At 38.5% G+C, this 144,179-nt stretch overlaps 3 protein-coding genes, 1 long non-coding RNA gene and 1 pseudogene across 10 annotated transcripts; 3 read left to right on the top strand and 2 right to left on the bottom strand.

Moving 5' to 3' along the window:
- The first annotated feature begins 11,947 nt into the window (after positions 1-11,947).
- Positions 11,948-12,538, top strand: LOC143891043 (secreted RxLR effector protein 161 pseudogene; annotated as a pseudogene).
- Positions 12,539-27,438: 14,900 nt separating this feature from the next.
- LOC143889919 (protein transport protein SEC24 C-like) lies at positions 27,439-81,435 on the top strand. Its single transcript, XM_077394320.1, has 25 exons — positions 27,439-27,714; positions 28,445-29,266; positions 33,152-33,385; positions 33,623-33,697; positions 33,848-33,946; positions 38,535-38,646; positions 45,305-45,432; positions 47,600-47,719; positions 48,649-48,729; positions 50,448-50,525; positions 50,643-50,735; positions 58,174-58,228; positions 61,751-61,827; positions 62,436-62,507; positions 62,650-62,733; positions 72,094-72,213; positions 72,342-72,410; positions 73,979-74,056; positions 74,207-74,345; positions 74,584-74,748; positions 77,440-77,585; positions 77,674-77,853; positions 78,414-78,502; positions 78,612-78,643; positions 80,977-81,435. Exons 2-25 carry the CDS (start codon positions 28,502-28,504, stop codon positions 81,081-81,083), a joined length of 3,198 nt encoding a protein of 1,065 aa, XP_077250435.1. The 5' UTR covers positions 27,439-27,714; positions 28,445-28,501; the 3' UTR covers positions 81,084-81,435.
- A 1,794-nt stretch (positions 81,436-83,229) lies between these two features.
- On the bottom strand, positions 83,230-108,300 carry LOC143889918 (coiled-coil domain-containing protein SCD2-like). The gene is made up of 17 exons (XM_077394319.1): positions 107,633-108,300; positions 105,174-105,349; positions 100,587-100,662; positions 100,333-100,374; positions 100,160-100,222; positions 98,198-98,247; positions 98,085-98,112; positions 97,765-97,842; positions 97,571-97,681; positions 97,137-97,197; positions 93,667-93,783; positions 93,371-93,489; positions 92,967-93,036; positions 92,174-92,215; positions 91,960-92,000; positions 86,121-86,247; positions 83,230-83,593 (listed from the first exon to the last, which is right to left on the bottom strand). Exons 1-17 carry the CDS (start codon positions 107,957-107,959, stop codon positions 83,445-83,447), a joined length of 1,677 nt encoding a protein of 558 aa, XP_077250434.1. The 5' UTR covers positions 107,960-108,300; the 3' UTR covers positions 83,230-83,444.
- Positions 108,301-114,288: 5,988 nt separating this feature from the next.
- LOC143891042 (protein NETWORKED 3C-like) lies at positions 114,289-116,945 on the bottom strand. The gene is made up of 2 exons (XM_077395697.1): positions 116,863-116,945; positions 114,289-114,998 (listed from the first exon to the last, which is right to left on the bottom strand). The coding sequence occupies exons 1-2, from the start codon at positions 116,939-116,941 to the stop codon at positions 114,289-114,291; spliced, it is 789 nt and encodes a 262-aa protein (XP_077251812.1). The 5' UTR covers positions 116,942-116,945.
- Positions 116,946-118,192: 1,247 nt separating this feature from the next.
- Positions 118,193-126,362, top strand: LOC143889917 (uncharacterized). Of its 7 annotated transcripts, none has more exons than XR_013254991.1 (7): positions 118,224-118,412; positions 118,798-118,837; positions 119,592-119,657; positions 120,408-120,489; positions 122,247-122,619; positions 123,452-123,527; positions 126,009-126,362. It is a non-coding gene; the product is annotated as an uncharacterized LOC143889917 (long non-coding RNA). The 7 variants fall into 7 exon arrangements; XR_013254993.1 differs by having other exon boundaries at positions 126,004-126,362; XR_013254990.1 differs by lacking the exon at positions 126,009-126,362 and adding an exon at positions 125,421-125,707.
- The last annotated feature ends 17,817 nt before the right edge of the window (positions 126,363-144,179 follow it).

Raw genomic sequence — 144,179 nt, 5'->3', positions numbered from 1 at the left:
TCGCTTCATCTCTTTAACCTCTGCCTTAGTTGGCTTATATCCAAGCCCAAACAGACCATTGAAGGTATGAACAAACGGCCATTCAGTTAAACCCTGATGGTTTCTACCAAGTCCTGCCCTTGGGATATAACCCTGTAGACGTATCATCCTGACTACGTTCGAATTGGTACTGCTTAAGAAAAAGATTTCTTCATTCACTGCTTCTGCCAAAGTTATAGTTGTTACCTCAAAGGAAAATCCAGTCAGACTAACATCCTTGAAGTTATCAACAAAGAGCTCTTGAGAGATCTGTCCCACTTCTAGGTTAGGATCTCCTTTAACAGTTATCACCCTGTTTTTCGAGATGAACTTCAATTTCTGATGTAACGTTGATGGAACAGCTCCAACCTTATGTAACCATGGGCGGCCAATCAACAACAGAAAGGAGGCCTTAATGTCAAGAACTTGAAACTCAATATCAAATTCCTCTCCACCTATTTGCACTTCAGTTATTAAGGTCCCTATCACATCACGCCTAGTCCCATCATAGGCCAAGATACCCTGATCTGAAGGAATAAAGCTCTCAGCTCCAAAACCCAAGGTAGTTGCTATGCTTAATGGGCATACGTTCAGTGCAGACCCATTATCGACAAGGACTTCAGGCACCTTCTTCTTGTTGCAAATAACAGTTATTCTGAGGGCTTCGCATGATCTCTCCCTTCTGGAGGCAAATCGCTGTCTGTAAATGATAGAGTTTTCACTGCTTTAGACATGGAAACTATGCCGACAAGCTCATCGGGAGTTATCTCAACAGACACCTGAGCAGAGTTTAGCTCTTTCAACACCACTTTCCGGTGCTTTGAAGACGACATTAAGAGACCCCAAACAGAGATGTTCGCTTGAGTCTTCTTCAATTGTTTCAGAAGATTATCATCTTCTTCATTCACCACAAGCCGATTCTGCCTCTGGCCATCAGCAGCCCTTGCAATCTCAGCCGGATTGTCAGCGCTCAACTCAGTCTGCCTCTGGCCATCAGCAGCCCTTGCAATCTCAGCCGGATTGTCAGCGCTCAACTCAGGAGGTTTAAAGACTCGCCCTCCTCTGGTCATGTGACGCATCTCGTCACACTGATCATCCTGTAACAATAATTCATCATCATCCATACTTAAAACGTAAGGAATTTTGACATCTTCTTGTTCAAAGTCATCCATCCCTAAAACGTATGCGGTCTTCCTTCCTTTCCCCATGTCATCATAATGAGGAAGATACGATCAAGATGAAGAGGACTCCGCAATCTCGATGTCACTGAATGACAATACATAGGGATGTTTCCCTTTCACATTCTCAAGTTCTTCCTCGTCAAACTCCAAAACATATGTGTTATCCAACATGATAGCACATATAAGAGTAGAGGGATCAAGGACGGGCTCATTCAGAAAGATGGCATTGGTTGCAGGAGGAGGGATAGCTCGATGGTTCAGAAGAGGATTCTGAGTAATATTTGGCCCTTTAACTGCGAGCTCATCCTTATCAATCATGTTTTGAATTGCATGCTTCAAGGCGAGGCAGTTTTCAGTCAAATGACCTGAATTCCTGTGATACTCACAATGTTGATCTAGCCTCCAGTATGGTGGTAATGGATTTGGCACAAGTTTCAATTCTGGAAGTTTTATCTTTTTGTCCCTTACCAGCTTTTTCAATATCATGGGTAAAGGGTAAGGGAGTGGATCGAATTGCCTAAAAACATTTTTCCTTACTGGTCTGGCCACCTCAGCAACAGCCTTGACCTCTGGTCTAAAAGCCGGCTTAAAATAATTCATTGCATGGACCTCTTTAGGTGGGGCCATAGGCCTCTTGCCTTCTCGCACATCAGACAATGTCTTTGCTCAAAGGCCCTTAGCTATATCGTCCTCTGTCTGGGTGCTAGTTTTTATCAAATGATCAAAAGTTGGATAGTGCCGTGGTGCTATGAAATGGAAGTACTGTGGGGACAGACTTTTGATCACCAACTTAATTTGATCTTCTTCTGGCATCCTCTGACTTAACTGTGCAGATTTGCGCCTCCAGCGCCTGATAAACAACGTGAAAGTTTCTTAGGGACCTTGCTTTAACTGCTTCAGGTCTCTCTTTGTTATCTCTATCCCCTCCTCCATCGAAAACTGTTCAACAAACAGGTTCGATATATCGTCCAAAGTTCTGGTTTCTTCTGGCTTCAATCTCATAAACCACTTTTTAGCTATCCCTATGAGAGACATAGGAAATAGCTGAGTCATTTGTTCACGACTCAACCCGTGCTGCTGAGAGAGGGTTATGAACCATCTGACATGGTTTCTCGGGCACCCAGTTCCATCATACCTGTCATAATCTGGTGCCTTGAACTTTGGCGGTAAAGTAACACTAGGAGTCTCAAAATATTCAGAAATATCAAACTTCTTGGGCCCTTGGAACTTCATGCTTTCAATGTCCCAAGCCATCTTCTGACACATATTGAATAACTCCTTCTCCTTATTCGTCTGTGGAGCACAATATTCTTCGGCATAATGATCCTCGTCAAGGTCAATCTCCACAGGAGGAATATGAGGTCTATTGAGGTTAGGAAATGCAGCAGGAGTAGGTTGTATGACAGGCGCTCTAGAAGTAGAGGTCTCGTCAGTATTCTGGGATTTTAGCACGGCCATTTCTTCTTTCAACCCCGATATATCTCGAGACATGTTTCTCAACATTTCTTGTATGACCACCATAGGATCAGTTAAATCAGCCATTAGGTCAGACTCAGATGAGTTAGGTAACTCAAGTGTAGGAGATAAAGATTCTCTGGATGCTATAAGTGAGTCAAAATGACGGGCAAGTCTAGAGACAGAGGAAGGTCTAGACCAGGTAGGTTTGGACTGGTTATCTTTTGATGGAGCGATGGTTGCTCTCTTTCAGAATCCTGAATGGAAATGAACATATTAGATTAAATGAATGATGAATGAGATAAGACATTTTGAGCAAATAAAGATAAGAGAAAACAAACACACTTTCATTGATAAAACTTGATCTGATTACAAAGATAAACTGGTAAAAGAAAGGATAGCATGGTCGAAATAGTGAAATTCTGAACAATAAGATGCTTAGGACAAGATAGAAGAAGATTCTTAATCATCTTTTTCCTCCAGCCTAGCTCTCTTAGGCTTACGATTTTCGATGCTCTCCAATAACCACTGATAATACCCTTCGGATACTCCACAATAAGTCTTGCCTCGCAAGCTCCACGATGATAGCATTACTTTATGATCCCAATCTCTACAGATTTCTTCGGCAATATGACGATTGAATTGTACAAGAGGACGATCAGGTACTGGGAGATAAAACTCAGTTCGAAAATCCCCATGCGAACATTCAGTTTGAAGTCAGTCCTCCGAACTGACGGAAGATACGGTCTGGGATATAGAATGAGGTTTTCTCCAGACCAAGAAATTGAACAATTCTATTAGCTCGGGTCTGGGTTACAAACTGATGATAAACAGGGAACCACCAAGCAATTTGGTCAGCTTGACGGGAAACTAACCACTCAATCCATTCAGCCTTAGTATAAGAAAAAGTTTTGTGTTCCCATTGGTCAAATTGGACAAGGTAAAGTCTTTGTTTTGCAAAGGTACATAAATTTGGAGTTTCAAACAGAGCCAAATGTACAGAAGGACTGGGAATCCAGCAAAAGTGGTACGAACTCCATCGACAATGTCATCCAATCCATTTAGGGTTTCTGCAAGCATGGTGGGGATTGGATTACTCCCTTGAGAAATTTGATATACAAAGTCCAAAAGTTTAGGGGAAGCATAATGGATATCTTGGGAAAGTAACCATTTGGAGTAGACACATAAAACCAAGGCATGACTACGGCTGGTTTGGAATTCTTTGGTTAGCTTACTGGGCTAAGCAAAAAATTTGGCCAATTGCTTAATGGACACACCCTTCTCCCCTAAGATGGATTTAACTGGAACAACTTGAGGAGAAATAAGTTGCTCAAAGACATGATTATAACCTAACTTGGTATCAATTTTGACCAAGGGGCCAGAGCGATCGCGGTCCATCAAATAACACCATTCGTCAAAAATGGGGCAGACCTCTTGCATGCCGAATCGAAACTCATGGACATCAGGTTGCCAAAAGGTGGCGGCTGCCTTAAGGAGGTTCCAATCAATCTTATGGGTAGCAAGACTGTAGAAATGGGAAAAGTCATGACCAGAGAAGCTAAGGCGACCACCTCTACGATCAGAAATCCACTCTTTCAACACTTCATTAGACATGATAAATCACCTGATAATCAAGGAAGGTAAATAAGATGAGAATAAGGTCAACTCTAAATATTGAATTACAAAAGGAAAGGTATTGACAATAAATCATATACTCAAAGGATACAGGTAGGATACAAGCAGGATCAAACTTTTCCATCAATGATCTCGATATTATCCAAGGGTAAAGAGATAAATGATAAACATGGATCAAATGGATGGTCACTGGATAATAGATCATGGCCATAAGAATGACAAAGTAGGGTCAAGGACCAAATCTAAAATTTGCACGATGGATGGATATATTTGATCAACTTAGACAAGAAGTTCCTACTAAGAAGTAGATCCTGGTCTAAGAATCAAGAAATACCAAGATTGAATTTATCAATAATGAGACAAGATGTAGACCATGGCCATAATAGTGTCAAAATAGAATCCACTGACCAGGTCCAAATCTAAAAGATGAACTGATATCAAGGATAGATTTAGACAATGAAGCCTCACAAGATGAGTAGGCCCGAGTCTAAAAGGATCGAATTTACCATGAATGAATCAAAAAATAGACTATAGCCACAAGGGCGACAAGGAAAAAGCCACATGATAGGTCTAAATCTGAAAAATCGATTGATATAATTGATTGGATTAAATATGGAACCTCACTAAATAAGTAGGCCCTAATCTAATAATCAATAAATATAGGTATATATACATATATACACCTAACCACGGGCACCATCCCTAGTCTAATTTAGCAGAGTCAAAGAAATTTTGACTCTTGACAAACTGATGAGTGTACTAGGACAGCGTCTGTAGCCACATAAAGTGAGCTACCCTAATCTATAAATAGGATAAGGCCCCTAATTCTAAGCTCCACAAGTGTAAGTAACACATGTTCGTCACTATATGCAAACAAGAGGACAATGCAATATATAGAAGGGGTACCACTGCGAGGTCCACCTGGCCGGGTGCATAGTTACTTGTACACTATGACATAGAGTCCAGTGTACGAACTATATCCTTTTTACACACGAAGTGTCCAAGTGCTAAGTATACTACTGGTGCGGTGGCACTAGAAGGCGGGTATAGCCCTCACGGCTCCTACTCAAAGTATCTCAAATAGGTCATCTGATAGTATATCCACAGCAAACCATAGCAGAAAGTAACCACAAAACAGATAATATATGCATGAATGAAAGTGAGTGTGTGAGCCTTTGTTTTATTTATGCACCTATTTGGTGCCCCTAGATTATAACGATAGAGTTCCCATTTAACTTGATTTTGGCTCAAATCTCTTCAAAATTAATTAAAATGGCATTTATATAGAGTTAGGCAATGTTTCAAGAAATCTCCAGCAGAGTCGCTAGCCTGTGGATCCCAATCCTGAGAGAGAGGTGAGGAAACGAGTCCCTACATCATCTAGGATCTCCACATGAAAGAGAGCTCTGCCAAGGAACTCTCGAAACGGTGCCACCCTCATAGCATAGTACGAGTGGCGATACAAACTAGATACCTCTTGATCCAAGGATGAATCCCCAAACCAGGACATACCTAAAATAATTCAGACTCGCCATCCATGGATAGGCCATGGAACCCCAAAATCAAGTCCTCTGTGCAATGGATAACCAGAAATATGTATGGGTTCGTGCCTGATTACGAATGGAGAAGGTCCGAAGAGCACCCCCAATTCGTCCGAGTGCAAGCACTTGCTCTCTTATGCCATTTATTATTAAATCCAAAGAGTTTTGGGCAAAATCATGTCAATTGAGAACAAATATCCCCAAGTGGACGTCTACCTAATCATGCATGACTCGGGGATAAAATAATAAGCACATACAAGATAAAAATAAAAGATGTGTCACCTAAGCACAGCTAGGTTATGAGTGACATGCCCAATTGGTGTCTAAGTTCTGATGAACAAACACATGCATGCTACAGCTAAAGATATAAGGTATGCGCATGAAAGTAAGAAAACACAGCAAAACACACAACACAATTTAATTCTATACACGATTCGACACGACAAATCCTAAAACTCTAATGCAATACTTGACTCGGACCAGAATGGCCATCCACCCTGGCTGCTCTACTTATCCCGGCCCCGGGAAGAATCAGAATCAACATAGTTCGATTACCTATTCTAAACTACGATGCTTAACCATCTAGAACCGCTATCCTAGACTCGATCCACTAGACTCGACTGATTTTTAAAGCTTTTTGTACGATTGCTTAAATTCAAGTGAATTGTAATTTTTAGGACTCTCTATATGCCTTAACTAATGCAAGTTGATTAGCCTTAAGCTAATGCAGGTGGGCCCTACATCCTATGTGTAACTAGGTTGTGCATCCTAAAGAAAACCATGGGCTGACTATATGCTTCCTAGTCTAGCCATCGGTTCGACTAAATGTCTAACCGATCAACTCGAGGCCTCATAACTCTAGAAACACTCACACGACAGGACACACCATATCAATACAAATCAGGACAGCCTCCTAACTCTAAAACACCCCAAATATCTAGGACATACTCCTAACTCTAGGGGAAGATCTTTTTGAAAAGGTTTTGAAGAAATTTTATATTTTTTGAAGGTTTGAAATGTTTATTTTTAAAGGTTTGGCTGGACCTGGGATGTGGATCCCAAGCTGCACTACGTACCCCGTGGAAAGGGATCAAGCCAACGTAGTTCGAAAACGAACTCTCCTAATTACCACTAAAAAAAGCTTAACACTCCAAATGATTTAAAGCTTTTGATATAATTTTTTTAAAGTTTTCATATGTTTTTGAATTTTAAGATATTTCAAATGTTTTTGTTTTGAATTTTAAAGTGTTCAAGTATTTTTTAGATTTTTAAAACGTTTTCACCCTTTTGGTCAAAGACCTCAAAGGGAACACACAAAGCAACAAACCAGCGCAAAATCCTAAAGCTACGGGAAAACCCCGAACAAGCAAACTAGTGTCAAAGATACTTGAACCAAACCATAAACAAGTAACCAAAATCTCAAGTAAAAGAGAAATGATAAGATCCCAAACAAGCCAAACTCGAACAAGACTAAGCTAGTCTCTAAGGAGAAAGCTCTAAACCAAACAACACTAAAGAGGGGTTACAAGTTGGAAAAGGTCATATAAATGAGGCCAAGTATGCCCCTTAATGTAACTCGCTAATGAGACCACAATGGTCTCCTAAATAAAGGCTCTAGATAACTCTTTCATTGCCCTTTTGTAATAAAACAATTTTGCATATAAAACCATGAGAGTTAATGTTAATGTACAAATCTATCTGCTGGAATGATTTGCACTTCATACGATTGACAAAGCTGAAATATCATTAACCAAACTGAACGAAACTGATTTCGACAGTAATCAAAATACACCATGATATACTGAACATAAAGGGAAATCAAGATGTAGATATAAGTATTGTCTCCCTTTATTAGTTATACATATTTGATTCAACTCCAATCCCAAATGAGATCAATAACAACATTCCAGAACAGATCTAAAATGAAACATGCACGGTGGTCCAAAATTGAACAGGTTTATCTATATCTTGTATACACAGACATACATTAAGAGACAAATCAATATGTAACTCTGGGTTTTGAAATATATGATCAACCAAAAAATAAGCAAAGCGCAATCCAAAATCCAACAAGAGATATGCTAAGGAATACACGCATCAAAGAACAAAAAATCATGACGGAAAAGAGTTCAAGAGCATCAACATGAATCGCTAAGTCAACAGATATATCCATTGTAAACCCAAACACAAAATGATCTCCCTTTCTCTATATCATTCAGACACATAAAAAGAACGGGAGGAATTGAAATGATACCAACGTAATCAGTAATTCCTCTCAACAAAAATTATATAGATAGACTTTAAGCTGACAATATCTTACAAGCATTCTATTTTAGTCTTCTAAATAATAATAAAAAAACAGATTCTATGCTACTTCTTGTGTCCTTAGCTCAAAGCATTCAGAGCATAAATTTTCATACTTTATTCTAATACATACAAGTATATTCATTTTCCCGTTTTGCAATGAGGCTATAAAATCAAGTTTTGGACAAACATATACCCCAAAAGTTGTTTTCAATATGACGAGTAAAATCATGTAATCAAATAATCTAGTACCCATTACTTTCAAAAAGCGTTCAAAATTCCAAAATATTGAAACCAAATATCAGAAATCCACTGCATTCTGAAAGAAATCAGCAATAAAGATATGCAATTACTACTATATTCGAATTAACAAGAGAACCATCAACCTGTAGTACAAAAATGTAGTCAAGGATACTCTCCAAAAAAGTCAACAGAAAACTGGTGTATTACTTCTTTATGTAAATTAAACTAAAAAAATTCATGCTACCATCTATTTCCAAAGGAAATGTCATTTGGCCTCATTGGAAGAAAATTTCCAAGCACCAAAGGTAATCCAAAGCACTATCATAACAAAATAAATAAAAGGCAAACGTTATAGCAGATAAAGGAGGTATGTTGTTGCATGATTTCAAACAGGGATTCCATCTTACCTAAATGCCCTTCCATCAAGGTAATAATTCACTTCCTATAAATGTCTTGGCTAAACACTGGATAAAGTTTAACTCATTCAATCATAATCTTTGACTTCACCTCATCAAGTTGGCTAGTCAACTCCAATGAATTGCATGCATATTATATAACAGGAAATTCTTGAGTATAAAAATCTGTTTTGGCAAACAACCTTTAAGAAAAATAATAATAATAATAACATGATACCATCAAAACATAATAGCGCAAGTATGAGTAGCTTCTAGCCTCCTTTATTATCAAACCTAGACGGATAATTATAATTGACTTATGCAAGCTACTGTACTATTGTGAACTAAACACAGTAGGTTCAGAATAAGAAAGGGACCTATAAACATGAGCATTATCAACTTGTTATGTTTAGTAAGGACCATTCATTACAAAGGCTACTCTTTATAAGAGAGTTAACACAAAACTGTCATTACACAAAGTAGTTCTAGAAATAAAAAGTAATTCAATTTCAATGAAAAGGTAAACTAATTTTTAAGGCGTCAATTACACATTTTACTCTTTTCAAAGATCATAGACCTTGAAAAAAATTCCAACACTGAGCTACAAAATGATTTGTATTTAGTTCAATCCCACGTTAGAATCAATTTAAACAGGTCTTCTCTTTAAATACCCATTTTGGAGCTATAACAAAGCAGAAGAACACAGAACATATCAAGTGTACGACAATATGACCAACAATAGCATTTAACATTCAGGTAACGGATTTATAAAAATTCAGGTATCACACGAGTTACTGTTCTTTTTTTTTTTAATAAAAAATTATAATCACAGTGACTCCAACATTCTCAACTTGCAACAAATAAGAAAATAATGATAGTGGCTTGGAATCTCAACAAATATTCTCACCTATCAGCTAATAAATGAAATTACTCTATGTGATTTTGAAAACTAAAAAAAAAAATTATGCATGTTCACACAAGGGTTACTGATAACTATCTGATCAGTGTCTATATAAGAACATAATTTTGACTCTAAAAATTTAGCATGACACAAGCTAAACTTTATCAAAAAATAATTTCCATATAATTCAATTGATCAATACAAAACAACAACTCAAATTAGTAGACCGAATCTACAATCAGAATAAACATCTGCTCACGAGCTCTTCAAATTTTCATTTTGTAAACAAATCATAAATTAGACCAAGCAAAAATAAAAAATAAAAAAATCCAATTAATGATTTTAAATATCTCACTGATCTAAAGAAACTCATTTACATAGAAGAAATCTAAATACAAAAAGCAATTTCTCATCAGGTATCATAAAAAATAATAAGAAAAATACCTTTTCTATAGCTTCAAGCTTTCAATTTACCTGCTCAAACGAGATCCGTCACTTGAATCAACTTCAACTTCTTCTGATTCTAATTCTTCTAAATTAGATTCGTTCCCAAAGCAATTGCAACGCGCTTGTCTTAAAACGTTATTGATGAGAAAGAATCAAAGATCTTCTAACAAAGATAAAAATGATGAGCGATAGACTGGATCTATGGTTTCTTTTAACAGATCTGAGGTTTCTAAGGTCGAAACTAGGGCTAGGAACCCTAGATACAAGATTTAAGGCTTTCATTACAGCTTTCTAAACTCAGATCTATGGTTCAAGTGAAAGTTAGGGTTTGAGATTTCCAAATAGTGTAGTAAGAAGATGTAACCGAATAACAGCAAATATATGAGAGTAGATGAGCTGGAATCTAGCCGGAATTCAGCCTGCGAAGATGATCGGAGAATTAAAAAAAAAAGGAAAAAAGGGTAGGGTTTCGTTGAGATCTCTCTCTCTCTCTCTCTCTAAACTCAGACTTTCTCTCTCTAAAAAAATCTCTCGAAAAATTAGAATCTTGCAAATGAAACCCAAGGTCTCTATTTATAGACTTTTTTTCGATAATTTTTCAACCTCCAAATGTGCTCAGGACAGCCCCTCTGATGTATTTTTCTACATTGCTTTGCTGGAAAGGGTGGCCCCTGAGTAAAAATTTTAATGAGATAAAAAAATAAATCCGTGCCTCTCTGGTTACCCAGGGACACCCTCCTGCAGCAAATCACCTGTGTTTTTCTTCTACCATGCCACCTCTTCTTCCTACACTATATTTACACTACGCTACTTGTTACGCTCGTTCGCTAGGCAAACTGCGACGGATTTAAACGAAATTTTAAAAAGACCTTCCTAGGATCCTAAACTACCGTAAGGTAAGATTTGGGACTTTAGTTTACCTAATTGATTGGGTTTTGATTAAACTCGCCTAATTAGGGTTCGGTCAAAATGGGGTGTCTACAACGTTGATGATCCAGAGAGACCTGTTTGTGGGGGCTCGTCCCCCGCCTCTCTCGGATCGGGGTCCACAAATCTATACTTCATAACAACACTTGAACTTTGGTTGATTTACCGCAAGGTATAAAACCTTTGGATTCAAAATAGATCCTTAAAAAGAAACTAAAGGCAGATGGAACCGTTGAATGTTTTAAGGCAAGATTGGTTGTAAAGGGATTCAACCAAAAAGAGGGGATTGACTACTTCAAAACATTTGCTCCTGTGGCAAAGATTAAGTCGATTCACATACTAGTTTCTATTACAGCAAACCTTGACCTCGAACTTCATCAAATGGACATCAAATGTGCCTTTCTTAATGGTGATCTTGATGAAGAGATTTATATGAAGCAACCAGAAGGCTTCATTAAAAAAGGAAAAGAAAAACTTGTGTGCAAACTTCAAAAATCTCTTTATGGGCTGAAACAAGCACCTCGGATGTGGTTTATAAAGTTTAATAAAAAATTAAGAAGCTTTGGTTTTCAAGCTATTGGGTCTGACCAATGCATATACTTCTTGATTAGCGGGGGTAGAACACTTATACTATCACTTTATGTTGATGACCTTCTCTTGGTTAGTGGATGCACTATGCTACTAGCTAAAGTCAAAGATTGGTTGAAAGGAACCTTTGAAATAAAGGATCTTGGCGAAGCTAACTTTTTATTGGGAATACAAATCATACGGGATAGGAAAAATAAAACTATCAAGCTGTCCCAAGAACACTTTGTGGAAAAGATTCTTAAGAGGGTTCAAATTGAAGACAAATCTCCTTCTAAAGTTCCATTGGAACATGGTCTTTAACTCTCTAAGGACATGTCTCCCTCACTTGAAGATGAAAGGCTCGCCATGAAGAATATTCCTTACTCCAATGATGTTGGTAGTGTCATGTATCTTATGACTTGTACTAGGTCGGACATCGCCTATGTTGTTTGCTTGGTAAGTCAATTCTCAAGTAACCCTGGAATGGAACATTGGAAGGCTGTGATTAAGATCTTGAGATACCTCAAAGGAACCAAAGATCTTGGGCTGACTTTTGGTAAGTCATCACTTCTATTAGAAGGTTATTCAGATGCTGATTGGGGTGGTAATGTGGATGATAGTTCCTCCACTAGTGGTTGGATCTTCTTATATGGCGGGGCTGCCATCTCATGGTGTAGTAAAAAGAAAACATGCATCTCCCACAGCTCTATAGAAGCAGAATATTGCGCACTTGGCTTAGCTGGCATGGAAGCTGAATGGCTAATGAGTTTTCTTCAAGAGATACCTCTCTCTAGATTTGAAGGACAACCTATCATTTTATATTGTGATAATGAGGCTGCTATAAAGATTACAAAACATGACAAGAGTCATGGGAAGACCAAACATATCAAAAGAAATTACCATTACATCCGTGACGTGGTCTAGCGAGAAGTCGTAATCATTGAGTGGATGCCTACTAAGCTCATGGTTGCTGATCCACTTACGAATGCAATAGTGTGTGCACGACTTTATTTTATGTTGCCCAGGATGGGCTTGATGTAATACATTACTTTTATTTATTTCATTTTCTTATTAAATGTATATAAGGGAAAACCCTCGAGGTCAAACCCTTCACATAAAAGTAAGATATCTTATGGGGAGAGTAAGACCCAAAATTAGGGCAGCCCATAAGGACACAATTCCTCATTTATTGAGGTTACTCTAAGGGAGAATGACACCTCCTTGTTACCAGGCATACTCAAGAAGAGTTTTGTCCCAAGGGTGAAAGATAACTGAGGAGTATACTTAAGGTATAAGTGGACAAGAGGGTTATTTCTTGTTATAGCTAAGATAGAGTTCAGGAGACTCTCCACTCTTTCAATGAAGTTATGACAAATATGATTCCTCTCCTAAATATCTGTGTGCCCACTTGGAAAGCCCAGGTACCGGGTCCACTTGTATTATGGTCAAGCCATGTGGTATTGGCATTAGTGACTTAAAGGGTTAATATGTAAAACCATAATAGTCCTTAACTCCCAAAAGGGGTAGGGCTACTGGCATCCCTTCTTAAATCCTTGTAAAATTTCCCGACTAATGTACTAGGTGTACCTAAGGAAGGTTGAGGCGGCCAAGAGTGGTTGGAGTATATCCGGTCATTTGTGTCAAGCGGGGGATTGTTGGATATTGGCCCTGCATGGCCGGACATTCCCTTTGCCTAGGTGGCATATTACTCGTAAACTAAAGACTTGGTGTATAGGAGGATGGGTTTATCCTTTAATGATTCTATAATGGGACAATCTCACCAAGTATGTATCCCAAAATGAATCACCGAACGAGAGTTAGGATGACGGAGTTAATGCACCTTTGTCTTAATGGGTGGCCACCACCCACAGTCTCCATTGGAAATGGAATTGGACTCTCGGACAGAGGCAATGTCTATGGGGCCTAACACATTGCACATTGTGTTATAAAATAAAAGGACATGACCTACCATGATATCAATTAATTCCTGACATGGTGATGACATGCGATCTTATGCGATCAAGGGACACCCTATGCAACAATCGAGATCGTATTAATAATCTATGTCTGATCAGTCTCATGGGACCCCCTAATTGATCAAAATGGAAGTAATTGAGCTTATATGTACATGAATTAATGTAGACTATTCATGGTATGCCCTTCACCCAATTTACGTACAGTGAAATGTATTTAGATATTTTCAATAATTTAAGTCTCACCATTTATGTGCTTGATTATGTGCATGTACTTGCACTTATGCACGTCAATGGTTAATTTAGATGCCATTACATGCACTTTATTATATTTACATGTTAGTTAAAAGAGACTTAAACATTGAAAATTCATGCACGTGTAAGTGGTGTTTTGGAGACTCTTGATGGTCTTTACGTTCATTGTATATTGCTAACTCCAAGGATGGCCAGCTTGAAGAGTAAATGCATCATGAATGTAAAGAGTCAAATTCTCCCTATAAATACCTACCATGGATGGCTGGTTGAAGATATGAGTTGGAAAAGGAAGCCAACACATTTCTTGAGAGGGATTCATTTCTCTATTCACGCCTTTGGGGTACAAGTTAGCAAGTCTCTTCCTTGTCCTTCGGGATAGTCGGCGACTTGATACCTTAAATCCTCGTCTCCTTCAAAGGAACGGTAGAGATTTCTGTACCCCTCTCCCTCCAGCAGGTTATATTTTTGCTTAATCATTCTTCATCTCTTTGCTTGTGGTTTTATTAATGGTATTCATATTTTAGAAGGAAATCCATTTGGCTATTTATCACACTCAACATACTCCACGGCCGAGAAACACGATCTTCCACTATGAGAAAACAATATACAAGGATTACAATAGATTTAACCCAAAACCCAAAACCCTTTCCCCGCTTCTCAAACTCAAGATCGTACCCAAGAGATAACCCAAGAAAAACCCAAGAGAAAGTACCCGAGAGAAAACCCAAAGAAAACACTTTCTTCTTCATCTCTCTCATTTTTTTCTCTCTCACGCCCCAAGCAACTCTTTTAACAACCTTGCCGTGTAAAGAGACTTGTCATTTTAGGTTTTTCAAAAAAGAAAACCTATACAGAGCTACTTGCCTATTTTAGCTTCGCCTTCCCAACCAAGCAATCCATCCCGTGGGAAATAAGGCAACTTCCCAACAATCTCCACCTTGGCTTATTTCCCAACCACCTGAAGATTTTCCGTTGATATCGCCACCGGTCCGCTGTCACCGCGAAACCACCATTGGCCTTTTGAAGTACCAGCTACACACCCTCGAATCATCCTGGTTCTGACTCCTCTCGATTCGATCAACACGGCCAATGCACATGTGTAGCTGGCAACCTGTTGACTCACCCAGTCAACCTTGGAGAGGGATCTCGATCCAACCTCCCCAACGCAGGTACTGTCACCTTCTCACCATCGTTTGCAACCTGAAAACCTAACTCTGCACCAACTACGAAAGAGACCCTACGCGTGCACGTGCTACCACTCCGTTTCCAACTAACTATCAAGATCTTGGGAACACTAGTCACCCCGACTAGACGATACAACCAGCCACACTTTTCTCCTTTCATCAGAACCATACAGCCTCGTGTGTTTTTCATGGCTCCACCTGCAGCTGAATGCTTGAAATTAACAAGAGGGGGAGTGAATTGGTTTTAACACTAATTTATACCTTTTTAAATTTAAGTATTAAACCTAATTTGATTTTTCTTCTCTTGATTAGATTTTGGTTAGTTCAAATAAGATCAAAACAAAATGAAATGCCAAACCAAAACAAGAATGAAATGTGCAAGACAAGGAAGGAACACACCGATGTATAGTAATTCGGGCAAAGCCCTACTCCACTCTTCTTAAGATCGTCCTTAAGGATTTCCACTATGTGAGACCTCCACGATGCCCCGCTCCGAGGCGATTACACTTCCAAGGGGTATTAAATGAGGATGCCCTTGACACCTTTACACCGACTCTCCTTCTTCGCCGAGTTCTAAGCGATACTCCCTAGGGTATTAAAATAGGATGCCCTAGTCACCTTTATAATAAATGGAAGATGCACGATGTAGTCCCCTTGAGTGCTCTCCACAATAGATTGCAAGTGAAAGCCCTAAATCCAAACTCAAAATGATTTGCAAGTGCAAGGCAAGTTTGGGGAGAAGAAAAATAAAATCTCAAGCCAAAGGAATTTGCAAGTTCTTTGAAATGCTTAAGGGTGTTTTTCAAATGGTTCAAGAAGGAAAAATAATCCTCTTGAATGTGTTTTTATAGCCCTTGAGAAGATATGACCGTTTGGGGGTGTTAATATCAAAAACCAAATTTTAATTCAAAAACCAACGGCTCTTTTCTGTGCTGCCGCGACGTTCTCGGAGTTCCGAGTACCATTCTCGGAGCTCCGAGACAAATTCTCGGAGTTCCGAGAGAACGGCCATAATATGAAAAATACTACTGGACCATTTCTCGGAGTTCCGAGAAAATTTCTCGGAGTTCCGAGAAGCCTAAAATCAGCATGACTTTTCTATTTTTGTTGCTATTTGATTTTGGGCTTTGGAACTCAATTCCTATGTCAATTTGGAATGTTTATGAGGGTCCCAACATGTTGGTCCACCACATAACCATTCACTTAACCATTTAAGTTCTTAAGTGGTTTTGGAAACTATTTTGAAAACCTTGTCTTGACTTAGAAATCTAAAGAGAGAAGGATATACAATGAAATCTAGGTAACTCTCAACTTCTCTTTAGCCTTGGTCTTCCATTTTGTGTATGCTTACTTGAGAGATAATGTGAGCTTCACTTAGCTCCTTTGACTCTTATGTGGTACATCTTCAAGCTTGACCATGTGGTGTGTTGGTTCCTTCATTGATCAACCTATCTTAACACAACACTTCAAGGTAAATTGATTAGTATTCAAGAACATAATCAATTATGTTTAGAATCATCAAAACAAGATAGGAGAGTAGACCCTTGGGCTTACAATCTCCCCATTTTTTATGATGACAAACAAAATTGATTATGAGGTGTGTGTGGAGTGACATAATAGGCAAGTGAATGCAGGAACTCCCCCTCAATATATGCACAATGATAAATGATAACAAGTAAAAGCATATAGTGCATATAGGCAATTGAATAGATAATCAATTTCAAATGACATAATAGGCAAGTGAATTCAGGAACTCCCCCTCAATATATGCACAATGATAAATGATGACAAGTAAAAGCATATAGTGCATATAGGCAATTGAATAGATAATCAATTTCAAACTTCTCCCCCTTCTGTCATTGACAGAAAGGGCGAACTAAAATATATAGCAAATAGGAGTGAATGAAGATTGAGTTAGGTACTCCCCCTAAATCAATGCTTATGGTATAAAATATGTAGTCAAGTAATGCACATATACCTGTTCATGATCGAGATGTTGACATATTGTCAAATTGTTAGGTGTTTTAATTAAGGTGAAGGTACCTCTCCATCTTAGAGAACTAAGAAGGCTAAGAGTACCAATTTGGTGATTTTTAAGATTAATGTTTGACATCTCATTCATGCAGATACTACCAAACAGGGATGATATATATATACTTTATAGATAAGCTGGTGAAAGGCACAAAGTATTTATCTAGCAATTTCTTTGACTTGATCCGCACTCCAAATGTTCAAGGCACTTCGGATATAACATATTCTATCATCACTAAGGGGTTTTGTAAAGATATCAGCCAATTGTTCCTCAGTGTTGATATATTTTAAGCAAATATCTCCTTTTTGTGAGTGATCTCTAATGAAGTGGTGCCTAATCTCAATATGTTTGGTTCTAGTGTAGTATTGTCACATTGGATGAGAATATTTTCCATTTTAATTTCATAGTCCATTAATGTGCTTTTCATCCATAGGACTTGTGCACAGCAAGCTCCAGCTGCCACACATTCTGCTTCTGTTGTGGATAGAGCTACTGAATTTTGTTTCTTGCTAAACCATGAAACAAGTGATTTGCCCAAGAATTGACAAGTCCCACTAGTGCTTTTTCTATCTACTCTACATCCAGTAAAGTCTGCATCTGAATATCCAATGAGAGTGAAGGCAGTAGATCTTTCATACCATAATCCCAAACTTTGGGTTCCTCCTAAGTACTTGAAGATCTTCTTGACTGTCGATAGGTGAGACTCCTTTGGATCCGATTGAAATCGAGCACAGAGACAGACAGTAAACATAATGTCTGGTCTGCTGGCTGTCAAATAGAGTAGGCTACCTATCATACCCCTATACATCTTTTGGTCCACAGATTTGCCAAATTCATCCATTTCTAACTTAGCAGTTGTACTCATGGGAATTCTTGATGTCTTACTACTATCCATACCATACTTCTTTAATAACTCCTTTGTATATTTTTCCTGATTTATAAATATCCCATTTTGGTATTGTCTGATTTGGAGTCCTAAGAAGTAGGTTAGCTCACCCATCATGCTCATTTCAAATTCATTTTTCATTAGAGTTGCAAATTCATCACACATTTTTTTATTAGTCGAGCCACATATGGTGTCATCCACATAAATCTGGACAAGGAGGATATCTTGATTTTCTCTTTTGATAAATAATATTTTATCCACCTTTCCCATCTCAAAACCTTTTTCCACTAGGAAGGTGCAAAGCCTCTCATACCAAGCTCTAGGAGCTTGCTTCAACCCATATAAAGCCTTATCAAGCTTGAAGACGTGATTTGGATGTTTGTAGTCTTCAAAACCTGGAGGTTGCTCAACATACACTTCCTCTTGGATATAGCCATTTAGGAAGGCACTTTTGACATTCATTTGATATAGTTTAAATCTTTTATGAGATGCATATGCCAAGAGTATCCTAATAGCTTCTATATGGGCAACAGGAGCAAATATCTCATCATAGTCTATTCCTTCCTCCTGATTGTACCCTTGGGCTACAAGCCTAGCTTTATTTCTAGTGATAATTCCATTTTCATCAATTTTGTTTCTATACACCCATCTTGTGCCAATAACTGGATGATCACTAGGCTTAGGCACTAGCCTCCATACCTTGTTCCTTTCGAATTGACTCAACTCTTCTTGCATAGCCATCAACCAATATTTATCCTTTTCGGCTTCCTTGATGGACTTAGGTTCGAATTCAGATAGGAACGCCAAGTTGTTACTCACACTTCGATAATATGATCTAGTTCTTACTGGCGATGTGGCATCACCTAAGATTTGGGATTCAGGATGATCTACCAATATTCTCCTATCCCTAGGTAATGAGTCATCATCTACACTCTCAACTTCCTCACTATGTAATGTATCACTTGTAGATGCATGGGGAGCAGTATTTGTCTTAGGTAAGAGATGTTCAATAGGTTCATCCTCATCATGTGGCATTTCTTGAGGTGTTGGCTCTCTCTCATCAAATGTAACATACATGGATTCTTCTACAACTAGGGTTCTTCTATTAAATACTCTATATGCTTTGCTATGTGTAGAATACCCTAAGAATATGCCATCATCCGACTTTTTATCAAATTTGTGTAAGTTATCTTTAATGTTCAAGATGTAGCATTTACAACCAAACACTCTAAAGTAGCTTATATTTGGTTTCAAGTTTTGCCAAAGTTCATAAGGTGTTTTCTTAGAAATTGGCCTCATATATACCCTATTTATGATATAGCAAGCGGTGCTAACCGCCTCCGCCCAAAATTATCTAGGGAGATCATTTTCATGTAACATGGTTCTAGCTATTTCTTGGAGGATTCGGTTCTTTCTTTCTACAACCCCATTTTGTTGAGGTGTCCTAGGTGCCGAAAAGTTGTGTTTGATGCCATGTTCATTACAGTAAGTGTCAAAGTGTACATTTTCAAATTCCATTCCATGTTCACTCCTAATATAAGATATGGCAATACCTTTCTCATTTTGGACTTGATTACATAACTTAAGAAAATTTTCATAGGTTTCATCTTTATGTGCTAAAAATATGACCCATGTAAATCGTGAGAAGTCATCTACAACGACAAACACGTACCTCTTTCCACCTAGGCTACTTGTCTTCATTGGTCCAAAAAGATCCATATGAAGTAGTTGCAAGGGGTAGGAGGTTGAGATCACATTTTTAGGGGCAAATGAGCTCTTTAATTGTTTGCCTAATTGACAAGTTCTACAAATATGATCTTTGGTGTACTTGAACTTAGGCAATCCTCTAACAATGTCTTTTGAGGAGATGGTTGAAATGAGATCCATTCCGGCATGACCTAATCTCCTATGCCATAACCAAGAATCTTCACTAATGGCATTAAGACAAGTTACATTTTGGAGTCTAAGATCATCTAGCCCAATAGTGTAAATGTTATTGTCTCTAGAACCTATGAATTATACTTTTCCATCTATCTTATTTTTAACAATGCATTTGTCGGGGTTGAAGACTACTTCAAAATCATTGTCACACAATTGACTAATGCTAATAAGATTATGAGATAAGCCATCAATATAAAGTACATCATGTATGGGAGAGGTAGAGTTACCTATGGTGCCTTCTCCTTTGACTTTTCCTTTCTTATCATCTCCAAAGGTAACATCTCCACCATCCTTGAGTGATAGGGATGCAAATTGAGTGAGATCTCCGGTCATGTGTCTAGAGTATCCACTATCAATGTACCATATGTTCTTCTTGTTTTGGCTTTTAAGGCATACCTACATATGAATAGGCAAGTGAGATCCCTTAGGTACCCAAATTTTCCTAATCTTGCTAAGTTCATTTATTTTCACTTTAGCGTTCAATTTGATTTTATCTTGTTTAGCATACATGCAAGCAACCTTATAATGTCCTTCTAGACCACAATAAAAGCAAGTTTTAGTACCACTAGAAGAAGCCTTTACAAATTTATTTTTATAGTTTGACATTGTAGTATTCCATTTATGTCCAAGTCCACTTTTATCATGTGACAATCTTTGAATATTAACAAGCCTATCCAATTTTAGTGAACCATGTTCAAATTTTTCCAAGAGTTTCTTTAACTCATCATATTCATGAGATAGTTTACTATTTTCATGCTTTAGCTTGTTGTTTTTAATAGATAGTTCTTGTCGATTTTCATTAAAATCTTGATGGTAGCATTTAGATTATGAATTTCAATTTTATATTTTTCATTTTCATCATCTAAAAATTCATGATCTTTCTTTAACCAACCAAATTCCTTTGTTATGCTAGAAAGAGAATTTTCAAGAGATGCATTTTTATCAAGTTCTATTTCAAGTTCATCATGTGCACTTTGCAAGGAATCAAGAACTTCTTTTAAAATAATGACATCATTTAAAGTACTTACCTCTTGATTGTCATTTGTTGAGGCCATGAAGCAAATATTTTTTGCTATCAAGCAATCTTCTCCATCATTTGGTTCACCTTCACTTTCATTGTCCTCATCCCATGTGGCGCTCATTCCTTTCTTGCCTTCTCTTCTCTTGAAACGATTGTTTGAAGTAGGCTCATTGTTGAGTGGACAATTCGGGCAAATGTGTCCAAGTTTCTTGCATCCGTAGCATCGGGGTTGAGATGATCCGTCACCGAGCTCTTATTTCTTCTTGAATGGAGGATTGGTTCTTCTATTTCTCATGCCTCCCATATTCCTTTGCAAGAACTTGATCCTTCTTGTTAGGAGGGCTACCTCATCTTCCATATCTTCCTTTACCTCTTCATCATCACTTAAATTGCAAGCAAAAGCAACACCTTTTCCTTTTTCAATTTTATTTTCAATTTCGGGTGCTTTTGTTTTGAAAATCATCTCATGGGTTATCAAGGACCCTATTAGTTCATCTAGGTTTAGTGTATTCATGTCCTTGGCTTCGGTGATTGCGGAGGTTTTGGATTCTCATGATAAAGGTAGGGATCTAAGGATTTTGGTCACTAAATCTCTATTTAAAAATTATTTTTCAAGTCCCCTTAGTCCATTTACTAGGTTAGTGAATCTAGTGTACATGTCGACAATAGTTTCATCGGGTGTCATTTGAAAGAGTTCATATTGCCTAAATAGATGATTCATTTTAGATTCCTTAACTTGGTCAGTTCCCTCATGTGTAACTTCTAAGGTGTCCCAAATTTCCTTAGCCGAATTGAAGTTTGAAACTCCATTGAATTCTCCGGGTGACAACGCACAAATTAAAGAATTCATGGCTTTGGCATTGTAGTTTGAGGCTTGTTGTTCGGCTTCGGTCCAATCATTTAGAGTTCTAGTGGGCAAGGTGTATCCATTATGAATGGCTCTCCACATTTGGTAATCTTGGGTTAAAAAGATTTTCATTTTGATTTTTCAAAATCCATAATTTGTTCCATCAAAATAGAGTGGCCTAGTGTTTGAGTATCCTTCATGGTGTTGAGAGTAGTTTGCTATTTTTAGAATCTTTTCTCTAGACCGGTTAGGGTTTTAAATAAAGTAAAGACGAGGCTCTGATACCAATTGAAATTAACAAGAGGGGGGGTGAATTGGTTTTAACACTAATTTATACCTTTTTAAATTTAAGTATTAAACATAATTTGATTTTTCATCTCTTGATTAGATTTTGTTAGTTCAAATAAGATCAAAACAAAATGAAATGCCAAACCAAAACAAGAATGAAATGTGCAAGACAAGGAATGAACACACCGATGTATAATGGTTCGGGCAAAGCCCTACTCCACTCTTCTTAAGATCGTCCTTAAGGATTTCCACTATGTGAGACCTCCACAATGCCCGGCTCCGAGGCGATTACACTTCCAAGGGGTATTAAATGAGGATGCCCTTGACACCTTTACACCGACTCTCCTTCTTCGCCGAGTTCTAAGCGATACTCCCTAGGGTATTAAAATAGGATGCCCTAGCCACCTTTACAATAAATGAAAGATGAAATGTTTGGCTTCTCTTGAAGGCTTGATGCACGATGTAGTCCCCTTGAGTGCTCTCCACAATAGATTGCAAGTAAAAGCCCTAAATCCAAACTCAAAATGATTTGCAAGTGCAAGGCAAGTTTGGAGAGAAGAAAAACAAAATCTCAAGCCAAAGGTGTAAGTTCTTTGAAATGCTTAAGGGTGTTTTTCAAATGGTTCAAGAAGGAAAAATAATCCTCTTGAATGTGTTTTTATAACCCTTGAGAAGATATTACCGTTTGGGGGTGTTAATATCAAAAACCAAATTTTAATTCAAAAACCAACGGCTCTTTTCTGTGCTGTCGCGACGTTCTCGGAGTTCCGAGAGAACGGCCAGAATATGAAAAATACTACTGGACCATTTCTTGGAGTTCCGAGAGAATGGCTAGAAGTTGTAAAATACTACTGGACCATTTCTCGGAGTTCCGAGAAGCCTAAAATCAGCATGACTTTTCTGTTTTTGTTGCTATTTGATTTTGGGCTTTGGAACTCAACTCCTATGTCAATTTGGAATGTTTATGAGGGTCCCAACATGTTGGTCCACCACATAACCATTCACTTAACCATTTAAGTTATTAAGTGGTTTTGGAAACTATTTTGAAAACCTTGCCTTGACTTAGAAATCTAAAGAGAGAAGGATGTACAATGAAATCTAGGTAACTCTCAACTTCTCTTTAGCCTTGGTCTTCCATTTTGTGTATGCTTGCTTGAGAGATAATGTGAGCTCTACGTAGCTCCTTTGACTCTTGTGTGGTACATCTTCAAGCATGACCATGTGGTGTGTTGGTTCCTTCAATGATCAACCTATCTTAACACAACACTTCAAGGTAAATTGATTAGTATTCAAGAACATAATCAATTATGTTTAGAATCATCAAAACAAGATAGGAGAGTACACCATTGGGCTTACAATGCCTGCAACCCCTGAAGTCCAACCGGCTAAGAGATACTAGATTCCTTCGCATCTTTGGGACATACGCCACACCACCCAAAGTACGAACCATTCCATTGAACATCTTGATCTTTATCGTCCCAACTCCTGTGATGTCACAAGTAGATCTGTCACCTAAGGACACAACACCTGCTTTTATCTCCTGGAACGTATCAAAATATTCCCTCCTAGAGCATACATGAACAGAGCACCCTAAATCTAAAATACACTCATCATGAGGAGAAGTGTGATTACCTGTGGAGATTGTGAGAACGTCTCCAAACTCTTCGCTCTGTTCATCAGTTACCGTCGCCACAGCATTCATAGCACCATTGCCCGCCTGGTCAGCTCGCTTCGGATAATCCCGCTTGATGTGGTCATATTCCCTGCAACGGTAACACTGCACCCTCTTTCTGCCGACTCTGGACCTTGACCTGCCTTTTCCTGATTCCCTGTCAGACGACCTTCCTCTTTGATTCCCACCATGAACAACCAACCCATGATCTTCATTTCCACCAAGAATAGGTTTCTTTCACATCTCATTCGATAAGAGCGACGTCGTGACTTCCTCCAACTTTATCGTATCCTTACCATATAATAAAGTCGTCATCAGGTTGTCATATGAATCACGAAGTGAAGTAAGAAGCAAAAGGGGTCTTGTCTTCTTTCTTCAACTTTTCGTCAACCTTGTGGAGTTGATCCACAAGCTCGTTGAACACTGTGATGTATTCCAGAAGATCTCTGCCTTCCTGCATCTTCAGCCCTTACAATTGCCGCTTCATATACAACCGGTTGGCCAAGCTGTTTGACATATAAAGCTTTTCCAACTTCTCACATAATTTAGGCGCATCTTCTTTTTCCATAACGTTAAACATAACGCTATCTGTCAGACATAGTCGAATCGTGCTGACCGCCTTCGACTCTATGTCTTCCCACTCGGCTTCCGTAATCTTCTCTCTCTTCCCATCATTTCCCTTCTACGCCTTAGCTAATCCATGTTGAACTAGGATGTCCTTCACTCTCATCTACCATAGCGTGAAACTGTCTTTTCCATCAGATCTGTTGATGTTGACCCTGTTACGTGCACTAAAAGAAGACTCTGATGCTACTGTGGACACCGGGGGGTTAGTAGATCACGTGCCATGGCGGATACTACTGGATAATTTTTTTCATGTTCTTTTTCATCAGGATTAAGGTAGCTTGAATAATCATTTTTCAAATATAATGATAGCTCATCAGAAGATGTACTAGCACTATGTTTTGGTCTTTTTTGATTTATTAGTGACCAAAGTGGATTATTTCTAGGTTGGTAGTTTTGTGAAGAACTCGGTCTTCTATGTCCGTGTTCTGTCTCATACAATGCATACATAGAATGCAATAATTTTGTAATCTCATCTATGTTATGCCCAGATCCAATACCCGAGTTTTCATTGCATGCATTTAGAAGAACCTCTAAACCTTGTAACTTAAACCTAGGGTCCATTATTGTACTTAAACAATATAGAAGAGGAATTTCTTGAAAATATTTTTTAAATTTATCCTCCATTCTATCAACTATACTTCCATATCCCAAGCTCTATCTATTGTTTTGAAAACAAACATTAATTTTATATATTTGACCCAAAATTAATTGTGAAGTTTGATAGTAAACTCCGGAAAGAAGATTAGTTGCATTTAAAAATACTTCTAATAAATCTGAAATAATTTCACAATTGTTCCAATATTCTAGAGATAAATTATAATTAGCAGGTGGAGGCATATGTTCTTGGCAAAATATTGTAATTATAGTTTTGAACTCAAATGATGCTTTTAACATTTTATAAGTTGAATTCCACCTAATTTTAATATCTAAGGGGTTTTTTTTGTAGTTTTTCCCAAAATTTTTACACAAAGCTTTAAATTCTTGTCTTCTATGCCCTGAAGACTGAATAATCTGAATACAATATTTAATAGTCTCTATTTGTGGTGCAAATTTCGATAAACCATATTGTACAGTCAAATTTAAAATATGGCATGCACATCTAATATGAAATAGTTCCCCATTTAAAATAGGTTTCAATTGAGATTTTAATAACCCTATTGATGCCGTGTTATTACTAGCATTATAAAGCTAATAGAAAAAAAAATTATTTTGAATTTTAAAATCGTGAACAGTAGATAATATAGATTTTGATATAGAATGACCATTATGCACGATTTCTAATTCAATAAAACTAAGTATTCTTTTTTCTAATATCCAGTTCGAATTAATATAGTGTGCTGTTACACAAATATAGCCTACATTTTGTTTACTGGTCCAAATATCAGAAGTAAGTGAAATTTTTCCGTTAAAATTTTCAAAGCTTGAAATCAATTGTTCTTTACATGCAGTAAATAATTTAAACGAATTTGATTTTACAGTACTTTTAGTCACTTTTTTAAAAGCAGGATTTAGAGCTCTATGAACATATTTTTCAAATCTTTGACTTTCGGCCAAAACAAATGGTTGCTCATCTTGTATGATATATGATTCTAGTTCTCTCCTGCTCGTATCTTGAGAATAAGAAAAAGTTCCTAATGAACTGGAAGTAAGGCTTAATTTGATTTGTTTAGGGTCAATGACCAATGCTTTGCACTACAAACAGTGGAATGTCTTGCCAAGTGCCATGTTCCACCTTTACTCTTACAACTGAAATATTTTTTACATAATTTAGAAATAGCCTTATATTCTAAAACTCCCTCAGAATCTTTCATTTTTTCAATGGTAAAGGACTTCCATACCTGTGAAATCCTATCTCTAGAGGTCTTAGAACTAGGAGTTTGACTCCCACTAGGACTACAAGGTCATTCAGTAGGTTGAAGAGGAATTTGATATTCGGATCCAAGAGTGTATGTATCCTCATTCCAAGATTCTGCACAAGCGTCAATTAATTCCTTATTTCCCATGATTTCATTTGGTTCAAGGCCATGGTCGTTAAAAAAGTGGTCGTGTGAACCGGCCATTTTAAAAAAATTATAAAGATAGGCTAGAAGTAAATTTTAAAAAATAGATGCTAAATACATCAACTTATGTAATCAACTTTGCTTGAATTGCTCACGGAGTTGTTGCGCCTTCTTAAATGCTAAATACCGCAAGTTGTTAAGCACCTCCTTAATCCCTTATTCTTAATCGCTAATCGAAGTGAGTAACAGCTGATTAGAGAAGGAGAGAAATAGATTGGATGTAATTAGAGAGAATGATTAGAGGTAATTAGAGAGAGTAATAAGAAAGAGTAATATGAAAGAGAGAGTAATATGAGAGAGAGTAATAAGAGTGAGAGTAATATGAGACAGAGTAATATGAGATAGTAATATGAAAGAGAAAGTAATGAGAGAGAGATAGAGAGAGTAATAAGAGAATAAGAGAGTAATTGAGGGTGAGAAATGAAGGGTGAGGGGAGGGATATTTATAAGGCTTGTAACATAATGAGTTACCAAAATACCCCTCAAATATAGTTGTTGGGGGTTATTTTGGTAAAAACATGTATAATCACTAAAGTACCCCTCAAATATAGTTGTTGAGGGGGTATTTTGGTAAAAACATGTATAATCACTAAAGTACCCAAAATATAGTTGTTGGGGTATTTCGATAAAGACATGTATAATCACTAAACTACTCTCCTAATATAGTTGTTGGGGCTTATTTTGGTAAAAACATGTGTAATCACTAAATTACCATCCTATTATAATTGTTGGGAAGGGTATTTTTGGAATACAAGAAGTTACACAGTATAATTTCTGAAATTACCCCTCTTACTACCCATTTTTTCTAACTTTAAGGGGTATTCTGGAAAAAACACCAAAAATTCAAAAAACAGCTGTCCCGCCCCGCCCCGCCCCGCTGCTTCGTGCCGTGCCAGCACGGCCCGCCCAAAAAAACCCTTTTGTGCCATGCCGGAACGACCTAATTGCCACCTTGACTAAGTCTAGCACACCTCGCATATTATTTCCCTCTAAATCACAGAAAGAAATTAATTTCCCAAGAAACAATTTCCGTCAGAAATGTTTTTCTTCGAATCCAAATAGATCCTGCTCTTCCTTCATTTTGGCGTGCCTTCAATGCGGACTTCAAAGTCGAATCAAATCCACTCGTAAACAAAATCTCTCTCTCTATATGCTGAGACCAGAGACCCCCCCAAAAACCAGCACGGATGAAAATAAACGAAAAGCTCTAACCACGGTTAGATTTTAACCCTTCCCTCTGTTTTAGGCCGAGTTCAAGTGTGTGAGAGAGAGGTTACGCTCCAACTGAGATCCCAGCCGTTGATCGACTCCTCGGTATTGTCCCCTCTCAGATCCTTCTTTCCAGTTTTGGCATTTTTTTTCCCATTTCGTTTTCCAGATCTCGGCCTGAGTTGAGTTGATTTCTTCGTTTTTTTTTTGTCCGATTCTGGATTCGATTCGTAACGTTTTTGGAATCAAAATTTTGAAGGTTTTATTTCTTTTCATAATAGATTTGGAATTGAAGCAGTTTGGAATACGTTGAGCATAAGATCTTTGATAGTTTTAGGGTTTTTATTGTTTTCACATATGTGTAGTGAAGTTTTTAGGGTTTTGATTAGGATTCATGGAAAAATTGTGATTTTTCTTGTCACAACATGCGGAATTGCTGAGATTTTGATTATTTAGAAGCGGTTTTTTATTTAAAACCAATGATAATTTATTTCTATTCAAGGAATTGATTGAAATTTTTGAAGAAATCGTTATTATTTCGATTGATTCGCAAAAGTTTACCTTTTTTTTATTTATGAAGTTGTATAGAATATTGAATTCTGGATGCATTTTTTTTAACAGTTGAATTTCGCAGGAGGAGAGCTTTCGGATTTTTGTGTATGTTTACTGTTTTGATTTATCACATTTGCAGAGATTAGATAAAGTTTTGGCAAAGGATATAGGTTTTCTGATCTTTCTTGTTGGATGTTACTTTTTTTTATTCTTGAATTTTGCTTGAGGAGAGCTTTTGGCTTTGTATGTATATGTTTACTGTTTTGATTAATCTCGTTTGCAGAGAGTAGATAAAGTTATACCCAAGGATTAAAGGTATTGTGCTCTGTTTTTGTTGTCCATGGCATCTCCTGTACCCTCCCGGGTACCTAGACCTGGTTATGCTCCCCCTAGTTTCAATCCTAATTTAGGAAGAACTCCTGATTCTTTAGCAGACAATATGCAAAACCTACAAATAAATCGCCCCCCTGGTCCCCCATCCTCCATGCCCAATTTGTCCGGTCCCAGACCACCACCCCCTTTTGCAAACCAACCCTTTTCGTCATCTCCCAATTTGACCCCTCCTATGGCGTCCTTTCCTGGTCCTACACCAGTTTCTCGCCCTGGCCCGCCACCATCCGGTTTTCCCCGAGCTGCCCCTCCCCCAATTGGCTCACCACAAGCCAACCCATCACCAAGTTTTGCTTCTGGAAGGCCGTCAGGGCCGCCATTTTCTCAGCCCCAACCTTTTGGCTTGAGAGCGCCACCACAGGGGGTGTTCCCTTCTGCACCAACTATGACAGGTCCCACTACACAACCGTTGAGTGATCAGGGTCCAATGAGTAATGGGCCGCACATGTTCACCCAAGGAACTTTGCCTGGCGGACCCCGTTTTCCTTCTGTTGGTAGCAATCAACAACCACCAGTTGGACCTCCTCCAATGTTGTCATCACCTCAGGCTCCTATTGGTCAAAGCATACACCCTTTTCCTGGAACTCCCATGTCCAGTGCTCCATTGGGTCCCCCCTCACAATTGGGCCCACCATTTTTGGCTACAAGTCAGGGCGTGCAACCACCTTCGGCTACACCATATGGCTCTCAAATGTGGCAGATGCAATCCCGACCGGTGAGTTTGTTCAAGAACCTGACTCTGTTTTTTCCTTCTGTGCTGCCATTGCATTTGTTGACAATGATTGATTTAATTTACTTTTCTGCTTGGCTACTTCATAATACAAAATTTCCTAGACCAGACTGAATAAGACTGAAGGATTTATTGTGCTTCGTATCGTCTGAAGCATTTTGTGCTTGTGTCCATTGTTGTAGTCAATCCACCACCTACATCTAAAGTATTAAACCCTGATTCTTCTTAGCCTCCTCGGACAAACTTCATAAATGTAATTATCTTGAAGTTTTGTGGAAAAACTGAGTCACTCATCTGATTATAAACTTCGCTTACAATGAGTTATTGTCTATGATTTGTGGACATGGACACGAGTGTCGCGTGTGTCGACACGGACATTGAGATTCGGACATGGCAAACTCCTAAAATTTAGAAATGAGGACACGCATAAAGTAGATAGTACATATAATCATGATTTGTGGACACAGATTCATATGCCAGGTTTCGACAAGGACATGAGGTATCTAACATGGCAACCCCTAAAAATCTAAAAATAATTTCACACTCAAACACATACATACATATAAAGTTATTGTCACTTCTAGCATGACACTTAAAAGTGTCTAAAGGAGTGTCGACTCGTGTGGACACGGGTGTTGTGTCGGACACGACACGCCATGTGTGTCGGCAATAAATTCAAAGTGTCGGCCAAATCATAGGTTATCGTATGTAATGCATATGCTGTTGATGCATAATCACATGCCTAGGTGCTAGGCATCCTTGTCATCACTGAGTCACTGACAGCTTGCATAGGCTGTAGGTGTCCACCTCCAATGTGGGGCATCAGGGTGTATTTTCTGCCTCATTGCCCTTGTTAGGGAGATTTGCATCTCCTAAACTCATTAAAAACTCACTTAATGAATCAATGCATCCTTAAGTAAAAATATAATCATCATTTAAAAAAAAAGTCAAAATATAATCAAATTTTTATTTTTTATTTTTTAAGATCAAATAAATGCTATTTCGGGTGGTTTCCTTCGTGTTTCCTTCTCAGAGAACTAGCTTGGAAATGCACGGGTGAAAGTAAATTTTTAAATAAAAAAGAAATTGTGTGAGTAAAAATTAATTGTATCTCTTTTGAAATCAAAATGATTAACAACTCAGGATTATCAATCTAAGACAGGATTATCAATCTAAGATATCGTAATAAGTCAATACTCCTAATACATTCATCTCAAAGGAATATGAACTAAGGAAAATTTAAGCAAATGCTAGAATAATTTTAAATAAGAAATTCTTCACGGAAGCTACTAGAGCACAGTAGACTGTTTGAAGCCTTCGCCTGATTCATACATTTTTGAACCCTTTGCCTTTAGCCAGCTGAAAGCATCACGTATATCCTCAATGGCGGCTTGCCAATCGAAACCTTCCACTAAATACAAACTGGAAAACAAAGACAATAGCAACAAAAAAACAGAAGTGTAGCTTATTTACCTCCAATAACATCAGAACCATACAAATAGTAAATAATAAAGTCCCTAGCAAATCCCTTAACATTGTGGTCCCCGTACATTGTAAATATTCAGTTCCCTCTACACAAAGATTACTACCATAACTAACGGTGATAGCATAAATTGTGTCACATACCTTTTAGCTTCACGTTTTATGTTCTTGAAGAACTATGTGAAAACACTAAGGCCCTGGCAGCCATGAATTTTGTTTCATGATAAATTAGTGTCTCCAAGTGGTGAGAAAGGGTCAGGGCAGGTGGGAGAAGGGGAGGCTTGAGAGGGAACGGAGTGGCTAAAAAAATCTTTCTCTTTGAGGGTTAGAAGTGGCTACAAAATCTTGCCCATTCGTCACTCATTCCCTCTCCTATCTATCCCTCTCCCACTGTCCCTTACCATACTCCGGGGAAAAAAATTCATGGTTGCCAAAAGTGCTCTAAATGGGCGAAAGCTCCAGAGACACATTCGATGCTACATGTGTTTATGACCTCAAACAACAGAACCGAGAAAACAAATATCTTTTAGAAGCTAACACGATTACTTTCTCCACCAATGTTTAAATGAAAAACACCCAAAAATTTAAAAAGAAGAAAAAGAAATACTGCTAGCCCAAGGGATTTGCTAGGGACCATCGCAGAAAGTCATTTCGCGGCTCGCTGTTTCGGCCACATGGATGATCTTAAATGTAATCGAAATCTGCTGAAAGGTGAGCTTGTGTGGCTGCTCTCTCATGCAGCAGCCAGCCGCAAATGCCTTTCTGTGATAGTCCCTAGCAAGATGGTCTATATAACAAATCATATGAATTAATATTGTGAACAGAACCTGCACAAAATAAACAAAGATATCATATACCTGGCTCAGATGCACAATGAGTTTAATACTAACAGAAGCGACAATACTAAACCAAAAATATAGAACCATAATTGAAGGCTGATGGAGTTCTCTGGCGCTTCCATCCATAAACACCTCGAGTATTTGCTAAACCTTGCACAACCCAAATAAATCAATTACCCTAAACCTTGCACAAAACAAATAAAATCATTGTGAGACATTGATCGCCTCTCCAAATTTCTTATAAAAAACCATTCCAGATACAAACAAAACAAATAAATCAAGAAGGTAAAACATACTACATAAAGTCAGCGACACAACCCTATTTTATGAGGGAAGATATGAGTAGCTTTAACCCTGCAGAATGAAGCTTTAATCCAGATTTACAAAGTAAATTGAAAAGAGAGTAGTAAAAAAAACAGAGAGCAATGATGATGCTGAAAATCTAAAAAGATTTTTTCACCCTTGCATGACATTGATGGCCTTTCTGAGATTTGACGATTGAAACCCACTCAAGAGCATCATTTTGAACCACTTCCCGATTTCAGAACACAGGAAAAACAAAAAAGAAGAAAAGAGAAAGGGGAGGGAGGGAGAAGAGAGTTCCCAAGGGGGAGGGAAGCTTTTTGCGGGGTTTCTACAGCAGGGTTTTTTTTCACTTACTCGAGTTTTAGGTTAGGCTGAGTTGGGCATTGACGTTTTTTCCCCCTTCCTTTTAATGCCTTTTAAGCACGAAAACCAAGCAGCAATCTCGCCGTCTATCCGTATCGCGAGAATTTATGTATATATTTTTACCCTTTTTACATGTTTTTTTGGGAATTTTCTCTTTTTCTACTTTTTTTTTCCTGTATTTTGGAAATTTATGAAAATACAATATATATATATATATATATATATATATATATATATATATATATATATATATATATATATATATATGGGAGAAGGGGAGGCTGACACGTAAGGGTGAACAGTGCAACTCTCTTCCCTCTTTATTATATATATAGAGGAAAAGGATTGTGAGCTTGAGCGCACCATCCTTATGGTGCGCTTGAGCTCTCAAACCCATATGGCCCACATTGTTAGGATGATCCAAAGCATTCATTTGAAAGGCCCTTACATAGATAGGGTGTGTACAAAATATCAGCTCCATAAGATCATCCTAACCCATCCATTTGTGGAGGTCAAAATGGACAGACCACAAATCTGCCCATTTTTGCCCTCCACTTTTGGAGGGGTTAGGAATTAGGATGATTCAATGGAGCTGATTTTTGGTACACACTATCTATGATAGGGCCTTGCAAATGAATGGTTTGGATCCTCACAGAAATTGTGGGACCCATGTGATTGGTGCACTCAAGCGCACCATTTCATTACAGCGCTCAAGCGCACCAACACATACCTCATATATATATATATATATATATATATGACCCACCTCTCCATCACCTTCCAGAACCATGCTCAAAGGTAGTTGCGCATTATATTGTTGTTGGAATATTCAGTTCTTGTTCAAGTCTGTTTGAATTATGAAATTTGTGATTTCTTTCAGGGTGCTTCACTGGTACCAGGTACTATGCAACCACCAAGAATGTTCGGAATGCCACCCCCTCCAACAAATCAATATCTCCCTCTTGTCCCACCTTTGATGGGTCATATGTCTGCATCTGGTACTTCAATAACAGGGCAATCAAAAATTGATCCCGATCAAATCCCACGCCCCAATCCAAGTTCCTCTGTCATTCTATTTGAAACTCGTCAGAATAACCAAGCCGGCTATCCTCCGGTATGTTAGATTCTTTCTTTTTCCAGAAAGCTACATGCTTTATATGATTGAGGATAAGCACTAGTTTAGAGGAATGTTTTCTAATCCTTCTCTATCCATTACCTCTAGCTTCTCTCTCCCACACTTATCATACCACTTGAATCTACATGTCATGGTATTGCCTTTGACAATTGATATAAGGTGCCTCTAATGTTTTCATTGTTGCCATGTGAATTTGTAACTTCTATCTATATAAAGCCTGCCACAAGTGATTACATTGTCAAGGACACTGGGAACTGCAGTCCACGTTACATGAGATGCACCATTAATCAGGTATGGTTCGACTATTTAAGTACTTACCATATTCGTCGTTGACTTGTTTTTCTATATATTGATACTTCTACAGAGAGTGGATGACATATTCTTCAAAATTGGACTGATTTTATTTATTTATTTATTTTTGCTTTATGTTTCCTTGTACAGGTTCCTTGCTCCGGTGACCTTTTGACAACATCTAGCATGCAACTGGCTTTGATGGTTCAGCCTTTGGCCCTTCCACATCCATCTGAGGAGCCAATCCAAGTAATGCATTGCTTCATATCTTTTATTATTTTTTTACTGTTTCTTTTCTTTTTATGCATAGATCTTCTCGATTTGATTTTATATGTTCCATAGTTACTAGGTGAAAAGTAAGAATTTGAAGTTAACTACTAAAGCTAAACATCAGGATATTGTTTCTATTATTGTTGTTGTGCAGGAGATGTTATCCAAACCTCCAGTTTTCTTAGCCGCCTCCAATTTTTCTTATTATTTGCTAATTCATGTAAAATGAAAACATGCCTATAATGGTAAACTCTCTCCCTCAATCCTCACCAACCCACCCTTCACATCCTTGCTTCACTACCTTGTGCAAGATCTATTTTACTACCTCTCCTACAACTTCAATTCAATTCCCAATGGTGAACTCTCCCTCTTGTCTTGTAGTCAATCCTCGCCATCCCACCCATCACTTCCTTGCTCCACTAACTTGTGCAAGATATATATTACTTCCTCTCCTACAACTTCAATACAAAATTTGAAACTCATTTCATTTTGAATGGACGAAATGTTTTGTACTATTTAGCAAAACAGACAAAGAACAGAATGAAACATACCATTCTGATTTCATTTGTTTCGTACTATTTTGTTCTGTTCGTTCTTTCCAGATTAAATATGTTAAAACACCCTATTCCAGAGGAAAATGTTGGATTTTTATGTAAAGATTTCAGAACCTATTTTTTGCGGCTTTTTTTTCTTGTATTACCATTTACCCTTCTTTAGTGACCATTTTATGGTCGTTTGAAGGGCATTTGATGTCTTTTTACCCCCTACCCCCGAATGAATAAGAGGATTTAAAACACATCAAACCCCTCATTTTTACTCAGTTGCAAAAATCATATTTTCTTTAAATTCCTGCCAAACCTTGAAGGCAATGATTTCTTGCCATTTTCTTGTGCAATCTTTTCCTCCGTCAAATTCTATGCCAAAGGGAGTATTATTTGATTCCATCAAATCAGTGAGATTCGAAACAGGTACTGTATTTTAGGTTTTTCTTTTAATTATTTAGGGGGTTTTCTACATCCTTCATTTTACACTAATCTCTAGTCCAAAATGAGTTCGAGACCTTCCGTAGGAGCCTCTTCCATTGGTTTCACTTTCGCTAGATTTGATGACCAGGTATGAGCCTATGTCATGTTGGTACCAGGGAAACGAAATAAAACTATTTGTATGTTGTACTATAAGCTTATATCGGGTTGAGATGTTACCTGACTAAAGGAACACAGCGGGTGCTCCAGGTGAAGTAACCTGTACGAACTTTCCATTGAATAAAAAATAGATAATTTGGGAAGCTTATTGAGGAAAGAATATAGTTATGACAGTGATCAGTAATCCATATGGTACACCAACATAAGCTGAAGGGGAAGATGATGAGGATGTTGCTATTACTAGTCTCCTAGTGGCTAGATCAGGGTGTAAGTGGAAAGAAGAAGACAAAAGGGAGCAGAAAGAAAAAATGGGATTAGGAGTCTTTAGACAACATTTTCCCTCACGAATGACTCATAGAGCTCAACTAGGCATAGAAAGTGCTTTGGCTACGAAAGAAACGATTGATGAGGCTGACATGCCAGTTGGCATACTCTACTATGATGTCAATATCTCTTTCATTGTTGTCAATTCTTTTTAATGACAATCAATGTTTGTTGTTGTTAATGTGATTGGTTTGAGGTATAAGGCACCCTCTTTCCGTAATATTAAAGAAAATAGTGCATGAGATACATCAATAATTGGCTGACGCCAATTTTTCTTGGAAATTTTAATTGGATCAAGTATGACCGATTGTTCGATGTACAAAAAGTAATGTTGTTAATTATCTTCTTGGTTTATTTGCTTAAAGTGTAGTTTTCTTAAATCTGTGGATGCATTTGGCATTATGTGGAGTGCCCTTGCTTCATTTTTCCGTTTTGATTTGATCATTATACAAATTGGTCTAGAGAATATCGTGTAGTTTATAGCTAACAGTGAGCGTAATTACAAAGCTTATTTAGGATGCGCAGAAAATCACGCTCATAACTGCCATAAAGGAGTTTTGACCAATGAGGGTGCCCCTTCCCTGATTTTTTCCAAGGGCTCCTGTGAGTCTAGCATTCCTCTTAAACATGTACTGGACCCCATTGCGGCCTACTACATAGATCTTATGCTAGAAAACCTGTCTATACTGGAAGAGTTTTCAATTATTGATAGCATGATAGAGACTTCAAAATATTACCAGATTTATCTATAGCCATCGAAGTATGTTGCACTTGTTGAGGGATAAGTTTACAAAAAGGGGAGATCTGCGTTGTCCTGCTTGGATGAGGTTTGCGACAAATTTATTGACCACACAATCTTGTCGAATTGTAGATTCATTCTCAATGTTGGTGAGCTCTTGGTCGGAGTACTTCACTTTATAGATCACCAAGATAAACCTGTCATGGGTTATTTATGAAGTCATGGATAAGGCCAAGAAAGCCATGACAGAAGGATTAATACGAAGTCAGAGTATATGCCGAGTTTTATTGATAGAAGATGGGATAAGCAACTTCACACTCCCATCATGCTGTGGGCTACTTCCCTAATTCTACTTCAGCCTCACCTTCTCCAGGCATAATGGGGTCACTAAAGGCTTGGTGGATTGCATTAGTAGATTGATACCTGGTAAAGGTGTGCATGATATCATCACTGCTCAGATTGAGGATATCGCAAAGCCTTGAGTTACTTTGACATAGTTATGGCTATTCGCAACTGAATCAAGCTGGGTCTAGGTAAAATAATTTATTATTATTTTTTGAATGGCAGCAAGCTTCATTAAAAAACGAGGAAAGAAGACCGAGATGGTCAATACAAAGGATGAAAGACGAGCGATACAAAAAATCCACAGAATTCAAAGCAACCCTCCCAAAACAAGGAGAAGAAAATCTCAAGGAGGGAGGAAGTCAAACAACTAGGTAAAGCAATTTATGTATGTTTTAAAGTTCATTTCATTTGAAAATTTAAGGATGCACTATTGACGATGAAAACTTTGTCATTACAATTGCATGGCGGGCGGATGCTGTTTGGAAATGACATCCTATAATCGCAAAGCTTTGCAACTAGGATACTTACCTATACATGTAGTGTGATAGGACACGAAAGGAACTAGAGTACTTTTGATCACTTCAACTCAGCAAAGAGGAACACGTTGGAGCACCGGAGATTCAATTATCTGGTGTTTGTCTTCCACAACTTGAAGTTTTGAGAAATGTATAATGCTTTTGATTAATGTTCTCACTTCTCATTACTCACACTTTAAAGTTGAGCTAATTAGCATTTATAATATTTTATAATAAGGATTTACTAAGGAAGACATCAATCATTACAGACCCAATTAGCCTAGTGAACCTTGATGTTTTGATGGCAGAAGATTTTTTTTTTTTTTAATGGTAGTAAACTTTTCATTCAAATGGAAGGGAGGACCGAGATGGTCAACCCCTCAGAAAATACAATAACAACATAAAGTTAAAACATAGGACAGAAACAACAATGACATCAAAAGGAAAAACAAGATCAAGGAGGGAGAAAATCAAACATCTCGATCCCTTCCTTTCCTATCCCGCTCTAGCTAGTCTATCCGTAGCGCTATTGGCAGATATTCCAACACGGATTGGATAGCAGAGGATGATACTATTGTTTTCACAACAGAGGATTTAAGTTGGAAACAAGTCGAAAAACATCTTGCTGTTGCGTGCGAGGGAGATGAGGACATCGGAGTGAATATGACGATCCAACTTACCAATGCCCGTAGGAGATGAGAGATGATATCTGAGATTTGAATAATTTCAAACTTGCTTTATGTTTGTAATTTTTATAGTTGATATTTTGTATGATAAATAATGAGTTTTATTGATTTTTTGAACTAAATTTGATATTAGTTAAGCTCATCAAGAGTGAGTTTCATGCCCATAGTAGATATTTAAAGTAGTGAAATATATCTTGTTAAATTTGGTTAATGTAATGGCTTCTTATAAATGTTTTAATTTTTTCTCTTTTTTAAAAGTAGAACTATTATAAAAATATTACTGGCCGTAGCACATTTTTGAAATGTAACACCCGTAGAATAACCCATGCAATATCACTACTTTTGAATAGGATTTGTGGGGCAGTATGAAATTGTCTAGATGGCACTTTATTCACATAGTTACTACTCCCCATCTTACTCACTCTATACGTTGATTACATGCTTACTTTCAGACAACTCTTGCTTTCTAAAGTGCATTTAGAGAGAATGCATGTTTTCAATTATTCTTCTTTTTTTTTCCTAGTCAAAAGTCCAGATGACCTGATATCTTGGAGCCGTGGCATATATTTCATGTTAACGAAGCATGTACTAAGAGCACCAAATGCTATTTTCTACTTTGATCTTGCTTCATATTTACAACTATGGAAGGAAATGTTAGTGTTACAAACCGTTCAAAAAAAAAAATGTTATAGTTTTACAATGAGTTTCACTATTTAATTGTGTAGTTTGTCTGTGGACCAGTGGCAATCATGTCATTTTTGTCTAGCAAATTGCTGGCACTTTCTGCGCACATGACAGAAGTTATTCTTCTTATAGGTTGTGGATTTTGGAGAAGGTGGACCTGTTCGATGCTCTCGTTGCAAAGGGTACATAAATCCTTTCATGAAATTCATTGACCAAGGAAGGCGTTTCATTTGTAATTTATGTGGTAAGTATGAATAATGGGTGATGTTACTGCGGTAAGTATGAATAATGGGTGATGTTACTGCTTCTTGAATTCATTTTGTTTTTACTGGAAGCTTTTGATGTAGGTAATTTGAAATAATAACATTGGAAATTGATAATCCTTTCCAAGATAATATCAAAGCTGTAGGAGAGAAATATTGATAAAGAAGGCCCAATTTTACAGCAAATTTAATGGTTAAAACAAAATTTCATTGATGTAAAGATGAACATCCAGTAGAGGGCAACTATAAAGAGGATCCAAAATTCTAACTTGAATTTGGCTATTTCAATCGTCGGTTCCTTTTTAATCTTGACTGTTGAAACTAACCTAAAATTACTTTCCTTCATCATGATTTTTCTTAATAAGGCCATAATCACGCATTCACGCACTTAAATCTGATTTAAAATTCAATATTAATCACTAAAACTCCCTATAAATCATATATGGACCAACCTCCAAATTTCTGCCCCAAAAACTCAATTCAGAAAGAAGAAAGACGACAATTTTTTTCACATACACCTAATTAATTTAGAAAGAAGAAAAACAACAATGTTTTTTTTTCCCACGTAGTCTTGACTTGAAACCTACCTAAAGTCATCTTAGTGACCAGTTAAAAATTGTCATCCTTGTACATAAAAAAACGACCAAGCACGTAAAACTTCAGACCAAACAAAGCCCAAAGCCCTCTAGATTGCTCTTTGCTTTGTTGAAGATCGATCTTGAAGCATTTCTCGGGTGTTCAAATTTCATGGTGGCTGCTATTAAGAATCTAAGAGCACATTTTCTTTTCTCTATTTTTTGTTTGATTATGTTTCCTAGTTTGTTTCTAACTCATAAGATCTTTCTATGATGTTGTTTTAGAAGTTTTATTGTTCATTTATTTTAAATGTGGTTAGCTCATAGGAACTTTAAGCGTGATAGTTATAGCCTAAATTTATATTATATTTGTTGATGATGGAGCCAAGGATCAGCTCTAAGCCCTTATCTTTTTACTCTAGTTATGGATGAACTTACAGAGGGTATCCAGGATGAGGTGCTGTGGTGTATGTTATTTGAAGATGACATGGTATTAATTGACGAAACCAAAGCAGGAGTTAATGCTAAGTTAGAGTTATGAAGAACTACTTTGGAATCCAAAGGTTTTAGACTTAGCAAGACTAAGACAGAGTATATGGAGTGAAGCTTTAGTAATGTAAGGACGCGGGTCGGCGATGTAGTAAATATGACTGGACAGGAGGTACCTAAGAGGGATATCTTTCGCTATCTTGATTCAATCCTACATAACGAAGGAGAGGTTGAAGAGGATGTTAACCACATAATAAGAGTAGGTTGGTTGAAGTGGAAGCATGCTTCAGGAGTTCTGTGCGAACGTAAAATACCTACCAAGTTGAAGGGAAAGTTTTATAAGACAGCTGTGAGGCCAGCCATGTTGTACGGCTCAGAATGTTGGGCCACCAAGAAGCAGCATGTGCATAAGATGAGTGTAGCAAATGCTTAGACGGATGTGCGTCCACACAAGGTTAGATCGAATTAAAAATGAAGACATCCGTAAAAAGGTGGGGGTGGCTCCAATTGAGGAGAAGATGAGAGAGCATCGCTTAAGATGGTTTGGGCGTATCCAACGTAGGCCTTTGGATGCTCCAGTGAGAAGAAATGACTCGTGCCAAGTTGATGGAGTAAAAAGAGGTAGGGGCAGACCGAAAACAACTTGGGTAGAAACAGTGAGGAAAGACTTTAGGGCTAGGAACATAACAGAGAACATGACCTTGGATAGGATATAATGAAAGAAAATGATCCATTTAGACGAACCCAACTAGTGTCAGGAGAAGACTTAGTCAATTTGAGCCTTTCACCTTCTTTATGAAAATTTTCAAAAGGATTATATATATATGAGAGAGAGAGAGAGAGAGAGAGAGAGCTTCTTGGGAAGTACAATAACCTTTTAACAGCTCTTTAAATACTAAAAGACAAGCTGGCTCTGTGCACTTACTAAAACATGGTTGTGCTGATATCATTTCCCTAGATATATATTACTAGGGTTGTACAGTGAGAAAGACTAAAATACCCTTGGACGGGCACTTAATTATTTAACCCTTCTAACATCCCCTCAAGCTGGAGTGTATTTGTGATACACCCCAGCTTGTTTTAAAGATCACTGTTTCCCCGTGGTTTGGTAAACATATCAGCCGATTGATCTCTAGGTCGAGTAAATACAGTGCGCATTTCTCCCTTTTGGAGCTTCTTACAAATGAAATGGCAATCCACTCCAATATGCTTAATCCTGTCATGAAAGATTGGATTTGAGGCGATATGAATAGCTGCTCTATTATCAGTAAAAAGATGTGGAAGATGAGGAAGGAATACTAATCTCAGACAAAAGGAACCTTAACCATGTCAACTCCCTACAAGTGTGAGCCCTAGCTCAATACTCTACCTCCGCACTAGATCTAGCCACCACATCTTGTTTCTCACTCCGTCACGATAATAAATTTCCTCCTCCAAAGGTACAATACCTGCACTTGTAGTTGGCCTCTTGTCTGCTGAAGATCTTGCCCAGTTTGCATTAGTGAATCCTTCCAACGTTGCGTGATTATGTTTTCTAAAGAACAACCCTTTCCTAGGAGCACTCTTCAAGTACTTAACTATTTGAAGAACTGCTTCCCAATTGGAGGTACGAGGAGAACTCATAAACTGACTAACCACTCCCATTACAAAGGAGATATCAGGACGAGTTACAATTAAGCAGACCATTTTGCCAACCAATCTCCTATACCAGCCTGGATCTACCAATAACTCTCCTCGATCTGATAGAGCTTCGCATTAGGGTCCATAGGTATCTCAGCAGGTTTCGTTCCCAAGGGTCTTATCTCTTCTAATATATCTAGCACATACTTCCTTTGAGAAAGGAAAGACCATCACGAGAATACGCCACCTCAACTCCCATAAAATACCTGAGGTGACCTAGATCCTTGGTGCAAAACTTCATTTGAAGAAATTCTTTCAGCTTTTGAATGCCCGTCCTGTCATTTTTAGTAATAATAATATTGTCCACATAGATTATCAAGAAAACACACTGAGTGATCAAACTGATCCCATCTCTCTCCTAAGCAACATACCTTGGAGGTTGGCAGTCAGGTCACCATGCAGAAAGGCATTCTTTACATTCAACTAATATATTGGCGAACACCAGTTTACAACTAATGAGTTAAGAACCTAGACAAATGGAATTTTTCCTAAGGCATTCTTTACATCCAACTGATACAGTGGAGAACCCCAGTTTACAGCTAATGAGATATGAACTCGGACAGATGGAATTTTTCCAACCGGAGAAAATGTCTCAGTATAATCCACCCCAAATGTTTGAGTGTAGCCATTTGCAACAACACGTGCTTTCAAACACTCGACTATACCATCCAACAAATACTTAACTGAGAAGTGTGAACACCCATCGACGACCAATTGTCTGAGCACCGAACGGAAGCGAAACCAACTGCCAAGTGCCATTGGAATGAAGAGCATCCATCTGAGCATTCATGATGGCACGCCAATCTGGGCGAGCTAACGCTTCTGCAATAGATTTAGGGCAACAACATAAGACAAATCAGAGAGAAATGCCTGATAGGAAGGAGAAATATGATTATAGGAAACAAAGTAAGAAATAGGATGTGCGACAGTGAGTGAACGAGTTCGAGAAGCAACTGGAGATTCAGCAACAACGGATTCGAAAGGAACAACATATAACTTATTACATGAGGTAGACTTGTTAGACTTGGAAGGCAGTTGGGCGGGTGGAGGTGTATCTGAGGTATGTGCATCTTGATGAGTCTGCTGGCAGTGCCATGAGTAGAAATAAAGAGGAAGAAGGAAACCTGTCTCACATGCAGTTGAGAAGGTGAGACATCCAAAGAGGAAGAAGGAATGAGAAGAGGTAGACCAGTGTCACGAACAAAATAAGTCTACAAGTAAGAAAAGTAAGAGGCACTTTCAAAGATGACATTAGTAGAAATAAAGACCTTGCGTAAGGTGGGACTGCATCACTTATACCCCTTTTGAGTACGTGAGTAACCAAGGAAAACACATTTTTCTGCATTAGGATCGAACTTGTCTAGATCGGGGGATAATTTGTAAACAAAACACACACAACCAAATACTCGCTGGATCAAAGGAAAAGGGTTACGAGAAGGATGAAGCATTGGGAATGGAGTTTGATTATTTAACACAGAAGAAGGTAGGCGATTACTAAGGAAGCAAGCGGTGAGCACTGAGCACAACATCACTCCAATAGGTTTTAGGGACCTTCATCTGAATCATGAGTGAATGACCCATATCAAGAAGGTATCGAAGTTTTCTCTCCGCCACTCCATTTTGCCGGGAGGTATAAGCACTGGAGGATTGGTGAAGGATACAACGTGACTTCAAGAAGGATTGAAATCCATCACAAGTAGAAAAGTATTCCCTGGCATTATTAGTACGTAAACATCTAATTGAACACTGTTATTGTTGCAAATCTTAGAATAAAAAGCTTGAAATGCAATGAAAACTTTTGGACGATCTTTCATTAAAAATAGCCATGCCATTCTTGAATAATCTTCAACAAAGATAATAAAGTACTTAAAACCAAACAATGATGGAGTTCGACAAGGACCCCATACATCAGAATGGATTAGCTCAAAAAGACGAGAGACTCAACTAACTACTCTGGAGGGAAAGGACACCCTATGGTGTTTTCCTAGTTCACATAACTCATACCGAAACAAACTATCAGGACTCTAAGATTGACTTTCGAAGCTTCTTAGCTGAAGTATGGCCCAAACGACAATGCCAATGAAAGGAATCAACAGAGCTTCATGGGGCTGCACTTTTCCTCGTCTGATGAAGGTAATAAAGACAATCCACCTCACGACCCGAACTAATCTTCCTCGCAATTTTCAGCTCCTAAAAAACACAATAAGAAGGAAAGAAAGAAACAAAATAATTCAGATGTTTAGTTAACTTAACTGGCTATCCGAAAGTAAGTTAAAAGAAAATTTGGGAACACAAAGGATAGACAGTAATGAAAAGACTTGAATGAGAGGAAGGTACACCTACTTCGAAGACATGAGTTGTAGTCCCATCACCCAAGGTAACACTATGACTCGGTGAAGAACATAATTGCAAGAAAGTATATCGGATTTGCCGGTCATATGGTTGGATGCTCCCGAACCAATAAGCTATGACCCAGCATGGTTTTAAACGTTTTGGCCGAAATATTTTGGTTTCGGCCGCGACCGAAACGAAATTTATGTGAAGTTGTTTCTTTACAAGATCTCGGCGAAATGTCACCGAAATTTCGTTTTTAGCCTTTTTTACAAAATTCCTACTGAAATTTTAAATAGATCCGCCGAAATTTTAAAAAAGTCCACCGAAATGTTATAATTCCCACCGAAATTTATGAAATATTCACTGAAATAGCCAAAATTTCCACTGAAATTACTGAAATTTACACCAAAATTTTAGACATTTCGGTCGAAATAAAAAAAAAAAGAAATCATAATCATATTTTTACATGATTTCAGCCGAAATTTCGGCCCAAAACCGAAACGTTTTGGTTTCGGTGGTGACCGAAATGTCTCGGTTTCGGTGTTGACCGAAACCGACAACAAAACTGAAATTTAAAACCTTGTGACCTAGAGGGCAGCTAGGAAACAAGAGGAAGTGCTACCTTGGTGAGCTAAAGTGGCAGTTTGCCGCTTGCCTTTGTCCTTAGATCTCAAAAACTCATCATGCTTGGCTTGAGAGGCCACTAGAGAATCAGATTACGGTAGTTGACGGTAGTACTGAGTTCTCAGAGGCAGAAACTGAATATGATTGGCATATTGAGAAGGCCGTAACTCTATATGCAGATCATAACAATACTCGGTAGAGTGACCCTCCATACAACGGTGAGTGCAAAACACGACCACGACGATCTGTACCACGAGCAGATCGACCACCACGACATCTACAATCACTACCCAACTGAGTAGCTAGGGCCTAACACTCAAAGGAAGGCTCACTCAAACCCTCAACTTTCATAGACTTCTGTACTCGATAAAACACTTTATCAAGGGAGGGAAAAGACCCTAGGTCGACAATCTACTGACATATAGGGAGGAAATCCTGCCCCAAAGCATCCATAAACTGAACAACACGCAAATCCTGCTGACGCTTAGCCAAGCTAGTGGCATACTGGCATTGGTAGTGAATGGCAACTACATATCAAGCTGCTCGCACAAGGTCACATATTGAGAGTAGAATGCAGAAACCGACTTGTCTCCATGCTTCAAATTCAGGAGTTCTGAGTATACATCACAGATCCTAGTCAAGTTATTAACTCCTGAATACGCTTCCAAATGTCCTTGGATGATATGAGATACATCATGGGGTCATCAACATTGGGTTCCATACTATTCCAAAGAAGAGTCTTAATCACGAAAGGGGACTGCTAGACCGTCTTTGCTCTATGGGGACTCAAGGCCATTTGTAAATGACTGATTTTTTTTTTTTTGGGAATTCATGTTAGAAATTCCCCATTAATAAATTCATTACAGTAGTAACTCATTTTGACATTGAAAGTTTGCTTTCCATTTCAAGTTTTGCGTCATGCAATGTTTCTTTGCAGGATTTACCGATGAGACACCTCGTGACTACCATTGCAATTTAGGACCAGATGGTAGGCGTAGAGATGCTGATGAGAGGCCCGAGCTATGTAGAGGAACAGTTGAATTTGTTGCTACCAAGGAATACATGGTCAGTTAAATATGTACGATGCTAGTAAATTTCATATAATCAGCATTGGCTCAGTCATCTGTTCGACGCATTTATGCTTCTATGGAAACTGTTTAACTGTGTTAGTAAAGATTGGGGGTATTTAATTAATACCATAATTAGCATCTTCTTCAGTTTGACTTATTTGGTCATTTTCCCAACATTATTTAAAGCTGTTTTTATAATTTATACACACTGAAACTTGAAAATAACATGATATGCTTTCATCCTAGTCGTCCCATCTCGGCTAGGCAAAGATGATATTCTTTAGGAAAATGCTTTGAGGATGCCGCAGTGAGGATACCATCCGGGACAGCCGCTGTCTGTGCACCCTGCATGTACGCCAGACCACCTGTGTGGGTCTTGAGCACCTATATCACAAATATCTCCGATATTTTCAAAATATAGCGTTTTTATCCCGAGATTTTGATAAAACGAAAAAATCCTGAATTAATCCCAAGATTTTACAAATATAGCAATATTTTCTTTTTTATCATAAAATATCCTGATAATATCGCGATATTATCCTGATATTTTTATGATATTTTTATTTTATATTTTCTTCTTAAATTTAATATTTATATATATATTTTTAAATAATTTTAATTTTACCTTTTATTTCCCGATATAAACCCGAAAAAATTAATATATCCTGAGATTTCCCCGTTCCGAGAAATTCCCGAGAACGACATTTGTGACATAGTGGAGCACATGCAGCCCATGCAGTCAGAGGCCATCACGGCAATGGTTTTAAATTTCGGCCGAAATTCGAGTTGAAACCGAAATCGAAATTTCACGAAATCCGAAATTTGAGGTTTACCAAATTTCAGAAATTTCGGGAAATTGATTTTTTAATTTTAAATATAGTATTATTCCAAAATTTCGGATATAATAAATATTACTTCTTTTTTTTTATTACTGGATTTCGGTCGAAATTTCGGTTCGGCCAAGGCCCGAAACCGAAATTTAAAACCATGGTCACGGCCTGGCATCCTTATTGTGGTGTCCTTCCAGCACTTACTATTTATATCCTTACTATGTATATGAATGTTTTCCGGGAGGCTGTTTGTTAATGTTTTGTTTCTTGCAGTGTTTGGGGCAAGAGGGATAAAAGGTGTCTTCAGTCAGGTTTTTATTAAAATTGTAGAATTTGCAGTAGTCCATATATCCACAACGTTCCACTTCATATCCTTCCTCACCTTGGAGTTATGCGCAGCTTGACAGTTTCGATCTGGAATTAATTAGACCTTTGATGATTATTCATAGCTATCATAAAACACTTCAAATTTGATGCAAAAGGGTTGTAGCACTGATTCGTTTAGATTTTTATGTTTAAAAAAGTTTCTTGTTGATAGTACTCCAATTCATATATTAGCTGACTAAACTGCTTCGAGTTATGATGCAGTCTCATCCTTCTAGTATTGTTTCTTTGATATTGCTTGCTAGTTATGTAGATCCACTTTGAGGATATAGGATATCGTATGATTTAGCCGACACTTTGAATTTTCAGCAGACATGCGTGTCGACATGTATCGGCTCTCCATTCGACACTTGTAAAATGTACTGCTAAAACTTTTAGACTTAGTGTGGGGGCATCGAGACATTATTGTACCATGTCAAGTAAAATACTATTTATTATTGAATATTGTGTTTACCCCCTCTTTTATCATTAATTCTTCTTTTAACTCGACTGTAACTAATATTTGTTGTTATCCCCCTTCACTAAACCCAAAACACTAATGCTCTTCCAAAATGATATGCATTGGATCCTACCGGTCTCTATTTCTCGATGCATATTGGAGACTGAAGATAACTAGATTAGATTGATGAATGCACTGCTATTTGATGATATCATGTTTCTTTGAGACCTATAGTTGCTTAATTTTAGACTTAATACTTTAATAGTTTGTTAAATGAATATAATATTTATTTTGTTGCAAATTATGATTAGAAATCAATAATTTTATATAGAAGTACGTGTGTGAGCGTAACCCCAGTAATAGATTTTTAGGGGTTGCTGTGTCGTATACCTTGTATCTGTGTCTACACTCAACGCACGAATCCGTGTCCAAAGTTCATAAATGATATCTAATTTATTATTACCATTCAAAAAAATCTAATTTATTATATGCCTCTATTTTATTTACAGGTTCGTGAACCAATGCCTGCCGTGTTCTTCTTCATTATTGATGTATCGATGAATGCTATACAGACCGGTGCAACTGCAGCAGCATGCAGCGCAATCAGTCAAGCTATTTCAGATCTTCCTGTAAGTTCTACAGCTACTGTATTTTCTTTGCCATTCTTACCGTTTTGTGAAACTATGAAGTATGTGCTTGTCAGATTTTAAGTGCATGTTGGCCATATAGGGAAATTGTATCTTTTTTGGTATGTTGTTCCTTGAACTCTGGATGTTTATTTATGTATGATATGGTGGATAGATATTGTTATGTAAACTCATAATTATACATGATTTTCCTTGCTTATATCTTTCTCCCTCATGTTGTATCCCCCCCCCGCAGTCCGAAGCTCGAAACTGGGACGAGAAACTCGGTTGAGTAAATTCTTTTGGTAGCGGCTTAGATACTTTTTTTTTTCTTAAAATCATGTTTTACCCAAATTTACATAAAAATTACCCTTTGTAGGAAAGGTCTAGGATGTCTATATCTAGGAAGAAAAGTGCTTTGATGTTTATATAAATGAAGGATTTTTTACCCTTTTCTCCACTGTTTTCTTATTTAGCAGCACCCTATCTTATTTTTCTTGTCTTTTATTGAGTTGTATGCTTGGTTTTGTTCTAGGTGGAATTTAAGTTCAGATCTTGTGATTATTATTCTATTTGTGCTGCACCACATCTTCTCTAGCTAGAGAAGCTGCTACATCATTAGCACTCTTAAGGGACGTGAAGTACCGAATTGAAATGCATGTTCATCCCCACTCTCTTAACATGAACCCTTAAATCCAAAATCCCGACTTCATATCATTGAATTAACTTTCCACTATCTTCTTTCTCAAAAATCTCCTACATTATCTTTTAATTTTCCTTTATTTGTATTTCATGCTTTTGTTTTGTATGGAAGTTAGATGGTTAACATTTAAAAATATTTCTTAAATGTATTTTGATGTGAAAATTGGTGTAAAATATGAGTACAATAGTTGTTTCAAGTGGGTGCTGAATCACATAATTTGATGCTGCAGGAAAGCCCTCGAACAATGGTTGGCATTGCAACATTTGACTCAAATATTCATTTTTACAATCTGAAACGAGCATTGCAGCAGGTGAAATAGTCTCTAGTCAGTTCAAATTTTATTATTCTGTAGCAAGGTTTTCTGTGTCCAAGTTGCTTACATATTTTCTTCACACATTCAAGCCCCTTTCCGTCACAATCACTTGCATGTATACTATTTTTATGCTGGCCAGTGTACTTTTTAATATTTTCTTTGAGCATAATACGCCCATAATATTTTGCCCCCTTTGATGGTTGCTATGACATTTCCAATAAGCAATATGTTTGATTGTAGTTTAGGGTGTCACATTGTCTGATGGAGATACTTATTTCTTCCTGTCCTTTCTTTTTTGGTAGGTAAGTCAGTTGAGGCCGGTATGAGATCAGCAGGACTCGATCTTGCGACCTCTCGTTTGCTTATAAATCATGTGTCTGTTTGCCTGATAAATATTCCATTACTTTCCTCAAACAAGGGAAAAAAAGGTTTCCCATGGGTGTTCTCTTTGTAACTTTCTTCTATTCCTAGAGAAACTATAGGGGTTCATTAATGTAAAAAGAAAAAATACAAAAGTGCGGAGTTTAAAAAAGGGAACCAAGAGTCCTTAGAAGTTAGAACTATAAGTGCATAGAATTGAAGTTGTTATAGAAGGCCCATAATCTAAATCAGCTCAAAGTTTAGGCACCAACAAGAGGACTACTTTTATCCTTTACCTGATTCCTGTAAGTATGCTGGTGCCATAAGCTATGCTTCATGGATTCTTTTGAAATCGAGTACTTCTTGCTGGGCAGGTGTCGGATTCTGACAGTCCATCGATTCAAGTGCATTTTTGTTTTCTTTTATCCATTTTTTTTTCTGAATTCTACTGTCACAAATTTACATTCGTCATAGGTTTTGAGTTTTATCCAAACTTATAGTAAGATTTTTGTTTTCTTTTTAAATTAATTTTTTAAATATAATTGTATAGCAAGAATTTTTTATGACATAAAATATTACATCTACCTATTAAAAGTTTTAAAACTCCCAGGATATAAATAATTTGTGAAATTATTAAATTCTTAAAACCTATTAAACTGTATTACCCAGTCCATGAATCCTTTTTGTGACATTCACCAAACTCGACACTCGGTAACTGTGTCAGATTTCAACACACGTTCCTGTACGGCTGTACCCATGAAACATAGGCCATAATTAATAGATTATCACTATCACAGAATACTTGGAAGCCATTCAAAAAAAAAAAAAAAAAATACTTGAAACTTGATCACTGACTCAGAATTGTCCAGAATTTCTTTGAAATTTTTTGAATATTCAACCAAAGCAACACAGATCCACACCAATTCGAGCCTGAGTTGTGTCTCAAATGTTTAAACCTCTCTTCAAAGTTCAAACACAAAATGATTATTAGATGCCAGGTATATACGTACACATACTTCCCTATTTATCACATTACAGGAAGTTGAATAGAAGAATTAAGATTCTCTTTCAGGCATGGTTTAAATTTCGGACCAAAATTTTGGATTTCGTCCGGGACCGAAATTTAAGACCGAAACCGAAATTAAAAATTTTTGGCAGAAATTATACGATTTACACAGAAATTTCTACCGAAACCGAAATTGGCACCAAAATTTCCCCTGAAATTTCTTTTTGGCTAAGGTCCAAACCGAAACCGAAATTTCAAAGCATGCTTTCGGGCCTGCCATACTTACTAATGAACTGATAGGTAACAACATGAAAAAGGATCTGACCGATGTTTTGCTTTTCATTTGCAGCCTTTGATGCTAATTGTTCCTGATGTACAAGATGTATACACTCCCCTTGAATCTGATGTCATCGTTCAACTTGCTGAGGTTAGAATTACAAGTTTTTGATGGTTAGCTTTACAGTGTTATTTAAGAAGTTTATGTGGTAATTTTATTTTTTTCATGCTTAGAAGTAAGTTTTGTTGTCTCTTTTTGAGGATTTAGTGCCGCCAACATTTGGAGCAATTGCTAGAGACCGTTCCAACCATGTTTCAGAATAATCGAGTTGCAGACTCTGCCTTTGGTGCAGCTATCAAGGTATGCCTTTTGTTAAAGCTCTAAAATTGAAGTGTTGTTTCAAATGGGGTAACGGCCATCATATTTACTGGAATACTTGGTGGATCCCAATCACTTTGGTGCATACCATTCTTATATTTGTAGGATTCTGGCTTCAAATAGTTTGGAATGATTAGTTCTATTTAAGGTAGCTCAATGCGTAAAATTCATGTGTATGGACATTGGATAGATGCATAAGTTATGTGGTAGTAAGCATAGTATTAAATTTCGTCCGAAATCGGATTTCGGTTGGGACCGAAACCGAAATTTCTCCAAATCCGTAATTTCGGATTTTCTCAAATTTCGGCCGCGAAATCCGGAGGCTCGCGACTTTCTACAAGAACTTTTAGGAGCTCGTGGGAACCAATTTCATATTTGCGCAATCCTATCCAAATCTTAAATAAATAAGCAAATAATAAAAGATGGTTAATGGCCACATAAAGATTCAACAGTAAGCTTTAAAGAGAACTCATGAATGGGAAAATAACCTCCACTAAGCATGCACGCATAAAATGTCATAAATAACATTAAAAGAAGAGAGATTAAGGCTCAAATATTCAACTTTATTAACTGTTAAGCTGCTGTTCACAAAGAAAGTTAACGATCTAAGGCCCAAATATTATTAGAAAAATGATGAAAGGCTTAAACTAGGCTAGGGTAACTAACTAGGGATGTCTAGAAAGGGTTCTAGAGGCTAAAACATGGCTAAAAGGTGCTGAAATATGGAAAAATAACACCCGGAAATCGCAGCAGTCCTTCCACTCGAAGATTTCGCTAGCAAAGAAGCCAAGAGGGTGGTGGAAAAGCCCGTTGTAGCGATCCAAAGTCCCGGACAACAGCCCTCATCAATTAAGGCTCAAAATTAGGGTCGAAAAAAAGAATTAAGAGAGGGAGTAGAAGAAGAGAAAAAGGAAAGAATGAAAGAAGGGAGATAAGAAACCAAGAAAAAGGGATGAAGGGAGGCCAAGAAAGAGGAAGACTAATAGAAATAGGGAAGGGTAAGAAGAAACACAGGAATTTGGGAAATAAAATAGATTGTGAGAAGATTGAATGATGGAGAGATAGAGGCCAAGAGAAAGAGAGGGAGGCCAAGAGAGAGACTAAGAGAAATAGGGAAGGAGAAGAAGAAACACAGATATTTGGGAAGTAAGGTAGATTGTGATAAGGTTGAATGTGGGGGGGGGGGGGGGTGGAGTTGTACCCGAGAGGGAGAGAGGGGAAGAGACACGCCGTAGGCGTGAGGGAGGAGAGGAGAGCCGTCGGCTGGCTTTTCTTTCCTTTTTTTTCATTCAAATTCCAAAAGTTAGGGCTTCTCCCCTCTATTTTCATATTTATATGCTTTTGGTGGGCCCTCCTTTGCTAGCTCTATCCCCCAAGTGAAAGTACTCCTGTGTCCCTACAATAAAACACAAGTAAAAAGTAAAATAAGGGCAAAAATGGAAAAGGTACCTAAACAAATAAATAAAAGCATGTGTGGTGTGTGCAAATTGGCCCTAGATGATGTGGACATCCCCCACATCCTAGGCATATCAAATAGATAAATAAATGAGTCCAATAATCCAAATAAAATGAGATAACAAGTGCAATAATAAATAAAATGATGAACCAATGCCTCGAATTACATCAAGTTCCCTCCGGCTGGAAAGAAATCGACTCTGTCAAGTAAATATCTGCAACTCGCTGAAAGAAGTCCTCACGGAGTCTGCGTAGCTCAGGCTCATCATTCCAAGTGCAATCTGTCAATGGAGAGAGTTGAGCTATTTGACTTCGTTCCTCCTAGACCGTAGCAGTGGGCCTTGTTCTTCTCTTTCTTTTTCTTTTTCTTTTTTCGTCTCTTTATTTGTATAGACCTCCTTGGTCTTTTTTCGCATTTAATGCAATTGCCTACCATTCAAAAAATAATAATTAAGTTCTAAGTTCCAACTTCCAACTTTTCAACCATCAAAGCAAGAAAGCCCAGGCCCAACGACTCGACTTGACTCTTAAGAGTCTTAGTTTTTCGACTCGACTCGCAACGACTCGTAAGAGTCTTCAACGGAGGCGAGTCACCCATGCGACTCGACTTGAAAGCCCAGCAACTCGAGAGTTGACTTGTACGACTCGTAAGAGTTTGACAACTATGTAGACATGCTACATGACTTGCATTGGATGTCTTCTGGCATGGAATGCAATGTGACATCTTGGAGAACCTATCGACCACAACAAAGACAGAATCGAACTTCCTAGCAGTCCGAGGTAAACCCATATCAAAATCCATACTAACATCCTCCCAAGGTCTACTAGGAATGGGCAAAGGAGAGTATAAATATGTATTTTGGGCCTGCATTTAAAAGATCGACACGTCCTGCATTGACGCACATAACGAATCACGTCGCGTTTTAACCTAGGCCAAACGTACACCTTTGATCAACCAGAGCAAGGGTCTTCGTCTGCCCAAAATGACCCTCTAAGCCTCCACTGTGAAGTTCCTAAATGAGGTTCTCGCATAAAGATCCCTCAGGAGGAGTACTTCTAAATAAGAATCCCTCATGGATAACAAATGTCAACCTAGGATCTGCACCCGTTGACTGACATGACTCCCAAATAGAACCAAAGAATGGATTAGTCGAATACTGGTCCTTAAGGGAGTCAAATGAGACAACCATTGGTCTCAAGGTCACAACCATTGACCTCCTACTAAAGGCATCTGCTGCATGATTCTGAATGCTTTGTGCCTAAGATTAAATGTGTATTCTTGAAGAAAAGTGACCCATTTAGCGTGGTGCTTATTTAAAGTACACTGGGAATTTATGTAGCGCAATGCTTCATGGTCATAATTAAGCACGAACTTTCTTTGGATCAGATAGTGCCTCCATTGTTTTAGACCTTGGACAATGGCATAAAATTCGACGTCATACATCGAGTACCTCAACCTCGCATCGCTCAGCTTCTCGCCAAAGAAGGCAATTGGGCGTCCCTCCTGACTAAGGATAGCTCCAATACCTACCTAAGTGGCATCACAATCATCCTCAAAGACCTTGCTGAAATCTGGGAGTGCTAAGATAGGAGCACTCGTCATTTTTCTCTTTATGAGGTTAAAACTCCAATCAGCCTTAGAAGTCCACTGGAATACACCTCGCTTCTGGCACTCTATGACTTGCACGATTACGTAGCTAAAGTTGCGAATAAATCGCCGTTAGAAAGATGCAAACCCGTGGAGTCGTCGCACGTTATTAATCGATGCCGGCACTGGCCAACTCCTTATGGCATTGATTTTAATGGGATCAACTTTAATGCCCTCGGCCGACACGATATATCCCAAGAAGGTTAAACTATCTGTCGAGAAGACACACTTCTTGAGATTCGCGAATAACTTGTTTTCCCTCAAGACATGAAAGACTTGACGCACGTGGAAACCATGCTCGCTGGGTTCCCTGCTGTAGATGAGGATATCATCGAAATAAACGACGATGAACTTACCTATAAAGGGTCATAACACTTGGTTCATCACAGGCATGAATGTGCTGGGTGCGTTAGATAAACCATATGGCATGACCAACCACTCCTATAGACACTCTCGAGTCTTAAAGGCGGTCTTCCATTCGTCGCCATACCGTATGCGAATCTGATGATATCCGCTCTTAAGATCAATCATAGAGAATGTACATGCACCACTCAACATGTCTAACATGTTATCGAGTCTAGGTATGGGAAATCTATACTTAACGGTTTTCTTGTTGATGGCGCGGCTATCTACCCACATCCTCCACGTCCCATTTTTCTTGGGAGTTAGAAGGGCGGGTACTGCGCATGGAGCATGCACTCATGCTGTCTTTAATATAGCCCTTCTTCAACAAGTCTAAGACCTGTCAATGTAACTCCCCATACTTAGTCGGGCTCATGCGATAATGGGGTAAGCGAGGTAAGCTCGCGCCTGGGACAAGATTGATGCAATGCTGAATGTCGCACAACGGAGGAAGTCCATCAGGTAAACCATCAGGAACTAAATCACGGAACTCCTCCAACAATGGCAACATCTCAGTCGGGATAGGTGGGCTGTCCGCCTCTTCTTTTTCTACGAGGACAAAAACCACGTTTGCTTCTGTGCAAGCGTCCTCGAAACTAGATCGTGATAGGAATAATGTCAACTCCTTTCCTTTTGGTGGAACACCATCTTTAATTGGCACACGAGGTGTTGACACATTCCTAGACAGCTGAGGGGGATCATTTACAGGATTTAAGGTGATGCGAATACTGTCTTTCACGAAGGAGTATGTATTCTTCTCCCCATCATGGGTGGTTTTGCTATCATACTGCTAGAGGCGGCCTAACAAACTATGACACACCTCCAAAGGAGCCACATCGCAACAAACTGCGTCTTGTATACAGTTTCAATGGAAAAGTTCACAGGACAACGAGATGTGATGGGTACTTCGGATCCACCCTTGAACCATGCGATATTGTGTGGTCAATTAAGCTTTTCCGTCTTCAGTTTTAATCGATCGACCATCATCTGGGAGATAAGATTCTCTGTACTTCCACTATCAGCTATGATGTTGCAAAGCTTTCCTCCTGAAGTGCACTTGGTATGGAAAATGTTGCTTCGCAGCCATCTGTCTGGATTTGGCGCTTTAGGAGACACGATGACCCTATGGATAAAAAGTGTATCGTGGGCCTGGTCTCCATCAAGAACAGCCTCATGCTCTCCTGAATCATCTGGCAAATGTGTATCATCAAGGGGATCCTCATCATACGCAGGATCATACTCATCCCCTTCCTTTACTGGCTCTGCTAGGGTGTTCTGAGGATTGAATGCCCTACGTGGGTAGCTATATGATCTATGACCCATTTCACCAGTCACCACACTTCAAGCATTTAACGTTGGAGTTATGTGGCCTAAGTCCAAGAAGTCCATGACCGGCACCCAACTCACCAAAGGGAGGCTTCACAGCCGTGCTCTTGGGTGGAAGAGTGGGGGGTGGTCAATTAACAACAGACGCTCCTCGACTAGATGAACTAGTCTGGGCTCGATTCACGTCTCACCTTTGAGCTTGCTGGGACAACTTCTTGGCTTTCAATGCCAGATGGTAGGCATCGTCCACCGTAAGAATCGTCTAAAAGGATATGGAACTCTGAATCTAATACCTCAGCCCGTGGGTATATCGAGCAGTAGCCTGCTCATCATCATCTACAAAAGTATTGCGAGCTGTCAAAAGGTCGAATTCCTCCGTGTATTCACTCACGGATCTCACACCTTGCCGAGGTTCTAGTAATCTCTGGTAGAGATCGGATCTAAAATCGGCAGGGAGGTATTTATTCTTTAGTTTTCCTTTCATTCTATCCCATGTATCAATTTTCCTCTTTCCTTGCTGAACTCTCTTGTCTTGTATTTGCTTCCACCAAACGAGGGTAGAACCGTTCAGTTTCATGGTCACGAATTTAACTCTCTTATCCTCAGGGAGTTCTTTCCATTCGAAGAAATTGTCAACGCTCTCGAGCCAATCAAGGAATTCGTCAGGATCGAGACGACCGTGGAAATCCCCAATGTCAACCTTTGACACCAAAATCCCGTGAGCGTTCCAAGGCTCTAACTAACCTCTCCTCAAAACGTGGGTGGGACCCATCCTGGGATCGACCCTGCTCCTCATCTAGATCGTAGGTATCATCATGATTTGATAGTCCGTTTGCCATGCTCACTACCTGTGGTAGTGGGAGACAAAGGAAGCTGTGGTTGAAGAGGTGCGACTGGAACTGTAGGTGGTATCCCTAAATGGGTACTGATCCTCTCCAAGGCCGCACTTATCGTAGCTATCATCTGAGCCTGTTGGTCTAATGTATCTTGGGGTTGTTGTTGCCTGGCTCCTCTAGGCTGCAAACAACCTCGGCCCTGTGCGGGAGAGTTGGCCCTATGTGCCATGGGAAAATGCGTTGGAAGTGCAGAAACTAGGTGAAACTCAACTGACACGAAATGGAACTCTAGACATTGGATGACTACGAAACTGACCTAGAGTGACGCTATGACCTAAAGATGCCCTACAAGACAAGACTGACTAATCTAGACTCTATCATGAATTTAATCAAACACTTAGTGTGCTAAAGCTGACAGACTTGAGCCTGTTCTCTTATACCACTTTGGGACAAACACGGAGGCTCGCGACTTTCTACAGTAACTTTAGGAGCTCGTGGGAACAAATTTCATATTCGCGTAATCGTATCCAAATCCAAAATAAATGAGCAAATAATAAAAAATGGTTAATGGCCACTTACAAATTCAACAGTAAGCTTTAAAGTAACCTACACTAAGCATGCACGCATATAATGTCATAAATACCATTAAAAGAAGAGAGATTAAGGCTCAAATATTCAACTTTATTAACTGTTAAGCTTCCGTCCACAAAGAAAGTTAACGATCTAAGGCCCAAATATTATTAGAAAATGATAAAAGGCTTAAACTAGGCTAGGGTAACTAACTAGGGATGTCTAGAAAGGGTTCTAGAGGCTAAAACATGGCTAAAAGGGGCTGAAATATGGAAAACAAAAACCTGGAAATCGCAGAAGTCTTTCCACTTGAAGATTTCTCTAGCAAAGAAGCCAAGAGGGGGTTGGAAAAGCCCGTTGTAGCGTTCCAAAGTCCCGGACAGCAGCCCTCGTCAATTAAAGCTTGAAATTAGGGTTGGAAAAAGAATAAGAGAGGGAGTAGAAGAAGAGAAAAAGGAAAGAATAAAAGAGGGAGATAAGAAACCAAGAAAAAGGGGTGAAGGGATGCCAAGAAAGAGGAAGACAAATAGAAATAGGGATGGGGAAGAAGAAACATAGAAATTTGGGAAAAGAGAGAGAGAGAGAGAGAGAGAGAGAGAGAGAGAGAGAGAGAGAGAGAGAGGGGAGAGGAGTTGTACCCGATAGGGAGAGAGGGGAAGAGGCTTGTTGTAGGCGTGGGAGAGGAGAGGAGAGCTGTCGGCTGGCTTTTCTTTTCTTTTTTCACCCAAATTCCAAAAATTAGGGCTTCTCCATCTATTTTCATATTTATATGCTTTTAGTGGGCCCTCCTTTGGTAGCTCTATTCCCAAGTGAAAGTAAAGGCAAAAATGTATCCCTACAATAAAACACAAGTAAAAAGTAAAATAAAGGCAAAAATGGAAAAGGGACCTAAACAAAAAATAAAAGCATGTGTGGTGTGTGCAAATGGGCCCTAGATGGTGTGGACATCCCCCACATCCTAGGCATATCAAATAGATAAGTAAATGAGTCAAATAATCCAAATAAAATGAGATAACAAGTGCAATAATAAATCAAATGATGATCCAACAGCTTGGATTACATCACAAGTCAACTGCTCCTGGCTGCTAGGTGACTCTATGTTCGAGTCTTAGTGTTTAAGTATTGATAATCCCTGTGGAACTTGATTACTTTCTGTTAATCACTTTTGTTATTTATCTTTCAGGCTGCATTTTTGGCAATGAAGTCCACAGGCGGAAGACTGCTTGTATTTCAGTCAGGCAAGACACCATTTTTTCACCTTTAAAAAAAGACATCATTTTTTCTTTCCAGTCTTTGTAGCAGATTAAAATCATCGTGCTTCTTTGCTTAGTTATGTTGCTGGCAAGTGTACTGGTTACTTAATGGGTACTTCTGTTTGTTGAATTGACTATCATGCTTCAAATATATGACACTTTCATTGAATTAGCTTACATGGTTGTTGCCTGTAAGTGTTATACTTGCATCCTTCAATTTATATCTAAGTAAGCCAGTCTTGTTCATGCTATAATCACCAATTTCTATTTCTTTGAACAATAAAAGGGGATAAAAATGTTTGTAATTCCTTTATTCTAGGTTAAATTTAGTTAAATTCTCTAAATTTTATTATATATGTATGGTGTATTATCTTATGTTATGAGATACACTGTTTATTTTTTGTTTCTAATACTTTGAAAAATGCTGATTTCTATCCCTCCCGTATGCTCTACCTTATCTTGGTGCAAGAGTTTCTGTACCATTCAACAATTAGTTCACTTTTTCAGTTACCTAATCATTTTGTCCATTTTTTTAATCATGGTATTGTCTCTGTTGCATAAATTTTGAAGGACTCATACTGGACGTATCCATGTTTGAGTATTTCTTAAATAATCAAGTATACTAGTATCCTGCAGAAGATGGGCAAGTGGAGCTATTCTAAATATCTTCCACAAATAATTAACATCTTCATAGTAATATTTAGAAATCAGGTTCTTGCCTTTTGCCTTATATGCTTGTTCATCAAGCCGTGCAATGTATCTTGCTAGGGTTACAAAGCCTTATTGTTTTCTCAACAACTGTTTCGAAACTCAAAAAATAAAGTTGGCGAAAGGTAAAAGGAGTTGACTCAGGCGAGTCAATTCTTGATAATCTGAGATCCACAAAGGTGCCTGTGATTACTTTGGTGTTCCACTCCTTCCTGATTCCGAGAAACATCATGGGAAATAACATTCTTCATAAGCATCTTATGATCAGTATGATTGGATGACACCACTTGTTCCAGAAATAAATAGAATCGTCTACAAGTACATCATAAAGACATGAAATAGTCCAAATAGGAAAGGTGTCCCTACCTTTTTGGCATATGGACACAAAGAGATGGCTTCTTGTTTCTCCAGGTTCATAGCAAAAAGTAAAAACTGAAAGATAAAGAGTAAAATGCAAAAGATGATTGACACAATGATTCATCTTTACCAGTTGGCCTCTTAAAATTTAAGACAAGCTAGATTAAAGCTTTTGCAGAGGTAGATGACATTTGCTTCCAAATATTAGTAAATACAATCTAGTCACCTTGCTCGAAAAATCCCATAAAATTGTACTAAGAAAATTATCAGAGTATACTTGCGTTCTCGGAATTTCTTCACATAAACAAGCTATTAGATCTGCTTGTGGGGGCTCACTTCAGGGTTTTTTTTTTTTTTTTTTTTGGAATGGTATGGGGGGCTCAGTTCACTTGGATCATAAACTGGAGTAAAAGTTGACCTGATCATTTCCTCCGAAGTACTTGATGAAGTTCAAGGTATCCCAATTCCTCTTAAGTAGCATCAACTAAATCCATTTCTAATCATTTCCCTATTCTTCTGAATTTGAAGATGGAGTTATGGGTCTGATTCCATTTCATTTCTAGCTTTCTTAGATGGAAGAACTATGAATGAAGAAGGGAGATGATAATTGTAGATCATTGTGCATCATGTATTCAGGTAGGAGAAACAACCATTGTATAGTGGCGAGGGTGGTGTGTGATAAGTTACTAAACCGGTTTGGCATCCATTGGGTTTTCCCTGAAACGATCATTGAACTACTTCAAGGTTGGTCCTTGGTTCCCTGGAAGAAGAAAGGGAACATTTTGTGGAATGTATCCCTCCTAGCCACAATGTGGGTTCTATGGAAGGAGAGAAATGCGAGACTATTTAAGGGCCATGCTAGAAATCCTGACTTTTTATTCAGCGTGGGTGAAAGTTCTTCCAGCATTCGCTTTTGTATCGCCGTATGATCTGTGGGAAGGATGGAAGGAAGTGTGTACGAGCATGGAGGAGAAGCAGTTGGTAGCTCAAAACTGGGAACCCCCTATAGGATGCCTCAAACTCAATTTTGATCGATCTAGTTTTGGAAATCCGGGATTGGCCGGAATAGGGGGGGTGCTAAGAAATGACCAAGGGGGGATTGTCTGGGCTTTTGCGGGCCCCATTGGGGTAGCGGATGCACCGGAAGTGGAGGTCCGGGCTTCTCGTAAGGCATCAATCTCTTAGCATCAAATGGCTTGGTTTGTGGGGTGGTTTAAGGCGATTCCTTAAATGTCATCAAATTCCTTAAAGGATCCCATAAAACCCATGAGGTTTGATAGATTTTTTGACGAGATCTCAGACTATAAAAGAACTATGGCTTTATCCTTCAGGCATGTTCTGAGGTGGCTGATCATTTGGCTAGACTAGGAGTCTCGAAAGAGAGTTGGATATTTTTTATTCCACCCACCCCACGCACCCCGCCCACCCCCACCCCCACCCCCCCCCCACCCCCCCCCAAAAAAAAAATAATAATAAAAAAAATATATATAATTTCTTTTCGCCTTTTTGTATGTAGCTTTCTTATATCTCTTTCTTGTTTCCACGGCGCCATTACAGTGACCTTTCTTTGTCCCAGTAGGCATTAAAGTTTTAAACTAGACTTGCTCCGAGGTTGGTATTCAAGATATTGACTAAATAGTGGAAGACGATTCTGTAAATGTGATAAGATGGTTGAATTGGGGATGTATGTTCTCTTGGAGATTCTTTGACGTGTTAGACGACATCTTGGATCGTGTTGAGCGTCACCATGTGAAGTTCCAGCATGTTTGGCTGAAAACAAATAATGATGCTTGATCATTTGGCTCATTTTGAGGTGGATAGGGCCTGCTTAGAGTTGTTTAATCCCCTCCTTCACATTTTATATTTTCTTAGCGCTTACCTCTTTTCTTTTTTCATCTGTCTTCTTTTCTGGTCTTGCATGGGATGTTTGTTGACCATCTCGGCCCTTGGGGTTTCCTCTTCTTTTTTAATAAAATTTTTGCCATTTAAAAATAAAATAAAAACCCTAAAGATAGCTTCTTTGGGGAGCTAAACCCCCCCTCACCACCCTAGCTGACAGACCATCCTGCTTGTTGGAATCAAACTGGTTTGTGACCTGAATTTTCAAGGTACTCTCTTGTCCTGATTAGAGGATTCAGAGCTTTCCTAAAGGTCAGCAGTGGGAAGCCAACGGGCTATCCTCTCACGCTTGCCTGTCTAGAATAAGATATGCTTCCCATCACCAATCTTGTAATATACCATTTCTCTCTTTCATTCCTTTTATGCTTAACTTTTTTTCCTGGCTTCTAAGGTTTATCCATAGTCGGTTTCACTTATATCCTTATGCCCTCTTCAGCTGCTTTAACACGATGCTGGAAGACGTTGAAATTGAAATATCAGATATCTGATTTTTTTTTAATGTTAGATATCGGATATCTGATTCTTCCAATATGTTTACTGCAGTCTTGCCATCAGTTGGCATTGGAGCGCTCTCTGCAAGAGAAGCTGAAGGAAGAACAAATGTCTCAGCTGGGGAGAAGGTATGGATCTCATTTCTTAATTTTCTCGAGCTTTAATGGTCCTCTTGTGGGAACTGTGTTTGGATTGGATGACATGCAAGATTTTCATTGCTCACTTCATTCATGTTTTAGATATCATTGAATCATTCAGCTACTCGGTCTATTCATATCTCTAGCTACTTCAATCTTTTGTAGATAGAAAATATATGCCATCAGGTGATTTTCTTTTAAAATTTTGGTATAAGAAAGTTCTATAATTACTACCACCAGTGGATTTTTGCTTCCTTTTTATTCTTTTTTGAGAATGCAATCGTGATAGGGGCAGATTATGATTTTTGAATTGGGAAACTTCACTTCAAATAATGAATGAATGACCCAAAGAGTTAGACAGAAATTAAAAAATCCGTTGATTCCGAGTTCTGACAGATTGTAGTTTATAGAAAAAGGAATTTATGATCATTGGTTCCTTTTTTGGAATAAATATCTGGATTACTGTGGTTCTTATCAAATCACATCAAATACCTGACCATTCACATTGCTACCTTATTTCTTTGTAGCTTAAGTGTGAAGGTGAGGTGGTGTATGATTTCTTACTAAAAATGTGGGTTTTTTTCATCATTGGACCTCAGGAAATCCATAAATTGCTCCAGCCAGCAGACAAGACTCTAAAGACAATGGCAATAGAACTCGCAGAGTATCAGGTGAGATTTAAGTTAGTTTTTCTTTTCTGTTGGGAAAATAATGTTCTGCAATTTTATCTATGCTATGAATATAAAGTGAAATTTGTATATGTCATTGTAATTTATTAAGGTGAACTGTTTAATATGTTTGAAACTCTACCAGGTTTGTGTGGATGTTTTCATTACTACCCAGACATACATAGATATTGCGTCTATCTCTGTTGTCCCAAGAACTACAGGGGGTCAGGTATGTTGAACTTCTTTTCTGCCTCATGCTTCCTAGTTATTCATTGAATAGTTTGACACAAATTGTTGGCACCTGACCTTTGTAGAAGATATTGGTCTTTGCTTTAAGAGTGGGAGCTAAACAACTTGTTTGATAATTGGCCTGACCCACTTTTTATTACTCAATGGCATATAGGATGTTTCTGATAATTTTGGTGTGCGCAACTTTCTTTTATTTGCTTCTTTATCACCTTTCTTGAAGGAGCTCACAAGAAATGGTCACTTAATAGCACATGCAAAAATACGAAACACTCTCACATTGAACACTGCCCATGTGTTACTACATTGAGACTCATTGGAAAGATTTGCAATCTTTCACCCACAAACTTCTTGGCCCACTTATTAATGTGGGTGACATTGGATCTGAATCTGTAAGAAATAATACAAACTTCATTGGTAATGGACGGATCTGAATCTTTAAGAAATAATTAATCCTCTAAGAAGCAACTCTCCTTCCCAACCAACAAATCTCAATTAGAAAAACCCTTCGTGCTTAGTAATGGATGGATGAAATGTGCAGATCCCATCCAGTCCCTAGGGGCATGAATAGCTTTGGTAATCCACCTTGGCTTGGCAAAAGTTGAGGCTGGTTTATCTTTGCTGCGCCAACTAGATATTGCTTTGAGGTCAGTTTTTTTTTTTCCCCTTGGGGGGAGGGGGAGGTGTTATATCTCACATCTTTGTTATTCTGCAATTCAAGGATAAGTGCTGGACATCTGTTATGTACGTGGCAGTGTGGGGGGGGGAGTGTTGTGTTATATCTCACATCTTTGTTATTCTGCAATTCAAGGATAAGTACTGGACATCTGTTATGTACGTGGCATCCCAAATCTGATACCTATTTTACCATATCATCTGATACGACTGTTGTGCAGGATGATTTAGTCTCCCTCTCCCTCTCACTCTCTTTCTCGAATGATAGCCAATTTCATTAAAATTAGACCAAGATGGTCAAATTACATAGAAAAAGGGGAACGAAGGAAGACAAAGAACAAAGGAAAATACAATAAGATGCTTGGATCAAGGCGTCAAGGAGGTAGAGTCATAAAGTGCCAGATCCTCCAAGGTAACACCATCTCTGGCGAGAGCATCTGCCATCGAATTAGAAGACCTGTGGGTATGCCTAAACTAGAACGATGTGGATTCCATCCAATCAATCATTTGATCAAAGAAGTGATGGGATCTCCATGGGGGAGGAGCCGATCCATTGAGAGAATCATCCTCATTCACCACACTATTCAACCGGTCATTAGCAATTAACGTGATTCCTTGACGAGCAGCACTCACTTCAGCCTACGTGGAATCCGTCATCCCTATTGGACTTGAGAAGGCCCAAATGACCTCACCACGATCATTCCTCAAAACCCCTCCAATGCCAGCAGGCCTAGGATTCCCCAAACTGGACCCATCAAAGTTAAATTTCAAGAGCCCTCGCTCTGGAGAAGCCCACTTTTCAACGACTTTTTGCTTACTCTCCACACTAAAGCACAGTTCTCTCCACCCTTCCCACAAGTCATAGGCGGATACAAATTTGAAACATGGGATAGCCTTTACACAAGCTATCGACAATGCAAACACTTTAGTGAACAAGTGTTTGTACTTTGCACCATGTTTGTACCATGTGACATATTTGTTATTTAACTGTGTTTGTACCAAGTGACACATTTGTTTCTTCGTATAGTTTTGTGTAGAAACTGCAATGTGTCAAGTTGAAATACTTCGACACTTTGATTAATCCACAACACATGGAAATAGACACTGGCATTTGCTCAACGTTAAGGTGAGGAGAAAATTTTCCTTCTAGACTTTTTCACCTATCTTCTTCCAGGAAAATGTTGAGGAAATGGTGTCAATGCATGTGGTCTTTGAGTGATAACAAACAACAAACTTTTACCATCTAAACTTGATTTATATTGTGGACTCCATAAAAAGTTGTGGCACACCCATACTTCCCAAAAGCTTTGACCACAAGAAATAGCATGATGGGGATTGATTATAGATTTCAAGGTTTTAAAGAGCAGGGCAAGGGTATCCTGGTGCATCATCATTACTAGATATGTACAGGCAAAATCATTTAGTGCACTCTTAAACACATGCTGACTGCTATCAACAGTATCTGCAAATAAGGAAACTGAATCCCTATCATAACACAGATTGAATACATATGTAGCTTTTTCTAAAGCTTTCTTGAAATCCACCAAAATTATCAGTCCTTGTTGGTTGGTCATCTACTTCTGCATGACTGATGGGGGTAAAAACGAATAGACGGTATGATCATGACACATGGCACCTAACCCCTAGCACTCACTCTAAGGTGTCTCTAGCAACTCAGGGTCCGACCAGGTGCACCAGCCTTGGACGATCATGGATTCATTTCCATCCTCCGATTGAGCAATCGTTCGATCTCCGACACGTGAACCCCACAAAGTATACTGGGTGATCATCTCCTGTCACCCCCCTGACATCCATCTCCCTTGAGAGCCATACTACACGATGCTTGACCGCCACCTCACCAATGCACGTTGTCTCACAGGAAACGGGTCACATCCGCCAACCACCCAAAAGGCAAGATGCTACCGGAACCTTCCAATTGCCTCCAACCATTGTACCTGACACGCCAGAGATCGTGGTTCACTCCTAGGATGTCCATTCAACTCCGTCCTATGGAGATTATACATTGCTAAACACCAATATCGCCCTATGGTGAGTAATGTCTTGACACATCGCTACTACACCAAGTCCTGGAATATGGAACCTCCGTCTACAAATAGCAACCCTCCTCTCCAAACCAGGTATCACACTGCCTTCCTGTGCTAAATCCTCATTCTATTGATCTCCTAACTGACTTGAGCATCGGAGGGTTCCCTCGGAGTTCCAACTCCGGGAGGTCCCTAACCTGTTGTATGTGGGCGCATGACACACGTCTAGCTTCCTTCCCGCCATCAACATTGGACAATAGGCGAGATCGATGCAATCACACCCGTTCGTTCGCTTGGACGGATTTGAGCGTCAACATATTGGCGCCCACCTTGGGGCCCAATAGGGCCTCCCCGGTAAAAGAGGGCTTAGCGCCATGCCGATGAACAACCGATCAACTACCCGAGATAACCCCCGGGTCCAGTCTCTGTGCCCAATGTTAACCGTGTCAGTGGGAGGAGCTCCACCTCTTCCTATGCTAGCAGCCCTTAACCAAAACAAACCAAGGTGAAGAGCGGATAGACCCGCCTACACCACCAGATGGAACATCTGACTGCCCTGCTACACAGGCTAGCTACAATATCAGAGCGGGAAGTGGTGGATCAGGGCCATCACACACCCAAGATGATTATCGCTTGCCAATGGCCCATAGCTATGCCCCCCGGAGCGCTTTGTCCAGTCCTGGGCGAGGCCATCTAGCCCAAACTCCTGCATTGGCGCAAGTTTAGCGCCCCAATCCTCCCGTTCCCCTGGCTCCTAACTCCTTTAAGTAGTTGGGAAAGGAGTCTGCAATGCATTTCACGACCGCACAGAGTTACCCAGGAAGCGAAAACCTCCTTCAAGCTCAAAGGCAAAAGAAAGGCGAGTCCCTCCAGAGTTATCTCAACTGGTTCAGTGTAGCCGCAGTGGAGGTCACAGATTTGTTCGCTCAGTTCGCTTTCGAGCTAGGGCTGCAAGCGTCGGCCCTGTTCTGCAATAAGGTGCTCATGATGCCGGCCAAAAACCTAACCGACCACCGTAAGTGATGCGGCAAATATATCCACAATGAGGAGAACGCTCTCACGCACAAAGAGCTGAAGGAAGGTCGCTTCTCCGGTGGGAAAAGAAGCATAGACGAGACTCGCTTTAGGGGGGATCTGAGCAAACATCCCCACCAAGATGAGAGTGGGCCCCGAGAAGAAACCGGAGCCCGCCCAAACAATTGTGAAAGTGCACACTGCTTAATACATCCATGGAGGAAATCATCATGGAGCTAAAAAACGAGCGCCTCTTCTACTGGTTCCCGCAGATGAGGCCCGGGAGCACTCGGGGAGATAAGAGTATGTATTGCCGGGTTGATCACGCCTACAACCACGACACAGGAAACTGCTACCAACTGAAGGAGCAGATTGAGAGCTTAACAGAGCGGGATCACCTCATCCAGTATGTAGAGGGACAGGGGCCCGAGCGGGCTCAAGGACGTGGTAGGCGTCAGGACCATCGATGCGAAAGACTGCGAGAGCGGTCTCGGAGCGCAGGGATTGGGTTTGGAAACGTGACTCACCACGTGCCAGGGCCCGAGATCGAGATGAGGCAGACGCCGGCAAAGACCCTCCCCCACCTAATTGTACACACCATTGCTACCGGTAGGGCCGCAGAAGGGACTACCGCTTCCCAAAGGAAAAAAGTACGCTCGTGGGATTTACGATGTCCACGAGGCCAACAAAAGAGCCCAACTCAACCTGGAGATAACTTTCAGAGACAGTGACTTGAAAGGGGTCTCCACCCTGCACGATGATGCTCTGGTCATCACCACCTTCATTGCAAACTTTGAAATAAACCGGATCTTGGTGGATACCGGGAGCTTCGCGGATATCCTCTTCCACCCCACACTTCAAGATATTGAGGTCGACTTAAATAAGATGAAGCAGGTTGACAGCCCCTTTACGGTTGCTCTGGCTGCTAGTAGAGCCTGAGGGGTTAATAAACCTCCCCTTCACGGTCGATAGAGCCCCTTGGCATGCCACCTTTTTTGCGTTCTTGGTGCTAAAGACACCCTCAGCATATAACGCAATTATTGGTGCTAAAGACACCCTCAGCATATACCGACTACAGGCTGTCATGTCCACATGCCACCTGAAAATGAAATTCCCAATGCGTAGAGGGGTCGGAGAAACATGTAGAAGCCAGAAGGTTGCACGAGAGTGCTACCTCGCCTCCCTCAATGAAGGAAAAAAGGGAAGGCCACTCTTGCGGTTGAGACACCGGATGTCAGGCCGAAGCCGGCCTAGGATCTTATTGCTGTCCCGCTCAAGGATGGAAAACCCAAATGAACGGTGCACATACGATCGTCTCTCACTAGCGAGCTTCGCACCCAACTGATAAGCTTCCTGCAGGCTAACGCCAATGTGTTCGCATGGTCAGCCACCGACTTGCCAGGAATCAGCGCTGACATAACCATGCACCGTCTAAGTGTTGACAAAGATGCGAGACCGGTGAAGCAGAAGAGAAGGAACTACGAGCTTGAGCGACGCCAAGCAATCAAAGAAAAGGTCGACAAACTCCTAAAAGCCGGATTCATCTGGGAAATAAAATACCCCGAGTGATTGGCCAACATGGTTATGGTGAAAAAACCAAATGGCAAGTGGAGGATCTGCATTGACTTCATAGACCTGAACAAGGCCTGCCCTAAAAACTCCTACCCCCTGCCACAGATTGATCTCTTGATTGACACGGCGTTGGGGCATGAGCTGCTCTGTTTCATGGACGCCATATCGGGATATAACCAAATTTGCATGCATGAGCCGGACATCCCGAAGATGTCCTTCATCACCAATCAATGCATCTTCTGCTACAAGGTGATTCCCTTCAGCAAATACTGTCAGTACTTATCAACTGCCCGCCAACAAGTTTTTTACCAGCGAGATTGGTCGAAGCATGGAGACATACGTCGACGACATGCTGACCAAAAGCCTACGAGCGGAGTATTAAGTCGCCGACTTGGATTAAACCTTCTAGATCTTGCGGCGCTACGGTATGAAGCTCAACCCAGCCAAATGCGCCTTCGGATTCCCCTCTGGGAAATTTCTGGGTTTCCTTGTTAGCCAGTGAGGCATCGAGACCAACCCAGAAAAGGTCCACACCATATTAGAAATGTCACCCCCAACCAAGGTTTTAAATCTCGGTTTCGGTTTCGGTTTCAGTACGAAATTTCGGACGAAACTTGTAAAAATTTCACCGAAATTTCGGGTGAAATTTTGTACTTCACTGAAACGTTTCACCGAAATTTCCGAAACGTTTCGGCCGAAATTTCCGAAACGTTTCGGCGAAGTTTGGTATTTTTTCGACTCACTGTGAATTTCATTTCGTTTTCCACCGAACGTTTCGGCCGAAATTTAAAACCATGCCCCCAACTACAATGAAAGAAATTCAAAGACTCACTGGTCGGATAGAAGCCCTGGGTGATTTATCGCGAAGTCTGCGGAAAAATGCATGCCTATCTTCGCGGCTCTCCAGAATGCCAGCGACTCGCGGTGAAGCGAAGAGTGCCAAAACTCCTTCGAGCAGCTAAAGAACTATCTGAGCTCGCCACCACTTCTTACCAAGCCTAAACCAGGCGAAGAGCTATAGCTGTATATATAGGCGGGACCCAACAGAAAACAAAGTGGAAAAGTCGATATGGTACGTGAGCAAGGTGCTAAGAGACCAAAATATGGATGTGAAACATGGTACCCACGGGCGAAAAAGCTAGCGTACGTCATTGTCATCGCTGCGCACAAGCTCAGACCCTCCTTTCAGGCCCATACAATCGCCATTCTCACTGACCAGCCCTTAAGGGACATTCTCCAGAAGCCCGAAGATCAACTGGTCGGTCGAGCTCAGCGGGTTCGATATGCATTTCAAGCCTAGGCCCGCCATTAAATCACAAGTACTGGCCAACTTCATTGTCGAATGCACCATCCCTGAAGAGCCAACTGAGGGGCGAGGTACGGCTGGACCCTCTACCGTCAACGGCTCTTCCAACACCCAGGGAAGTGGGCTGGGCATCGTCCTCTTGGAACCCGATAACTTTACCCCAAGAGTATGCTTTCTGGTTCAACTTCAAAATCTCCAACAACGAAGCTGAATATGAGGCCTGCTCGCTACCACGACGCGATGCCTACAAGTCTATGATGACTCTCAGCTCGTGATCGGACAGGTTACCGGCAAATACGAGGCCAGGGAGCCCCATGTGGCCAAATATTTGGAAGCCGTGAAGGGAACCGCAACCAAGTTTGATGAATTCAAAATATCTCGGATCCCAAGGGCCAAAAATACCTGCACAGACGTGCTCTCGCGATTAGCCTCCACCAGCTATGCTGAGCTTGGCCCGATATACGTGGAAACCCTCGCACAGTCCAACATCGAAGAAACTGAATCAATCATGCAAGTGGAAGTTGATCCCAGTTGGATAGACCCCATCCTAAACTACCTGCACAACGGCACCCTCCCGGAAAATCACCAAGAAGCAAGGAAGATTATAACCGCGTCACCATAGTGCACGATCGTGGACGACAGTCTGTATCGAACGTCCATCACCCGGCCCTACCTCAAGTGCCTTCGCCCCTGCGAGGTAGATTATGCTCTCAGGGAAGGGAAGTACATGAAGGGATCTGTGGCGAGCAACTGGGGGCAGAGCCCTCGCTCAGAAGGTACTCTGCCAGGGATTTTTCCAGCCCACTATATAGGATGATGCGAAACGACTCGTCCAAAGGTGTGAGCGCTGTCAGAAATTTTCCTCCATGCTCGTGACACCGCTCAGCCAATTCATTGCCCAATCCCCTTCGCAATGTGGGGAATGGACATTTTGAGACCCTTTAAGCCCGCGCTCCGCCAAAAGAAGCTCCTGCTTGTCGCCATTGATTACTTCACCCTTTAAGCCCTTGCTCCGCCATGGCTCTATGATACTCTTCCTCTCAAAATTCTCCTAGGCCATTCTTTTCTTCACAAGTTGCTGATGTAGATTTTCATAGGATCTGATAAAAGGTTTGCACTACAAGGAGAGAGGAACCACCCTACAAATGCTCAAGAGTGAAGATCAAGCCACATTAAATCCATATTTATGCTACTAGGTCTGAATTAAAGTCCTAGATGCCCAAAATTCAGAATCAAACTCCATGGCTTGATGATAGTCTTCCTCTCAAAATTCTCCTAGGCCATTCTTTTCTTCACAAGTTGTTGATGTAGATCTTCATAGGATCCGATAACATGTCAAATCCTTGCAAGTTGAAGAGAGTTGAGAAGGAAAAAGAGAAAAGAGTAGAATGCTCCAAGGGAAAAATGTTTGAAGGAAAATATGGAGTTCAAGTTAGGCTTGCACTTGTCTTGTGTCCTTTACGTAATTTAAACAACACAGTATGTCAATATACCATTTGCGATGCACCAACTTGTGTGGGCATAATGGTTACCTACCCAATTCAATACAAGCCATATACAAATATACTAATCCCTATCAAACAGCACGACTTATAGTATGGTGTATATAAGTCATATATGCACTTACTCTTCACATATCTTCCTCCTCAGCATTTACCCCCACCACTAACGTCTTCCCCAAATTCATTCTAATTCTGCATACCACTAAAGACCACCTTAAGATGCATGAGATTGTGAGTCTCTTTTATTGCTGTCATTGCAAAAGGCCACTATATCATCTGCCATTATTAGTTGTGATATTACACATACTTGTTTTGAATCATTCAATTGGACTTCACATCTCTGCTGCCCAAGGATAAAACTTGATGATTTGAATCCCTATACGGATAGAAGTGATATACGGATCTTGAAGCTTGAAACTTAATGTAAGTATTACCCCATCCACCGAATTCCTTCTATCTCATAATGTAATCTTGAAACTTCTACCTCCATATTTCATGAAACAGGATTACCATTAATAATAGCTAAGAATCTAACTTAAAGCTTCCACGTTTATTCTATGTCATATATTCATTATTTTTTGTTGGCACTACAAATATTGTTTTCGTTTACAAACTTATACCTCCCTCTATCACTTTATGCAATCTAGCATTGGATTAGGTTTAGACTGTCATTATGCTGTTTATTGTTCCTACTTTTGTAGTTAACTACTTAAATCCAGCACATCTATCAACACATGTTTGTCAACCTTCTTCCCAAACTTTCAAATTTTTCAAATATTGGGAGTTCATCGGTTTCTAGCGTATAAGAAGTAAATTCAATGATCATTTCTATAACTTGGAAAGAAGTTGATTATTTGGGGAGGCAGCAAAATTCTGTCCATGGTGGGAATCCTCAACAATAATGAGCTAAAGAAAGAAATATCCTTGTAACAATGATTGTACCTTTTTTTTCCCTTTTTTCTTTTTTTTTTTGAACTGTGTCCTAGGCTCCTAGCTGATATAATGTTGACTTCACATTTTTGTTGATAGGACTATTCTTGAATCAAAGTAGTGCTCATTAACATTTAAAATCGTCTTGCCAGTCCCCTCACTTTGAAACTTCGAAGGAGATGTTCTTGTATGAGAACACCATTTATCTTCCAGAGAATTAGAAGCTAACCAGGGACAATGTTTCCTGATTCTGGTTTATCATTTGGTAACTTCACTAGTTTATGGTTTTCCTGTTGCAGGTATATTATTACTACCCCTTTTCGGCGCTTTCTGATTCAGCAAAGCTTTACAATGATCTTAGATGGAACATTACAAGGCCCCAAGGTTTTGAGGCAGTTATGCGCATAAGATGTAGCCAGGTTAGTTGTGATTTGATACATGCTTTTCAGTTTCCATTATTATTGAATATTTTGTCTACTTCTTGGTAAGTTATCATTTGTATCATTTTATAAATTTATTGGGCTAATATGGTTTTCTCTTTCTGTAGGGTCTTCAAGTTCAGGAATACTCTGGAAACTTTTGCAAACGCATTCCAACTGATGTTGATCTTCCTGGGGTCAGTATTTCATATAAATCATAGCAAGCACTGAATTATCCATGCCATAGTTGCCGAAAACTCCTTGGGCGGGTGGGAAACCCGTTTCCCCTAAAACTCGTTTCTCGCAGGTGGGAAACTCGTTTGCCCTAAAACATGGGAAACGCGTTTCAAAAATGTTTCTGAAATATGATAAAAAGAAATTGGAGAAATTTTTCCGAAAGGCACGGGAAACATATGAAAACTTATGTAGATCATGCGTGAAACACGTGATAAACGTATCAACACTAGTAGAAAACGCATGTGGAATGTGGACGAAACATGTGTGGAACTTACTAAAATCATTTTGGAAAAAACACATAAAAAATTACGGAATAGATATTAAGAAAGAAAACAATAGCATATATTGCAATAAAAATAAAAATAAGAAAAATTCAAATAGAAATTTAAAATTAACAAAATTTAAATTTACAAAATCACGTATTTCGTGTTTTCCTTGTGTTTCAGGTGTTTTTTCTTTCTTTTATGAAATGCTTCTAATGCGTTTCCTAAGATGTTTCTCATACGATTTTCTATCATTTTCTCGTTTCTCGTTTCTCGTTTCCCCTATATTTCTTTAATGCGTTTCCCATTTTTGTTTCACATTTCTTTTCCCGAATTCGTTTCCCACCCTGGTAACTATGATCCATGCATTATCTAGAAGTGATGCTAGGTTGATCCGTATGTTGATAAGTATATCAAGTTCACCTTTAAAGAATTACCTGTAGAGATTGATTTGATGGTTAATAAAGTCTCTCACAATTTGCTGTTTGGGGACTACTTTTTGGGTGAAGAAAAAATTAATAGAAGTGCAGACAAGGTCGTTAAAATTTTTAATGGAATCTAGTGCACGTTTTTTTGAGAATTTAATGAAAATATGAAGGTAAACTAGGTGATTCTTTCAAATCCTAAAGGTGGATTGGTTCTTATACTGTCTATTGAGAGAAATGTTAAGACCTTACAAGAGAGTATGATTAGCTGGTGAATACATGTAATTGCAGTGTATTCACACAATTAGACACACACACACACACCATTTTATCGTGTAATTGCAGTGAATACATGTAATTGCAGTGTATTCACACTTGCAGCTAATATAGACACAAACACAAACACACACACACACATCTATGTATTCACACTCGCATCTGCTTCCCACTGTAGCAACTATTGGTTTGACTATCCCAATCCCATTCAGGTTTTAAACCTTTATTGAGGCATGTTGTCATTCAGAATTAATTTTCTCCCTGCTGTCGGATTTTCAAAGTCCGAGGAGGGCAGCATCCCCTTGAGTTCTACTCCTTGCATGTGGGTCAGACCTCTTAGGTTGTCTGGCCCAAATGCAGGGTGCGCAAGGAGGTGGCAGACCTTGGGATGCCTCCCTCCCCGAGCTTCCTCAAAGCATTTTCCTTAATTTTATCCCAAACATTTTGTATAAATTCAAATATTGACTTGCGGTCAGCTCTAATAAAGGCTGTGTTTATAGTGCAGATTGATGGTGACAAGACTATAGTGGTCAACTCTAATAAAAGCTGTGTTTTCTAGTGCAGATTGATTGCGACAAGACTATAATGGTCACCTTCAAACACGATGATAAATTTCAGGAGGGTTCTGAATGTGCTTTCCAGGTTTGGACAATTTTTTTTGTGCCACAATCATTAATTATGTGGTACTTTTGAAGCTCTTGTTTCTATCGATTTTCGGATAAATTTCCTATGTCCTTCATTCTTTGTGAAAAGGAACTCATGGCTTTTTTGTGTCTCTGCTGTATTATCCAGTGTGCCCTGCTGTACACAACAGTGTATGGGCAAAGAAGAATTCGAATCCATACTTTATCACTTCCATGCACAACGGTTCTCAGTAATTTATTCCGTTCAGCTGATTTGGATACCCAGTTTACATGTTTCTTGAAGCAAGGTATGGTTCACCTTTTGCCATGACAGTTGATTTTTTATTGAAGGTTACTTCTGATTCCCATTCAACGTCTTTAAACTTCTCATGTTATTACACCTAGAAGGTAGTTATTTTTGCTTAATTGTGGTTCTATAGTTGTATATTGGTTAGTTTCTAGCAATGATGTGATCTGTATTGTAAAGTACATAATTTTATAGATTTCATCTAAGTGAATTTTTTTCTGCATTTCTGCTATTTGTAGCTGGGAATGAAATTCCTACCACTCCTCGTTATCAAATCCGAGAGCAAATAACAAACCTTTGCATCAATGTTCTTCACTCGTACCGTAAATTTTGTGCGACAGTATCATCCTCTGGACAGCTAATTCTTCCCGAGGGACTAAAGCTTTTTCCGTTATATACTCTAGGTATGTCTGTCATTGCGTATTGATTATTATTCTATCTTGGAATTGTTTCACTGCAACTATGTTGTTGGTTGTGGCCGTGTTCTTTAACACCTATTGAGCTTTCTATTTATTTATTTTTGCACAATGAAATATATTTAGGGCTTACTGTTCCTGTGCTCAAGCGCAGATAAGCTTATCTGCGCTCGAGTGCAGAAACTGAGTGGGCCTACATTTTTGGGGGGATCCAAAGCATTAATTTGATGGGCCCTATCATAGATAGGGTGTCCACAAAAAATCAGTTCCATTGCATCATCCCAACCCTTCCATTTGTGGAGGAAAAAAATGGGCAGATTTGTGGACAAACAGTATCTGTCCATTTTACCCTCCACAAATGGACACCCTAAGATGATCCAATGGAGCTGATTTTTGGTACACACCCTATCTATGATTGGGCCCCATCAAATGAATGCTTTGGATCCCCCAAAAAATGTGGGCCCACCCCTGTTTTTTGCACTCGAGCGCAGATAAGCTATCTGCGCTCGAGCGTGTAAACAGTTTTCCGATCTATTTATTGGTAAAAGACAAGAACACCGAAGCTGAGATGAAATGACTGAAATGTTTTTGTTTCCTTCCCTACTGATACGCCTGCCGAAACAAAAACGCAAACCATAACTAAAACCATAAGTATGTTAGTGGTATTTATATGAATTCCATGTGAAATGTGGTGTATGTATTATGTATAGATATTTATATGAATTACATGTGAAATGTGGTATGTACTGAATTATCAGTCATGCAAGACAACGTATGTCACTTGGTGTTTGATGTTCTTAAACAATTATGGGTCGTTTTTCACTTATTTTAATGTGAATTTGTGCATATTCTGGCACCTATTTTCATCTGAAATGTTCATCATTTGCGTATGTTTCCATACTTTTCCGTGATTTTGTTGTATTTCTACAGAAATCTCCATCTAAAACCGACTTATTTTCATTTCTGTTATGATCAGAGCACACACAAAAACCGAAACCTGAAACCTTACAAGACACTTCTTCTACTTTTTCACAGCTTTCTCTAGTAATGGGTATCTATCATTATCAACCAGTCCTTGCCTATTAACCCCACATCTAGCTAGGAACAAGTGATTTATCTATTATTCAACAAAAACGAGTGGTTTTTATTTTTTCATTTTTTTGGTAGGTAAGCTGGGATTGAACTCCCGACCTCTAGGTCGACAAAGCCTCGAGCTAGAGGCTCAGTCCCAACGGGTGGTTTTTATCATGTGTATCTATATCTATCACGAATAACAGTCCTTGCCTGTTAACCCCATTTTTGAACCTGAACTTCTATTGTGTTTTTTTTTTTGTTACATAGGTGGGAGCTTATTTTTGTTGTCAGCATTTTTCTTCTGTCTTGGCATGCCATGTAGTTTTAAAATGATGATGTATTTTCTTAACATGATGCATGAGAGATCTTTATTTATGTTCATCATTTGCATATGTTTCCATACTTTTTTTTAAATGAAACGTTTCCATACTTTTCCTTGATTTTATAGTATTTCTACCGAAATTTCCATCTGAAACCGACTTATTTCCATTTCCGTTATGATCGGAGCACATACAAAAACCGAAACCTGAAATCCTACAAGACCCTTCTACTACTTTTACATAACTTTCTCTAGTAATGGGTATCCATCACTATCAACCAGCCCTTGCCTATTAACCCTGCATCTAGCTAGGAACATGTGATTTTTATCTATCATTCAACCAAAAAACAAGTGATTTTTATCATGTGTATTTATCACTAACAACAGTCCTTGCCTATTAACCCAATTTTTGAACCTGAACTTTTATTGAGATTTTTATGTTACATAGGTGTGAACTTATTTTTGTTGTCATTTTCACTTAATTATATGCATTTTTCTTCAGTTTTGGCATGCTATGTAGTTTTAAAATGATGTATTCTCTTAAGATGATCCATGACACATCTTTATTCTAGTATGGTCAAATAGAATTATGGTTTAAATTTCAGAACAATATAACCTAATTTGTTTTCACTATTCAAAAAACAATTATGGTTTAAATCTTCACCCAAACCGACACAAAGCGTCCGAAATGCGCACCAAAACCGAAACACTTGCTGTTTTTAAAATCAGAAGTACATTAGTGATATACTATGTTAGTATGTGTTATGGATACGAGTGTCGGAATCTGACACGGGTATTGAGTGCCATATTCGGCAAACCTCAAAAAGAGCGATTTGTGGATTCGCCAACATATTTTAATCAATTCTCAAATTTTATTTTTTTACATAATAATATGGTTATAACAAGCAATATATTGAATATTTCAATAGGTTAAGTACATATAATATTTTATTTCCATTTAAGAAACTTAATACTATGATGGGTAAAACTCTGAACATATGGTAATTATAAAGTTGTGGTAGTAGTATTCAGAAACAACAGATAAAAGAGATCTACAAGTGTCTCAGAGAATCTTGAATTAGTGGAATCCGAGACGTGTCCGACACGGATTCTTCACCCATTTAAAAGAATCCATGCAACAATGCTGGGAAGTTTCATCATCATTCAAAAAAATGTGCTGGGAAGTTTCATTACTCTTTCCAAATATTTTATGAACGTTTTATCTGCCTCCTTTTCATATGCAGTGTGTATGGTTCTTATTTTGTTTTCCTTTCGCCTGTTTTCAGCATTGGTTAAAAGTACAGGGTTGCGTACTGATGGAAGGATAGATGATCGGTCCTATTGGGCCACTCATGTTTCCTCGATTTCAACTCCGTTGGCGGTTCCTCTGGTGCATCCCCGTATGATGGCTATCCATAGTCTCATTTCAAAGGTATGGAATGTGTGTGTTTGAATTGAAAATCATGATTTTGAACTTCAGAAATGGATGAATGAATTGCTATCTTTTGCAAAATTGACAGGAGGATGATGAATCTCTTATTCCACCGACAATTCCACTTTCTAGTGCGGATGTAACTGATGATGGGATCTTTCTCCTTGAAAATGGAGAGGATTGTTTGATTTATGTTGGGAACATGGTGAATTCAGATATTTTACAGCAGATATTTGGAGTTCCCTCGGTTGATGAAATTCCTACTCAGGTATTTCTCCCTTATCATTTTCCTGAGATAACCTAGCACCATCTGTGATAAATGACCGGTTTGATTGCTGGATGGTAAAATTAATGACTCAATTAAGCTTTTTATCGAGGTTTCCAGAAGGGAATCTTTAGCTTTTCTTCTTTTTGTGCAATTACCCATTTACAAATTGTTTGGCTTGTAAGCATTTAAGGATGCATATACAGCTAAGCACGCATGTTATTTTATCTCAGAGCACTAGTCTCTCCTTTTACATTGGTGTATAACTAGAAATCAATGGACTTATCTTTGAAATTATGTGACTTAACCATGTTTTCTGCGGATCACCTTTGATTCTTCCAGTGGGAAAAGTCAGATTAGTGTTCCAAGTAGTATCCAACCAGAGGTCTTTCTATTATTCCACAGATTTGTCCTTTTACAGGGAGACTGGTTTTAAAGTTCACATATGATCAACTATTTGTAGTCATATTGGTGGTTTTTGGAAATTCTTTAACAGGAAATGCATTTTCTTTTCAAGGGTGCTGCGTGTCATTTTCTTTAACACATTTCTTTGGTCTTTTCAGTTTGTGCTAAAGCAATATGATAACAAATTGTCGAAGAAACTAAACAACTTGGTTAATGAGATTAGACGCCAAAGATGCTCGTACCTCCGGTATGATGGACATTCGACCTTTGGAGTGATATAAAGCCTTTGTGATATCTTATTGATTAAGGCCTCGTCTTATTTAATTTATGAGGATTCTTCTTTTTATTCTATGCAGTTTGCGGTTGTGCAAAAAGGGAGATCCATCAGGTAAGTTCTGTATTCATTCATTTGTTTATTAATTGAAAGAAAATGCAATTTGATACTTGTCCTTATCGACACACATTTCTTCCCTCATCATCGGAATCCACTTAGTTGTAAATTTGAAATTAAAGGAGCTATTGTTGTTATATATTATCAACTATTTGATATTCCACAGTGGCCCCTTGTTGTAGCAAATCAAGGTCAGACACAAAGCTCTAGCTTCAATTAAATGTGTTGTCTAAAGCTGCACAAAGTCAGCAGTCAGCCCTTTTGGTAGCCTTTATAGTTGGTTTTAAATCCTAACTAATATCCTATCACTCCCAACTTAAATTTCAGTTCACTTTCCTTCTTTAGAATACTGCCCCAAAGATCTATTTGCATCAGAATTGTTTCTAAAAATCAGAGACCCAATGTCCTAAGCTAGCATACAACTTAACCATGTAGCCAACTTCTAAGACCCCTTAAAACCTCGACCTAAACCCAAACAAAATCCAGGAAAATAAAATGATTATGGTCCCCTGAAATTCTCAATCCAATGAACCATGTCCCTTCTTTCCCCGCCCCGCTGATGTCTACATGATTTGCTGCTGATATCATCAATTCCACAAGCAGAAAAGGGTTAGACCCTTTTACTTTATGTCTTGATTTTGATATAACTTACTTGGATTGCATAAATTCCACTTGGTGGGGGAACAATTTGACTCCAGTGGATGAGCTTCGATGTATCTTTGGAAAATAGCGGGATCAAGCTTTTCTTTCCAATCTTTTTGAAGAATTAATTTTCGTTTCTGTTGTTTTTCCACTTTACTAGGAATTGAGTGTAGGTTCTTCCTTGAGTCCCCATGGTTTGTGCGTTTGAAATATCTTCCATTTCTTTATTTTCTTTAGAAATTGTTCTATTCACTCTCTTTTTTTTTATGTTCTTTATCACCATATCCTTCATAATCTTGTAAGCCTTATATGGTGTTCAAACCTCACAAACAGTTCTCATGCTGAGATTTATGTCACTTTCTGTGCATGTTAGTGCTGGGATGGGAATCTTAACAACAGATCTGGATTGTAGATCTGGTAAGAAATTCCTAGGGGCTTTCTATTTCTCTCTAGAAGGTTACTAATAATAACTCAACCAGTCAAGCTTGAATCTAATATTAAATCCTCTAAAACTGAGCCTGTATTGCGACCATATCTTGCACACAAGCATTTTATTTCCTTGGGACCAGAACCTATAATTTTCTGTCTACTTCCCTGCAATAGATTGTCCTATGGTACCTCAACATCAGTCCTTCTCCGGCAAGGTTTAATCTGTCCTCGCATAAAATTTGAAACTTCAGATTCTCCTTCTGTTCCCCTAATTAGATTCCCTTTGATTTAGAAAAATCCCGTCGACAAGCAATTGAGCGATGTTAATCTATCTATATCTTGTCAATGAGCGTACTTGTCTTATCTGGAAATGGATCGCATAGAAGCACTGGTTGATATTCCTTCCTGCTCCACCATGATTCCCAAGAGTTGATTTCTTGCAGCCATGATACTCACATAGCCGACTTATAAAACCCCTAAAACCTTGACTGAGATTCTTATTAAATTCAAAATAATATCCATAAAAGTAAAATGAGGGGATCCCCTGATTCCCAAACTGTGGCTGATGTTGTTATCTGCATCGGCATTGCATGTTATATGATAAACTGACAATCTCATATTCCAAAACAAGTTAAAACGAACTTCAGAAAGGCTTCGTAACTTTAGTTGATTTTGTTATCTGGAAATTAATGATATCACCTGACATCTTTTTGAAGTCCAAGTGGGTCATTGATATTCTCAAGAATATGCAATGTATTTTCAATTGATTTCTAAGGGCATTTTTGGCAACCATGAAAAGAACTCATGAAATATTTGTTTACTTAGTGTAAGAGAGGGGCAAAAAGGTGTAGGTGGGTGTGTGTGTGTGTGTGTGTGTGTGTGAGAGAGAGAGAGAGAGAGAGAGAGAGAGAGACCCCATCACATGCTCTCTTCATGTATGACTCTCCCACCAGCCCTCTCTAACCTTTTTTCTTAAATTGGGTAAACAAATATTCCATGAATTAATTTTTTTCATGCTTGCCAATGACCCCATCACATGCTCTCTTCATGTATGACTCTCTCTCCCACCAGCCCTCTCTAACCTTTTTTCTTACATTGGGTAAACAAATATTCCATGAATTAATTTTTTTCGTGGTTGCCAATGACGCTTTGAGAGTTTTTTTTCTTAAAAGCATGCATGTCCTTGTGCATTTTTGTTGTCGTGTATGACTGTTTCAATTTCATCTTTGTGCTCAAGTGTTCTTTCTTATTGCATGCAGGAATGTTATTCTTGACGTACATGATTGAAGACAAGACTCCGGGCAGTCTCTCTTATGTTGAGTTCCTTGTACTTGTTCATCGGCAAATCCAAACGAAAATGGCCTGAACCTTTCACCATACTCCAACTTTCACCATTTTGTGTCAAAATTTTTTGATCAGCATCAGTTTTGCAGTTATAGAAATTGGATCTCTAAGTGGAGAGGGGCTTATAAATTCTTATATCTATATGCTTTGGTGGTTGCCGAATCCATCGGTTACATGAAATCCAAGCCGAGGTTGTTGTGCTTGGGAGTTCTACAGCTTATTATATTCAACAGCTAATAATAGAAATATGGCTTTTACCTTAGATAGCTTTTTACCTATTTTGCTATCTGTATTCTTTTTCTCTGTAAACTGAAAGTTGTAAGATATGGGAAGAAACATGTTTGTTCAGTAGTCAATCTGGGCGGTTTTTATCATCTTGTTCCTCAGAAGATTAACAATTTTAGAATGACATTTCGACACCGATTTGAAGGACAGAGCAGTGTTTGCTTAGGGTTGCTCAAATGTAAATCTTGCATCATTGGCTTCTTCGGATGGATCATAGGGTAAAACAGGGAATCAGAAGACATTATGTAGGCTTATCTTCTTGAGAAATTACATGATGAAAGGCTGTAGGAACACGTACTCATCAACACATCTGCTGTTGGATCAAACATCAAGGGTGGTGCTTCTATCGTACCACCTTACATGTTCCTACGGGTAGAGTTTGCTTATGGTTGCTTTAATTGTAGGGTATGATGTCTAGTGTTCTCACAATTACGGGGTGTGGCCGTGTGGGCGTGGTTTTAAATTTCGGCCCAAATGTGAAATTTCAGACCAAAATTTCGGATTTCGGTCAGTACCGGAACAAAACGTTCTGAAATTTACAAATTTTTTGCCCAAAAAACCGACATTTCGAGCTCTTTTACCGAATTTTGTCTGAAATGTCAGGATTTCGGCCAAATTTTTTATTTTGGTGAGGACCGAAATTTATAACCTTGGGTGTGGGTAGCTTAAAAATAAAATTGCTTTAATTTTGACTAAGAAACACTTGCCTAATAATATTTCACCTCTATTAAAAGCATGTCAGTTGCCAGTAATAGGCTTTCACAATGATAGTTAAGAGTTCGTTTACATAATATTTTTGGCGATGATAAATTCGCACCCCGTGTAGGAAAATTCGCACCACTTTAACGTGGAAAAGAGTTAGAAGTCGGCCGCATCATTTCACGTTAAAGAGGTGTGAATTATCCTAGAGGGGGTGCGAATTTATCATCACCCATTTTTTATTTTTTTTTAAAACCCCCTTATCATGAAAATTTCAAATAATCTGATTATCCATGGCTTACTATTCAAACCCTCCAACCAGTATTTACATTTGGACAGCTGTGAGTGTGGTACATGTTTACCCTAGGTCTAAAAAAAGTGACTATGACCCACATTTTGCTTTTGGACTTACCAAAAGCTTTTTTAAATTCCTTTTGGCAATTTTTTATATATCGAATATGGATTGAAATCCTATTTAAACAAATTTTATCTCTAGATTCAACAAGTCCAACTATGATGGAGCGTACATAAAATTTTCTCCCTTGTTGGGATGGTGAATTTCTTGTTAAACATCGATAAGCCTCATAAAATCCAATGTGAAACCAAAAGTACCCGTTTCTTAGTCCTTTCTGGGTTCAAACCAACATAAGCTGTATTTTTCACTTGCTATGAAATCTTTTGTATCTTCTGCTTTCTTTCTCTCTTTCAAGTTTCAGCAAGTAGATTCAAATCTCTTTGTTTACTTTTACTCTGAACTTTTCTCTGTCTTCTATCATTTTTTTTTCTTTCTTTTTATCATCATTGTTCTTGGCCTTTTTCAAGTTTTAGCACTGCCGCTGATGCCAAATGGTTGCACCTCAGGTCAATTTTGCGGAATTTTGGTTGAACTTCTAACATAAAATGGGGTCGGGTTTGGGTTGATTCCAACTGACCCAAATTGCACCCCTATGAAAGAGTCTAGATGGGATCAAGGAAGAATAATAATTTAAACATTAACGGATTGATTCTAAGAATCATTACAACCCCAATTTCGTGGATGAGTTGACAAAGGTAAGAGTGAGGTGACCATATAAAAAAATGACCCTTCAATTTCCATCAAATACTACAGTACATCCATCCACTAAGAAAAGTCTGAACTCCAATTGTTACAAAATTCACACCAATAACCACAACAGGGCAGAAAATTTCTACTATTACAACATTTCTTATTTTTCTTTTATCTATCCTCTCATATTCAAAACAATCGCCAAAACATGGCAGAAAATTTCCACTCTATTATAACGTTTATTATTTTTTCTTTTATCTATCCTCTCATATTTTATCCAGTTGATTATATAAACAACCACTCTGTAATTATACAACAGAGATCAAAGCTCCCATGTCCTCTGAACATAATTAATTAAAATGAAGTGTCTGAATCTGTGATGGCTTTATGATTAGCGGCGGCTGCAATTGCTGCTGCTGAGGCTTGGCCGATTTCCTTACGGGATGCTTCCCATAATTGTTGTTCTATTCCCAGCTTCCTTAGCTCCATTAGACCTCTCTCAACTGAACATATATATAAAGCAACAATAATATGTGATTAGTGTTTTAGGCTGCTTTAGACAACCATTCTCTTGATTCTCACTTTGGAATCAAGAATCAGAATGCATTTTTTTTTATTCCTCCTGGCAACAGAACCGGGTGTCTAGCAAACTCACGTACAAGAATCAATTATTCTATTTTTGAGCAGAATGATGTTTGGATATGAGGGGGGAAAAAAGAATTCTGAATTTTTTAAGTTTTGGGATATATGTGGAGCAAACCAGTCAAATGTTGGTCCATCTACGGTGCATTAGTCCAACATAATCAAGCACAATACTTAGATCCTATGATTTGATCTCATCTAGGTTAACCCCGAAAAAACTTGGAAACGACAAATAATCATTTTATATAATGCAGGTTAATAATGCTAATAATTAATGAAATGTATTTTTTTTTTAATTAATGACGAACTACATTCATTTTAAGAATGGTTGCAGAACGCAACCTTTGCTTTTTGGAATCCACTGGTTTGAGAACATAGATGTGTCAAGACCTAGTTGTCGAGCTCGACTCAGCATGGTGTAACCCAGGTCGAGACAATAACATACAATCTCAGGTTGAGCACAATTTGTATCCCGGTTTACAAACTCCTGCACTTCAAAAGGCATTGGAAGAAGTGTGGAAGGAATGGAGGCTGCGCTAGGAGTAAGAAGAGAAGGGTTCAAAACTGGAAAAGGAATTGCTAGAGGTGGATCGGAGCGGTAAGATCAGATGTTGTCCTGACAAGGGAAAAGATGAAAGTGAGAAGGATAAAACGGTAAATCTGGAGGAGATCATGTTTTTTCAGGCCAGGGAGGAAGCCAATGCCTCTGATGACGTTGATGAAATGCTAGCTATAGGAGATATTTTTGGGATAGGATTTGAAGAGGAATCAGTAGAGGTGAAGAAGAGGTTCTTGGAAATGGAGAAAAGAGATCCGAGTGAGAAAAAGGAAAATAGAAAGAGTCAGGGTTGGGGGAAGGGAGAGCCTAATGCTCCTTGAAAACAGAGAGCCATTATCCCTTATGTAGATAGTTTTTTTATTAGGGGCTTTTGAGTCTTTCTTTTTCTTTTCTTTTATCGAGTTTGAGTCTTCAGGTAAAGCCTTTGGTATTGAAGTTAGGAGAACGAGGGTTCGTCTGCAGCAGCTTGGTGCTTGGAAGGTTTTTGGGTAAGTTGGATCTATGGTTGGAAGAGTCTGTTGTTTCTAGGTTTTTGATGTAGTTAGGTTTTAAAAGAGAAAGGTTCGTAGAAGTGGTTGTCGTTTCTTCACCGGAGTGTTTCGAAAATGGTGGTGCGTGTGGTCAGTATATTGTTCCTTGGTTGGAGATTAGAGATTAGGTTGTGGTTTTCTTTCTCAATTATGGTGTAATTTTCTTAGGCGGGATGCCTTTATTGTCTTTTCCATCACAAAGGTTAATGAGTAGGTACATTGTGTGGATCTTTTGTGGAAGCACAACCCCTAGTCCTTGTTCAGATGATGAACTCTTATGTTATCCAGGTGGGGAGTAGTAAATGGAGTAGATCCTCAATAGCTTGAGAGACCACGGTCTTTTGCTTTGTGAGGCATATTTGCCTGGATGTTTTTGCATCTGTTTTTTGTGATGGACGTTTAGAGTTACTAGAAAAGGAGTGTGAACTTTTGGATTGAGAAGCTGGTGGTCTATTTTTTTTATGATCATAGTTGAGGACCGATCAGTACGGTGTTGAAAGGGGTTTCTTGTTTGACTTGGCGGCAATGCAAGGTTTGTCAGGACGGCTTGGCGCAGGATGGGCGACCCGGATATTTTCTTTTTTATCTATATACTCTTAGCTTCCCTGGCTCAGGAGTATGCTCCTGGCCAGGCGTACTTGATACTATGTAATACAAGTTGGGACTTCTGGTCCCCAATATACCTTTCACAGTATCAATGAGAATATGTCATCTCTCAAAAAAGAAAAGTAGGCAGACAGTTTGTCAAAATCAATCCTAACGATCAAATTCTAGGGTCCCACATGGGGCCATGTATTGACAACCAAGACTGTTATGTTGATCATGTAGAAAATCATGAAGCAACCAAGACGATATTGGTCCCATGCCAAACGGACATCCCATGCATAAGAAAAAGAGCTACAAAAGTCAACAGATTGTCTTTTCTTGGTGGAACCGTAAAAGAGGCTAGATGGATCAGGGGCCTAGGATTGTCCGATTAAGTTGTTCTCAGCAGCATTTGGCCTGACTTATTGTCGTTGTTCATATCAACGGATCTGATCACATAGAAGTGCAACAAGTGGGGCCCAGAAAGTACTGCGAAAAAACGTTGGTCCTCCACCAGAGGTTGTTCTGACTTAAAAGTTTGAATGACTCAATAGACTGATACTAAAGATGAGTGTTGGACCAGAGCTTTAGAGTGGAATATCAATCAAATTTTGATGAAATCAACTACTTTGTACGAACACAAATGATCCCATCTTAGAAAACAGTATTTTCTCCAAATGAACATTTAAACTGAGATAAGTTGGCAGATAATACCGTCGACGGCGTCATGCGAAGTCGGTTTCAGGCCACTACGGCTGATCCAAAACTGAAGGCGCTCTTCGGCAATATCTTCTTCCACATGATGAGATTTGGCTCTTCGCCAGAAATATGTAAGCCACGCCTGCATGGAAGTAATTATTGCACGTGCAAATTATAAAAGTAAAAAGTGGAAGATGGTAAACAATCCTTGTTCTACATGCATAATTGTTTTTTTTTTAATGATAGCCAATTTAATTGAAGAAAAAAGACCGAGATGATCAATCCAAGGCCATGCAGATCAATCATAAAAAGATAAACGAATTTATATAAAATGTATACTCAGTTCCAGCAGGATGTAATTTTATATCATTCAGAATCTTTCTGAATTGGAATTGTTTCTAGAATGTTCCATTGCATTTCCATTCTAATGAATTTATCAGCCTCACTAGAATCTGTTCATCTCGTGGGCATGCATTAGTGTTCTTTGTTAAAGTAACTTAACAAAGAGTGATTAATAGTTCCCTGTTCATTGGGCAATGGGCACTCAAAAGGAAAGAAAACTGGATTGGCAGTGTTTCGATTGTCAATACTATAATTTTGGATGGTGTTTTAGATGTAGAAGATGCTCTAAGGCCAGATTGAATCCCTCCTCTCTGCCTCCTTGGGGTGGGAGAAGGGTTTCCCTGGGAAAACCCAAAACGGGCCAAGAGAATCAACTTGGGGCATGGTTTTGTTCCCCGTGCCAATACTTGAACTTTAGATGGCGGAATGAGTGTCGTTGGTGTCACTTGACCAAATCATCTTTAAAGTGGCTTCCTCAATGTTCTAGGACGCAACCTAATGATGATTTCAGCTCTTGGCCGGATTCGGGTAAAATCTTTCGCAACACCAATTCACCGGTTCCAATTTTATATATTTCAGCGAAGGAATTAGATGTACGATTAGACTCTCTCAGATCCTGCTTGATCGGGAAAAAGAAAAATCAAAAGGAGACCTTGCAGGATCTATGGAAATGGGCACAGGTCTCCTGGGAAATCCCGTCTTTACCCTGCCCCTCTGCTCTTGCAAAGGATGAAGTTCTTTTTATGCTTGACTCGGAAGAACAGGCTTCACAGGTTCTTGCTAAGGGACCTGAGGCCTTGGATAGTCATCTTCTCTCCCTCTCGCCATGGAAAAATGATTTCGTTCAAGAAGAGGAGGAGCTTTGGGTTCGCTTTTATGGCATCCCTTTGCATGCTTGGGCTGTCTCCACCGTGGAGGCGTTAGGGGGCCTCTTTGGCAAGGTACTTGAAACCAAGATGGAGAGCAACCATCAAAACTGCATGACCTTCGTATCGGCTAAGATTCTAGCCCCTTGATGGCTTTTCCCTAGCTCTGATGTCAAACTCAAAATATTGGGCTAGTATTATCCTATTGGGGTTGAGCTCTCTAAGGAAATGCCCGTATCTGCCTAGGATTCAGGCTCCTCCCCCAGGGCAGATCGGCCGCCGGCGTTCTCCTTGCCTGTTGAGCCGTTGGACCCCTTTAGAATTTCAAATTCAAATTCCCCTGCTGTGAGGCCTGAGATTGTGTCGTTAGCTTTTCCAGAAAAGGGTATGTTGGGAAACGAGCAGAGCAATTAAGTTCTTTCTGGCATGTCGGCGAATCCCAAGAAACCTACGCCTCAGAACCATCAGAATCAGCGAAGACGTCCTTCCTACGTCAGGAAGAACTTTGTGAACTGTGCCCTTGGCGGTCCTTTTAATGATTCTCTCCCAGAGGGGGGATCAAGTTCCCAAGCACGCTTCATTATGAATAATCTGAGTGCTTTCCTGGGTTCCAAGCCGGGTGCAAAGAAGAACCTCAATAGATTAAATAGACTTCTAACCTTGTGCTCCAGACTCGCTAGGTCTGGACCCATCTATAGTTGAATCTATTGTTGGGGCGCCCGAGAGTTTCCAAGGCTCTCCAATCCTTTGTTTCGCCTTTAAAAGGCCTTCCCCTCCATCTGGATATATAGGTTTTTATTTTGATTTGCAGGAATGGCCTCCTATGAGGTCCTGGGAAAACCAACCTCGCAAGTAATCAACGCTTATCCTGGGATTTTGTAAGAACTTTGGGATTGTCTCTTGGGGTTGGGCGGAGGCATCATTGGCTCTGCATGAAGATAGGAGTTTGCTGCAAGATACAAGCAGATCAGATATCCAGCGCTCCTCTGGATGTCCTGATCCAGGTTTCTGGGGTTGTATATCTGCTAGAGCCCCGGACTCAGTATAGCATGGATGAATCCTTTCCAATGTCGATGGCTAGCCTACATCACCAAATTGAATAACCATCTAAAGGGTGATGACAAATTTGTTTTGAGGAAAGCCTTGCATGAGAGGCCCCCAGATTTGGCACCTATCGCGGGATGTGCTTTTTTGGGCTCTGGGGGCTGGCAAAGCTCTCTTGGTGGTGCGTCCAGTTATTAGGGATGGAAGGCTCCTGTAGAAAGACAGTTTATGGATAAGTGGTCCTGGCTGTAGTGGATGACTAGTAGATTTTCTTCGTTTTTTCTAGCCCGAGAGTATGCTCCTGGCCACCTTTAATTTATTCTATGTAATGCAGGTTGGGACCCCTGGTCCCCATTGTATCGTTCATAGTATCAATAAAATTGTCATCTTTCAAAAAAAAAAATTATCAGCCTCACTCATCACTTGTCTATAAGGTTGTAGTTACCGAAAACTTCCTAGTTGGATGGGAAGCTCGCTTCCTTGGAAACTCAATTCGGAAGCTAAGTTGTTCTCGCTTCTCAAATTTAGAGGAAGCGCGCTTCCGCGATGCTTCCTCCTAATGAAGAAGAGTACGCTTCCTATTTAGGTGATTATTTCTTCCTAAAAGAATATTTTCTCCTTTTGATAATTCTAAAGGAGCGTATTTAAAAATGGAGTCAATTTAAAAATTAAAAACTCATCTTAAGTTTTAAATGAAAATTATGTGGATTTTTTTCAAAAACTTTGTTGAGAGAGAATAGAGAGAAGAGAAAAGTGAGTTAGGGCTTTCTCCCCCTCACTAGTTTATTTATATACTAAAGAGAAGAGTCCAATTACTGAAATGCCCATGGGCTTATTCTAACACTCCCCCTCAAGCTAGAATGTATAAGTTATACATTCCTAGCTTGTTACAAATGTCACTCAACTTGGCTTTACTCAAAGGTTTTGTGAACATATGGCTAACTGTTCTGCGGAACGAGTGAATACAGTACATATCTCCCCTTTCTGAATTCTCTGACGAATGAAATGGCAGTCGACCTCGATGTGTTTCGTCCGCTCATGAAAGACTAGATCTGTCGCAATATAGATGGCAACCTTGTTGTCACCATACAACTGTGAAGGCGAAGGAAACCTCATACCGATCTCAAACAGGAGTGACCTCAACCAAATGATCTTTGTACTAGTATGAGCCATTGCTCTGTATTCTGCCTAAGCACTTGACTTTGCAATGACGTCCTGCTTTTTACTTTTCCATGAGACCAGATTGCTTCCCACAAAGGTACAGTACCCTGTAATTGATCTCCTATCAGCAAGAGATCTAGACCCAATCAGCATCAGAGAACCCCCCAATACGCGTATGACCATGCCGTTTGAATAGTAAACCCTTTCCTAGTGCTCCCTTCATATAATTGAGAATTTGAACTATTGCACTCTAATGTGAAGTACGAGGAGAGGTCATGTACTGACTAACCACTCCAACAGCGTAGGATATATCAGGACGAGTAACAGTAAGGTATATGAGCTTACCTACCAGCCTCCTATACCTACCAGGATCCTGCAACAATTCACCCTCGTCTGGAACTAGTTTTACATTTGGATCCATGGGTGCAGATACAGGTTTTACACCAAGATTTCTTGTTTCCTCCAACAAGTCCAAAACATACTTTCTCTGTGATAGAGATAACCCACTAGAGGAGTATGCCACTTCTATCCCAAGGAAGTATCTGAGACGTCCCAAGTTTTTTGTAGCGAACTCTTTTTGCAAGAATGCCTTTAGCTTCTGAATCCCTCCTGAGTTACTACCCGCAATAATGATGTCATCGACATATACAATCAACATAATGCATCCTGTTGAGGACTGATGGCTGAATACGGAATGATTTACGGCACATTGTTTGAGGCCAAACCTCATAACTGCCTCACTGAAATGCCCATGCGCTTATTCTAACAAACTTAAACATTAAATATACATGAATAGAAAACTTATAATTCAAATTAGTCGTGAAGTCTTTTTTCTAATCCTTACCAATATTAACGCTTTTATAAACTCTCCCGCATCTGCGTCAACTCGCCCGAGTCAACTTTCATTTACCTTGGCCATGTTCCGCTTTGCGCCATATCCGCGTTCTGGGTTTAGCCTTACAGAGTCAATAAAAACTCCTTTGACTCTCCCGAATTATAACTGCGTCAAGCGAGTACTCAGCCGCATCAACCGCGTTCTTGGCCGCACCCACGCCAAGTTGACAAGGATTTTTTTTTTTTTTTTTTTTTGGCTGAACTCTGTGCCGCATCCGCATTTTTAAACACTGAATGCTTCCTCCCTAATCTACTACAATCCTACTCTTTCTATGTATTTCTTGTTTACTTCCAACGAGGCTTCTTACATGCTTAACGGCGACTTTCAGTGATGCTTCCCACACATTTTCTCTTTACTTTCGACAGAGTTTTTCGCTTCCCGCATTTTCTTATTTCTAAACCCCTTGCATTCCGCTTTCTCTTCCCTCATCGCTTCTTGCACTCGCTTCCTACCTTGGCAACTAAATTGAATTGTTTTTGGGCAATGACAAATTCCAAGGTTGCCAGAGCGGGAGTCAAAGGCTCCCGGGATGGTCAGAAGCAGGAATCATGAAGTCTCCGGAGAGTCGTCGGGGAGTAGCCGCGGAATTGTCAGGAAATTGTCGGGGAATCGCTAGGGAGTTGGGCATCGCCAGGGAATCTCAGGGGAATCGTCAGGAAATCAAGTTTCACATAACATTAAACAGCGGTTCCCAAAAGTAGGAATCGAGTTTCCAGGGAATCATAAACCGTGGAAAATCGGGTTTCCAGCGAATCCGAACCGGGATTCCCAGTTTTTGGAGATTCAAGAAGATTCCCGTTTCGGATTCGAGAACCCAGGAAAGAATCATGCTTCCTTGATAAATTCCCACCCCCTGTAGGATAATTCGCACCCATTTAACGTGAATTGACATTAAAAAGCGTTAAAATCTGCCACATACCCTCCTTTAAAGGGGTGCGAATCATCCGATAGGGGGTGCGAATTTATCATCGCCCTTGTTTTTATATGTTACATTATAGGCATTTAGGCGACCGTTTTCTACATAAGGCCAGCCAAGTTTTCATCACTTGTCTATAAGGTTGTGTAATTGAATTGTTTTTTTTTTTTTATGTTTAATTGTAAGCATTTTGTTGAAAGTTTCTACATAAGGCCTGCAAAGTTTTCAGCCGTTCTCTAACAATCAAAACCTCAACAAGTTATCCAAGTTACATGTGGATAAATCATAGGAAATGAAGAATTGAATCATTTTGTAACATTCAATTTGAATAGAAAATTAGAAATCAGATTAAGGCATTAAACTTCCCAATCAAGAAGTTGAGTTTATTTCTTATTAGGCATTTAAAGATTGTGGCATGGAGTCCACAAGCAAAGCAGGAATGAGGCTTTGTGATGAATTTTAGGTGCAAAGCATACAAGAATCTATAGCTAAAGAATAATTATCAAAATGAAATAATTAGCCTCCAACTACTAGCAACAATTTAAGGTTATGATACCAAACAAAGAATGTAAATGACGTTCTAAATCCAAAAAGATACCTCAGAGATAATATAAGAAGTTAACAGAATACCTGCTTGAAATAAACATCTTCTGATTCCTCTTGACTTAGTTCTGCAAGAAAACATAGATCTCAGGTTCACGCTCACTCTATTTTTAGACACAGCATCTAAAAAACTATCAAGTGCACAGTTCAAGACCACTCAGACTCCTTTACAACTATTACTGTCAGTTGTAAATGTTGGCCTTAAACTAAACAAATCAATAGATAAGAATACTGATATTACCATATGCCTCCAGAAACTTTGGACCACCAGGTGATTTAAGATCTGAATACACAAAAAGCAAAAAAAAAAAAAATGGTACAGATCAGTTGCATTTCATAGTGTGCTTATTATTTTAAGGTAACATATGTCATGAGTAAAATACAGTCTCTTAAAGCTACACGTATAAGAATGAAAGAGCGGCACTGAAACCAAAACGATTTCTTGTGATATTATCGATTCTAATAAAATATATTTTCAATCAAAGTATTGGATTTTGTGTTGGACGATGCACATTGAACAGTGAGCATATCGTCCAATACATACCCAAAAAAACAAGACTGTCACATCCAACACACAAGTTGTATCGGACCATATGGTCAGATACAGGATTTTGGGGTGTGCAATACAAATTGGATTTACGATATTCTAAGCCTTGGATCAGTATGCCCATGGTTTGTCAGAAGAAACTGCAATCGGAAGAAATGGAATTTAATTTCAATTGCTCAAAAAATAGATGGAATCACACTATAGAAATTTAAGTCAATATAATATAAGCAATATGAAAACAAACACCTCCAAAAGTGTAATAATTGGATCAATTTTTTTGCGGGAACAAATTTTAACAAAATGTGCATACAAAGATAAAAGGACTAAGGAATGATTAAATGATCCTTGGAAATAATTTATTTCTTTGTGAAGTTCCCTGAAAAGAGAACGGTAGCATTTCACACCAACTGCTTCCAATCGACAAGGCAATAGCATCAAGTACTAGAAGATGGGAGCTTGTACACCATGAGCGAATAATCAAACAAACCTGAGATGGACTGCCGAACCAAATTTGGGCGTCGATTGTAGCCCAATGCAAGCACAACAGCATCCTCAACCTTGAAAACAGTAGTCATACAAACCAAGTAAGGCTTGGCACAAAATGCAGAAAGATAACATGGAAGTACATGGGGGTGATAGTCCCGCCCTAAAAGTTTGGTGTGGGGATACCCTATGTCATAAAAAAAAGTTCGGGTGTGAAATAAGCAAAAAATGAATGAAACAACACGATAACAGTACGTTTCTAGAGAAAATATCCAATGCTAATGACTAGGAATACGTGGCTGCAGCTAAAAGCACCATATAGAAGGTAAATGGGAATCAACATGCATATGAAAAAAAGGATAAGTGGATACAATGTATTAATTAAAAGGTTTGAACATAAAGGAGAACCTTTAGAGAAGCTAGCTCCATTAAGCCCTTTTCAACTGAAAGCATGTTCTCAATATTGCCTTCTCCAGTTATATCACTCAAATCCCACACAAGTTTACTCCTCTCCGGATCATCATTATCTGTTCAATGTTTTCAACATAAAGGACTTTACTTAATACTGACTGAAGATATATATAATCCATAAAACAAATATTGATACTATGAACCAAACTACGATAACATTTCCATCTTTTCTCTCAGTGAAAAAATTAAAAATGAATGACATGATACATAAACATAAATGTTTGATAACTAACCTTGGTTCCAACATTCTTCCTTAGCTTTCTGTCCTGCAGAAATTACAACTTCCAAAGGGAGAGGTGCTAATGATGACCAGTGCTCGTGTTTTGACACCGCAATCTCTGCATGGATGCCTAAGGCCCCATATAAATTCAAAACAATTTAGAAATGAACTGGTAAACTTCAAATGAACCCACCCATTCAAAGCCAAAACAATCCAAGAATGAATAAATCATGAACAAAACTGGCCAGGTAAAACCATGTCCTTTACTTTCAATCTTCAAGACAAATAAAACCATCAAGTAGAGTGTGAGATTTCATTAAAGATAGCAGTACAATACTGGAGCGGGAAATGGTATTTCCAACCCCTCCCTAGCATTTCCACACCCTTTTGTTTGTATTTTTCTGAAAATGCCAAAAATACCATTCCACTTTTCTCTTATGTTGGCTTGTTGTTTCGAGGAAAAGTCAAACAAAAGGCAGTGGAAATGCTAGGAAGGGGGATGGAAAAATTGAAACCCCATTTCCATATTGGAAAGTTCCATAAAAATACCAGCAGAGCTACTGAAACATCCCCATTTTTTTTTAAAAAAGCAATTCGTCCGAAAGGTGGGGGGCGTTATTGTCACAAGTTAGATTTAAGGAAAAATTGCCAATGGGGGACACCAAAATACAAGAATTGTGAACGGGGGCACACTTTTGAAAAATTGTTAGAGAGGGACGAAATGGGGGTTATCAACTCTCTAAAAGGGGGTTATGAACCCTCTAAATGGGGTTATCAAACTCTCAAAAGGGGGTTATCAACCCTCTTTAACAATTTTTCAAAATTTTGTCCCCCGTTCACAATTCTTGTATTTTGGTGTCCACCATTGGCAACTTTTCCAAGATTTAATTAAAGAGAACAATTAAAAGAAGGTATTTAATAGGAAAACTAATTGAAGAGGACATTTCCTAATCTAAAGGGATTACGATTAGAAAGATTTGAGATTTATGGACTCTTGAAAGGAAAAACCATGTATTCACGTTAAACCAAAACGTGCAAACTTTCACCCAAAGGAGAAAATATTTGGAGCTTGGATCTTAGAAGCGAGAAAAATTGTTTTCTTCCCCAAAGAGGTATGTGAATTCAATTTATTTTTGTGTTTTGATCTTGAGGATCTCCTACAAATCAGAAATTATAATTATATAATTAAGGAAAATGAGATTTACGCTTGGATTGTCGTTATATTGGGAGATTTATTAATGGCTGAACCCAACCCACGGATTTTCGTGAATTCGTGGGCTTGGTTGGGAGTTGGAGGATTGAAACTAATAAAGGTTAGAACTGATTTTGAAGGTTTTGTAAAATTAATCAATAGGAAAATCGTTTTTACACGAAATAGAATAGAGGAAATTTAATTTAAAAATCAAGAAAGAGTTGGAAAAATTTCTTTCCAAGTAATGATGATCTTTTAGAGTTATTTGAACCCTAAAGACCTTGTTGAACTAAAAAGGGATTATTAAAACAAAGTTGTAATCGTGTTTGAGGGGAGAAATCATTGATTTTTCGAAAAACCTAACTAGACTAGGAATTAACAGACACAACCCACTAAAATGACCATAGCTTTTCAACCACCAGTCCAAATTTTTCGTACTTATACTTATTGGAAACAGCTCGAAAAGGGCTGCAACTTTCTACTTTGTCATTTTTTCCGTATTCTGCCATCTACTAGTCCAAAAACTAGCTTTAAAAACGGGCAGTACCATTATAGCAGAAATACACCTACATAAATTATATTCTTAAAGCGTACCAACCTTCTAAAATTAAATATGACCTGGATTATAGGTGATTTGGAAGGATAAACTTAGAGGAGTAAAAGAAGATCTTTTGTTCAAATAATTGGTACGTGACTTGTGAGTTTGTGAGGGAGTTTTCCCTCATGAAAATCTGATTTTAAATTCATGTTTATGAATCGAAATTCCTGTCTATAGAACTGATTTGTTTTGTTTATTCAAACATGTTTTAGTGTGGCAAAAATTCATGAAAATCGGATCAAGTACGCCGTTGTTTGCATATGTTTCTTTGCACAAAAATCTGCAAGTTTTTTATGCTTTTAAAATTGTTAGATAGCATGCAAAATCTCTAGATATTTGATTTATTGTTTGATCTTTATTGTTCAATGGAACATTTACTCTTTGGTCAGAGTGGCCTGGTCGGTGCCTTGTTCACGTTGAATTATTTTGGGTCTGAGTGGGTCGATTGGTGCCTTGCGCACAGTGAATAGCGTAGCTATGAATTAGTATTCCCGACCTTAACCAGATGGAGGATGATAACTAGTGCGCAATCACGTAAAGATCAGTCTTTTGCCCCATATTGAGTGCTTATAGTGGGAGAGTTCCCAATTCGATTACCTCTGCCGGCAGGAATTGTAAAACTTGGCTGTGACCACGTGGGGCAATTGACAACCACACCAGTATGGGATGTGAAGCTGGCATTTTGTCATAGTCCGTCACTTTGGGAGGTGATCGAGGCCATAGCTATGTCTAGTGTGAATTTATGGACTCGTTGACTACTTCGTATCATGAAAAGCCATGTGGAATATTCTAATTAATGTTATGTTGTTTGTGTTTATTTCATGATACTAGTTTTGTTTTGAATAAATTGTGCATTTATTTTTATCAAATGCTTTACTCGTGTTTTGTGTACTTGATCCAACCTATGCAGATTCCTTGTTATGTATTGAGCGTAAAAGCTCATTCCACATTGTCTATCATTTTTCAGATAATGAAGAGTAGCTAGCAGTTCGTGGGGAACGGCTGTGAGGAAAGGATTCGATGGCTTAGAGATTTCCGTTTTCAAGACACTGATTAGTAGGTAGTAGGAGCTCATTTTGAATAAGCAAACATTTAGTAGTAGTTGGGAGGGATTTATTTGAGTAGTAAACATTTATTCTAGATTGGTATTTTAGAGTTTTATTTAAATTCAGTTGGATCTGAGCCATGTTGGCCTTGGGATTTGAGATTAAATTTCATGAATCTTTGGTTTACATTATTTTTGTTTCCGCTAGTAGCTCTGTTTATCCTTGTTTGTGTGATGTGGTTAAACTGACCTTGCACGTTCTTGTGGATGTTTGGAATGGAACGTGCAACACTGTCATAGGGACCCCGATTTGGGGCGTGACAGCTACACAATTATCTTGATGTTACAAGTGAAAAACAAACAAAATATGTCATGGAACCAAATAAAAGAAAATTTTATTTCTAGACAATTAATGGATCATCATGCTCGGAGGGCTTCTTCTGATGTAGTATGTGTATAACTCTCTGCAAAACAAGGGTGTGTGGTCAAGACTCTCCCTTGGAGAGTCTACAGTCTAGTCTCCAGGCTCATTATGTACGGATGTTCATGTCTGCATATGTGCATGTATAATATGCATCAATTACTTTTTTGGGCGAGCCATTTTCATCATGACGAAAAAAAAAAAAACAATTGTAGAAAGTCGATTACCATGCCGAACAGCTAAACTCCAATAGCGAGCAAGCCAGCACCGTTTGAGAACAACCTCTTCCTGAAATGCAGCAGATCTAGAAAGATAAATGGATCTCCAAACAGTAGGTGAAACGATGGTTTTAAATTTTGGCCAAATTACTGAAATTTCAGATTTCGGTTACCGAAATCCGAAATTTCGACCAGAGTCCAAAATTTCGGCCGAAATTTCAGAAAATTTGGCCGAAATTACCAGAAAATGTAATTTTAAATTATTTTTTCCAAAATTTCAGCTGAAATTTCGGCACATTAATGAAATTTGCATTTTTTTTACTGATTTCAGCTGAAATTTTGGTTTCGGCTAGGCTTGAAACAGAAACCAAAACCAAAATTTTAAACCTTGGGTGAAACATCTCATGAATCTCCAAGCAGAACTTGAAAAACAAAATACAAACCATCTCTTCCTGAGTAAGGATCATTCTTTGTGTCATTGAACGAAGAGCTTTTGATTCAGATTCGGCTTCTCGCAGCTGTTCTACAGCAGATGAAGTCTCATCTTTCGCAATCTGATTTAAACAAATGGAAAGCATTAACCTATGACTTATTTTGTAGGGTAGCACAAACAGGCCTTTAGATCACCATAGTTTACCTCAACTTCTAATCTAAGAGATGTGACTTCTTCATCTCTTCTCCCATCCATAGTTTGCTTGGCAGCTTGAAGAACAGCCTGAAACAAAGAATTGCTCTCAGTGCCCCTAATTGGCACACGCCACAAAAAAAAAGTGCTCAAATATCTAAAATGTATGGGCGTGGAGAAAGATGGAAATAAATTGGCAATACCTACACATAGTAAATAAATGTGTTTTCCAATATTAATATGGAAACAAGAAAATTAACCTTAAAGAGTGTGCTTAGTCAGCACTCATTTATCTTTTGAAATACAAGTCCAGCAAAGCACTCCACACTTACCTCTCTTTCACGCAATATTGCCTCCTTTCTGAAAATGAATCACATAAGATGTCAAAATGCAAACATAAAAGAATGGTGCACATAATGAAGTAATAATTAACCCTAAAACATACTTGCTCAACAACTTCACTTCGAGAGATACCCCTTCTCCAAGTGCAGCAACCTATAAAATATCAGATTTCATAACTGAAAAGAGATAACTCCAGGCATTGTGATTCAAATACCAGTGCCTTTTTTTTCCCTGTAACCAGTAACTTGAAAGATGGAAGTATCTAACACGGTCAGCAGATATATGCAATGCCAAAACCTAGGTGTCTCTAAATGGCTTCTTTTGGTCTGAAACTTTAGGGCTTTCATTAATCTTATTTACATGGATTTATGGTAAATGTTAACTGGTTTTAGTGGAAACCATTGGATATTATTTCAACAGGAAAAATTATAGTGATTCTCAATGGAAGTAAGGAATTTTAAGTTGTTTTGTTGGGGCCAAGGAACACACGAATGCATTTGAGGGTATGTCTTCCTATGTTCTTATTTGAGAATCCCAATGGGTTTATAAAATTCAGTTTAGGGTGTCCGAGAGTTTGGAAAAGACTAGAATAGAAAATTTGGGTTACTTGAAGAACAAATTAGGGGATTGGGGGCTCATATAAAGTTGTAATACTAACTAATAGATGTTTCTAATACTAACTAGAAAGTTACACGGAGACCTGAAGGAGAACTTAACAACCTCACTCTTGATGAACTTAGGCACTTTAGACACGGAAAGTAATGACCAAACATAATGATCCCAAAACACCTGACCATGGATATGGCAGATACAATTATATGATGATGTTGAAAGATACATAGGCATATAAGATATAATGGAGAATATGACATGTGAGGATATCTACGTAAGTAAAATGTCATAAAAGGACATGCATGCTGCAAGTTGACAAAACAGATTAAAAGAAAATTTGTAGAGCCAAGATACCTTATTATTTCAAAGTAAACTTCAAGTAGCTCTCTAAAATTTCTAGAATAACTAAAGTATACTTAAATTATTATTTCTCTAGAATAACTAAAGTATCATTAAATTATTATGCACAGGGTACACCATTCGTAGGTTAAGTAGTTGCCCTTAATTGTGATTGCAAGATCCAGTGTTGAAGCAGAGTGTCGTGTTATGGCATCTACTTCTACAGAGCTTACTTGTGTTTGACACCTTTTGAATGAGTTTCACATTAATTGCAGTTGTCATACCCTCCACCGTGATAACTAATGTGCAATTAAACTATCTAAACACACAATGTTTCATGCCGAGACACACCATAAAAAGAGTGACTATCATTTCGTTCAAGAGAAAGTAGAAAGCGATGAGATTCTTCCATGGTATATATTGAGCCGCAAAGAAGTTAAGAAGGGACAACCTGCAAATCATCAAAAGCATCTAGCTGAAAAGTTGATCATGTTTATAAAGACCAATCAATTTTTTTTTAATGGCATTTTTTTTTTTTGGGGGGGGGGGGGGGGGGGCGTCTTTTCTTTTTTAATTGGCTTCCGGGAGTTTTGTGGGAATTGTAATAACTTTTGAGAGCTGATTAAATAATAAAAGACAAGGTGGGTTTGTCCAATTATCAAAACAGGGTAGTTCAAATATCAATAGCCTCTAAATAACATAAGGAAAAAACATTAAAAAGACAACAGATTATGGCTTTTCCTTAATAGCAATGTTGAATGTGTCCTACTATGTAACTACAAAATAGTATACAAATAGCATCAGGACAAAATAAAAAGATGATAGATTATGGCTTTTCCTTGTTTGTGAAGTTTTTTTTTTTTCCTTGATTGTGAAGTTGATTGAGTCTTAGATTTGTTCTTTTTGTTTGTTAAAATAGAGTATCCATGTCATTCTTCCTCTCTCCATTCCTCGCAACCAAAGGAGGGAGATTGTTTGCCTTAATGGTAACTATAGACAATTAATTCTATACAAAGACTTATTTAGCAGGATTCGTCACTTTGGAATTGGTTAATCACATTATCATGCGTATCACTATGTAATAAACGGGAAAGCTAATATAATAGGAAATGACCTGTTTCTCAAACACCCTAGCTCTAGCCTCTGCTTCCTCCCATTTCTCTTCCGCATGTTGAAGCTGGATGGCACATTACAATGTGAATGTGATATAAATACTTTAAACTATATTGGACAACAAAATAATGACTAAAAGCTTCACCTTTTCATAAAAATAAAAAAGAAACACACCTTGTCACGGATATTGTCATTCTCTTCTTGTAGCATATCAAGCTGCATTTTGAGTAGAAGTCAGCCTTAATACCAAAAATTTTCAAGGACTATTTGACCAAATTTCATCAACATATCTAACTAGGTTATTGCTTTAAGTTGACATTTAACAAGCCTAAGATAGCAGAATGACCCGTAAAGGGTTTTCCTCATACTACTAATTGCAAGGTCATCTCCAGCATGGAACAGATCATTCATGTACGAAAGTGAAATACCTCATCTCTAAGTTCAGAAGCCTCACGCTGATTTTCTGTTTCCTTTATATTCAGATGTCCCACGTCTGCTGTAAACCTGTAACGTATGTTAATAGCTAGCATGCAACCTATCAAAAGAATGTCAAATCCAGTACCCTAAACCAACAGACAAATTGAAGAATTATCAACTTCGTTTTCGGAGTGATAGCATTCAGAGAATGCTTTTGGATGCCTTGCAAAAAAAGCATTCAGAGAATGCATGCATGTGTTTGTATACACTACATACTCACAAATAAATATCTGCATTTTGATACCTCAGATAGCTTATCTGAGCTGACGAGTATAAATAGGGCATCACCCATGTTGTTTGACTCATCCAATCCATTCATTCCATAGAACCTAGCATAGATAGTGTGTTCCTAAAAAATCATCTCCATCGGATCATCTTGACCATTCAATTTGTGGATGCACAAAATGGACCCATTTTATAGCCATCCATTTTAAACCTCCACAAATCAAGGGTTAGCATGATCCTATGGACATGATTTTTTAGGAACACCCTATCTATGTTAGGTCCTATAGAATCAATATATAACATCACCCAAACAGCATAGGCACCTACGCTATTTCTACTCAACATTTCAGATAAGCTATCGAGGTATCCCAAAGATACATTTATCTAATATATATATACACACACACACACACACACACACACACACACACACACACATATGAGGAACGTTTTTCTAGTCGGCCGACTAGAGAACCTTCTCTAGTCCGCCGACCAAAAACACAGTGGGCCCATGTTGTTTGGATGATCCAAAGCATTCATTTGATGGGCCCTGGCATAGATATGGTGTGCCCAAAAAATCAGCTCCATAGGATCATCCTAGCCCTTCGATTTGTGGAGGTTAAAAATGGACAGTGGAGGTTAAAAACACAGTGAGCCCATGTTGTTTTGATGATCCAAAGCATTCATTTGATGGGCCCTGACATAGATAGGATGTGCCTAAAAAATCATCTCCATAGAATCATCCTAACCCTTCGATTTATGGAGGTTAAAATGGACGCTTATAAACTCCACAAATCTGTCCATTTTTAACCTCCACAAATCAAAGGGTTAGGATGATCCTATGCAGCTGATTTTTTGGGCACACCCTATCTATGCGAGAGCCTATCAAATGAATGTTTTGGATTATCCAAATAATGTGGGACCACTGTTTTTTTTGGTCGGCGGACTAGAGAAGCTTCTCTAGTCGGCCGACTAGAGAAACTTTCCTCATATATATATATATATATATATATATATGAGGAAAAGGATTGTACGCTCGAGCGTACCAAGCTTATGGTACGCTTGAATGCCCCAATCACATGTGGGCCCACATTTTTTGTGGTGATCCAAAGCATTCATTTGCAAGGCCCTATCATAGATAGGGTGTGTACCAAAAATCAGCTCCATTGAAGCATCCTAACCCCTCCAAAAGTGGAGGGCAAAAATGGGCAGATTTGTGGTCTGTCCATTTTGCCCTCCACAAATGGATGGGTTAGGATGATCCTATGGAGCTGATTTTTGGTACACACCCCATCTATGTAAGGGCCTTTCAAATGAATGCTTTGGATCATCCTAACAAAGTGGGCCCACATGTGATTGGGCATTCGAGCGTACAATCCTTTTCCTATATATATATATATATATATATATATGAGGAAAAGGATTGTGAGCTTGAGCGTTGGAACCTTATGGTGAGCTTGAGCTCTCAAACCAATGAGGCCCACATTGTTAGGATGATCCAAAGCATTCACTAGAAAGGGCCTTACATAGATAGGGTGTGTACAAAAAATCAGCTCCATAGGATCATCCTAACCCATCCATTTGTGGAGGTCAAAATGGACAAACCACAAATCTGCCCATTTTTGCCCTCCACTTTTGGAGGGGTTAGGATGATTCAATGGAGCTGATTTTTGGTACACACCCTATCTATGATAGGGCCTTGCAAATGAATGGTTTGGATCCTCACAGAAATTGTGGGACCCATATGATTGGTGCACTCAAGCGCACCATTTCCTATTAGAGCTTGAGCGCACGAACATATTCCTCTATATATATATATAAAGTGTAGCTACATGTACGGGTAGCTAACTTAGCTACTCCGTTGGTTTAAAATACAGTGGGCCGGCATTGTTTGGGTGATCCAAACCAATCATTTGATAGGCCCTCACATTGATAGGGTGTGCCCAAAAAATCAGCTCCATTGGATCATCCCAACCCTTCCAACTGTGGAGGCAAAAATGGACAGATTTGTGAAGGTTTTTACACGTTCATTTTTGCCTCCACAAATCGTTGGGTTGGGATGATCCTAGGGAGCTGATTTTTTGGGCACACCCTATCTATGTGAGGGCCCATCAAATGAATGGTTTGCATCACGGAAACAATGTGGGCCCCACTGTATTTTAAGCAGACGGAGTCGCTAAGTTAGATACCCGTACCTGTAGCTACACTTCTCTCTCTCTCTCTCTCTCTCTCTCTCTCTCTCTCTCTCTCTCTCTCTCTCTATATATATATATATATATATATATATATATATATATATATATATACTAGTAAAAAACCCCGTGCGATGCACGAGCCGACAAAGAACTGTACGGACCACGTCATAGGTTGATCCAAACCGTCCATGTGATAGAACACAACATAAATAGGTTGTGCCCCAAAAATCATTTCCATAGGCTGATCCTAGCCGTCCAATCTATAGAGGTTTCCATAATTCCTCTTAAATCGGACGGTTAAGATCACCCTATAGATTTTTTATTAAAAAACCATAAAGGAGGGGGGTAAGATTGAAATTATGTGGCTTTAATGGGTGCATTTGTTAAAAAGCATAAAGGAGGGGGTAGGATTGAAAATATGTGAGTTGAATGGGTGCATTTGTTAAAAAAAGTCAAAAAAAGTGATGTGTAATTCTCATAGAATTTTCCAAAAATTCAAAAAATTCTCTTCTTTTCTCTTCTCCTATATATATATATATATATATATATATATATATATATATATATAGAGAGAGAGAGAGAGAGAGAGAGAGGAAAAGGATTGTACGCTTGAGCGTACCAACCTTATGGTACGCTCGAGTGCCCAATCACATGTGGGCCCACATTTTTAGGATGATCCAAAGCATTCATTTGAAAGGCCCTTATATAGATGGGGTGTGTACCAAAAATCAGCTCCATAGGATCATCCTAACCCATCCATTTGTGGAGGTCAAAATGGACAGACACTGTTTGTCCACAAATCTGCCCATTTTTGCCCTCCACTTTGGAGGGGTTAGGATGATTCAATGGAGCTGATTTTTGATACACACCGTATCTATGATAGGGCCTTGCAAATGAATGCTTTGGATCACCACAAAAAATGTGGGACCCATGTGATTGGGCACTCGAGCGTACCATAAGGTTGGTACGCTCGAGCTTACAATCCTTTTCCTCATATATATATATATATATATATATATATATATATATATATATATATATATTCTCTCTCTCTCTCTCTCTCTCTCTCTCTCTCTCTCTATATATATATATATATATATATATATAGAGAGAGAGAGAGAGGAGTTCCTGCTCCCTATAGTAGATAACTTATCTACTTTGTCGGCCAGAAACATAGTGGGCCCACATTGTTTAGATGATCCAAAGCATTCATTTGATAGGCCCTCACGTAGATAGGGTATGCCCAAAAAATCAGCTCCATAGGATCATCCTAACCCTTCGAACTGTAGAGGTTAAAAATGGACAGATTTGTGAAGGTTTATACCCGTCCATTTTAACCTCCACAAATCGAAGGGTTGGGATGATTCTATGGAGCTGATTTTTTGGGCACACCCTATCTATGTGAGGTCCCATCAAATGAATGGTTTGCATCACCCAAACAATGTGGCCCCCCACTGTATTCTAAAGAAATCTTCCGCCCTCCTATTCTCTTCTCAATTTCACTGATGCCCCTAGGGACATCTTCCAAGAAAAAAACAAAACTAGTGCTACATAATAGATAGATTTCTTGCTTTTAGTGGTGAAGGAGGTGATCTTAAACTATCAATGACACAACACAGCTGATGTTTGTGTACTTTTCATCATCTTACTATAACATATAATCGGATCCATCCTGACAAGGGATCAAGTCACGCGATCAAAACAAACAAAATGAGATTGAGTGAAGGCTTTAGGAGCCAAAAGACAAACAGCCACCATCTCCACGCATCGTATAGGTTTTGAATGGCCCTTCATTAGCATTTACAATTACTTGAGATTGACTTTCAGTGGCAGAGTTGCATCAACACACACAGTCATCCATATAGATGTGTGCAGATACACATACCCATAGAAACGTTTGTAGGTGTTGGCTACAAAAATATATATGTAGATAAGTATGCATATATGAACATATTTATCAATACTCGCAAATCCAATTCAACTGTTTAACTCTCCTAGAAAAGAACGCATGAAACATGAAGAGAAGTTTGGCAAATGAATATATGTCCACATAAGAGAACTCACTACCGTGTTGGTAAGAAAAAGCAGTTACTATATGATAGGAAGAGATTTCATTACCTCTTCTTCGCTCTTTGAAGATCAATGGGAAGTTCTATTGGTGGTATAGAGGTCGGAGCCCTCAGTGAGGTTCTACTAGGTGGCACCATCGTATTTGAACGAACAGACATTGATGATTGCCTTCCAGTTGATGAAGAGAGTACTGATGGAGTATTCTCCATAAAGTTCTGACCTAACTAATTAAAATATGACAAAACCCAGTTAGCCAAGCAAATAGTGCTGAATGAAGAACACCAGGACTCATTTAAAAAAAACACTAGGACATAAAAATATGAAACTTAATAAACAAGAAAGATGCTAATAAAAATGATGTGTTACTATTTTTTAATTACCATAACTTAATAAATAACTAAACCAGATTCCAGTTTAAAACCCAAAAATCTTCAACTCTTATATCTGAAATTGTGTGGGAAATTACAGACCTGAATTTTGGCTCTAAATTTTTTATTCAACAAGGATAGATCAGAATAGCATCAAAATGAAACTAAGAAGATATATTTTCTAAAGAGTCGTCATTGAGTCATGTGAAAAGAACATAAAAATCAGCAAATCTGTGAAACTTTACACTATTTGTCTGCAGAAAGCTTCAATTGAACAACAAACAAATCCGAACCAGATATATTGTTTTCTTTGGGAGAAAGTCATTAATTTTCAAGACTAAAACACTCCACTAAAATTCTATTCAACTAAAATATTGAATCCCAATCGGATCTCCAACAAAACCGATACAATCATAAGAAATAAGGCTCAAATTAACTAAATTCGAGAAAACTATAGTGAATTGGAGAATTACCGCCAGCAAGGGATATTACAGACCTGAGATTTGGCTCTAAACTTTTTATTCAACAAAGATAGATCAGAATAGTATCAGAATAAAACAAAAACAAATGCATTTTCTATAGATTCGTCACTGACACATATGAAAAGAATATAAAAATCAACAAATCTCCAATAAAATTCTATTCAACTAAAACATTGAATCCCAATCGGATCTCCAACAAATCCGACACATTCATAAGAAATCAGGCTCAAATTAACTAAATTCGAGAAAACTAACTACAGTCAATTGGTGGGTTAACGCAGGCTAGGGAGAATACGGACGTGAATTTTGGCTCTAATTTTTTTATTCAACAAAGTAGATCAGACTAGCATCAGAATAAATCTAAAAAAGAATTACATTTTCAAAGATTCGTCGTTGATTTATATGAAAAGACTATAAAAACCAGCGAAATTGTGAAACTTTACACTAACGGGCCGTTTGGATACGCGGAATTTAGAATCCGGGATTTCTTCAAGATTGTAGCTAAGAGACAAGAGAGGAAGCGAACCAGCCGTCGTTTTTTACTTCTCGCCCTTCTTTCCGTCAGCAAGAGAGTAGCAGATCCTCCCATATTTCCACGTTTTAGAAATCTCAGGATGCAAGAGAGATTTTTAAAACCTAAATTTCTCACTTAAAATCCAAGAAACGCTGTCAGGACAGCATACAACAGCTTGATCATGAACCCTCTTTTACACTGTTTTCAAACTAAAAACCTGGATTCTAAAATCCGCGTATCCAAATGGCCCCTAATTGTCTGCACAAAACTTCAATTGAACAAACGATCAAATCCAAATCAGATATCATATTTACACCAACGGCAGAAAGTCATCAATTTTCAAGACTAAAACACTACACTAAAATTCTACTCAACTAAACACTGAATCCCAATCAGATCTCCAACAAATCCAATACAATTGTTCGTGCCTAATTGGCCGTAACTGAAATAAACAAAACAAAAAGATAGAAAAGAGGGAGAAAGAGGTTGATTCTAGGCAACCATACCTCCTAATGGTTCGATTCGAGAGGAACCATGACTCTCCTAGAACAAAGTCTCCTTTGTGCCGTAACATTTTTCTCTTCTTCTCCATTTCATTGAAATACAAACTTAAATACAAGCACTGTTATGTGCCTAAACGGGACCAACTTGGGGTGGAATAAATTAATATGCTATTTTAGAGAATAATATCGGATCCATCTGATATATTTAGTAGTTAGGTTAGATTAGGATAGTCTTTAATTAGTTATTTCTATTCTTATAATAAGATCTTTCTATGTTTATCTTTGAGTGCTTTATATAAGCACCTATTATTAATAATGGAAATCAATGGAGAAACTTGTTAGAGAAATCGTGTCTTTGTGCACAAAGGAGGATTGATCCTTCCCTCTAAGAAGATCAATTCCCTTACAAACCAAATCGGTTCGTAACAAGCACAAAGGTAGTTTTACATCGCTACTCTACTAACCCAATTAAATAACATATAGGCAATAACTAACATCCAAAGCCTAAAACCCATAACCACATAATTAATAACCACATTCTAACTAACACCCACTAACATGCACATATCAACAATCATAAGAAAGCAATCTCAAATTAACTTTAAATTCAAGAAAACAAGAGTCAATTGGCGTGAATTACCACAGGCGAGGGAGATCTAGTTGGCCTTGAAGATGAAATCCATGGAACATTATTGCCTCCCCCGCCGTTGTTGGAAGAACGGAAGGGATAGAGATCATCATCATCATCATCATCATCATCATCCTCGTCTCCGGTAGTCTGAGACGCCATAACCCTAGCTAGGCGATTTGCCGCGGCCTTCGCTGCAACATTTTGTGTTTTCTTTATAGTAGAGAAGGACGTGGACCGGTGAGCAGGAGACATGACCGGAGAGGATGAACCGGTGCTGCTTGAACCCGTGCTTATTTGACGGGAGTAGACCGGGCTCCCGGTTCGTCTCCGGTCCATCTCTATTGAAACAATTTGGAGAAAAAAGAAGAAGGAGGGTTTGGGGGAAAGGAGAAGGAGATTGAAGGTTGAAGGTAAGGGAGATTGAAGGTTGAAGTTGACGCATGCCGTTGGATTTTGATCGGACGGGTAGGATTTCTTTGGAGGGTGGGAGATGGATGGACGAAGACTTCAAATTGGGAGTAGACGACGAAGTCTTCAAAAAGCTGTTTCTTCACATTTTAGGTTTCGGGTTTCGGGTATCGGCTGCGACGGCGGGGAGACCGATATTTTCGAGTTTCGGCATGTTATTCGTAGCAGGATATGGGTATTTTAGTCCGTACACCCCTGGGATTTGTCATGTTATAACTGGGTAAGAAGCTTGTGTTGAAGGAGCTAGGAATGGTCCAGGTGAGGCCCACTTGGGACCCACCGATGAGATGATATTGACCGTCTATCTGCTGCGAGATGGATGAATCATTGTACTAATTGCTAGCGCGAAAGGCATTTCGCAGCTGGTCTGTTCGCATGTCATACCAGCTATCTGTGAAATGCCTTTTGCGATGGGCCCTAGCAAATCCCTTTAAATTTAGGATGGTTCATAAAAGGGAAATGATTTCACCTCTAATGTTTTGATAAACATGCGCTCCACTTGTTTGTCGCGTAGCATTTAAAGCATTTAAAGGGCTCTAAGAGCCTTTTGATAACCATAATATCCTCTAACATCCCTTTAAATACTACACGACACACAAGTTCAGCGCATGTTTATCCTGGAAGATAGCTCTAAATTGGAAGTTCCTTTTGAGGAAGAGGGGATTGAAAAGGCTCTTTTCTCTCTGCCAAGAGATAAGGCCCCTGGGCCTGATGGTTTTTGTTTGGCTTTTTTCCAAGCTTGTTGGTCGGCAGTAAAGAGTGATATTCTTAAATTCTTCAAAGAGTTTCACGAGGGGTTACATTTGGATAAAGGAACAAGAGCTACCTTCATAACCCTAATTCCCAAAAAGGGAGGAGCTTCGAAAATTACAGACCTTCGACCAATCAGCCTGGTAGGTTGTCTTTACAAGGTTATGGCAAAGGTATTGGCATATAGAATCAAATTGGTGCTCCCTTTGCTAATTTCTAATAGTCAAAGTGCTTTTGTGGACAAGAGTCAGATCTTGGATTGTTCCCTCGTTGCCAATGAAGCCATTGACTACTATCGCAGAAATGGAGAAAAAGGGGTGGTCTGTAAATTAGATATGGAGAAGACCTTTGACAGGGTTGAGTGGAATTGTTTGGACTATCTTCTTGGCAGAATGGGTTTTGGGAATGTTTGGAGCGGTTGGATTCGACGTTGTGTTTTTTCTGCCAGGTTTTCAATATTGATTAACGGTACGTCTAAATGTTTTTTTCAATCGTCTAGAGGGTTGAGACAAGGTGATCCTTTGTCTCCATTTCTCTTTGTGATCATGGTAGAAACTCTTAGCAAGTTAGTTCATAAAAGCTGTGAAAAGGTTTTAATTGAAGGTTTCAGAATTGGAAGAAATAAGGTAGAGGTGTCGATCCTTCAATTCGCTGATGATGCGTTGATTTTTTGTGAGCCGGATTTTGCTAAAGTTAAGAATCTTAAAGCAACCCTCAGATGCTATGAGCTGATTACAGGTCAGAGGTCTAACTTTGCAAAATCAAGTTTATTCGCTATCAACATGTCTTCAGCTGAAGCAGAAGAGTGCGATGCTTCCTTGGGTTGCAAAGTAGAATCTCTTCCTTCTTCTTACCTGGGTTTGCCTTTGGGAGTAGGGAGACCAAGTAAGATTTTGTGGGAACCTATTGTAGCAAGACTTGAAAAAAGATTGGATTCCTAGAAGAGAAGACTAGTGTCCAAAGGAGGCAGAATGACTCTAATAAAGGCGGTTCTGGCAAATCTCCCTGTATATTTTATATCTCTCTTTAAATGTCCTGTTAGTGTTGAATTGAAGATTGAAAAGATTCAAAGAAGATTCCTGTGGGAGGGGGGGTTGAGTGATAAGAGGGGTATCCCTTTGACTAAGTGGGAGAAGGTTTGTGTACCAATCAGGAAGGGTGGTCTGGGCATTAGGAGAATTAAAGGCTTCAATGCAGCTTTGTTGAGCCAATGGCTTTGGCGCTTTGGGGAGGATGGCTCGGCTTTGTGGGCTAGAGTTATAGGAAGTAAGTACGGGGTTCTTAGTGGCACTTGGGAATCGGATGATATCTATAAAGAAAAGGCCAGACTATTTGGAGGGATATTTTGAAACTTAGATCTGAGTTTAGAAAGGGTTGCCGATTTAAAGTATATTCTGGTAATCGTATCAAATTTTGGAGAGATGTCTAGTGTGCAAATGAAGCTTTGGAGATCCTTTTCCCGGAGTTAATGAGGGTTGCTACGGATAATGATGCTATGGTGGGTGAGTGCTTTGAAAGGGTGGATAACAAAGTGGTTTGGTGCTCGAAATTCAGAAGAAACTTTTTTGACGGAGAATTAGAGGCTCTCTCTGCATTGTTTGAGATCATTGAGAAGTGCTATATAAAGAAGTCAGGTGAGGACAAAAAGATTTGGATGTGGAACTCTTCCGGTTTTTTCTCTGTCAAATTGGCATACTCTAAGCTGGTTCCGGAGGGGGAAGATTCTGGGTGGCTAAGGTATGGTCCTTTCAGTGCCCCCGAGAGTGATCTTCTTTGGCTGGTCTGTTTACAGTGGGCGAATTCAAACTATCGAGTTCTTGAGGAAAAGAGGTCTCTTCCTTATTGATCATTGTCCTCTTTGCTTAGAGGACGGTGAATCTGTAGACCATTTGTTCCTCCATTGTAAAATAGAAAAACAAATATGGGGTTTAATTTTGGCAAGGTTTGGCATTAATTGGGTCTTTCCTCAGTCGACTCCCCTTCAATTGGAAAGCTTGGACGTTGTTCCTTGGAAAAAGAAAGGAAAGACATTATGGAGAATTTGCCTTCTAGCTCTTTAGTGGTCAGCTTGGAAGGAAAGAAATGGAAGAGTATTTGAAGGAAAAGCGCCAGTTCTGCTTTCTCCATTTTCCAGAGAATCATTGCTCTTTCTATTCAATGGGCTAAGAGTACCTCATTGTTTAGATTCGTGTCAACCTATGATTTATGGGAGAGGTGGGAAACAATCTGTAAGGAAGGGGTGTGTAGGTCCAAGGTTGTTCAAAAATGGGCTCAGCCTCCTGAGGGATTCTGTAAGTTAAATGTGGATGGGGGCATCCTTTGGGAACCCTGGTGCCTCAGGTTTTGGAGGGCTGTTGAGAGATCATGATGGTGCTGTGAAGTGGGCCTTTTCTGGTTCAAATGGAATATCTGATTCTTCGGAGGCCGAAGTGAAAGCAGCTTACTACGGTATTCTTCAAGTGGAAAGAACTATTCTAGATAAGGTGATAATGGAAGGGAGTCCTCAAATGTTGTTAGATGGCTTGCGGGTCTAGCTCCTCCTCCTTGGAGATTTCTTAGTTTTTTTGATGAAATTGCTGACTGGGTGGCTAATTCATCGATCTCCTTTCTCTGTATAAGAAGAACAGCTAATGAAGAAGTAGATGCTTTGGCAAAGTCTGGTGTGAATAGGCAGTACTTGGAGTGGTTTGACGATCTTCCGCCTTGAGATATATTGTTATTCTATTTGTTTTCTTTATTTTTATTTGCTTCTTTATAATTGGTGGACCATCTCGGTTCCGTTCTTATATTGTGCCATTTCAAAAAAAAATGTTTATTAAAATACTGGAGCGCATAAATCATTTCCCTTCATAAAATAGAGATTTTATATGGTTTCAGCTCTTATAGTCACTTATTTTTCAAAAAATAGGTGTAAGTCCTCATAGTCCATTATTTTTCAAAAATACTGTACGGACCACACTATAGGATGATCCAAACGGTCCATATGATAGGCCACAACGTTAAAAGGTCGTGCGCAGACAATCATTTCTACATGATGATCTTAGTCCTCCGATCCATAGACGAACTGCATATTATGGAAACCTCTATAGATCAGAGGGCTTGGATCATCCTATGTAAATGATTGTTTGGGCACAACCTATTTATGTTGTGACCCATCATATGGACCGTTTGGATCATCCTATAGTGTGGTCCGTACAATACTTTTTAAAAATTAAGGGACTATAAGGGCTTACAGTATAAAATCTCAAATAGAATAAAAGGGTTGTGTCTAACAAAAGAAGGGTATAAATATCAATTGTCCTAATATTTCCTCATCCGAAAACATACAGTCTTAAAGCTCCATTTGCACAAAGAATCACCAAGTCATAATGGGTGAGATTAAAACAGGAGGAAAAATTAGCTTGGTCAACATTTTTTTTGCAGGAACTTTCTTGTATAGTTTGGAAAGGCAGAATATTATTAAATTTTCTTACTTTGTTGCACACAAAAGAAGATTACTTGAACCAACACTATTCGACGGACCTTTAATTTATAATAATATCCCTCTAAATTAATCATAATCATATCATTTCCCTCTAAATTGTCAATAATATCCCTCTAAATTAATCACACTCATATCATATCATTTCCCTATTGTCAAAAAAAAAAAATGTTTTTCTTGCAATCCAAACTGGTCTTAAGGTTCCAGACTTCCAGTTATCTTTAATTTGGGCTTTAATCCCACATAAGAAGGCCTAACAAACGGTTCAACGAGGCTTGATAGATCAAGTGTCTAGGATCATACTAACAAGGTGAGCTCTACAATAATATGTTGGACTTAGAAATTACCAAACATCTAGCATTCTCTCATGCTTGGCACCAATGACTTTTTTTTAAAGGGCGGCTCAGTGCACGAGGCTCCCACTATTGCGGGGTCTGGGGAGGGTTAGATGTACTTAGCCTTATCCCTGGTTTGCAAAGAGGCACACCAATGACTCTTTTTTATTTGAGAAAAAGAGAAGACCATCCCTTTGCCATATAAAAATATGAATAATAAGTAAAAATTGTTAGTGATTTTGGATTTTCAAAATCATGTATTATGCATGTTTTAGTGTTTTTGAAAAATATTTTTATCAAAAGCATTTGGGAAAAAGAAAATATTTTCTTGGTAAGATTTGCTTTTTACAAAAGGATGTAGAAGTGTAGTTGAAAAATAGTCCCGTACCGAATGAGAAAAAGAAAAGAGAAGGGCTTATAAAGCCTTACCCTTCTCTACTACTTGTTTGGTTGCATATTGGGTTAAACCCATGGGTGGACCCGCGTGACGGTGCAACGCACCGTTCGCACACGCCCATGCGCGGCGTGGGCAATGGGCAATGGGCTATAGGGCGCATAGTGGCATTTTTTTAGGCGCACTTTGCACTTCTAGGATCGATCACAACTGTTCAATAATAAATGGGTGCAATCTAACGGCCAGATTTTAAACATTCTGGAAAGGTGCCCTGTAAAGGTGTTCTTTACACTGAAAAGACACCAGAGGCTCTATAAAAAGAGCAGATTTCTATCATTTGTGTACATAAACGAATTGGCAATTCCCTTGTACAATTCTGACAAACTTTAAACACTCTTCTACATTCTTTCAAAATCCCCAAGTATATCTACATATTGTTTTTTCTTTTGTTTACTGTTCTAGATACTGTTCTTCTGCAGAAACGGTATCTGGAAATTTCTCTAAGGCTTAAAATTTCTGAATGGCATTTCGGGTTTGATTCCGCTAGTGCGAGGCATCATCAAACATTAGTAGGGCTTCCCTACTAGGCTTCATTGTATCTTGGAGGCAATTCGCGGATCCCCTTTAGACACTACTGGTGGGGCGAATCTTGTCTTAAGGAAAGTGATATCACGCCTTGAAGCAACACATTTCTGTTCTCTCATCACCAACAGTAACCCTCAATTTATTCAACAAAAATAGCATGGCACATCAAGTTCACACGATGAACTCTAGCTGAATCAACGGACTCAATCGCTCGCCATCATTTGGCATTCACCTTAGTATAAGTGTATAACATAGGAAGCCAATATTTTCCCATATTTCTTATACACTCGCTCATAAGAAAACAACATGGTTAGCTCTACGCACCCATCTCCACCAATATTCAGAGCAACACCAACAAGAGAAGAATGTATGCATATTGAATAGATACAGAACTCATCTAATTGATGTAGAGAAAGACATTAATCCACCTCAATGTAGCTACAAGAAATTGACAGAAAGAAACAAACAAAAGGAACAGCTTGAGAAATGGACGTCTTAGAACTTTATTACATACCTGTGTTAAATTCAAGTATGTAATAAAATCTCACAGAGTTGTGGGAGACATTGAATAACAAACCAAACAAAAGATTAAAGTAGAAGGAAAATTCATCTAGTAGAGCAAACCTTTTCAACCATAGCATGCAAAACTTCCTCACCAAGAAAACCTTCCGGAAAGCAATGCCCTCAATCTTGAGAACTGAGATGGGTTTTGCTTTGTACAAGCTGAGGAACATCCCAAACAATTCTGCAAAGCCCTGTTCTCATCCATTAGCCTATCAAGCTGCGAACTAAGCTCTTTAATTGCTTCTCTTTTCTCCTCATTTCTCCTTACCAACTCTGTCTGTTGCCTTATATTATCTTCCATAAGTTTTGAAACTTGAAACCTAAGCTCAGTCCAAGTCTTATCCTTCTCTAAAAAGCTATTCATTTCAAAATCTTCTTCAATTTCATGACTAGTTTTGAACCCATTAATCTTCTTATCAAACCCTTCAATTTCAGTAATTGCAGTGCACTTTTGTTCACATTCAAAATAAGGGTCTTCAACCACAGATTCAGGATTAGAATTAGGGTTTTCTAACTTAGAATCATCATCACAACCCAATGCTAATTTGGTAGAGCTATGAGAGTCTTGGGCTTGTTTGATGTAGTTTGATGAGGATGATGAACTTGACTGAGTGGTTTGTGTTGATTCAACTTTCAACTGGTAGAAACGTTCTGCCAATGAGCGGTATGATCTGTGAAATTCTTCCACCATTTTCACAAGCTCTGGTCTTTTCTTGTAATACATTTCAGATCTCTGAGCAAAAGAATCACCATCTTCTTCTATCAGTTTTAGCATGGCATCTGTTTTCTCATCTATATCTGAAAATAAAAACAAGTTAGTTTTATAGTTTTACTTTCATGCTATTGCAGGATTTTTTTGGAAAAGTTTGAAAAAAGAAATTTTTTTCCCAGAATTTCTTGCTTTTCCATGTTTGGTTACACATTAAAAAAAAAAAAAGTAACTTAAAGCAATGCAGTTAACAGACCTTCAATTTATAACAATATCCCTCTAATTAAGCCATACCCATATCATTTCCCTAAGTTTAGGAAAAGAAAGATTTTCCTAAGAAAATATTTTCTGCAAGAACAGAAAATATTCTCTTGCAATGATCATTTCTCGCATTCCAAACATGCCGTTAAGGTTGAGTTTGGATGGCCTGTCAGGAATCAAAATTGGCATCCTAATTTAATTCTCTTGTAAACAGAATCGAAAAATAAAAAAATTAATTTCATTCCAACAGGAGCGGAATTAGAATGCTCCTCATGGGCCAGGAAATATATTCGGTATTTTTTCCATTCTCTCCGCCCGGTATCATTTAAACCACTCATTCCATTAATATATTTTTTGAATCCAATGCCAGAATTGTATAGGAATAAGATGCCAATTCCAGTGTCTGATTCGGGCAATACAAATGCATGCTAAGGGATTAGGTAGTTATGATAGATAATGATTATCTCTTCTTAAGCTTATCTTTATCTCTATGATTTTATTGCAATTAACAGAAATTAGTGAAAATCTTTTTTTAGATTTTATCATATTCCATTTTTCTTAGACCTATTCAGGCTGTTCCTGAATGTGGGACCCATAAAATCAAAGAAATGATGAGATCCATAGATCTGGTGCATTCTCGACCGGGACCCACCATGATATATGATCATAACCCTTAATCAAAAAAGAAAGGGCGGTAATTTTTAGGTTTTTGCATAAAACGTTAACCATTAATATTGGCAGCCGTTGATCAAGCAGACTGATTATCTTCATCCACAGACAATCCCCTATAGATCGTTGTGGTAAGCCAGCAAATCAATGGCCCGGATCATGTGTGCCATTTCTTCAGTGGACTGCTGCGATTTTTTCAGACAAAACCAAGGTCATATATAGAACTTTGGAGTTGTGAAACCTCCTTCCCTAGAAAATAAACTATTTTATTACTTTGAAGTTGCAAAAACCATAAAAAAAGAAAGAGCGTCTTCAATTATAACCGGTGTTTCAAAATGCAAATGCTGGTTAAAATGCGGCCAAAGCAAATCCTAATCAACTCGACATGGGTACATTAAAGTACTCGGTTGGCGCAGCTTAGTACTGGATTGACATGGTCATAAACTGGAGAGTTAAAGGAGTTTTGATTGGCTCTGTAGAACAAAATTCTGACTCAGACAAGAAAGCAGCCAAGGCAAAATGGAAGTCGACTTGGGGTAGTCAACAATAACACGGGGGAGTTTTGAAACTATGACTATAACAACATTGCATGTAAAGCAGGAGATATTGGTTGTTAACATAATGTAATCTAAACTTACCCACCAAGACAAATGAAACTATGACTATAACAACATTGCATGCAAAGCAGGAGATCTGGGTTGTTAAAATAATGTAATCTAAACTTACCCACCAAGACAAATGAAACTTGAAAAAGAAGAAGAAAACCCATGTCCCATTATCAGATTAGAAACAGAAAATATAAAAGAGAGCAGATTGAAGCCATTGTGACAATGAAGAAAAACCCATTTCATTTTATCAGATTAGAAACAGAAAAAAGAAAAAGAAAGAAGAAATCTGAGAGAGTAGATTGAAGCCATTGTGACCATGAAGAAAACCCATTTCCTATTATCAGATTAAAAAAAAAAACTAATATTGAATCAAGTGCAAAAAAAATAAAGAAGTAAAATAAAGAAAGAAGGAAACCTGAGAGAGTAGATTGAAGCCATTGTGGGCTCTTGTGTGTGGCCCACCACAGTGATTGGGAAGCCTTGTGGTTCTCCATCAAGTGCAACAAACCATACCCAGATGGCTCAAACCCAGAGAGAGAGAGAGAGAGAGAGAGTTCTACTTCTTCAAGGAACTTGTTGCTTGTTCTTATAAAGTGGCCCTTCTGGAATTCTAACATTCGATTACTACTACTACAACGATTACAGCTAAAAAGCTGATTTTAATGAATTTTCGCCCATTGATTGGAGCTAGATTTGCTCTCCTAAATCCACCATATGTGGAAGGATTTGTATGATCACGTAAAAATTTTCGAATATTTAGGAGCCGTTACCTAATTTTTTGATGTTCTTTGAGGCTGGAACTCCTCCATGATTTTTGTTATTTTGAAAATCAATGGCTCTTATCACACCCAAAAAAAGGAAAACAAAATCAATGGCACTTGCCTTGAATCTATCCAATTCTTTTAGGTAACTTGCACTGAAAAATTAATAATAATAAAAATCTAACCATATAAGGTTATTGATTGGTAAGCTCCATTAGATGAACGGTTTGAGATCATTTCTCATCTAAAGATTTTAGAAATTTTTTGGGAAATGATTTTAGCAAGTCGATTGCATCATATTCCGGTGCAACTACCATGTAATGGATGTATAGATGTTTCAATCATCAATGTGGGCTACACATCTGGTAGGCTCCACCGTGGCCAAAAAATTATCTCTGGTTTCAACAGATGTTTATGACAAAAAGAGGGGCATTTGTTACTTCTTTATTTCAAACATGGGTTTTCAAGCCACTAATTGGAATTCCTAGGATCATTCCCAATGAGGCAACTATGTGGGCAGTCAAGATTGATTTATAAAAGATAAGCTTGCAATTCGATCTTTTCTACTAGCACTCATGAAGAACATACTGTGGGTGAGGAACAAGGTAAGGTTTTTAGGAGATTTTATATGGTGGATGTGCATGTAAGTTGGTATAGACAGTACCACCCTTGAATTTGATCCAACCGCAGGGCACTTTTTATGATGCTGCTGCTAGATCAAATATCAAGGGTGGTACTTCTGTTGTACCGTGAATACCGACTTACATGGGCATTTACCATATAATTTCTTGGTTTTTAGTACTAGAGGGAACAGTGCCTCTTGAGTATTTCTACACTCTAGAATCCTTACTATTCTAAAAGCCTAAACCTTTGAAATTTCGTCAACCAACTTTTGCCAAAATTCCCTACCCCTGTTTAGCAAATTCTTCCCACTACCTCCATTTTAGCCAGGGCATTCTCGCCATTTCAGTGTTGTTTTGCCCTTGAAGGTACGTGCAAATATCATGCACATGTAACTCTTGTCTTGCCACCCGGTTTCAACACCCTTGTTTTGGCTTCGGTTTCTCCGCTAATGAATAAGTGTCCCACTCCAACCTTACGCTACCCCTTTTAACAAAAACTCAACTTTCTTCTCTCTGCTTGCAGTTCTTCTTCCCATGGCTTTGCAGAATCAGTGCTCCGAAACCTTAGCTTCAGAATGTGGGTATGTTCTTCGAGATGGAGCATATACCCATTCTTAGTTCTTCTCTATGATTTTTCTTGCTGTGTATTATTTTTAGGGTTTGATGCTATCAAGATGAGATCTTTGTGTTTTTTTTAGGGTTCCCTGAAGCCATTGAGATTTTCTATTATTTTTATTGTTTAAGGATTTCCGAGTCCGTCAAGGTCCCATTTTTTCTAGGGTTCTTAAGGTTTTGATTTGCTTATCTTTTCCTTTTCCATTTTTTATGATTGCAATGCATTGACGGATTTACACTCGCACAATCAACTTGGCTTTTTTTCATGATTTCTATATCGTGCTTTTGTTGATTCATATCTGGATGCAAGATAATCTTACTTCATCTTTGTTGATTTTGATACAATTTCAGGTTTGTCAATATTGGAAGAGCATAAACTCCTCTCATTAAGGTATTATCTAATGAATGTCTTTTTTCACATATGTTTGTTTTTATTTGATGCTAATGTTATTTTTCTTGGCTCTTCAAAGAATTTTTTGGTTCTGCATGCAAATAATTTTTGTAAGTATCCAAAGAGGTCCAATGTTTTTTTGTCAGTGGCCTTTTCTTTGGGCATTTGGGTGGGGTTGAAAATAAATAAACTATAGCATTTTCTATGAATAATTAAAATTTCTTTGTATTTTGGAAGAAACTGAAAGAAATCATATCCTTCAAGCTCCTAACATGGTTTATTCTACTGAATGAGTCATTTAAGCAAATATTTTGAGATTTTTCCTTATGGATCCATTCATTTTGAATAGTTCCTAGGATTTCGTAATAATTCTATTGTAACTTTCACTGATTTTGACTGAAGTTGTAGTATATTTGTTTATAATTTCATTTCATTGATATTTGAATATGTTTCTTGCACCACATGTTACCATGGCATGCTCCTTTTTTAATGAAATCTCGGCATGCCTTCCTACCTTTTATTGTACTTCAATTTGTTGATTCTGTTTGCTGATGTTTTTCTGTAACTATTTTATTTTCACAGTGAAGAAACAAAGAAATCAATATACTATATCGCATTGCTTTTCTTTTGGATGCATTGTCTCAGTCGTCAAGATTGGGCGTAACACCACTATTAATTGTACTGTCATTTTTTTTTTTTTTTTGCTTTGGTCAATTTTGAGAATGTAATTGACATTGATTTTGCTTCCGTGTAGCTTTGCCGAAAGTTCAGGGGGTTCTTCCTGATTCTTACTTGGATGTTAAAAATAAAGATTGAGGGGGTGAGTTCAGGAACTGGTTCTTTTGGGAAAGTAATTCTGGAAAGATATCATGCATTATGTGGCATTTCACATTTATAGGCAAAAATATTCCTCATCTGTATGTATACATGTCTGCATTTATTTATGCTTGCATTGTATGCATGTATTGTGTTAAAGCATGTATGCATGTGAGATAGAGGTGTCGTGTAACTGTATCCATTGGTTGGTTTAATTCTTCATGAACTTCCTTTTTCTTATCACCTAAAAGATGATATGTGCTAATAGTTTGATAATTCCTGAAGTATTTAAAAAGATGATTGCTGCCAATAGTTTGATGCACTCCAATTGTTTGGAAAATAACTTGAGTAACCTGTCTTCACACTTCGTCCAATTAGGCTGAACACTCCGCTTGCACTTGAGCTTGAAGCCGAAAGGGCATGTCCCAATCCCCAAAGCTACAAGAAAGCCGAGAAAAATGTGGTTGAATTAGCTTATCTCATGGATTTACCTGGAACATGTTTTGGATGTTTCATTTGCACATTCTAGCTTAGCCAGGATTTTTCTGCCATCTTGGCAGGTGCCTCATGAAACAGATCCTAGGTTTTGCATGCCAGGTTAATCGTTGTCTTTGGTAAATGTTCCGAGCAGTTTGTTGCTCCTATAACTTCTGCACTTAATTGTCTCCAACCTGTTTTCTGCTCTCTGAAGGCTGATATACCACTGTTAATTTTTAAATCTTAACTTTTGTTGTTTTTATTTGGCTTCTTTCAGCATGGGAACCTTTTCCTGAACGAACAAGACATGGTCATGCAGATTCCAGTAACCTAAGTTTATATGCAAATGATTTTTATGGGTACCCTACTAGGTTCTTAATCTTTCATTTTGCTTCATGGATTTCATGTTTTTCAATTTTCTACCATTTTTTATGAATGATAATTTTCTAACCATTGTTTTAGTTGGTTATCTGGCGATTAAGAGTTGTTCTACCATTTTGATGAATTCAACATGATGGTCTTTATTGTAGTTTTTGTTAAAGAAATATGAAGCCTGCTACTTTGGGATTTCTCCTAATTGGAAATGCAAGCCAGTGGTTCGCCAATGCTGAATATCATAGTTCAACATCATTCTGATAGGTCAAAATGTTTTCTTGCAATCCAAACAGAGCCTAAACAGTGCAACCCCATATACCATTTACCAACTCTCAAACCAGAAAACTTGATAAAAGTAAACAGTAACTTGAACCAACCCTATTCAAATTTTATTTAGATAGATATTGCAGGAATCCTCTGAAGCTATGTGTTTTTACAGTTAAGAAGTTGCAGTTTACCAATTTTGATCGATAGTTGTAACTTGCCATACAACCAATGCCTCTTGCATTACCTGATGCAAGCTCATGATTACATTTCATTAGAAAAATCTTTAAGATCCATTAGAACTTTGTGTTTTAATGGGATCGGTTTCATTCTTGTTTTTTGGTTTTTTCGTGTGAAAAGGAACGGAATCCTCGCCCTTATTAGATTGTGAAACCTACACTGAGATTTTGAGCATGCTTAAGTAGCTTAGTTTTTTTTCTTCATTTGTTGCTCTCCACATTCTTTGAAATTTGATGCCTAGCATCTATCTGTTGTCATGATTTTTCCACCGTTACATTCTTCCCCCAAAAATTGTGTGCGGACTTGCACATAATTTAATTTCATTTTCACCAAAAAAATATCATGTGATTCAGCCAATTTTGTGCTCTATTCTTGAATCAAAGGTTTGGTTGTAGGAAAATTTCAAAATTGATATCTGCCAAAAAATTTGATTCCAAACTGCATCGAGTTTAGAAGAATTTAAAGCCCATGTCTCTGCCCGATGAAGGCCTTAAATTCAGGATGGTTATCTTCATAGGAACCAATTATGTCTTTCCCGTGATTTGAGGCTTGAAACATAACAAATAGTTTGATAAATACAAGCAATTTCAGTTTTACAACATGGCTAAGTCTACTATTTTGCTAATGTTTTTTATTAGAAAACAAGGAATGAATTGTGATTTGTCCTTTAACAGATGAAAGTGATTAACATCTCTATGAATGAATTCCCTTTGCTCGATCTTGGAATCCATTTGCATTTTCTTCTTTCTTGCATCTTCTAACAGAATAAGATGATTGTCTCTGTCCTCAAAATTGCATTGCTCTCGATCACACAGGGTCAAGTTCTCTCTGTTATCGTACTTCATTTTATTCTTCACCGCTATTTTTTTTTTTTTTCCAAATAATTTTATGTTCAAGATGTCCACTTAACTTCTCTACTTCATATATACTAACAATAAATGCGATTTTTGTCTTTCTTAATTTTAATTCATTATACTCCTAGCATGTCTGAACTCTACTTTGTTTAATCTTTTTGAGTAATTCATTATACATTTCCAAATCATAAGGCATTGGAACATACAGGGATCAATTTTTTCATATTGATCTATATAATAGGGTAATAAAACATCAATGCAAGATCCAAACAGTTCTTACACTTTTTAATTTGGGGGATATTGCTGGAATCTTCTGAAAAGGTTTGAAGTAGTAGGTGATTGTCGTGACATGTTCTAGAAAAAAATTGTTGTATCTTGTGTAGGTTGGAACTTGGGAGTAGAGTAACCTTAACTCATGGGCGAGCAAGAGGATAAAAGCTTAGAAGCAGGAATCTTCCCTCAGAGTGCTACTCCCGACTCGGAACCTCGATTCGGTACTCCTTAGGAAGGAGCTTCCATGGAGCGGAATCCCAAAGAGATGGAAACTACTCCCTTGGTGCTCCCAACCCGCTCCTACTACGCCATTAGTAACCCCCTCACCAACTTACTTGCATCAAACTCCTCCATTTGTTCAAAGTACTTCATTGGAGCAAGCACCGAGGCAAATCTTCAGAAGGCATGAGGAAAGAGGGCATGAAAGAGTTCATATGGGCTTACTCGGGCCCTATTGGGATTTCAGATGCAAATGAGGCTGAGGTACGAGCCATTCATTATGGTATAAAGCTATTAGCAAATGATGACCTTGCTAAAGTTGAAATCAAAGGTAACTCGAAGAATGTGATTAGATGGATTAGCGGATCTGCAGATTTTCTGCATGGTTTGATGAAATTCAAGACATTATCGGTGACTCTCATATTCAAGCCTATCATGTGAGAAGATCTGCAAATGGTATTGTCGATAAATTAGCCAAGGATGGGGTATCTAAGGATAGCATCAAGAAATTTGATTTCCTTCCTCTTTGATTCATTGTTTTTATGAGTTGTAATTCCCTCTTGTACATTTTCTTGGGCCCCTGGTCCTTTTTATAAATATTATACTTACCTTTCAAAAAAAAAAAAAGAGGGCATGAAAATGAAGACGGTTAGAAATTACTACTTTTGATGTACTTAAATTTTGAAAGATTTATATATAAAAAAAGGGCGGCCCATTGAAAGATTTATATAAGATAGTTAAAAGTTATTATTTTTATGTACTTGAATTTTGAAAGACATGATGAAAATATTACATTAACGCTCCCACGGCAGTCCCAACCTTAGACTCTTCTAGACCCCCACACTTCCCCCCACCCACCCTCGCTCCCGCCCCCGCCCCACGCTCCCACGGCGGTACCAACCTTAGACTCTTCTAGACCCCCACGCTTCCTCCACCCACCCCCGCCCCCGCACGCTTCGTGCTTCTATGGATAAAAGTACATAGCTACCTCTATAGACACAAAGTTTGAAAACATTGGTTGAGCTATATGTTTTGTTTATATTTTAAATGTTGTAGCAAGCACTAGAATTTTAATGTTTTTGGTTTTCAACTACAGGAGTTGCTTACTTTTCTGGCAGCTTTGGAGTTTTTAAGTGGCAAAGCAGACATTCCAGAAGTATCAAAATGTGTAGGTAGGAAATATAGTAAAAAGTATTCCGGAAGAGCACATAATTTGGTTGTTTCTAGCATATCAACGTAATTCTGTTTTTTTGGGTAATAGTTGTCATTCTTGATATACTTCTAATATCGCTTAGATCTTTCCATAAGATATCATTTATACTTTCCAAAGATGTGTTTTTTTATGGTTTCAAGTGAGCTGGGGATGTTATAATCATGGAAAAGGTGAAGGGAGTAGAGATGTTTTGGCCATCTTCTCCTACAATTAACAAGGAATTTTGCACATGTGTTTTTTTTCCCATTATGATTTATGATGTTTTGGGACACTACAATGTTGTATTTAGTTCATCGTCAAATCAGATTTGGTTTACAATCTAAACTTCCATGTCTTCCCAAGTTTTAAGAATATTGGGTGTCTCATTTTGTCCTGGAAAATAAACATAGAAAATAAAAATTACTGGATATAAGGCTTCATTAGGGTGTCGTGTTATAATGCTTCCTTTTTATAATTATTATGGGTTTCTTTGTCACATATGCATGTATGAAAGGCAAATGTTCATTGGCTTTGGGTCTAAACTGGTGTTCTGATTTATTTTCTTTCACTCATCATCTTCATTATGTAATTGTACCAAATTTAAAATTTTTCATTGGTTTTGGGCCTTAAAGTAGAATATAAGAAAGAAAAAAATAACTAATGAAAGTTGTCGGGCTGTTAATTGGTGGACCAACGGACTTTCTTGCTTTTCAACTAAGTTCCCTCACCTTGAATTGTTGCAATAACTGATGATTTGGACGAAAAATCACCCCTTTCCTCTTAAAACTAAATTTTATCTCTGAAAGTTGTAGGGTTTCCTATTTTATAATCTCAATATTCTTGTTGTTCTTGCTGATGGTTATAACAATTGCATAATTTCAGATTCCTAATAGATGATTGAAGCATGAATTCTATACTTTCCCTCAACATTTAAATTCCATTGGGCGTTTTTCACTCAAATTGTCTTCGGCATTAGCAACTGAGTTTGCTTCCCTTGAACATATGAACTCTTAAAATCTAAAGAGAAATCTTAAAATATAAAAGGAGAAGTTGTTTTATATAGACCAATCAAGATCTAAGGGAGAATTTGTTTTTTTTTAATTAATGTCAAAGGAGAAGTTATTATAAATAAACCAATGAGAAGCTGTTATATCTGAACAGTTTTTCAATCCTATAGTTGCTGCTTCGAATGGATGCTTAATTTTTTGTTTTATTTAGTATTTCGTGGTTGGCATACATGCCTTTAAGTTCTCTCAATTTCTTTGCCTCTAAATTATTTTTTGAGGTTAGATAAATAATCTAAGGAAACCTTGCATCAGGGCCCCAGCCATCATCTTCCACTGTGATTGCACCTTCCAATTCTCTATTTCATTTGCAGCTCTCAGTGAATAAAGAGATTTTTTCCCAATTCATTTTATTCAAACAATCATTGGTGCTAGCATTATCCTTTTCTATTTTGTGGGTTTCATAATTTTGTGATCTAATACTTCACAATAGCTTCACATCACCTAAATGTGTTTTGCCACTCTTACTATGATAGAAGATGAGTGTTTTAATGTTCATACCCCCCTTTGCAACATATTTCTTTCTTTTCTTTTTTTTGAAACTTGACATATTTCATTAATACTCAGATAGCATTTGGGACCAGGAGTCCCAGCCTGCAATACAAAATATTAAGATATATTGGCACGGGCATACCCGAGACCAATTCAAAATTAACCAAAATAAGTTGAAGTAAAAGCATAAACTATTCCTTCCCTCTATTCAATAGCATGCCTTCTTTACAATTTCCATGGCATTCTTTCAAAACTTTCATCATATTTCTTTCTTTGGGTACTTGCTTTTGCTATCTCATGTCACACTGTCACAATAGGTAACATAATCCGAACTAACATCAGCAATCCACCTCAAAATGACCAAGTAATGGTCTGATTTCAACACAAAGGAGTCTTAATGCTGAGGGGAATGATATTTCCACCCTTCCTTTTCGACATTTAGTTTAGCTCTTCTGGTGTTTAAACTAGAGCATCCCAAGAACCTCAGAACAGTAAGTCCATTGAAAATCAAGTATTTGGCTTTTCCTTTTATTTTATTCGAATTCCTTGTGCCTTTCTGCTTATGTTTCTATGTTTCTTCTCATTTTTTTTCCTTCCTCGCAATGGTTTGTTACGACTAGGAGGAAAGCTCTTCTTCCTGATTTGAAGTAGATCAAAGAAGGTGAGCTATTTGGTTTCTAAATATATTTTTGGGGGCTTTTCTGCCTTTATTTACAAGTCCTGCACTTTAAGATGAAGTTTTATTTTTGTTCTTGGTGTACAACTATGGCTAGGAATACCGTTTTTTCTTGATCTGATTTTCTACTCTTCCCCTCAGTTCCTGCGATTTTGTAGATATTTGCTTTCTCTCTGTACTTTGCTCTCTTTTTTCGTGAGCTGAACTTTAGGATTTTTGCATAGGGCAGAAGTTCTAGATGGAAATTGAAGGTTTCAAATGACAATAATGGAGATGGAAATAGGAAATCAGCCTGCGATGTGGCGGCATCGCCACCGAGTCTATTAAATGCACAAGATTTTGGAAGATAGTTGTCGGGCTGTTAATTGGTGGACCAACGAACTTTCTTGCTTTTCAACTAAGTTCTCTCACCTTGAATTGTTGCAATAACTGATGATTTGGATGAAAATCACCCCTTCACTCTTAGAACTAAAATTTATCTCTGAAAGTTGTAGGATTTCCTATTTTATAATTCTTATGGTTTTCTTTGTATCCAGTGCATGTTTGCAAGGAAAGGAAATATTTATTGGCTTTTGGGCTTAAATTGTTGTGTTGAATAGTATACACATGGTAAAGCATTTGTATAGTTCTCCCCAGTTTTGTCTGTTCTGCCTTTTTTTACAATATATTAGCTTCGGATTAATAGGACATCAGTTCATCATAGAATCATTGCATGTTTCTCTAATGTGTAAAAACGGTACTAACTATATTTATAACTCAAGTATAGTTAAAGGGAGGGCAATATGATTAATATATTATAATCACTCACCCCAATGTTGGAGACTACAACATTGAACCTCAAACCCAAGTAAGTGGCTGCTTTGCTAATGAACCATCACTTGCCGGAAGAAAGAATGAGGGGAGCTCAAAGTGGCTTTAGGCTATGTGAATTACGAGTAGGGGTGTAAATGAGCCGAGCCGAGCTTGGCCAGGCTCGGCTCGTTAAGCTCAAAAGCTCGGCTCGGCTCGGGCTCGAACCAGGCTCGGCTCGGCCAGGCTCGCGAGCCTTACCGAGCTCGGGTTATATTAGTTCACACCCCTCATCTTCCCTGGACAGCCCTATCTAGCGTAATTTGACTACTTTTTTTACACTATGGGGGGTGGTCCAAGTAACAAATGGGGTTCCAAAAATGAAGTGACATATTTTGCCTCCCCCTTTCACTCCCTGGACAACCCTTTTAGTGTATATATTAATATATAATATATATATTTAAATATATTAAATTCTTAACGAGCCTTAACGAGCTGAGCCTGGCCTAAATCGGGCTCGGCTCGTTAAGCTTAACAAGCCTGGCGAGCCAGCTCGGGTCAGCTCGTTAAGGATTCAAGCCGAGCTCAAGCGAGCTTTCGAGCCCGAGCCAAAATTGACACCCTTAATTACGAGGTAGTCCTCACATGCTCTTGGGCCTATTAATTTAAAACGTGTGAACGTTCATGATTCTCATTACGGGCCAACCTCATAAAAGCATCAAGTTGTGTAATATAATTCCTCACCCATTGTTAGTATTCTTCATTTATCCTCTATACATGTTAAAAGACATCATATTTTGATGCAGGCAAATAGTGCTGGACGATCTTGAAAATGTTCCTCTTAGTGAGCTCTATGGGGTTGGGGTGGTGATGAGATTCGAGGGAGTAAGTCACCCTATGATCTGAAGGAGGGAAATAACTGTAAGGTTTTTGTATTTTTACGGTATTCTGTAATCAAGACGGGACTAATGCTAACTTAATATCAATGGAATTTGTCGCTTTTCAAAAATATGATAGTGTTCATAAAGAAGGAAGTTGATCGTTGTGCAATTGGCAGTATTGATTGTATTAGAATTGATTGAATACAATCTAGGCGATGCTGATGCTGCTATTGATGCTGCTATATATTTTAGCTGTTCAGATAGCGTTTGAGAATGGGATAGCTTGGGGAGGATCTTGCTCAGATGGTGGAGGATAAGAAATATTAAAATCCTATAGCTGGCTCATTGATAAGCTTCATCTTGAAATAAACTGCATCATTATACGTGAACAAGATTATTGAGAGAGTCGTGACCCTGGTATCATTGTAAGTTAACAAGATTATTGAGAGAGGCATGACCTTGGTTCCTTTTGTTTCAGATAGCATCACAAGGACTTCCTCTCCAAGAGAAGTTTTACTAATTTATCTTGTAAAATGCCTTAGTTTCACGTGCGTTGCACGTGCACTTTTACTAGTATTGTAAATGCGATGAGGGAATTCTTCATTGGAGGTAAACTTACAAGATTCTATATCTCCATATTCGTCATTATAATTCCTAAGTAGATACCCAAAAAGGAGTTTTCTAATTATCCGCCTATATGTTTATGCAACTTATATCACAAAATTCTTTCCAAACTGATTATGAAACTCTTTCTGAGCTAATTTCTCAGATGAATTAAATGAATAAGACAAAATCTATTAAAAAGTGAGCCTATGTGGCTGTTCTCTCCTGCAAAAGTGAGCCTAAAATGCTTTCGGAGAAATTACCTACCAAATCCCTTATTAAAAACATGTCCATTGCCTAAGAGATAGTTTAAGGTATAGACAACAAAATAAAAAGGTAAAAAATTATCATGAAGCTTGAGATGGCAAAAGATTATGATAGACTAATTGGGAACGACCACTTAAAAACTCATGATTGTGCTCGACTTTGGGAGTTGGCGACAAACCTATTCGTCATGCGTTAGGTAAAATGGCCTCATGATTAAAAGTGGGGTTGTCTGCGATCACAATTTCTAACAAATATTCATTTGGCCCTTCTTGTGCAGTTGTGCCACATCTACGTGAATGTTACGTGCTTCTATGGGTCCCAATTTTGCTGGAATAAATTGGTTTAGATTTTAGGAAATGGTAAGATTTGCTTTGTAGTTGTTTGGCATGCGTAGGAGTCGTCTTAGAGATAGGGGTTAAAATTTCTAGATTGGCTTGGGTATGAGTTTTAGATGAAGTAGTCATTGGGTATTTTATAATTAACATGTAACTTGTCTTTTTCAAATTAATCAAGATTTTTTTCCATAAATTGTGCTTTTGTGCACAGAGGAGGATTGATCCTTCCCTCGAAGTGGATCAAGAGGCTGATCTTTCCTCTAAGAAGATCAATTTGGTTGCGAGTCGATTCCGGTTCGTAATAAGTGGTATCCGGTCGATCCTGTGCCATGGCTACGTCTTGGGAGATTTTGGATTCCTTGTGTAACGATTTTCAGAAGTTCAAAACATTTGTTTCAAAAATGTTAAAAAAGAGCAACGACGATTTGCTAAAGGCTTGAATAGAATCAGAATATTGATCTAGGAATGCGCAAAGATAAAGAAAAGCATAATCTTGAAAAATGTTGATATTTGGAAAGAGAAAAGTACAAGAATTGATAGCGACAAGCATGAGTTAGTTAAACACATACCAATGAGCATGTTGATTTTATTCAACTATTCGATTATTCTGTTGTTATTTTTGATACGGCTCCATAAAAAATCGTATTTCATTCCAAGTTGGATCACAATGGATCTTGAAGGCGGGGTTCGAATGATAGCGACTGCTAATTTTGAAGAAAATGAAAAGCCAACTATGTCTTTCAACAAGATTATGCATAATAAGAATTGGGACCCATGGAATAAATTATTTTCTCCAATAATCCAACCTTGGCGACAAGGATGATTTCAATGGTAGAGAAATGTTACGTGAATAGATCCGTTGGTCTGATTGGTGACAGTATTTTTGGCCAAAGTCCTTTGAGAAACCTTAATTGGATGATCATTGTCCTTGATCTATCACCCTCTTTTAGGATTATACAAATAAAACTAAAACCATTTATTTTTATGATTCTTTATCTTACTACAAATGGGAGCAAACCCATATGTCTTTTGATTACTTATGCATGTGAAGTATAGTATTTTTCAATTGGATGATCATTGTCCTTGATCTATCACCCTCTTTTAGGATTATACAAATAAAGCTAGGGAGATGATATTTGCACTCCCCTGCATTACGTGCACGCTCCCTTAATAACGTCATTCGATGTCAAAAGGCGTTAAATCACGTCATAAGGGGAGCGCATGCCTAATGCAGGGGGTGAAAATATCATCACCCTAAAACTAAAACCATTTGGCTCTGTTCACTTGCGTTCCCGGGAAAGCAAATCCTTGGAAAACAGCCTCTTTTTTCATTGACAAGACAGAATTCTGGTGTTCACTTGCTATCCTAAGAAAGTAACAAGCCTGGGTGGAAAATGTCAAATAATGACATGGAAATTGCCAAAAATGATGTGGAAATGTCTCTTTTCTCACAAGTGTGGGAAATCAAATCCCACTATTTTGGTCGGATTTGCTTTCTCGGGAAAACAAGTGAAAAAAGGTGGGCAAGTAGTTTCTCAGGAAACATTTTCCTTCACAGTTCCTGCGCACGCGAACAGACGCAGGAAACCTTTTCCTACACAATTTCCATGGATTTCTTTTCCTACCGTCACGTTAGATTCTCCGGAAACCTTTTCTTTTCTTTTCCCGGGAAAACAAGTGAACAGAGCCTTTGTTTTTATGATTTTTTATCTTACTATGCATGGGAGCAAACCCAAGTGTGTTTTGATTGCTTATGCATGTGAAGTCCAGTATTTTCAAGAAGTATTGTGGCGCCCACTTCATAGGATGATCCAAAATTGTTCATTTGTTGGACCACAACGTAATTCGTACGCATGTGGAAATATTTTCCATAGAGGGTTGGGATCATCATATGGAAAAGATTTTTTGGGTACATCCTACTAACGTCATGGCACATCTGCAAATGAATAGTTTTGATCATCCTATGAAGTAAGCCCCATAGTAAATTCTTGAAAAATACTGGACTTAACACATTCACACCTTATAAAATCTCCACATATACACAGCTTGAAATAATAAAGTTCATGGCTTCCAAATTGGCCTTCATGTTCGATGCAAATAAGATTAAGGGCCCATTTGGATGCCAAGAAGATTTTGATATGGAATTCTCACATTTGCAGCCCTTTTTGCATTGTAATTTGGATCGGATCAAATTCTTGGATTTCTAATTCAGCAGCTCAGGGAAAAAAATCAAATTTCAAAATATCCTGTGGAAATAAGAAATTGAAAATCCACAGATCTGACAGTTTCCTTCACCCTCTTTGGTCCTCAACTTCTCCCCTCCATTAGGAAGTGTAGACACCCCATTTTGACCGTGCCCTAAACCCTCCTATGTTTGATCAAAACCCCATCAAATGAATGAATTAGTATCCCAAATTCCACCCTAAGCTAGGGTAGGATCCCATCTAGCTCCCTGTAAAATTTCGTCAAAATCCGAGTGCGTTTGCCTAGCGAACGAACCAAAGAGGTGTCCGTAGTGTAAACCAGAAAGGGGGTTGAATTTATCCGGTTAGGGGGGCGAATTTATCCTTGAAAGGACGTGTATGGCCGAATAAGACATGATTCGGGCGTGCGCCCATCACTTTTTCGAGTAAAACCGTGCGCTCATCAGGTGGTAGTGCCAATATCACTTCGAAAAATTCTTATAAAAAAGGATTTAAGTTCATTTAAAAAAAAAAAAAAAAAGAGATCTCATTTTCTTGTTTTAACAGAGAGAGAGAAAAGAAAGGAATTTTCGTCGGCTCTTCATCTTCTCCGACGATACTCACCGGAATCCGGCAAATCAAATCCTTGTTTTTACCTTGTTAAAGTCATCTTCTTCATTCCTGTACCTTGAACACCAAGATTATCTTCACTAGAACCTTGATTTTCCTCATTTGAAGCTTACAAAATTCTAGATCTGAGCATTTTCAAGTTTTTCTCCGGTCAATCCGCCAGAGCTCCGATCGTGATCTTTCCTTGCCGTTATCATTTACCTCCTCTTCCATCTCTCCCTCATCAAAGATCAAGATCCACACCTTAGAGCCTCAAATCTACTTCATTTTTTTTAAGGTCAAACCCTAACTCCAGCAAAACTCCATTAATTCCGACGAGAACTTACCGGATTCCGGTCAGCTTTCGTCAAATTTGACCAAGTTTCTTTTTCAGCAACATAACCTTTAAAGTCGAATTCATCTTCTGGCTGCCATTGAAGTTAGCTCCATGACCCAAAAATCTGCAGAGAGTGGGAGCTGAACTAGTAGTTAGAGATTTGACAAACAAAAGAGCAAGAGAGATTCCTTGATTAGAAATTAAAGGGAGAGATCCAAGAAATTGAAAGTAAAGAAAGCTAGAGAGAGAGTTTGTAGAAAAGATCTAATCTTTTATGAAGATTTCTACATGTTCGTTGGAGCATAACACAGAGATTTGAAGTTGATAGGGATTAAAAGAGATTTGAGAGATTCTAGTGAAAAATCAGAGAGCAGAGAAACGAGGGAGCATGGGAGAATGTTTGTATACACTGATGTTTGGGAGTATGGGTGACAATGGGGTTTCCCATCCTAAGAGTTCAGAGTTTCATCCACCGATTACTCCAGAGATGATTCGCCGGCAATCCGACCAATCCATTATCTTGAGAATCAGTTCCTGCTAGCAATTTAACACATTGGCAGCAAAGTGATGATGCTAAATTGGATCTATGCGATCATATTTGACATAAAAAATTCGAAGAGCGCTCAAATGTTGGTAATGTTTCTCAACAGATTAGACTACAAAATGAATGGGGATAGCTTCCATTGAAGGAATTCTTTTCTTGAGAGTTTAGGTTGAATCCTTTCAGCTTTAGAATTTTATATAGTTAGGATCTGATATCAGGTTAGTATAATTCTGTAAGATATTTCGTTATTGAGTCTTATCTCAATAGATAATTTTTTAGGATCACTCTTGCTGGCTGTTAATTGAATGCTTTTAGATTCACTCTTATTGGATGCTAATTGAATGCTTTTAAACTCATTAATTCTGTAAGGTAAAATGATTTTGTTAGCTGCCCATTGAATATTTCATTAGTAAGCTTATCTTGTTCCCAACTGATCCTGAACTCATTAAATCTGTTTTATTCGAAGTCTTTAGCATATTCACTTAGAAACTTTTATTATATCTACATTTAGCATAATGATTTTCATTGAGTAATTAGTAGTTATGGGTTACCAAATTATTTTAAAATGGGGACTTAAGATTATAAATTTAAAAAAAAGAGAGGAAGAAGATCAAAAGTTAAATTTTCAGTTTCCAGTTTTTAGGATATAGTGCTGGAAATCTGAACTTTCATATTTTTGGGGTGTTTAAGCCCAGAATTATCCAGATAGACAAACTAGAAAGTTGTAAATCTTTTCCCATAGATAGGAATACATATAAATTTTGCTAAATTTGGATAAGAATTGAGTAAGTTATGCTCATTTCAAGTTTTTTTGTTGAAAAGTGGGTTCAAATGGGTGGTTTCTTGTTTTCCGGTCACATACGGCCGGAATTGGCTGGGGATCCGAACATAAACGTTTTAGGGGATGTTTTTGAAAATAATTTTTATGTTTTGTAAAACTTCCAATTCTAAGTGTATAAAGCGTTAAATTCAAATTTTGTTTCTAATGTGAGTGGAAGCCCACTTTCTGACAGCAGAGGAGAAAATGGTAATTTCGGGGCGTTGACGGTGAAAATTGACCAAAGTGGTAAACTAAAAAGTTGTTCCTATACGTTTAATAAACAACTTTTATGTTTACCATTTTTTCAGATTTGGAGTTCCTGAGGAAGAAAAATGTAAATTAGATTTCAGGTGTTTTTTTAGAAGTTTTACTTAGGCCGGTCGATTGGGCTGCAGAAAGTAATGTTTTGTGTTTTTTTCTTCCTTGAGAGAAGAAATGTATTTCCTCCTCTAATATGCATAGGCATGGTATAATATGTTTAGATATCTTCTGGTTTGCATTTTATATTTTACTTGCCTCTTATTTTGAAACTTATCGAGACTTATTAGTAGACCACCCTTGTTGGTTATTACCTCTCTTATTAGAGATTAGTATAAGATTCTTAGACATTTATCCTATCATCGCTAGGGCGATGAAGGCGTTAGTCCAAGCCCATCATTGGAGGGACTTACCCGGTCGTAGTAGTACCCTCTCCCCTCTCTCTCTTTGTGTATAGGCTTTCTTAGTCATTTTAGATATAATTGAACCTTTGTCCCTTTTTCATTGCAAGGGCGATGAAGGTGATAGCCCAAGTCCATCCTAGGAGACTTGCCTAGTCTTGCTAGTATTTTTCTCTATCCTACCTCTGTGTCTAAGAGACTTACCCAGTCTCATTCTCTTACTAAACCTCCTCTTTGTGCGTCTTTTGGGTTTGGGAGAACACCTTACTCGGCTTGGCATCATACCCCTACCCTTATGGGTATTGGGTTGCACATTTGTTGCACCCTAGGACTAGGTAGCTGTCCGGCCCGGCTGGGTGTTTTACCTTTGCCGAATATGCACAAGGTCTCTTTTTCCTTATTACTTATGAGTTTTATCTTAGCTTGATAGTCCACTAGCATAGGAATCCGTCCTTAGTCTAGAAAGTCAGTCCTCTTGTTCAGGAATCAAATTCTATCATCATAGGGGTTAGGATTCTATCCTACCTTTCGTCAAATCATGTGTTTTTCTATCCACTCTTGCAAGGTATAGGATGCTGTCCAACCCTTGCAGAGTTGTGTTTCCGTTCTTTTCCCTCGCAAAGCATAGGATGCTGTCCAACCTTTGCGGGATGTCAGGAGTATATCCTCCCCTTATGAAGATAGGATTCAATCCTCTTATGTCAAAAACTCAAAAAACACTATAAAACAACCAAAACATCAAAAACATTTCAAAAACCAAAAATCTCAAAAATCTTGAGTCTTTAAGAGTAGTTAGGAATTTCTGTTCCGAACTACGTTGGCTTGATCCTCTTCCACGAGGTACGTAGTGCAGCTTGGGATCCATATCCCAGGTCCAGCCAAACCTTTAAAAATAAACATTTCGAACCTTCAAAAATACAAAACTTCTTCAAAACCTTTTCAAAAAGATCTTCCCATAGAGTTAGGAGTCCGTCCTAGTTTGTTTGGGGTGTTTTAGAGTTAGGAGTCTGTCCTGATTTGTATTGATATGGTGTGTCCTGTCGTGTGAGTGTCCCTAGAGTTAGGAGGCCTCAAGTTGATCGGTTAGACACTTAGTCGAACCGATGGCTAGACTAGGAAGCATATAGTCAGCCCATGGTTTTCATTAGGTTGCATAGCCTAGATACATATAGGATGTAGGGCCCACCTGCATTAGCGTAAGGCTAACCAACTTGCATTAGTTAGGGCATATAGAGTCTTAAAAATTACAACTCACATGAACTTAAGCAATCGTACAAAAAAAACTTTAAAAATCAGTCGAGTCTAGTGGATCGAGTCTAGGATAGCGGTTCTAGATGATTAGGCATCATAGTTTAGAATAGGGCATCGAACTACGTTGACTCCGATTCTTCCCGAGGCCGGGATACGTAGAGCAGCTGGGATGGACGGCCATCTTGGTCCGAGTCAGGTCGCATTAGAGTTAGGACTCATTTTGTCCAGTCAGGTATAGAGTTGATTTGTGTTATATGTTTTTGCTGTGTTTTCTTACTTTCATGTACAGATCCTATACATTTAGCTGTAACATGCATGTGTTTGCACACCAGAACTTAGACACTCATTAGGCATGTCACTTATAACCTAGTTTTGCTTAGGTGACACATCCTTCATTTATTTTGTGTATGTATTTAATTTTCATCTCTGAGACATGCATGATTAGGTAGACGTCTTCTCAGAGATATATGTTCCCATTTCATATGACTTTCGCTCAAAACTCTTCAAAATCAATAACAAATGGCATAAGAGACCAGGTGCTTGCACTTGGGCGGATGAGGTGCTCTTCAGACCTTCCGAATTCGTAACCAGGCACGAACCCTCTTTTTATAAATCTCTGGTTATCCGTTGCAACAGAGCATAGCATGGGATCCAGGGCCCATTTGCTTTTTTTCCTTGGATGGCGACTCTTCTTTGTTTAAGGTACGCCTCGAATCTGGGCTAGTCCCCGAATCGAGAGGTATCTCACCTTTTTATCGCCACTTATGCTGTGAGAGGCATTCTTCTTTCGAGAGTTCCTTGGTAGAGCTCTCCATTCACGTGGATGATCCATAGAGACTGTTAGCACGTGGGGGCACGTCCCTCACCGCCGCCTCTCTCGGATCGGGGTCCACAGGCTGGCGACTCTGCTGGGGATATTCTTTCGAGATATTGCCTAACTCTGTTAAAATGCCATTTGTTATTTAATTTTGAAGAATTTTGAACTAAAGTCATTATCAATGGGAATTTAATCGATTAGAATCCAGGGGCACCAAATAGGTGTTTAAAACAAGGGATTCACACACTGCATAGCATACATCATGTTTATTTTATTTTTTCTTTTATTGATTTTTATTATTATTGGCTCCACGGGATAGATATAATGCGTGCCTCATGGGATATCACTATCCAGATGGTGCTGTTGTATCTATTACCAAGCTATGCGCCAGTGCTGCAGTCGTAAACACTCGGTGTACTTGTGTTTACAGCAGCCGGTGAGTAATGAAGCATACTGTATATAACACTCGGTGTACTTGTGTTATATACTTAAAGTATGGATCATATGCATAGTACCCGATATATTGAGTCCGGAGCTCTACTTTCATTTTACATATATTATGTAGTTGGATATATTTGTTGATTTAGTAAAATCCAATTAGGATCTGCATGTGCTTATATATATATTGCATTCATATAAGGACGAACATATGTGTTGCTTACACATGTGGAGCCTAGAGTTAGGGCCCTTATCCTATTTTTAGACTAGGGTAGCTCATTTTATGTGGCTACAGACGCAGTCCTACTACACTCACATGTCTGTCATGAGTCGAGACTCTCTCAACTCCACTAGATTAGAATTAGGGCTGGTGCCCCTGGTTAGGGTGTATATATGTATATACACCTATTTATTGATTATTAGATTAGGGCTTACTCCTTTGTAATGTTTCCTATCTAATCCAATCAGTCATTTTCTTTGAGATTTAGATTTGGTCAGTGACTTCTATTTGTCATCGTTATGACCATGGTCTTTGTTCTGATCTTTCGATCATAGATCTGGTTCATACCTTGTATCATTGATCCTATATGTGCATTACTAGATTAGGGTTTACCTCTTAGTTAGGTTCTCCTTCGTAATCTAATCAATCCTTTCTATTTTATCCATTCTGTGGATTATCATTAGATTATTGGTTCTTTATCCATAATCTATTCCTTGATCTATTGGTCTTAAAATTGATCCGTGTTTTTCATTGTTAGATTAGGGTTTACCTCTTAGTTAGGTTTTCATTCCTAATCTAATCAATTATCCTTATCTATTCATTCTTTTAGATTATGATCAGATCGATGGCTTCTAATCATCATTCTTATGGTCACGATCTATCCTTAGATCTTTTGATTGCAAATTCAACCCATCTCTAAATGTCGTCATTCATGGTCAGTCCCTCACATCCCTCCAATGACCATATTCTGTTTTTCACTCATGAGCCTATCTTGCCATCATCATTTGAGTGCAAGTATCCTTGCTGGGAGTTCTATACTAGAGAGATTATTCATATACCCTTGAGATGACTTGTGGGGTCCCTTTGTGTGGCCGTCATGCTGCCAATTTTTACCCAACACATTTTCAGTGTGATCGCCATGTTTTGGGATTATTGATGAGTCATGTGTTTATCTTACCATAATCCTTCTTCCAATTGTTATGCTGTTGGTTCTTACCCGAGGGAGAGATGTGTTTGTATTATCTCCTGTTTCAACTTGTGTATAACATTCAAGGAGATTGTCTCACACTAAAATTAGTGTTTGTCATTTCCATGACAGGAGTCAGACCTAATTGACTTCACCCATTTGTTGAACCAGTTTCCTTTCATTTCACCCAGTCAGGTCAACAGAACCTACACCAGGGTTGAACCCCTAGTTATGGACATCATGGAGGAAGGAGTGCCACCCATAACCTTTAGTGCCAGCCCATTACTGACGAAGAAGGGTCTTGTTTTGTTAAGTTTGTTTTTCGTTGAGTGTACACCAACTTTTTTTCTCTCAAAGTTGGTAAGTCTTATTGTGTCAATGTGAAAAGAAAAAGAAAAAGAAAGAGTCATGTTTGTCAGTCTTGTTCATTCAAAGTTTGTTGTTTCTGTTCTTTGTCAAGTCTAAGGTAGAGCCCATTGAGGCGCGTCCAAAAAAAAAAAGAGAAAAGAAAGGAAAGAAAGAGTGTTACCATTGTACATCCAATTTTCAATTCAATAAAGTTGTTGATTTCATATCTTTGTTATTCTATGATTCACTCTTAGATCTAATGTTTAAAATAACTAAAGACACCCTTCTCGGATGAGAATGCAGACGAAATTCCCCTCGAGATCTGAAAGATGGTCAAACGAGAGGAAGAGCGTCGAGCATAGCCACTCAAAGAAGAAATCAAAGCTGTTGATAGTGGTATTGAAATCCAAAACTCGGGAAAGATGGATTGGCAAAACTTTATCTCCCGAGGAGAGCGAGGAATTGATAAACCTGTTTATAGGGGTTTGAGGTAGTCTTGCTTGATCCTATAAGGATAAACCAAGTGAACGCCCTGTTGTTGTGAAAAGCAAGACTCCTTCCGCTTTAGACATCAAGTCAGAAACTAAAATGCTCGAGAAATGAGCATCAGACATCCAGTCGAGCTGATGAGAAGACATTGAGAGATGACTTTCATAAAAGAAAGTCATAGACTTGATCCCCATGAAAAGCATTTGTGTTGTAAATCTTGGTGGGATTTGAAGTCATTGTATTCAGAGAGTGGGACAGTTCTTATATCCAAAGAAAGAAAATATTCAAGAGAAAGGAAGAGCACAGCTAAAAGAAACAAGAGCCTGAGAAAGACAAGAAGGAGAAGGGAATGTGTCCCTTAGACAACTCCTTAGAAAAATCAAAGACCCAAGTGATGGAGTTTATGAGATAGATTGAATATCAGAATCGTCTCCAACATTTGGAGACTATCGAGAGCGATATAATCTTGAGCATTCAAGATATTCGAGAAGCGCACAAGTTTAAGTGGAGCACCCTGGTTGAAGTCTTGCTTGCAAATATCGCCAGACTCTCGAAAAAAATAAAAAAATAAAAATAAAATTCAAAGTCTTGAACCTTAAACATTCAAAAGCTTGTACATCAAAACACCAGGAGGCCATCCTTGGACGTTTGAGCCTTTATAGCCAAAATCCCAATGTTTAAAAACATCCTTTTGTGAGCCCTTTGAGCCAACATTTTGAAACCAAACAATTCTTTCAACCACATTATAAACCAGGGGCATTTTATGCACCCGAACTACGCGGACCTGATCCCCACCTCTTTCAAAATTTTGAAGCTAAAAAGCTAAACCATTCTTTGTTAAACCCAAAGCGAACTACGCGGATCTGATCCTCCATTTTTGGGGTACGTAGGTAGTCTGGCAAGACCAGATTCGATCCAAATCGTTTGAACTTCCGATATCCAACCCTTTTGAACCCGAGCCTACCTATAAAGTTCTTCTGGTGAAACAAGCAAAGGTTCAAAGCAATTGAAAAACAAAAAACAGAAAGAAATAAAAGGAATGAGAGTCTGAAGACCCACTAGGTTGAAAACCCGAAAGGGCGGCCTAGATAAAGTCATGTATTTGCTAAGTCGATAACTAAAGAAGCCGGCTTATGCAAAATGAGGGTAGCGATCTACTGGATTGAAAAATTGAAGCGGCAATCCAGTCAGGGGCAAAGACTTTCCAAAAAGTGAGCTAATAAGCATGGAAGGAGTTTCCTCGGTTATGAAGAACCCTGACGTTTGAATAGTGTGAGAATTCCAGGCAAAAGCTGAGGCAAATGGTTTGCTAGACTAGAAACCTGGAATGCAATGATCATGAGTTCCCACCAGAGGAGACTCGAAGAGATGAAGAAGCAATCACTACACAGGGCAGGATCTTGGAATCCAAGTAGTGTCAGTGAGATTTACTTTGACATCTTTCTAAACTAGGGGCATTGAAACTGAGCAATCCAAAGGGGTAATAACCATGACAAAAATCCCGATGGAGGAAATTAGTGCCTCTTGACATGATTTTTGAAATTATTCTGAAAGCGGCTAGCCTTACCATTTAAAAATACACATCAGGTCTAAGGGTGAATCAAAAGTGAGTCAAGTCCCTTGAATAATGTACGTCTTCTTTGATAAAGTCCTTGAAAGTCTATTCCTCATTCGTATTTGTTTTCCTTCAAGCTCCAAGTCATCTGGCACTGGGAGAATGGGTGTGTATCTTCCAACGTGAAAAAAAAAAAAAAAAACTCGGAATAGACCCTGGTTTAGGTACCAGAGAAAGGCGAGAAATATCTTGTTCAGAAACGTTGAAGAGGTCAAAATTCAAGCAGTGAGTGGTGGAAAGAACCTCAAATAATGATCAATGGAAGAAAAAATTCTCAAACTCAGCCATTGTAGAGATTGTTCTTCCTATTTCAAAGAAAGAACCCATGCAAATTCAAATTTCCCTTACCTATCCTGGTTCCGCTTCCTAAAGACTCTTGTCATGGAATCACAACACACTAGGGGCATCTTTTATGACTTGCGTCATAAAAGATATCAAGCACACAAAAGGCAATCAGTGTCAATGTCTTCAGTAAGTTGAGATAAGAGATGTACAAGCATGTCTCGAGCCAAATCTCTAAACTCCACAAATGAACCCTCTTTCTAAAAGAGTCAACTTTCAAAGAAAATCAATTTCCCCAGTAGAATCTAGAATTTGCTCCCACAATTTTCAAACCTCAGCATAATGCTTTTCACCTGTCAAGGAAGGGCTAATATCCAAATCCCTGCAAGTTATCTGAGTCCAATTCTCAGCAAGGAACTCGTACTCCCAATTTCCTCGGCAAGAGGCGATCAGTCTAAAAAAAAAAAAAAAATCATCATTCAAAATCAATCAATTCTCAGCAATATCCTTGTCCTTCCAAGGCTCTTCGTGGTCTACATTCAGGTATACCATGGACCCTTGCTTCCTGAGTGGCTCTTTGTGATATATCCTTTCAGATATATTATTTACCCACTATTCATGGTCATTCCATTTATATCTTTTACATGTCATTGTTTCTGCATGCTGGGCTCTTCGTGGCTTATTGCCATGGACCCCAGATTCAATGCTTGGCTCTTCACGGAGTATTGCCGTGGACCCTTTATTCCTTTCTGCTGGGCTCTTCATGGTTTCTTGCCATGGACCCTAGATTCATTGCGTGGTTCTTCACGGCTTGTCACCGTGGACCCTTGATTACTTCTTGGCTCTTCATAGCTTATGGCTATGGACCCTTGATTCCTAGTTTTCTAACCTACCAACCACCTCAATATCTTTCTCGTGAGGCTCTTCACGGTTTATTACCATGAACCCTCAATTCCCGTTTACAAAATTCTCCCTGAGAGCATCCACCCTGAGTGAAGAACCATTTTCTCCCTGAGAGCATCCACCCCGAGTGAAAATACCAAATTTTCTCCCTGAGAGCATCCACCCTGAGTGAAGAACCATTTTCTCCCTGAGAGCATCCACCCTAAGTGAAGAAACCAAATTCTCCCTGAGAGCATCCACCCCGAGTGAAGAAACCAAATTCTCCCTGAGAGCATCCACCCTGAGTGAAGAACCATTTTCTCCCTGAGAGCATCCACCCCGAGTGAAAATACCAAATTTTCTCCCTGAGAGCATCCACCCTGAGTGAAGAACCATTTTCTCCCTGAGAGCATCCACCCTGAGTGAAAAAACCTAATTCTCCCTGAGAGCATCCACCCCGAGTGAAGAAACCAAATTCTCCCTGAGAGCATCCACCCTGAGTGAAGAACCATTTTCTCCTTGAGAGCATCCACCCCGAGTGAAAATACCAAAAATTCTCCCTGAGAGCATTCACCCCGAGTGAAAATACCAAAAATTCTCCCTGAGAGCATCCACCCCGAGTGAAAATACCATATTCTCCCTGAGAGCATTCACCCCGAGTGAAGAAACCGAATTATCCCAGAAAGCATTCGCTCCAAGCTTAAAATCATCTTGTCTCTTGAAAGTATTCGCTCCAAGCGTAGAACTCAAATTCTTTCTGAAAGCATTCGCTCCAAGCGTAAAATCAATTGTTCTCTTTGAAAGCTTTCGCTCTAAGCGTAAAATCAATTTGTCTATTTTGAAAAAGCATTCGCTCTAAGCGTAAAACCAAAATTCTTCCCGAAATCATTCGCTCCAAGCGTAGAATCCAAATTCTTCCTGAAAGTATTCGCTCTAAGCGTAGAACCCAGTTTTTCCTTGAAAATGTTCGCTCCAAGCGTAAAATCAATTTTGTCTCGTTGAAAGCATTCGCTCCAAGCGTAAAATCAATTCTTCCTGAAAGCATTCGCTCCAAGCGTAAAATCATTTTGTATCTTTAAAAGCTTTCGCTCCAAGCGTAAAATCATTTTGTATCTTTAAAAGCTTTCGCTCCAAGCGTAAAATCATTTTGTATCTTTAAAAGTCTTCGCTCCAAGCGTAAAATCATTTTGTATCTTTAAAAGCTTTCGCTCCAAGCGTAAAATCATTTTGTATCTTTAAAAGTTTTCGCTCCAAGCGTAAAATCATTTTGTATCTTTGAAAGCATTCGCTCCAAGCGTAAAATCATTTTGTATCTTTAAAAGCTTTCGCTCCAAGCGTAGAATTTAATATTTCCTTGAAAACATTTCGCCCCGAGCGTAGAACCAAAGTTTCTTCTTTAGGAGCATTCGCCCCGAGCGTAGGAACTATTTTCTTGAAGAGCATTCACCCCGAGTGTAAAGCCAAATTTTTTTCTTGAAAACATCCGCTCCAAGCGTAGATCCAATTTTTCTCTTTGAAAGCATCCGCCCTGAGCGTAGAAATCTGAGAAATACCAAAATCTTTCCAAATGAAGACCCCTGAGGCAACCCTTCCATTTCAAGACCCCTGAGGCAACCTTTCCAAATGAGGACCCCTGAGGCATCTCTTCCATTTAAAACCCCTGAGGCATCACTTCCATTTAAAACCCCTGAGATATCTGATCCTTCCAAAAGTCCAATATTCGCAAAATCATCTCCTTCATTCTTCTTTCTCTCCAATCATTTTTGGGCCAGTCAAAATGTGTTGTCTGTTCAGCTTTGACACTCGCGCGACAAGCACGCTCTGCCAAAGAGGGGCATCTGTAGACACCCCATTTTGACCGTGCCCTAAACCCTCCTATGTTTGATCAAAACCCCATCAAATGAATGAATTAGTATCCCAAATTCCACCCTAAGCTAGGGTAGGATCCCATCTAGCTCCCTGTAAAATTTCGTCAAAATCCGAGTGCGTTTGCCTAGCGAACGAACCAAAGAGGTGTCCGTAGTGTAAACCAGAAAGGGGGTTGAATTTATCCGGTTAGGGGGGCGAATTTATCCTTGAAAGGACGTGTATGGCCGAATAAGACATGATTCGGGCGTGCGCCCATCACTTTTTCGAGTAAAACCGTGCGCTCATCAGGTGGTAGTGCCAATATCACTTCGAAAAATTCTTATAAAAAAGGATTTAAGTTCATTTAAAAAAAAAAAAAAAAAAAGAGATCTCATTTTCTTGTTTTAACAGAGAGAGAGAAAAGAAAGGAATTTTCGTCGGCTCTTCATCTTCTCCGACGATACTCACCGGAATCCGGCAAATCAAATCCTTGTTTTTACCTTGTTAAAGTCATCTTCTTCATTCCTGTACCTTGAACACCAAGATTATCTTCACTAGAACCTTGATTTTCCTCATTTGAAGCTTACAAAATTCTAGATCTGAGCATTTTCAAGTTTTTCTCCGGTCAATCCGCCAGAGCTCCGATCGTGATCTTTCCTTGCCGTTATCATTTACCTCCTCTTCCATCTCTCCCTCATCAAAGATCAAGATCCACACCTTAGAGCCTCAAATCTACTTCATTTTTTTTAAGGTCAAACCCTAACTCCAGCAAAACTCCATTAATTCCGACGAGAACTTACCGGATTCCGGTCAGCTTTCGTCAAATTTGACCAAGTTTCTTTTTCAGCAACATAACCTTTAAAGTCGAATTCATCTTCTGGCTGCCATTGAAGTTAGCTCCATGACCCAAAAATCTGCAGAGAGTGGGAGCTGAACTAGTAGTTAGAGATTTGACAAACAAAAGAGCAAGAGAGATTCCTTGATTAGAAATTAAAGGGAGAGATCCAAGAAATTGAAAGTAAAGAAAGCTAGAGAGAGAGTTTGTAGAAAAGATCTAATCTTTTATGAAGATTTCTACATGTTCGTTGGAGCATAACACAGAGATTTGAAGTTGATAGGGATTAAAAGAGATTTGAGAGATTCTAGTGAAAAATCAGAGAGCAGAGAAACGAGGGAGCATGGGAGAATGTTTGTATACACTGATGTTTGGGAGTAT

Source organism: Tasmannia lanceolata, unplaced genomic scaffold, assembly GCF_043159265.1.
Source record: "Tasmannia lanceolata isolate RefF3 unplaced genomic scaffold, GAP_Taslan_0.1 ptg000013l, whole genome shotgun sequence".
In the NCBI taxonomy this organism is placed as follows: domain Eukaryota; kingdom Viridiplantae; phylum Streptophyta; class Magnoliopsida; order Canellales; family Winteraceae; genus Tasmannia; species Tasmannia lanceolata.
Note: the sequence above shows the minus strand (reverse complement) of the source record. Positions and strands in the feature narration are given on the sequence as shown.

What these genes read in the sequence shown, in the direction of transcription:
- LOC143889919 (XM_077394320.1), top strand. Translation starts at nt 28,502, where the DNA reads ATGGCATCTCCTGTACCCTCCCGGGTACCTAGACCTGGTTATGCTCCC. An exon ending in CTGATGTTGATCTTCCTGGG is followed by an intron (nt 72,411 to 73,978) that starts GTCAGTATTTCA and finishes TTTCTAGTGCAG; the next exon opens with ATTGATTGCGACAAGACTAT. An exon ending in TTTTCCGTTATATACTCTAG is followed by an intron (nt 74,749 to 77,439) that starts GTATGTCTGTCA and finishes GCCTGTTTTCAG; the next exon opens with CATTGGTTAAAAGTACAGGG.
- LOC143889918 (XM_077394319.1), bottom strand. Translation starts at nt 107,959, where the DNA reads ATGGACCGGAGACGAACCGGGAGCCCGGTCTACTCCCGTCAAATAAGC. An exon ending in ATGACAATATCCGTGACAAG is followed by an intron (nt 100,223 to 100,332) that starts GTGTGTTTCTTT and finishes TGTGCCATCCAG; the next exon opens with CTTCAACATGCGGAAGAGAA. An exon ending in TTCGCATGACGCCGTCGACG is followed by an intron (nt 83,594 to 86,120) that starts GTATTATCTGCC and finishes ATATATGTTCAG; the next exon opens with TTGAGAGAGGTCTAATGGAG.
- LOC143891042 (XM_077395697.1), bottom strand. Translation starts at nt 116,941, where the DNA reads ATGGAGAACCACAAGGCTTCCCAATCACTGTGGTGGGCCACACACAAG. An exon ending in GCTTCAATCTACTCTCTCAG is followed by an intron (nt 114,999 to 116,862) that starts GTTTCCTTCTTT and finishes TTTTATTTTCAG; the next exon opens with ATATAGATGAGAAAACAGAT.